The 140,235-nt window shown below is 45.8% G+C and overlaps 9 protein-coding genes and 1 long non-coding RNA gene across 31 annotated transcripts in view; 3 read left to right on the plus strand and 7 right to left on the minus strand.

The window, feature by feature from the left end:
- LOC128342617 (zinc finger protein ZFP2-like) overlaps positions 1-1,576 on the minus strand; it is a 10,677-nt gene extending 9,101 nt beyond the window's left edge. For 2 of the 6 annotated variants that reach the window (XM_053290144.1, XM_053290140.1), the window contains exon 1: positions 1,247-1,537. The gene's annotated coding sequence lies outside the window, so the exon portion shown is untranslated. Of the gene's footprint in view, positions 1-63; positions 154-964; positions 1,165-1,246 lie in introns of those variants that run through there. The other 4 variants (XM_053290139.1, XM_053290142.1, XM_053290141.1 and 1 more) reach the window with 4 other exon arrangements.
- A 3,107-nt stretch (positions 1,577-4,683) lies between these two features.
- Positions 4,684-5,511, plus strand: LOC128342715 (uncharacterized). The gene is made up of 2 exons (XR_008315122.1): positions 4,684-4,964; positions 5,264-5,511. It is a non-coding gene; the product is annotated as an uncharacterized LOC128342715 (long non-coding RNA).
- A 2,254-nt stretch (positions 5,512-7,765) lies between these two features.
- On the plus strand, positions 7,766-41,024 carry LOC128342708 (zinc finger protein 271-like). Its single transcript, XM_053290455.1, has 6 exons — positions 7,766-7,856; positions 11,681-12,938; positions 17,419-17,539; positions 21,155-22,139; positions 24,524-24,536; positions 39,133-41,024. Exons 2-6 carry the CDS (start codon positions 12,201-12,203, stop codon positions 39,889-39,891), a joined length of 2,616 nt encoding a protein of 871 aa, XP_053146430.1. The 5' UTR covers positions 7,766-7,856; positions 11,681-12,200; the 3' UTR covers positions 39,892-41,024.
- A 3,365-nt stretch (positions 41,025-44,389) lies between these two features.
- On the minus strand, positions 44,390-80,054 carry LOC128342587 (tigger transposable element-derived protein 1-like). 5 transcript variants are annotated; one of them, XM_053290018.1, is made up of 4 exons: positions 79,853-80,054; positions 60,740-60,866; positions 50,221-50,316; positions 44,390-49,349 (listed from the first exon to the last, which is right to left on the minus strand). In XM_053290018.1, exons 1-4 carry the CDS (start codon positions 79,922-79,924, stop codon positions 47,053-47,055), a joined length of 2,592 nt encoding a protein of 863 aa, XP_053145993.1. In that variant the 5' UTR covers positions 79,925-80,054; the 3' UTR covers positions 44,390-47,052. The 5 variants fall into 5 exon arrangements, with proteins under 5 accessions (XP_053145993.1, XP_053145995.1, XP_053145994.1 ...); XM_053290020.1 differs by lacking the exons at positions 60,740-60,866; positions 79,853-80,054 and adding exons at positions 53,430-53,487; positions 57,141-57,587; XM_053290019.1 differs by lacking the exons at positions 60,740-60,866; positions 79,853-80,054 and adding an exon at positions 57,141-57,587.
- LOC128342635 (zinc finger protein 397-like) lies at positions 68,148-75,613 on the minus strand. 3 transcript variants are annotated; one of them, XM_053290218.1, is made up of 4 exons: positions 75,531-75,613; positions 72,473-73,938; positions 70,978-71,104; positions 68,148-69,950 (listed from the first exon to the last, which is right to left on the minus strand). In XM_053290218.1, the coding sequence occupies exons 2-4, from the start codon at positions 73,271-73,273 to the stop codon at positions 68,971-68,973; spliced, it is 1,908 nt and encodes a 635-aa protein (XP_053146193.1). In that variant the 5' UTR covers positions 73,274-73,938; positions 75,531-75,613; the 3' UTR covers positions 68,148-68,970. The 3 variants fall into 3 exon arrangements, with proteins under 3 accessions (XP_053146193.1, XP_053146194.1, XP_053146196.1); XM_053290219.1 differs by having other exon boundaries at positions 75,477-75,562; XM_053290221.1 differs by lacking the exon at positions 75,531-75,613 and having other exon boundaries at positions 72,473-73,953.
- Positions 75,680-83,580, plus strand: LOC128342703 (zinc finger protein 184-like). The gene is made up of 3 exons (XM_053290450.1): positions 75,680-75,884; positions 81,736-81,862; positions 82,806-83,580. The coding sequence occupies exons 1-3, from the start codon at positions 75,762-75,764 to the stop codon at positions 83,216-83,218; spliced, it is 663 nt and encodes a 220-aa protein (XP_053146425.1). The 5' UTR covers positions 75,680-75,761; the 3' UTR covers positions 83,219-83,580.
- Positions 83,581-88,274: 4,694 nt separating this feature from the next.
- LOC128342677 (zinc finger protein with KRAB and SCAN domains 1-like) lies at positions 88,275-97,777 on the minus strand. Of its 2 annotated transcripts, none has more exons than XM_053290358.1 (4): positions 97,696-97,777; positions 95,886-96,663; positions 92,492-92,612; positions 88,275-90,439 (listed from the first exon to the last, which is right to left on the minus strand). In XM_053290358.1, the coding sequence occupies exons 2-4, from the start codon at positions 96,345-96,347 to the stop codon at positions 89,829-89,831; spliced, it is 1,194 nt and encodes a 397-aa protein (XP_053146333.1). In that variant the 5' UTR covers positions 96,348-96,663; positions 97,696-97,777; the 3' UTR covers positions 88,275-89,828. The 2 variants fall into 2 exon arrangements, with proteins under 2 accessions (XP_053146333.1, XP_053146332.1); XM_053290357.1 differs by having other exon boundaries at positions 88,275-90,445.
- A 1,600-nt stretch (positions 97,778-99,377) lies between these two features.
- On the minus strand, positions 99,378-112,250 carry LOC128342638 (zinc finger protein 397-like). Of its 2 annotated transcripts, none has more exons than XM_053290242.1 (5): positions 112,142-112,250; positions 107,898-108,921; positions 105,241-105,373; positions 101,560-101,811; positions 99,378-100,712 (listed from the first exon to the last, which is right to left on the minus strand). In XM_053290242.1, exons 2-5 carry the CDS (start codon positions 108,714-108,716, stop codon positions 100,033-100,035), a joined length of 1,884 nt encoding a protein of 627 aa, XP_053146217.1. In that variant the 5' UTR covers positions 108,717-108,921; positions 112,142-112,250; the 3' UTR covers positions 99,378-100,032. The 2 variants fall into 2 exon arrangements, with proteins under 2 accessions (XP_053146217.1, XP_053146215.1); XM_053290240.1 differs by lacking the exon at positions 112,142-112,250 and adding an exon at positions 111,870-112,135.
- An 8,540-nt stretch (positions 112,251-120,790) lies between these two features.
- LOC128342634 (zinc finger and SCAN domain-containing protein 31-like) lies at positions 120,791-131,546 on the minus strand. 4 transcript variants are annotated; one of them, XM_053290216.1, is made up of 4 exons: positions 131,120-131,546; positions 127,562-128,504; positions 126,208-126,334; positions 120,791-123,544 (listed from the first exon to the last, which is right to left on the minus strand). In XM_053290216.1, exons 2-4 carry the CDS (start codon positions 128,372-128,374, stop codon positions 122,565-122,567), a joined length of 1,920 nt encoding a protein of 639 aa, XP_053146191.1. In that variant the 5' UTR covers positions 128,375-128,504; positions 131,120-131,546; the 3' UTR covers positions 120,791-122,564. The 4 variants fall into 4 exon arrangements, with proteins under 4 accessions (XP_053146191.1, XP_053146192.1, XP_053146189.1 ...); XM_053290217.1 differs by having other exon boundaries at positions 120,791-123,541; positions 130,813-131,546; XM_053290214.1 differs by having other exon boundaries at positions 130,813-131,546.
- Positions 131,547-133,794: 2,248 nt separating this feature from the next.
- Positions 133,795-140,235, minus strand: part of LOC128342633 (zinc finger protein 397-like) — a 15,489-nt gene continuing 9,048 nt past the window's right edge. For all 6 annotated transcript variants that reach the window (XM_053290207.1, XM_053290211.1, XM_053290208.1 and 3 more), the window contains 2 exons: positions 137,147-137,587; positions 133,795-134,877 (listed from right to left, as the gene is read on the minus strand). In XM_053290207.1, coding sequence (XP_053146182.1) covers positions 134,240-134,877; positions 137,147-137,587 — 1,079 coding nt within the window. In that variant the 3' untranslated portion in view covers positions 133,795-134,239. The remainder of the gene's footprint in view (positions 134,878-137,146; positions 137,588-140,235) is intronic.

Below are 140,235 nucleotides of genomic sequence, written 5' to 3' on the forward strand. Positions count from 1 at the left end.
CTGTCCACCCTCTCCACACCATGAATAATTTTATACACCTCGATCATGTCTCCCCTTAATCACCTCTTTTCCAAGGTAAAGAGCCCCAGGTGTTGTAGCCTTGCCTCATAAGAAAGGTGCTCCAGGTCCCTGATCATCTTGGTTGCCCTCTTCTGCACCTTTTCCAGTTCTACAATGTCCTTTTTTAGATGTGGGGACCAGAATTGTACGCTGTACTCCAGGTGTGGCTGCACCATAGTTTTGTATAAGGGCATTAGAATATTAACATTTTTATTTTCAATCCCCTTCCTAATGACTCCTAGCATGGAATTAACCTTTTTCACAGCTGCCACGCACTGAATTAACACTTTCAATGAGCTGTTGCTTTGTTTAAGCGGTCACAGCCATATCTTATGAGAAATATTAATTTGAGGGGAATAAGGCATTTTTATCTTCATTTTCAAAAAGCAGCTTAAAAAAATCTGAAAAACACAACTGTTCAAGCAAGCTTATAATTAGACTGTAAGTGTATAAATTGTTAAATTGTTATTGTCTTTAAATTTGTTATTGTTGTTTTAAATGTGTATTGTTGGTTCTAAAAATTTTTTTTAGAATGTGTAAACCTCTTAGAGATGCAAGTTGAAGCAGCATATAAATGCATATAGTAAAATAATAATAAAGTTGCATTTTCAGTGGATTGTTTTAGAATTTGTATTGTGTGCTATTTTGAATCAGCACTGATTGGAAGATGGGGGTATACATTCTTTTATTCTTTTAGGTTTCTTTAAGAGTTCAAATTTTATTTCTAAAATTACTTTTAAAAAGGATACACAATACATATTTATCTTTAAAAATCCTTCTTAATTATAACTATGATTGCAGCAACTTATAAAGGATTTTAATAACCAAACAAGTTAATTTTGCCAGTTAATAATAACTATTATAGATTATTTCTAATCAACCCCTTCCAGTGAGTGCAGAATACCTTTTGAAGGGCACCATAATTTCATTTAAAATACGACAGCCTTCTTTCATTAACCACACAATTATTTTCAACTATTTCCACTCATTTACAGCTTTTTCTTCAGACAACTAGCTGGATAAATGAAATTCTTGGAGGCTGGAAAACCCGAATAGTTAGTGATAATTTTTAGTGATAAGAAGCTTCTTCTTCTTCTTCTTCTTCTTCTTATAAAAGAATATCTTAGCATAAGAAAGAAAGAAACTAAAATGCATTAAATTATCTGGAATATGCTGTGCCCCTTACGGTAACATTACAAGTAGCTCCTGTAACATTACAAGTAGCTTGATCTGCAGGCATGAGCAGCTGATTGATTGATTGATCGTGTTCATATTCATGCTGCTGCACAAGAGCCAAATTGAGTTTTGTCTGATCACGTGGCAACTTCATCTCTAGGTGGATTTAGAGGGACCCCGGTCTCTCCTTGTTTCCAGCTTCCCTCAACCAGACAGCGTATTCTCCTTTTTCGTTCTCACCCAAAGAAAGTGGCGTTTCTCCTGCTTGCAAATGCCCCTTTAAAACTCACCTCTCTGCAGACATTTCCATCCGTCTCCCGGCTAAGCGGAAGGGGTTTACTCTTCTCTGGTCTCTTCCAGGAGTTAACAGCTCTGTCACTTTAACTCTTAGAGTTCCATATGGGATACCCACCCCGACCTAGTATAACATGCTTTTACTGATCCACATCCACCCTTTATTTCTAAAATAGTGGCTTAACTTAATTTGCAACACCACAGTCCAATTCCTCAAAATGCATCATAACAGGGGGCAGGGGCAATGGTGGGGATTACTCTTGTGATTTGAAAAAGGAACTCTGCACATGAACTCTGAACTCTGATTATTTTGCCATCAATCTTCCCAGGCTAGTATTCTACACATGCTCAGAGTAAGTTAAATTATTACTGTTAGTATTGTTTAAAATATTTATACACTGCTTTTTAACAGAAAAGTTCTCAAAGTGGTTTACATAGGAAAAGGAACAAGATGGTTCCCTGTCCCCAAAGGGCTCACCATCTAAAAAGCAATATTATTATTTGCTCAGACCAATCCTACCCATGTTTATGCAGAATTAGGTTTTACTGTTTTCCTTGCAAATATGAGATATCAGGCTTACCTCATTTCACATATTTCCAGGGCTGTACACTCTGCACATGTTCAAAGCGCTGAAATTTCACTTTATTCTGTCCTCAAACTCAAGATGGCATACATGGGTGCCGATGGAATCCCCATTCCAGACACAGTCCAGACTCAGTCCTACTTAGCTTCAGCATGCCCTCAAACAATGTCCTGGAGTATTATTATTTATGCTTTAAAAAAAAAAGTTATTTCATATACTTGGGAATCCCTTCTGCAGGTTTCTACCCAATCAGAGGTGTGGTGATGTGTGATACAGCCTTGCCTTTCCCCTGGGGGAATCTTGCTTCATATAGAAGCTGGAATGGACTTTTTCACTGTTGGCTCTTGAGAATTAGAACCAATGGGTTGAAATGACAGGGAAGCCAGACATCAGGAAGGATTTGGTAACTGTAAGGGCTGTTTGACAGGGGAACAGTCTGCCTCAAGCAGTGGGCAGCTCCCCCACCCCCTGCCCTTCTTTAGAGGTTTCCAAACAGAGGCTGGATGGAAACCAGTTAGTTCTCTCACTGGCTATTGCTGGTCTCTCCCTTTGTACATCTCTGTAAATTGTGAGTGCTTTTAGGACAGAGAATCTTCTTAATTTTTTCTATGTAAAGCAGTTTGAGAACTTTTATCTTCAAAAATGGTATCATCTCCATCTTCATCTGCCCCACCCCCCAACTATTTATATGGGGTTGCCAACCCTCCAAGTCTGGCCTGGAGTTCCTAGAGATCTTCAAGAAACTCCAGGTGACTCTTGAAGATTTGTAATGGCTTGATTTTGTGAGAAATGATCCTTAGAGAGACGCAAGTGGGTCTGTGGGGTGAAAACAATGCCTGAGGGTTTTCATCCTGTATCCTAGTTTTCACATCTGGGTATTTTCCTATTTGAAGCATTGGCAGAGCCTTGGCCTCTACAGTTCTGTAACTCTGCCTTACATTATGCTGGGCCTTTGTTTATCCTGCTCCATAATGTCTACTCCTTGCTTTTTTTATCACGGTCCAACATTTTCAGGAATCATTCCTCTGCATCCCATTTCCCATGTTTTCTTGATGTGCCTATCTCATTACAAATACCAACTGCTCATGGGAGGGAGACATCAGATGATCAATCAATGATGATTCTCTAAGACTGCTAATTGAGCAAAGAGGCACCTTTTGAAAGTGGTTATTGAGCAGGGGGAGAGCAACTGGCCCCATCCATCCCCAGCACAGCATCCCTCCAGTGGCTGTTGCTGCTGTCTACCTTATGTTTCATTTTTAGACTGTGAGTCCTTTGGGGACAGGGAGCTATTGTATTTATTTATTTCTATCTGCGTAAACCACTTTGGGAACATTTGTTGCAAAGCAGTATATAGAACCCTTTGCCGTATTCATAAGAGCAAGCATTTCTCACCTCCTCAGTAACTGTATTGAATGCTTTCTTAGCATCTGCTTCCAAACACTCATTCTGACTACACCAGGACATGGGGGGCTTGCATTCTCTTCCCAGCCATTCAATGCCCCATTGCAGTTTCAAGGCTGCAATTCAAATCTTGATTATAGGTACTAATGAACTTTATGGTAGAAAGTACCTCTGAGTACCAGTTGCAGGCGGGTAACAGCAGGAGAGAGGGCATGCCCTCAACTCCTGCCTGTGGCTTCCAGCAGCATCTGGTGGGCCACTGTGTGAAACAGGATCCTGGACTAGATGGGCCTCCTTGGGCCTGATCCAGCAGGGCTGTTCTTATGTTCGAAAGGATCAGTCCACAGTAGAACCTCTGAGCTGGAAGGACACCAGGAAGTGACTCAGGACAATCTCCCAAAATCATAACAATATAGTATTTATTTTATCATGGGCAAGTTGGGGTTTACATTTTGCAGTTCAGTGTCATCTTATAATAAATAAACCACCTTCACCTTTTAATGAAAGCTTTAAACATAATACCAAGAATTCTGTCAAACAATGTGTCAGGGCTGGGGTAGGCAGTAATGGGACACATAAGAACTGAAGTGAGCCTCCTTGCTTTGTGGGGGCCTGTGGCAAATGGCCTCTCCCCCTTTTCCTGGGCTGCCCTGCCATTGGCTGCTGCCTGCTTGTGATGTCACAAAGGAACATGGAAGTATGAAGGACAGACAGTTGTGCCCCGGGAGTAAGAGGCAGCTGACAGTGCCAAGGAGGGATGGAGACAGGAGGGGGTGGGGGAGACAGAAGGAGCAGGGCGTAAGGGAAAGGCAAGGTTATTTGTTTGTTATTTCTCTTTGTAAACCGCCCTGAGCCATTTTTGGAAGGGCGGTATAGAAATCGAATTATTGTTGTTGTTGTTGTTGTTGTTGTTGTTGTTGTGAGATAGGGCCACCATACAGAAGGGAAAGGCTTCCTCCTTGGGGGTCCTCTACTGGGAGAATTCAATCAAGGTGAAGGGAATTCCCTGGTTCCTTAAAAGCAGTTTTCTCTCCCAGACAGGCACGGGCAGGCACACAGGCCAAGGCTGGCAGCAGCTGGAGGAGACCATTTGCCAAAAATGGAAGCAGGCAGTTCCAGGGCAGAGTGAAGCAGGCCACACCATGGATGCCGAGACAAGGCAAGTTCTCTTGCTGGAAGCGTGGAGGCAAGTCTGTGCTTGAAGCCTGCAGATGCCCAAGGCTTGAAGCTTGTAGGTGCTGGACTTCGGACCTGGCAGAAGCTGGTGGATGTTGGGGGTACAGAAGCCGGTGGACATCTGTATTTGGAAGATGCTGGATTCTGTCTTGAGGCGGAAGAAGCTGGCTGATGCCTGCAGATGCAAGTTGGTGGAAGTCCCCCTTCAGAAACCTGTTTCCGGGAGCTTGTGGATGGAAGCTGGGGAGTGTATGATCATGTGAATGGATGGTCAGTAGTTGTCGTTCATGGACACCCTGGCGTGAGAATGTGTGTGTGCATGGGAGTTTGTGAATGTGGTCGAGGCAGATGCGGGTGAATGTTTTGGCAAGCGTTCAGAACGTGACAGAGGTCCCCTTCCAGATGCTGCCTGAAAGGCCAACCAGCAGTGGAATGGAGTGGTGGAAACTAGGTGGAAGTCGGTGGATGATGTTGGCCAGCCGAAACTGGTGGACACGCCTGGGTGATGCTTGCACACGGAACAGATAAGCCGACCCACTTCCAGGGCTGTTGTGTCTTATGTCTTGCAGGGACGTCTGAAGTTGGTGCCGTTTTCTTGAGGTGACGACCCCAGAAAGCGATCCAGGGAATCTGTGGATGTAGCGAAACCTGCAGCTGTCCATTGCCTCCTAGGACTTGGTTTCCAGACCCCTCAGAAGCTTTGTTGCCCTCTGTACCTGTTGTGTGGTGTGAAGCTACAGAAGAAGTTTTCCCTCCCAATTCATTATTCCCTTATTTATTGTTATATTTTATAAACAATAAAGTCCCTTCCTCCCCATCAGTGTCACTCCATTCAATAGTTAAAACTTTGCCTGGTTCATTCCTGGCCAGTATGCAACTATTAACAGTAGAGGGTGTGTCTGCCCATGCACAGTAGAGAGAGGGGGATCTGCAGGTATCCTGATGGAGCAAGGAACATCAAGAGAGATAGGAACATAGGAAGCTGCCATACACTGAGTCAGACCATTGGTCTATCTAGCTCAGTATTGTCTGCACAGACTGGCAGCAGCTTCTCCAAGGTTGCAGGCAGGAATCTCTCTCAGAAAGAAACCTTCAAGGAAACAGGACAGAACGGGTGCCCTCATACTAGGGAATTGGAATGTTCCCCTCCTCGTAATCAGGTTAGTAAACCTGTATGTCATTTATGCAATGCTCCTGCATAGGAATAGGGAGGGAAGACGCGACCAAGAGGTTCACACAGATGAGACAGTAAATCTCTTCTGGAAAAGTTTGTATGATTATGTGCATAAAGACAAGAGTATCTCTTCTAAACAGCAATGGGACAAATTGTGGAAATGGACGTCGGATGTAAACCACACACCCCATTACCTGATGTGCCTTGAAATCCCCCACCCCCGAGTTACAGTACTACCTGCATACACTTCATAACCTTGTGGGTTTCCAAATCATTGTGTGTAAATCTTTGTAGATATATCATGTACAAACAACCACTTTGTATATAATTATGCTTTGGCAATGTACTGTATGCTTTGGTAGTTTGTTGGTTCAAGAAAAAAATCTTGTCCTATAAACAAAATCTTGTCCTATCTTGGAGATGCTGCCAGGGAGGGAACTTGAAACCTAGATGCTCTTCCCAGAGCGGTTTCATCCCCTGAGGGGAATATCTTACAGTGCCCACACATCAAGTCTCCCATTGCTATGCTGGGCTGAGGAGAGACAGTTGCTCTCCCTCTGCTTAAAAGGCCCTATATCAATATTGCTTGAATCTTCATTAAAATACAACCTGTAAGGTGTAGTGGTTAGACTGCTGGACTAGGAAAGGGGAGACCCGAGTTCAAATCCCCATTCAGCCATGAAACTAGCTGGGTGACTCTGGGCCAGTCACTTCTCTCTCAGCCTAACCCACTTCACAGGGTTGTTGTGAAAGAGAAACTCAAGCATGTAGTACACCGCTCTGGGCTCCTTGGAGGAAGAGCGGGATATACATGTGATAAATAAATAAATAAATATTAGAGATGAGGCACCATGGTGGGGAAAGAGCAGCATTCCTGGAGCTGCGAGTGAAGAAGCTGGCAAGCAGACAGACAAGCTGGCTGCTCTGGCCCTGCTAAATATAAAAAAGCCACCACTTGCCTAATTAGGAGGGGAACCTTTCCATTGTTACTTTAAAATTGCCATTTAATATGCTTCCTAGGCTGGGCTTGCTGCACGTACTCAAAGAGGATAATATAATCCTTATGCATTGCTTTTAAACATATAATTCTTATGCATTGCTTGCTTCTAGGACCAAACCTTGGGTCTGGAAATCAAATATCCTGGGGCAAATATTCTCAGCCCAAAAGAAGCCATTCTTATGCCTTTTCATCAATGCACCAGACTGCCTCCCCACCCCCACAAGAGGGGTTGTCAAACTTGAGTCCCCCCCAATGTTTTTGGATTGCAACTCTCATTCTTCCCATCCACAATGGGCAGTGCAAGATGGGAGCTGTAGTGCAAACACATCTGGGAGGCCAAGTTTAGGAGTTCTTGCAGGGAAGGTGCACCATCATGCAAGCTTTCTAGTATCTAACCTATCTGCTTTATTTATTTATTTGAAACATTTAATATACCGCCCACTCCAAAGACTCCCGGCAATGCACAAACATGCAAAACATGCAAACAAGGCAACATGCAAAATTACATTCTAAATTAAAAACTTAAGTAACTAACAAAAAACAAATAGGTAAACTACAGGGCAAAAGCCTGGCGAAAAAGAAAAGTCTTCAACAGAGATTTGAAGATCGGTAAGGAAGGGGCCAAACGAATCTGGAGGGGAAGAGAGTTCCAAAGATTTCTATACTGCCCTTCCAAAAGTGGCTCAGGGCGGTTTACAGATGAGCACATCCTATAAGGAGGCTGACGATACAGTATCTTCGCAATGGTGGCCAGAACCTAAGGGGTATACTCGTGAGTCAAATGGGCCGTAACCCAAAATTTGGCTTTAAAAAAGCCAAATCTGTCAATACAATTTTCACTGAAAAGCCTCTTAAGAGTTAAATCAAGAGAGTTTTAGATCCTAGCGGGGTCCAAAACGTTCGGAAGGGCGGGGTGATGGTGCCGGTCTCCTCCTTTCCTGGCAGAGAGGAAGCTGCCAATTTTGCATGGTTGCTAAGCCTTGTGGAGGTGAGAGTTAAAGGGGTTTTGGGGGGACTCTTAAAAATAAGTAAATAAGCAAAGAAAATGAGAGACTGAAATACAAGAAGAAGACGCATTAGAATGAATAGGAGAAAAGGTGTGGGTTGGAGGGAATGCATGCAGAACAAACAAAACAAGATAAAACAAAATTCAAGCGGATCAGGTGCAGAAGAGGGGAAAGACGAGCATGCCATCTCTTTAAAGAAACCTATAATAGGATACAAGACGGTAGCCCCATTGATGTGCAAGCAAAACTAATAGAGTTGCCATATTTTTCATTCTGGCAGAGCTCCTTTGCCTTTATTGATAGGGTTGCCAGCTGGCTGGAAAAAAATATTTGGCTTGTTCCTGTGCCTTTAACAAAAACTTAACAGGCAGAGATTAGCTAGGCAATTTTTTTATAGCATGGAGAAAAGCAGAATGTCCTGTCCATTCCTGCAAGCAAACTGTTATGAAAGGGGTCATTTAAGAATTTGGGAGCCCCATATTTCTGACAGCTGTGAGACCGACAATTGAAGTGAGGGTAGAAATAGGCTTGGGGTAGGACCTACTAAGGCTGCATTGTATTAGCATTCTTTTTATATGCTGAATACTTCGTTGTAAATCTATAGATATGACAACAGAATTCAGCCAATCACTTTTTGTCTGTGTGACTTCAGTGCATGCATTAAGCACATGGTCTTGCATTGAAATAAATAAAAGTGCTTAATTTATGTTGGATTATGCCGTGTGTGTGTGTGTGTGTGTGTGTGTGTGTGTATATATATATATATATATATATATATATATATATATATATATATATATGGTTAGTGTGTATGTATGTGTTTAATTAAGCCTTTTAAGCTGCATGCTACTGAGTCAGACCCTTGGGCCATCTGTCTAATACTGTCTCCTATGATTGGCAGCAGTTCCGCAGGGTTCCAGACAAGAGGTCTTTCCCAGCCTTACCTGGGGACTCCAGAAAGAGAACCTGGGTCCTTCTGCATGCAATGCATGTCCTTTATCACTGAGCTATGAATGCCCCTGATGAACATGTGAAGCTGACTTTGACTCATACTGAGTCAGACCCTTGGTTCATTTAGCCTGGTGTTACACTGACTGGCAGCAGTTCTTCTGGGTTTCAGGGAGGGGTCTTCTTTCCCAGCTTTTCTGCATATAAAGGAGGTGCTCTGCTAATGTAGTGCAGCCCACTTTCCAAATTCCCAAAGAGCTTTTTCAGAAAGCAACTTGACCACAACTTTACGTTGGGAGGGTGAGTGTGCATTCACATATTGGCCAGATTTATCCTGAAATTCATGCAGTATTTCAGAGCGCACTATACACACGAGTCGGGGTTTTCCCTCCATATTGGAACCTAGCTCAATTTATGTCCGGGGTTTTAAAAAAAACCCTCATTTTGTGTCAGAGTATCCATTATTAGAGATGTGCATGAAACCAGTGCGGGGTGGGTGGGGTTGAAGGCTGGGGGGCATACCTTTAAGGGAGGGGGAGGGTGCCCTTACCCCTCCCACCTTGTTTACCTTGCCGGTGCTCAATTTAGAAAGTCTCCATTGGGGCTGCAGCGTACCTCCCTGCCGGCCCGGTTTCCTCCTCGGCGGAAAGTAAAAGGAAATACCTGGCATGCTGAGGAGGACACTGGGGCGGCAGGGAGGTACGCTGCAGCCCCAATGGAGACTTTCTAAATTGAGCACCAGTGGGGGAAACAAGGTAGGAGTAGTAAGGGCACCCTGCTCTGCCTTTAAAGGTATGCCCCCTGCCTTCGAACTAGCAGAACCGCCAGCCATTCAGACCAGTTCAGAGGCCTGAACCGGTTCTGTGCACATCCTTATCTGTTATGCCACAAAACCGGTTCTGTGCACATCCTTATCTGTTATGCCACAAATTTGCAGTAAACGCACGGTAAAGCCTGCTGTCTGAAAAGACTCCAGGAGCTTTCCCAGACACCAGGCTTTACCACGGGATTAAGAAGGGTGAAGTACTGCGAGTTAGGGATATTTTGAATTTGCCTAAAAAACTGACACAAAAAGTGGGTTGTGTTTTTTTTTAACCCCAGACATAAATTGGGCTAAGCGCCAATGAGCAATGAAAAACCTGAATCGTGTATGGAGTGCTCCCCGATAGCTCGCAGGGACTTCAGCTTAAAGCTGGATGATATGTGAATGCACACCTGCCCTTCCGTGGTTAAGCAAAGTAAAATTGCCATCTGAGAACACTACAAGGTAGCTTCCTCTGGCATGGAAGTGCGGTTGCCATTGAGATTGTTCTGTTGGTGTGTTCCTCTCTGTGTAGTTCCTAAAGACACAGGAGCACAGCTAGGGAGAAAGGTGGCAGTTCTAATTGTGCCTAGCTCTCAAGTGTCCTTAGTTGCATCAGCATTTTTAAAGTTGTCTTCACCGTACATTCCCATTCTTCCAAGCTGGCCCGCCGTCATGTCTCACCATAAAACTGTTCTGGGTTGCAAATGTGGAAATCGCTTTGCTTGCTTGACCAAACCGAAGCCATTTTGTTGGATTGATGCTAGAACTGTATGAGCAGAAATGCTTTGCGAGGAGGAAACAGGAAAACTAGCTTAGTACTGTAGGCAGGAAATGGCGAGCTTGGGGTTTGGCTTGAAATAGATTTCAGGGAACGGTCCCGGGAGATTTGAATAATGCTTTAGCAGACAGTGACAGCAGCTGCACTTTGTAAGACCCTGTCTAGAGCAATCTGATCATGCAGGGTAAATATGCTCACTGTAGCTTCCTTGTCTTTAATATGTGTGTAAATGTTCCGCTAACTGGTTGAAATATTTGAGCAACTTGAGGCCAATTATGTAACTTCCTCTTTTGACCAGATAAGACAGGGTTCCGTACTTTGCAAATAGTCTTTGGAATCTGGACAGGTTTGTAACCTGCACAGGCTCTCTCTGACCCATTTTCAGCTAAAACTGTCTTTGCATCAATAAAGCAATCTACTTGGATTGCCAAACCACAGCGTGAAGACCACGTTTTCTTCCACACAAACTTTCAGAGTTCTTTTTCCAGCTCTGAAGAAGAATACTGCAGCATTTGGCTTGTGCTGTGTTTAGGATTGCCTGCTTTTTCTGCTTCTGCTCCTGGCACACAGACATTCATCAGAGGAAGCTTTCTCCAGGCAAGTGATGGCAAAAACGTTCCCTTGCTGAATTATCATGTGTTGGACTGCTGTTAAAAGGCAGAGGAGCACTAACAAGATAAAAAGCTGGCAACCCTGATTGTGATGCCTGTGTCACAATGAAATGTCTGGACGCTTCAAAGCAAGTCTGATCTTTCTAGGCAGTTTGGGATTGTTGGAATAAAATGTCACCCTCTCATAGCTGTGGGTTTTTTTTATTCCAAAAGCTCAGGTACCTCTCTTGCAACCACAAATGTTATCAAGTTGGGCTGTCATCCAGTTCTGGTCCAGAGGGCAGGACAAGAATCAGTGGGTTGAAATGGCAAGAAAGCAGATTTAAACTAGACATTAGGAGGGATTTTCTCCTAACTGCTGGACAGTGGAATAATCTGCTTTGTACAGTTGTGGGCTCTCCTTCGTGAAGTTTTTCACACTGAGGCTGGACAGCCATCTGTTACAGATGCTGTAGCAGATTCCTGCACTGAGTAGGAGGTTGGACTAGAAGAGCTCCAAGGTCCCTTGCAGATCTAACATTCTGATACAGCAAAATGTAATTATTTTGACATGGACGCAAATTGCAGACTTTGCACTTAGTTTTGGATATGTGTAGAATTTAGTGTTGCGTTGGAATATTTATTGGGCATTCCTCATTGCTGTTTGTTTCTTCCTTCTCTTAGGGAAAAGTTTCCTATGGTTGGTAGGAAGGTCACCGATTCTCAGAGAAGCCCTCCCCTTGATTTGATGTTGGACTTGGAGACATTTCAGCGTGCTTGAAGCAAGCCTTGTTGGGATGGCACAGTTCTGTTGATTCAAGGGAGAATGTTTTACTGATATTTGTGCTGAGATCTGTGGATCCAAGTGACTGAGAGCCTATTGGCAGGGCCTTTTTGGTTGTGGCTCGACTGTGGAATGCCCTCCTGGATGAACTTTGCCATGCTCCTTCCCTCAGCATTTTTGAAAAACGCTTAAAGACATACCTTTTTAGAAAGGCTTTTACAAATGTTTTATTCCTGTCTGTTCTAGTGGGTTTTTAATTTTTGAATCTGGTTTTAATTGTGTCTAGTTTTAACCTGAGTTTTATTCACTTTATGTTGGTTTGCTGTGAGCCACCCCAAGCAGTATTCACTGGAGGGGCGGGACATAAATATTTTAAATAAATAATAGGATCAGTAAACTAAGAGGCATCTGTCCCCAAAAATGTCTGCAGAGCAGGGAGCACCAGCAGCCTTGCGTCTCCCTTTCCAGTCTGTGTCAGAGGATGTGGCTCCACTACAAATAAACATCAAGGATCAGGCCCTCGTGGGTTCCAACTCCAATGAAGGACTGGATGGACTTCCTAAAACCCACCATAGCAACGTTCAGGGGAAAATGGAGGATCTACAGAGCTGCAAAGAGGAGTTCCTAACGAGAGTGGGCACCCTGAATTCAGGATGGGGCACCATGCAGCTGCCGGGGCCTGCCCCGTGGGATAATCCGAAGGCTTGTCTGCCTTCCTTGGAGGCAGCGGCGGCGTATCCCAGAGCACAGCAGATAAGCCATGTTCTGCCAGGATTCAGTAGAGAAGCTGAACCAGCCTATACCTGCTTGGACACCGCAGGAGGCTACAGAAATGCGAGAGTGGAGCCCTCAGAGAGGGATACCGTCACCGTGGAGATGCAGCGGCAGAACTTCCGGCAGTTCCCCTACCAGGAGGTCGAAGGGCCCCGGGAGGTGTGCGGCCAGCTCTGGTATCTTTGCCACCGGTGGCTGAAGCCGGAGAGGCACACCAAGGAGCAGATCCTGGAGCTGCTCATCTTGGAGCAATTCCTGGCCATCCTGCCACCAGAACTCCAGAGCTGGGTCAAGAGAAATTGCCCAGAGACATGCGCCCAGGCGGTGGCCCAAGCGGAGGACTTCCTGCAGAGACAACAGGAAGCTGCGAGGTGGGGGGAGCAGGTGAGATGAGACGGGTCCGAGATTAGCCGCAGAAAGTTGCGAAATAAGCACAAGTAGAAGCGCCTCCCGAGCAGACGTTGGAAGAAGAGGGTGATTGGTAGGTTTGCCACTCCAGTCAGCTGTATTCCCTCTAAGGCAGGCCTGCTCAGCTTCGGTCCCCACTGGCTGTTTTTGGACTACAACTCCCATAATCCCCAGCCACAATGGCCAATCGCCAGAGATTATGGGAGTTGTAGGCCAACATCTGCAGGAGGGCCGAAGTTGAGCAGCCCTGCTCTAAGGCATGCACCTGTGTATGCACTCACACTTTTTTAATGTCTGCTCAGTTAATTTTAGATCCCGCTTAGGTTGAATGAGGAAGGCCCCACTCTGAATGCAAGTGCGCACACACTGCCTTGATACTGCCGCCCAGAACAAAACCCATTCCACACACAGATGAAAAAGCTTAGAGGGAACACTGCCAGTCAGATATTTTCAGTTGATCACATGTTATTTGTCCATGGGCAAATGTTGTCACATATTCCAGGAAGCCAGAACGCTGCTTGAAGAATGGGCTTGCTAACTGTTCAACACAATTGCCTTTAAACACTGGCTTTAAAAAGTTGCTGTGACTTTATTTCTGTTTTTAATTATTTCGTATGGTCACTGTAGGCCAGAGCTGCAGTCCTCCTGCAGATGTTGGCCTACAACTCCCATCATTCCTAACTGTTGGTCACTGTGGCTGGGGATGATGGGAACTGTAGTCCAACAACAGTTGGAGGGCTAAAGTGGTGTAGCCTTGCGGTAGGCCAGGGGTTCCCAACCAGGGTTCTTCCAGATGTTGATGAACTACAAGTCCCATCTTCCCCAGCTACAGTTTATTGTGGCTGAGGATGCTGGAAGTTGTAGTTCAGCAACATCTGGAGGAACCCTGGTTGGGAACCACTGCTGTAGGCCGACCCTGATGTTCCAGGAAAAGCAATGCAAAGAGAATAATTCCTTTTTCATTTGAATTGTTCAGCTCTACAGAAATCATACCTGATATTGTTCAACTTTATAGTGGTGCAGAACAGGTGATTTTTCTCCCCAGAGTTTATTTCAGTGACTGACATACTCACTCATGGTGGAGAGGTGCAGCATGCAAAGAGCCTCTCAAGCATTTAATTGTACAGAATTGTGCTGCTGGGTGGTGGGGGAGCAATTTTAACTGATTCACTCTGCCCACAGAAGCACTCCTTGTAACCCAGAAGTAGGTGCCTAAAGACTTCCTAAAGGCCTACCCAGTGGATTGCTTGAATGTATCCCAGAATCCTTTGCAACACACTGAGGTTCCACAGCAGAGATCACAAATGGTTTCCCTGAAGGCAGAGCATTCCGAAACCTCCAGGCTAAGAGAATGAGGCAGAAGCAGCCCTGTTCAAGTGTTGCCTTGGTCAAGTCACTATTCTCTCAGCAGCCACCCCTCAATTTATTTATTTTATATACCGGCTGACTCCGGAGGCTCCAGGCAGTTCACACACACAAAAAAACGCCACAAGAACAACTATGAAAACAACTGACAATTTTTAAAAAGCATTTGAAAACCCACCTCTTCACCCATGCTTTTTCAGCTTTTTAAATTTTTAGGTTTTAATCTGTGGTTGATTTTTAAATTTTTAAATTGTTTTAAGTTTTTGTATATGTTTTAACTTGTTTTATGCTATTATTAACCGCCCAGAGATGAAAGTTTGGGGCGGTACACAAATTTGATAAATAAATAAACTAAATATTTAACACATGCAAAAATTACAGCAATTAAAAATTTTAAAAACTCAGAATTACCAAAAGCCTGGCTAAAAAAAATGTGTCTTAAGAAAGGCTGGTAGAAATGTTAAACCATGAATGTCTATAGGGAGCACATTCTACAACCTAGAAGTGACTACAGAGAATGCCCGCTCCCGAATCACTGCCAGACGAGCTGGCGGGATATGGAGATGGACCTCTCTCGATGATCTAAGTGTCTGGTGGGGATCATGTTGGAGGCGGTGCTCTCCCAGGTAACCTGGTTCTAAGCCAGTTAGGCCTTTAAAAGTAATTACCAGCACTTTGTATCAGGGTGGATTTGATTTAAATCAAACTGATTTAAATCACGATTTAAATCACGATTTAAATCACTAGCAGGGTGGATAAAAATCAAAAAAATTCCCGATTTAAATAAAAAAAATCTGATTTAAATAAAAAATTGGATTTTTTTATTTAAATTGGATTTTTTTGATTTAAATCAGTTTTTTTTTTATTTAAATCGAATTTTTTTTATTTTTATCCACCCTGCTAGTGATTTAAATCATGATTTAAATCAGTTTGATTTAAATCAAATCCACCCTGCTTTGTATTTTGCCCAGAAACCTATTGGCAGCCAATGCATCTGCTTTAAAACTGGCATAAAATGGTCTCTCCGAGACACCCCAGAAACCAGTCTAAAGATAAAGTGTGCTGTCGAGTAGGTGTCGACTCCTGGCAACCACAGAGCCCTGTGGTTGTCTTTGGTAGAATACAGGAAGGGTTTACCATTGCTATCCCCCGCGCAGTATGAGATGATGCCTTTCAGTATCTGCCTATATCGCTGCTGCCTGATATAGGTGTTTCCCGTAGTCTGGGAAACATAGTCTGGGAAACATACCAGCGGGGATTTGAACCGGCAACTTATGTCTTGCTAGTCTAGCCACTGCATTTTGAACCAACTGAAGTTTCTGAACCACATACAAAGGCAGCCCCATGCAGAGCGCATTGCAGTAGTCAAGCCTAGAGGTTACCAGAGAGTGCGCCAAAGTCCTGAGATCATTATCCTCAAGGAATGGACCGAGCTGTCTCATAGGAACACATAGGAACACAGGAAGCTGCCATATACTTAGTCAGACCATTGTTCCATCTAGCTCAGTATTGCCTTCACAGACTGGCAGTGGCTTCTTCAAGGTTGCAGGCAGGAGTCTCTCTCAGCCCTATGTTGGAGATGCTGCCAGGGAGGGGACTTGGAATCTTCTGCTCTTCCCAGAGTGGCTATATCCCTTAAGGGGAATATCTTATAGTGCTCACACTTCTATTCTCCCTTTCATATGCAACCCGGGCAGACCCTGCTTAGCTAAGGGGACAAGTAGTGCTTGCTACCACAAGACCAGCTCTCGTCGGACCTATCAACCAAAGCTGATAGAAAGCTCTCCTGGCCATAGCCTCAACCTGAGAAACCAGAGTGAGGCCATGGTCCAGAAGCACTTCCAACTATGTAACTATTCCTTTGGGGGGAATGCAACCCCATCCAGAACGGGAAGATCTATGACACCCCCCAGCATAAGTACCTCCACCTTGCTTGGATTCAGCTTCAATTTATTATCCCTCAACCAGTCCATTACTGCCTGTAGGCAAGCATTTAGTGGGGCTATGCCATTTCCTGATGATGATGTCATGAAGAAATAGATTTGGGTGTCACCAGCATATGGATAACACGCCGCTCCAAATCTCCTGATGTTCTCATCCAGCGGTTTCATGTAGATGGTAAAGAGCATCAGCGACAGGATAGAGACCTGAGGGACACCATACAATAGGTCTTGTTTAGGAGACCATCTCTGAACGACACCCTCTGAAGTCTACCAGAGAGATAGGAATGGAAACACTGCAAATCAGTGCCACCTATTCCCAAATCCCCCAAGCAATTCAGAAGGATACCATGGTTGATAGTATCAAAAGCCGCAGAAAGGTCCAAAAGAACCAACAGAGTCACACTCCCTCTGTCTATTCCTTGGTAGAGATCATCTATCATGCCGACCAAGGCTGTCTCCACCCCATAGCCAGTTTGAAATGGATCTAGATAATGTCAGCCATTATTTATGATCGCCTCCAATCTCCTCCTTTCCCCTCAGATCCCTTTCTGGCACACAGGCGAAGGAGAGAAGCAAGTCTTCTGTCATTTACATTGAGATACAGAGATGGTAAGAAACAGTGGGAGCCCTTTCCTACTGCTCAGAAAGGATTCCTGCCATTTCTTACCCTCAGAAAAATGGCAGTGGAAATGAGTTTTCACGGGTAGAATCTGTGTGCTGCTGTGTATCTTGTTTGCCAGAGGGCTGGGTGTATTTGGCACTGGTGAGCTGGCAAGTGGATTTGTAGATGCCTACCTGTGACCACATCACCTTAAGTGGCAAAGCAGGGAAATTCTTGACTAACAAGCAGAAGGCTGCCGGTTCGAATCCCAGACTATGGGAAACTCCTCTATTGGGCAGCAGTGATATAGGAAGATGCTGGAAGGCATCATTTCATACTGTGTGGGAGGAGGCAATGGTAAACCCCTCCTGTATTCTACCAAAGACAACCACAGGGCTCCGTGGGCACCAAGAGTTGAAATCGACTAGATGGCACACTTTACCTGTGACCACAGAATAAAGCAATGCTAACCATAGAACTGAATCCAGGTCCATTGTTCGGAAGGACTTCACTTATCCCTTGAATACAATTCCCACTTCTTTTCCAGATTGCTCTCCAGGAGATGCCCATGAACTCCCTTGAAGCCGAGCTGACTCCATCAAAGACTAGAGAGAAGGAGCCCGACATGGAGATCAAGCAGGAGGGAAGTGAGGGTACCACCTCTTTGGGTAGGTATTCCTTGCATCCCTGTCTTAGATCATTTGATATCCCTGGGCCAGCTTCCCCTGGAGCAGTGTTCCCTTTAACAGGGATTCCCAGATGTTGTTGACTACAGCTCCCAGAATCCCCAGCTGCAATGGCTTTCGGGGGTTGTGGGAGTTGTAGTCAACAACATCTGTGAATCCCTGTTAGAGGGAATGCTGCTCAGGAGCTACATAGGAACATAGGAAGCTGCCACATACTGAGTCAATCCATACGTCCATCTTGTTCAGTATTGTTCAGTACTGTCTTCACAGACTGGCAGCGGCTTCTCCAAGGTTGCAGGCAGGAGTCTCTCTCAGCCCTATCTTGGAGATGCTGCCAGGGAGGGAACTTGAAACCTTCTGCTCTTCCCAGAGCGGCTCCATCCCCTAAGGGGAATATCTTACGGTGCTCGCACATCAAGTCTCCCTTTCATATGCAACCAGGGCAGACCCTGCTTAGCTAAGGGGACAAGTCATGCTCGCTACCACAAGACCATCCAGCTCTCCTCTCCCTGCATATTACCCCACCCTTACAAATCAAACTAGACTATTGATTCACCTAGTCACCTCTAGCAAGCAGCGATTGTTCAGTGTCTTTGGTTCCAATATTGAGCTAGATGGACCACTGGCCATAGCAATAAATATTGGCTAAATATTGTACATTCAGAGAGGAGAGCTGGCCTTGTGGTAGCGAGCATGAATTGTCCTCTTGATGTATAATGTTTTTAAGGGACAGGATGGTACTCTGTGTGAAGTGATATGTGTGAAGTGTTGGTGCACTCTAAGGTGGGGGGATTGATGGATCTGAAGGTTCTGATACTAACGACAGAAAGGGGGGAACTGATGTATAATGGAATAATAACAGAATTGCACAGCCAGCAATAGTTTGAATAATAGTTCTCTGCAAGAGAAGCTGCTTTACCTGTGACTGTCAAAGCTATGTCCCTCTGGTAGTATTCCATCCCCCATAGGTTACAGCGACCAGCTGTGGAATGTAGATATGTAGAAAAGCTGATATGACTAGGATGAAGCTGGCTGTCTGCCCGTGTACGTGTTTGTGGTTTGTGCCTGGCCTTGGTTAGGTACTCTGGCAACAACATGCTGTTTTCTTGTATGGATGACTTTTGAATTTTTCTTGTATAAAGGTATGGATGTTTGAAAGAGTTCTTTGTCCTGCTTTCTGACATTAGTCAAGCAGCACCTATGCTACTTAAGAGCATAATAAAACTTTGATTGTAACTCCTCTTGTCTGGGCTGATTATTGGACTCTATCTGCCCAGGAACGAACCTCCCCTATTGGGTCAAGGCTACCCCAATACATCACTCTTTGCTAAGCTGCATCCACTTTGGTTTGTATTTGGATGGGAAACTGCATGTGAGCGCTGTAAGATATTTGGCTTAGAGGATGGAGCCGCAGCTCAGTGGAAGAACAGCATGCAGAAAGTCCCAGATTCACTCCCTGGCATCTCCAGGGAGGGCTGAGAGACACTACCACCTGAAACTTTGGAGAGCCTCTGCCAGTCAGCGTAGAGTCCAAGCCTGCTCAACTTTGTCCCCAAAAGCTGTTTTTGGACTACAACTCCCATAATCCCCAGCCACAGTGGCCCATAGCCAGGGATTATGGGAGTTATCGGCCAACATCTGCAGGAGGGTCAAAGCTGAGCAGCCCTGGCGTAGACAGTACCTAGCTAGAGGGGACAACCGTCTGACTCTATAAGGCAGGTTCTTATAATATGGTCTGCTTTGACCGGCAGCAGGTTCTCCAGGGCTTCCGGCAGGAATTTTTCTCAGCCCTGCCTGGAGACACCGCCTAACAGACTGTGCAGTGGTGCATCAGCCTAGTAATGCTGCGCGCATACAAGTTGCACAAATGACGTTAAACATCATGTGTAAGCCAATTATTTCCGGGGGTGGGGGGTGGGTATTTATTCTTGTCCAATGCCATTTGTGCAATGCATGTGCAAGCCATTTTATTAGGTCGACATACCTAATATGTCGCAGCGGGTCAGCCGCTGCCAGGGATTGTGTCAGCAATCTGGCCACCCGGAAGGGAAGTCCAGGAAGATAGTTCACAATACAAACTGGGCTGCAGCAGCAAAACACGGCTGGGAAATATTTCTCTCTGTCTGGCTCGGGCTGAAAGCTGTCGACACGAGGAATGACAAACGTCGCCTTCCAGCAGTTAACTGAAAAGCTGTAGATGTGTTTTATAGCCCAAGCTGATAACTGTCAGCTGGCAGGGATTCAAGGCTTATCAGCCCTCTGCAAGAGGCGTTTACTTCTCCTGATAGTTTCCAGCTGTGTGCCCTCCGTCTTGTGACGCGCTGCTGCTGTGGAGTCAGTGGGGGTTGCCTGCCCAGCTCATCTTCCGGTTTGTCCGTCGCTGTCTCTGCTGCCTCAGACCGCTGTGCCTGCTCTGACACATCAGCCGGGACCTGCCTCAGCCGTCTCTTGGGAACTGACAGCCGGGCTCTGCCCCTCAGGCACCCCTGCATCGGCTGAAGGGCTGTCAGCTTCCCCTTCCTCCTTGCTATCTGAGAGCGAGGGCATGACAGATTGAACTCTGGATCTTCTGCATGCAAAGCAAGTGCTGTACCACGGAGCCATGGCGCCACCCACAATGTGTGCAATGCCAGTATAGGTTACGTGAGGTTTGGTTGGCCAGTACGTGTATACGTGAGAGAGAGAGAGAGCGCGCGAGTGCATAGGAAGCTGCCTGCCTTTGACTGAGTCAGACCCTTGGTCTATCAAGCTCAGTATTGTCTGCTCTGACTGGCAGCAGCTCTCTTGGGTTTCAGGCAAGAGTTTTTCTTAGCCTTACCTGAAGATGCCCAGGATTGAACCTGGGATCTTCTGCGTGCTAAGCGGATGCTCTATTCCTGAGTTACAGCCCCATTCCTATTATTGCTGTTAAAAGGTAAAGTGTGCCGTCGAGTCGATATCGATTCCTGGCGACCACAGAACCATGTGGTTTTCTTGGTAGAATACAGGAGGGGTTTACCATTACCATCTCCCATGCAGTATGAGATGATGCCTTTCAGTATCTTCCTATATCGCTGCTGCTCGATATAGGTGTTCCCCATAGTCTGGGAAACATACCAGTGGGGATTTGAACCGGCAGCCTCTGGCTTGCTAATCAAGTCATTTCCCTGCTGAGCTATTGGCTGGTGGGGTTTTTTTTAGTAAATATTGTTTATGGTATTAAACAATAAATAATTGTTTATAAACAGTAAATAATATTTCCAAATAGCCACCATGATTACTAATTATTATTATGACTCCTTCTTAACCAAAAAACCCCCACAAACCTCAAAGCTGTTTAGACAGCAAGGTGGTTCCCGGTCCCAAAGGAAATCAGAATCTAAAAGGAAACACAAAATAGACACCAGTAACAGTAACCAGGAAGGTTGAGCTGATGAGGCTAGATAGGGACACTGGCTCTCCCTCTGCTCAACATGAGAGCCCCAGTTCCAACAGTGCTCCTTTACCCAGTTGGCAAAGGTCTCTTTATCCATGCCTGTGTTCTGAGGTACCTTTTCTCACCACAACAGAAAATAGTTCTTGGTGTGGATTCTCTTGTAGTTTTGCTTGTATCCACAGGTGATGGGCGGACGAATGAAAAGGAGAATCCACAGCTGAAAAGTCCAGAGTCAGTGGAACGACCGGAGAGGACGAAAGTAAAGCACCCTCCACCTCTGGCAGAGGAGGAAGCATCTTCCAAACGGCCCAGTCCTGAGAGGGAACTGGAACTGGAACCAGAGGAGAGCTTCGTTTCTGGAGAGCTCTCTAACAACCCCAGCGAATCCACAAACCAGCAGAAGACCCCCAAAGGCAAGCAGGAGACAACGTGCGGTGTGTGTGGGAAAACCTTCAGCCGGAGAACAGGCCTCCTGGCCCACGAGAGAGTCCACACCGGGGAGAAACCCTACAAGTGCTCACACTGTGGGAGAAGCTTCCGCTCGAAGTCAACCCTTGTGGTGCACCAGAGAACCCACACAGGGGAAAAGCCCTACCAATGCCAGGAATGCGGGAAGTCCTTCCCGGTGACTACGCAGCTGATTGAGCACGAGCGGACCCACTCGGGGGAGAAGCCCTACCAATGCACCGAGTGCGGACAGGCTTTCCGCCAGAGGTCGCACCTGAAGAACCACCAAAAGATCCACACGGGAGTCAAGCCGTTCAAATGCTCCTATTGTGGGAAAGGCTTCAGTATCAGCTCAGACCTCATCCGGCACGAGAGAGCCCACACGGGCGAGAAGCCCTATCAGTGTCCGGAGTGCGGCAAGAGGTTCTGTAACAGTTCACAGGTGATCACGCACCGGAGAGTCCACACGGGAGAGAAGCCATACAAGTGTCTGGAGTGTGGGAAAGGCTTCACGGTGAGCCAGCAGCTCATCAGGCACCAGGCTGTCCACACGGGAGAGAAACCCTATCAGTGCCTGGAGTGCGGGAAGACCTTTGGGGTGAGCACACTCCTCGCCGGACACCTGAGAATCCACACGGGAGAGAAGCCGTACGAGTGCTCAGAATGCAGGAAGTGTTTCCGCCTACGCTCAACACTCATCACGCACCTGAAAATCCACACAACAAGGAAAACCTAGAAATGGCTGGACTCCAAAGAAAGCTTGTGGGGGTGGTGCGGCACTGGAGAAGGAAGGACTCATGACATAAATTGCTAAGACAGTCTGGTAGTGACACTAACTTAATGGTAGCATTTCTTGAGCACTTTATAGTGTTTAAAGTGCTGTACATAAGAACATAAGAACAGCCCTGCTGGATCAGGCCCAAGGCCCATCTAGTCCAGCATCCTGTTTCGCACAGTGGCCCGCCAGATGCCGCTGGAAGCCACAGACAGGAGTTGAGGGCATACCCTCTCTCCTGCTGTTACTCCCCTGCAACTGGTACGCAGAGGCACCCTGCCCTTGAGGCTGGAGGTGGCCCACAGCCCTCTGACTGGTAGCCATTGATAGACCTCTCCTCCATGAAGTCATCCAAACCCCTCTTAAAGCCATCCAGGTTGTTGGCTGTCACCACATCCTGTGGCAGAGAGTTCCACAGGTGGATCACGTGTTGTATGAAAAAGTACTTCCGTTTGTTGGTCCCAGACCTCCTGGCAATCAATTTCATGGAGTGACCCCTGGTTCTAGTGTTGTGTGAGAGGGAAAAGAATCTCTCTCTCTCTCCACTTTCTCCACACCATGCACGACCTTATCTGATACCTTGTATCCTTACAACAGCCCTGTAAGGTAGGTCAATATTAACCCCTGCTAACTTTTTGAAGTGGTATCTTTAGCAGCAGGGGAGCTACGGCCTTTATTGAACCCAGCACAGCATCCCTCCCAGTGGCTGTCACGGCTGAGTCCCTTGGATTTCTTTTTAGATTGTGAGGCCGTTTGGGACAGGAAACCCTATTCAGGCCCTCTTGTGGCACACAGGATGAGAATCAGCCCTGCTAACTGGGAAGGAGACACCTTCTAAAGTGGTGACTCGATATTTAGCAGGCGGAGAACAACTCCCAATTCTATCCAGCATTGCACCCTTCCAGTGGCTGTTGCTGGTGTCTCCCTGTGTCTTTTTAAATTGTGAACCTTTTTGGGGACAAGGGAACATCATTCCCTCTTTTTCCCTATGTAAACAGCATTAAGAACCATTTTCTGTTGAAAAGCAGTATATATTCTTAACAGTATTGTCCTCATATTGTAGGAACACTGCAAAGACTTACATGTGGGCAGTCTCTATAGTTGTCATTTTATTCCCCTAGCAGCACTCCCTATCACTGGGGCAGTTGTGTTACAGACAGAAATCCAACAGGTGAAACACCCCCTCTTTAATGCATCTCCATTCTGGGGCCATTTATACTGGTCAGGTTGCTCTCTGCCAAGTATCGTTCAGTGTGGTCAAGTGGCTGATGTGGGACTCAGACTGCAGAGACTTTGGGTTAATTTCCCACTCAATTATGAAGACTTTTGGGCCAATCACTTTCTCGTAGCCTAGCCTACCTCACAGCCTTGTTGTGAGGATAGCATGGGCGGGGGTGGGTGGGATTATGTATGTTTCTTGGTCAAAAAGGGAGAGATTAAAATGTAATTAAACAAAAATTCACAATGCATATTCATTGGGGCAAAGCCCACATTTTGTAAAATTTTGCTGAAAAACAATACATTTTTTTTAAAGTGTACGGTAGCTCTTCTGGGAAGGGGTGAAGGAATATGGAACCTGTACTCATGCTGTTCAAGCTTGCAGATCACAAATTATATTTTTAATGGTGCAATCCTATGTATGGTTGCTCGGTGGGAAATCAAACTGTGTTCAGTGGGACTTCCAGGTATGGAATGATTAGTATTGCAAGCTTTTGGCTGTAAGGCAAGCCCACAAAGTGACTTGTAACAATTTGAAACAAAATGCAAAAGTCAGGCAGTGACTCAAATTAAAAGCACACTAGCCAAAATGATTGAATTCAATCAATAAAGGAAACCAAATAAAGGAAACCAATAAAGGAAACCAAATACTGTCTGAGCATTGTAGTGTAAATATGGTGGTGGTCTCTGGCAGAAACTAAGAGAAAGGAAGAAAGCAAAATTATTTATTTTTTAAATTGGGGATGAAAGCAGGATTCTTACAGCTTTGAGGAGCAGAGAGGTTACCTACAGTGCTTGAAGTCTGGGATGGGCATTTATGAGTGAATAAAGATTAGCAGGGGCCAAAGCTATGAAAAGTTGTTTGCCACCTGAAAACAAAACGTTGTGCCTTTAATGTTTGGATGGCAAACGTCAAGAGATGACATGTCCCCATGGCTGTGTGTTGTCTGAGTAAAGCCACACCTGTTGATTTGCTGCCTCTCAGGCAGTTCTTAGAGGCAGCTCTCTTCATAGACAAAGGAAAAGCTGCTGGAGTCTCAGATCCGTTACTAGTTGGAAGATGATATGGGGCAAAGATGGGCCAGTCGGTTGACTCTCTATACGGCATTTTGGGGGAACGGCCTGTAATTCACATGTTTTGCATGTAGAAAAGCTCACATCCCATCTTCAGGCTTTGGCCATTGCGGCTGGGGATGAGGAGAGTTGGATCCTCAGAAGTCATTGGACTAGTTTGGGAACTCCTGCTCCAAATGGGCACTGTCAGCCCCCGAGTCTATGCACATTTACTCAGGAGTAAATCTCAGAGGGCCAGACTACATGTTATGTTTGTGCTCAATTTTATTTCATTCTTTTAAGGATGTATGTTCTGCCCTCCCCTTCCAGCCTAGAGGCATTCAAGACAATTAATACAACACCAGGATAGAAATGGTATAAAAACACAACTGCTAAAACAGCAGCCAGTTAAGGATACAGGAAGCTGCCTTACACCGAGTCAGACCCTTGGTCCATCAAGTTCAGTACTGTGTCTACGCTAACCAAAGTTTCAGGCAGGAATCTCTCCCAGACGCTGCCAGGGATTGAACCCGGTACCTTCTGCATGCAAACAGCTGCTCATCCACAGCCATATCTCCTGAGGCAGTGGTTTCCAACCAGAGTTCCTCCAGATGTTGCTGAACTACAACTCTCATCATCCTTAGCTACAATATATTGTGACTGGGGATGCTGGGAGTTGTAGTTCAGCAACCACTGGGGGAGCCCTGGTTGAGAACCACTGCCCTATGGGGAACATCTAATGGCAGACGACACTCACTAGTATCCAACCATCCAAATGGACACCAAGGTGAACCCTGCTTAGCAAGAGGAACAATTCATGCTCGCTACCACAAGACCAGCTCTCCATGCTCTCAGAAGGCCAAAGAAAAAGCCACAGGGCCTAAGAGGTTGCCAGAGTTGGTGGGAAGCATCGTGGAACGTTCGGCTCTGAGGTTGCTGCTCCTGCTCTTCAGCCCAGATACGGAAAGGAGGAACATAGGAAGCTTTCATATACTGAGTCAGACCATTGGTCTATCTAGCTCAGTATTGTCTTCACAGACTGGCAGTGGCTTCTCCAAGGTTGAATCTCTCTCAGCCCTATCTTGGAGAAGCCAGGGAGGGAACTTGAAACCTTCTGCTCTTCCCAGAGCGGCTTCATCCCCTGAGGGGAATCTCTTCCAGTGCTCACACATCAAGTCTCCCATTCATAAGCATCCAGGGCAGACCCTGCTTAGCTATGGGGACAAGTCATGCTGGCTACCACAAGACCAGCTCTCCCAAACATTAGGGGCTCCCTCACATGTTCCATACAGGTAAGGCATTTCAGAGGCAGGCTTAATATGCGCTGGAGCCTGTGAAGTACTAAACCAAAGCACCTGCATGGGAACAAAAGGAGATCACTGCTGGCTAATAGGGGGAGAATGGGAAGAAGACCAGGCTGTTTTGCCTGCTACTTTGCTCCCAAGTCAGCTTTTAACCGACAGAAGTTGACAGAAGTGGGTGAAGATCTACTTTTGCTGCTGTAGAATTTCACTTCCTTTGGGATTTTATTTATTTATTTGATTTATGTACCACCCTTCCAAAAACTCAGGGCAGTTTACATCAAAATCAAAACCAAAACTAAATTAAACAATCATTTAAACATTAAAATCATTTTAAACCATAAATCTAATTAAGAGTCTGGGCGAAAAGTCTTCAGTGCCTTTTTAAAAGTTGCCAGAGATAGGGAAGCTCTTATTTCAACAGGGAGCACATTCCAGAGTCCAGGGGCAGCTGTCAAATACGGTCAAGGAATGTCAGATGCTGGTTAGTCTTTACTGGATTGGCAGGCCTTCTGGTCTCCTTTAGGTGCAGAAACGCTCTTGTCTATTAACAGCACTCCTTGTATGTGTCTAGACCAGTGGTTCCCAACCTGGGTTCCTCCAGATGTTACAACTCCCATCATTCCCAGCTACAATTCATTGTGGCTGGGGGGTGATGGGAGTTGTAGTTCAGCAACTTCTGGAGGAACTCTGGTTGGGAACAGTGTTCCCTCTAAAGTGTGCGCATGCGCAGAAGTTTTTTTACGTCCGCTCAATACATTTCAGATCCCACTCAGGTTGAATCAAGAAGGCTCCACTCTGAATGTAAGTGTGCACACACTGCCTTAATTTGTTGTTGTTGTTTTTAAAATTTTATAGCTCTTCCTCCAAGGAGCCCAGAGTACTACATACTTAAGTTTCTCCTCACAACAACCCTGTGGAGTAAGTTAGGCTGGGAGAGAAGTGACCGGCCCAGAGTCACCCAGCAAGTATTTTGGCTGAATGGGAATTTGAACTCGGGTTTCCCCGGTCCTAGTCCAGCACTCTAGCCACTATACCACGCTGGCCTTGATACTGCCACCCAAAACAAAACTCATTCCACACAAAGTTGAAAAAAAGGAGCGAGAGAACCCTGGTTAGGAACCACTGGTGTAGACTGCTACAATCTCTCTCTTTTGTCAGATACTTCTTCTATTGTGTTCAGTCCATTGTCCCCTTGTGTTTGGTATATGCGCAAGGATGCTTTCCACAAGTGTGGGCCTAACTGGTAGGCAGCATTGCCTCTAACAAGGATTCCCAGATGTTGCTGACTACAACTCCCGTAATCCCCAGCCAAAGGCTATTGCAGCTGGAGATGCTGGGAGTTGTAGTGAACAACATCTGGGAATCCCTGTTAGAAGGAACAGTGCTGGTAGGCTTGCCATCAACTCTATCTGGATGGTTGTGCCTCCAGGTCCGACAGTGGTTTGTCTTCTCATTGGTGAAATGGTTCTTATTTTTGATGTGCATATCCCATCTGAAGGATTCGGGGCAAGCTGGAGCAGTTGCACATAGCCAGGCAAACCTCTGTCCTCTCCCAGCTCTCATAGGAACATAGGAAGCTGCCATATACTGAGTCAGACCATTGGTCTATCTAGCTCAGTATTGTCTTCATAGACTGGCAGCGGCTTCTCCAAGGTTGCAGGCAGGAATCTCTCTCAGCCCTGTCTTGGAGATGCTGCCAGGGAGGGAACTTGGAACCTTCTGCTCTTCCCAGAGCGGCTTCATCCCCTGAGGGGAATATCTTTCAGTGCTCACACTTCTAGTCTCCCATTCATATGCAACCAGGGTAGACCCTGCTTAGCTAAGGGAACAAGTCATGCTTGCTACCACAAGACCAGCTCTCCTCTCCCTCTCTCTCACCATCATTTTCCAATGGGCATGAAGGAGGGCAAGCAGAGTCAGAAAGGTGCGAAGCGTGAAACAGATTTTATTTATTTATTTATTTATTTGATTTATATACCGCCCTTCCAAAATGGCTCAGGGCGGTTTACAATTAAAACAAACTTATAAAACAATGAAAAGCTAAAACAAATTAAAAACAATAACACAACTGACAATTTAAAAACATTTTAAAACAAAAATTAAACATTGTCCCCAGACCCCATCATCACCCCAGATGATGTCTGTATCTTCATGGGAAACTATTTTTAACTCTTTTCTCGACTGGCAGGCCCTGGCAACAGTAACTCATGCCCGCCCTTAAAGTGTGATCCCCTCCACCTTTGAACCACCCCCACCTGGTTCCATGCACATCCCTACCCACAGGCTTGGGGGTGGAGGAAGAGATTGACAAACAACTAAAAAATTTAATAATGGTTTTTAATGCCATGATTAATGTGATGAAAGTTGACCTTGGCCCCCACACACTAAGTCATGGTTGGTTCCGGCCCAATGGGGCATTTGAGTTGCACCCCTGCCATATAGTCAAGCTAGCCTGGAAGAGAGCACATGGTAAGGAAAACCATCTCCCCGCAGTTTGGAACAGTTAGCAGTAGGCCCCGTTTGTCAGATGCCTGGAACAGTTTCCTGGCTTGGTAGGTGTGGAGAGTTTTATGGAAATGTCATCTCATTTCTATGCAGAACATAAATGCAGTTGCCGTCACATTTCAGTGCCCAATCAATATTGTTTAAAGTTGATTACTTTGTCATTGCACTCAGCTCAAAGAAAAGGCATGTTTTCAAAAATGTTTGTATGTATGGTGTGGGCCCTGATCCTGAGGTCCTCTCAGTAGCATGCCTGCACCTGGCTGAATGCAGAGATCTTCCCCATGAGAGTGTGTGAGAGAGATGGAAAATTCACGTCCCTAATTCTACTGATATTGATTTCAGCTCTGCAGTGGATCCACTCAAAGACCTTAGGAAAATCATCTCCTTTAACATCCTTTGTTAAAGAGGATGATTAATGACCTACTTCACAGGGCTGTTGTGAAGATTAAAAGGAGGAAGTTCCTGATCTTAGGGAAAGCACACACAATTCATCTCCCAGCTATTGTCACTTCACAAGAATTAAACACCCCAGTTTATACCTTACATGTCTTGCAAGAAAGATTGATTCTTTCTTTAGAATTCATTTCTCTAAAAGAGTGCCAAAGATTACAGCTCTTGATACAGCTGAATGGCCTCTGCATTTGGAAAACATATCATTCAGTTTTTTAAATTGTTGCCTGGAAAGCCAGCGTGGTGTAGTGGTTAGAGTGCTGGACTAGGACCAGGAGACCCCGAGTTCAAATCCCCATTTAGCCATGAGACTTGCATTTCTCTCTCAGCCTAACCTACTTCACAGGGTTGTTGTGAGGATAAACTTAAGTATGTGATACACCACTCTGGGCTCCTTGGAGGGTATCCAGCATCTCCCTACTCCACCCACATGGAGGCGCTGTTGAACAAGAAATTGGTCTAAGACTCTTCTGGAGGCTGCCCCATCCTCTTGCTTTCCGTTCCACTCTTTGCACCTTCCCGAGAAAGAAATGATCAGATCGTTACATGGTTAACTACACAAAGTTGTGGATCCTAGAGGGGCCCAGCACTTGCGGTGGTGTGTTCAATAATATCGTCCCTTTCCTTTTCCTGGCAGGGGAGGAAGTTGTACTGTTGCTGCGAAATATTAGAGAGGTAAGTTAAAGCTGTGTTTTGGTGCGAAAAGGTGATGTGAACATGCAGGGGAAAGAAGGTGAGAGGAAAAGGAGAATGCAGAAAGGGAGGCCGGATTCCAGTATTTTAAAAGCCGCAGCAGCTGAAAAACTATTAAAAGAAATGCAGTTTTAGGAACATAGGAAACTGCCTTATACTGAGTCAGATGATCCTTGGTCTAGCTTAGTATTGTCTGCACTGGCTGGCAGCAGCTTGCCAAGGTTTCAGACATGAGCCTTTCCCAGCAGTGTTCCCTCTAACAAGGATTCCCAGATGTTGTTGACTACAACTCCCAGAATCCCCAGCTGTCATGGCTTTTGCTTGGGGTTTCTGGGAGTTGTAGTCAACAACATCTGGGAATCCCTGTTAGAGGGAATACTGTTTCCCAGCAATACCTGGAGATGCTGGTAAGTCTTTAATCTGGGACCTTCTGCTTGCAAAGCTGGTGTTCTACCTTTGAGCTGCAACCCCATCCACAGTTTTGATTCAAAAGAGCCAAGATCTTGCTAGGTATAAGAGTGTGGGTGGCGGTGGCTTTGCCGTCATGGAAAGTAATTGGGAGGCAACTGGCAAGTCCTGCCAAGTGTGCACTCCCAGAACTCTCACCCTCTTCTGTGTCTTGCAGATCTGGAAATACCAAATGGAAAATGCTGGTTTTCCTCCACCGCCCAACATTCTCCACCCAGCTTCATATGTCCGTAATTTGAAGTCCGTAATTTTAGTTCTTTACTGTCTTTCAGGAGAGCCCTTAAAACCTATCTGTTTGGCCTGGCCTTCCAGGGTTTTTAATCTACTGTAAACTGTTTTAAATGGTTGCCTTGCTTTTCCAGGGTTTTTAGCTGTTTGCATGTTAACTTAATTTTATTCTGTTTTTATAGTTCTGATTTTAATTGTGAACTGGTTTTAATTGTTTTTATCCTGTTGTAAACCGCCCTGAGCCATTTTGGAAGGGCGGTATGTAAATTGAATAAATGAAGAAAAAAAGAGCATGTCATGGGTCTTCTTTGGTTTCTTTCAGGAAGGAACGTCTCTTGCTTGTCTGCACGGTCAATCCCGGATTCAGAACGTTTACCCTTGCCCAAAGAGATATCATACATCCCATGAAATCTGTGGTATCGACACGTTGTTTCTGAGAGCATGATTTAAGACGGGAGGTGGAATCATTGCCCTGTGTGTGAGAAAAAGAGAGAATGGACCAGGGCAAAACAGCACCGTTGAGTCTGGGTTTCCATGCCCTGTTAGTACAGGATGCTGAGCCAATGATGCAAATAAAGGGGCAAGATGGGTCAGGACCGAGATTGAACAAGGGGTCTGAAGGAAGGCAGGAAGGAGCTGAAAAGCCGAAACTCTTAGCAGCAGTGCAGTTGCCAAACTCGGGACAAAACAGCCCCCAGCTGCCAATGCCTGCCCCATGGGAAGATGCAAAGACTGGTCTGCCCTCTTTGGACGGGGCAGTGTGTAGCAGTCTCCAAAGAAATGAAGCAACCAACTTCCAGTTAGGGGTCAGTGGCAAATCCAAAGAGACTGACAACAGCTTTCACTCCGGTGAAGATGTCCAGAACATGAAGGAGTCCTCTGAAAGGCACGCTCTCAACCTGGAGTCGCACCGGCGAAACTTCCGGCAGTTCCGCTACCAGGAGGCCGAGGGGCCCCGTGAGGTGTGCAGCCAGCTCTGGTATCTTTGCCACCGGTGGCTGAAGCCAGAAAGACACACAAAGGAGAGGATTGTGGAGCTGCTGATCCTGGAGCAGTTCCTGGCCATCCTGCCTCTGGAAATCCGGAGTGGGGTGAGACAGTTGGAGCCAGAGACGTGCTCCCAGGCAGTGGCCCTGGCAGAGGGTTTCTTGGTAAGGCGGAGAGAGGATGAGAGAACAGAAGAACAGGTGAGAGCTGGTCTTGTGGTAGCAAGCATGACTTGTCCCCTTAGCTATGCAGGGTCCGCCCTGGTTGCATTTGAATGGGAGACTTGATGTGTGAGCACTGTAAGATATTCCCTTTAGGGCAGCGATCCTCAGCGTTGGGCCCCCAGATGTTCTTGGACTTCAACTCCCATAATCCCCAGGCCCAGTGGCCTTTGGCTGGGGATTATGGGAGTTGAAGTCCAAGAACATCTGGGGGCCCAACGTTGAGGATCCCTGCCTTAGGGGATGGAGCCACTTTGGGAAGAGCAGAAGGTTTTTCAAGTTCCCTCCCTGGCTCCTCCAAGATAGGGCTGAGAGAGATTCCTGCCTGCAATCTTGGAGAAGCCGCTGCCAGTCTGTGAAGACAATACTGAGCTAGAAGGATCAATGGTCTGACTCACTATATGGCAGCTTCTTATGTTCCTTTGATTTCTTCCTAAATAAACGCTTCCATAGCACCTGGGAAAATTAGTATAAGACTATAAGAGGCGGAGCAGCCAATCAGGACTTCCTTGGTTCAAATCTCGTCTCTGCCTTTAACTCACTTGGCCATCAAGGGAGTTCATGGCAGAGAAGAGATGGAGCTGGAGCTCCTATCTGGCATGCCGAAGGTCCCAGTTTCAATCCCTGGCATCTCCAGGTAGGGCTGGGAAAGAGCCCTGCCTAAAAACCTTGGAGAACTGCTACCAGTCAGTGCAGAAAATACTGAGCTAGGCCCAATGATATGAGACAGTAGAAAGCAGCTTTGTATTAAGGACATAAGGACAGCCCTGCTGGGTCAGGCCCAAGGCTAATCTAATCCAGTAGATTAGCTGTATTCACCCAGTGGCCCACCAAATGCTGCTGTTTCACTGTTTCGCTCAGTGGTCTACCAGATGCCTCTGAGAAGCCCACAGGCAAGAGGTGAGGGCTTACCCTCTCTCTTGCTGTTGCTCCCCTGCAACTGGTATTGAGAGGCATTTTGCCTCTGAGGCTGGAGGTGGCCTGTAGCCCTCAGACTAGTAGCCATTCATAGAACTGTCTTCCATGAATTTGTCCAAGCCCCTTTTAAAGCCATCCAAGCTAGTGGCCACCACCACATCCCGTGGCAGAGAATTCCATAGATTAATTATGCACTGTGTGAAAAAGTACTTCCTTTTGTTGGTCCTAAATTTCCCAGCCTTCAGTTTCATGGGATGACCCCTGGTTCTAGTGTTGTGAGAGAAGGAGAAGAATTTCTCTCTGTCCACTCTCTCCACTCTATGCATAATTTTATACCCCTCAATCATGTCTCCCCGTAGTTGCCTCTTTTCCAAACTAAAAAGCCGCATGTGCTGTAGCCTTGCCTCATGAGGAAGGTGCTCCAGGCTCCTGATCATCTTGGTTGCCCTCTTCTTACCCTCCTTAATCTCTCATCATCCAAGGGTCCAACCGCCTCCCTGGCAGGTTTTCTACTTTTGATATAGTTGAAGAAGTTTTTGTTATTTCCCTTGACGCTTCTAGCTAAATGCTCCTCAGACGCTCTTTTTGCATCCCCTTATTGCATTTCTTTTACCAGAGTTTATGTTCTTTTCTTTTCTCTTCATTTGGGCAGGACTTCCATTTTCTGAAGGACGTCTTTCCCCTCTTTACAGCTTCCTTGACTTTTCTAATTAGCCATGCTGATGTCCTCCCGAACTGGTGTACATTCCAACTGAGTTTTTATTATTATGGATTTCAATAAGTACCACGCTTTCTGGAGTGATTTGACCCTCCTGACCTTCCCTTTCAGCTCGGAGAGTAGGGCCTTAGCTCAGTGGAAGAGCATTTTCTTGTCATGCAAATGCAGAAGGTCCCCTGCTCCATGCTCCATTCCGGCAGCATCTCCAGGGAGGGCTGGGAAAGCCCCCTGCCTGGAACTCTGGAGACTTGCTGCCAAACAGTGCATAGCATAGGAAGCTGCCATATACTGAGTCAGACCATTGGTCCATCTAGCTCACTATTGTCTTCACAGACTGGCAGCAGCTTCTCCAAGGTTGCAAGCAGGAAACTCTCTCAGCCCTATCTTGGGGAAGCCAGAGAGGGAACTAGGGAGGCAATACTATTACTACGGATATTTACATACCACTCTTCAACCGAATTTCTCCAAGCAGTTTACATAGAAGAAACAAACATATAAATAAGATGGTCCTCTGACCTCAAAGGGCTCGCAGTCTAAAAAGAAACCTAAGGTAAACACCAGTGACAGCCACTGGAGGGATGCTGTGCTGGGGTTGGATAGGGCCAGTTGCTCTCCCCGTGGTAAATATAAGAGAATCACCACCTTAACAGGTGTCTCTTTGCTCAGTTAGCAGGGGCAAATAATAAGTTAGATGAACTAGTAATTTGACTCAGTATAAGGCAGCTTCCTATTCATTTCCATTTTGGAACTGAACCGGGCCAGCTGGTTTTGTGCACACCCTTACTTCTCAGTCTCCATCACAGTTTTTAGAAAGCATGTGAAATCTTGGCTTTTCACCCAGCCTTTTATATGATTGTTTCTATTGCTGCTGCTTTGTGTCCGTTATGTTTGTATTGTGCTATTTTTTAATCTTTTAATTAGATTGTTATTTTAATATTCTAGCTAATATTTTAAATGTGTAATTTTTGTAGTCTTGTGTGAACCGCCTTGCGATTGTTTTAATGAAAGGCGGTATAGAAATCTAACAAACAAACAAACAAATAAATAAGGTCCTGGGTGGAATCCTTGGCATCTACAGTTAGGGCTGGAACATATCAATAATAATAATAAAAAACAACAACAACAACTTTATGTGTTAGCCTCCCCATAACAAATTGTTCTCTGGGCAGCTCACAACACAGCATTAAAACATCGAGTAAAAACGCATAAAATGCATGAAATCACAACACATTACAAAATACAATACAGACCCGTTTTAAAACTTTTTTAAAGTCAGTTTTAAAAATCAAATTAAAGAGTCAAATTTTAAAAGCCTGAGTGAGCAGAAAGGTCTTTATCTGGTGTATAAAAGAGCAAAGTGATGAAGCCAGGCAAACCTCACTGGGGAGGCTGTTCTATGAACAAGGTGCTGCCACCGAAAAGGCCCTCTCCCTAGTAGCCACCCGTCTCACTTCGTTTGGCAGGGGCACTCTGAGGAGGGCCTCCGAAGACCTTAAAGTCCAAGTCGGGACCTATGGGGCAAGGCACTCTCTTAGGTAACCAAGACATTTAGGGCTTTAAAGGTTAAAACCAGCACATTGAATTGGGCCCGGAAATGGACTAGTTTCCATCTGAAACCCTGGAAAGCTGCTGCCAGTCAGTGTAGACCAGGGTGTCTCAACGTGTGGGTCACCAGATGTTATTGGACTTCAAGTCCCATAATCCCCAGCCTCAGTGGCCTTTGGTTGGGAATTATGGGAGTTGAAGTTCAATTACATCTGGGGACCCACACGTTGAGAATCTCTGGTGTAGACAATACTGAGCTAGATGGATCAAGGGTCTGATTCGGTTAAAAACCGTTTTGTATGTAACTTATGGGAATGCAGCTGTAGCTCAGTGAGCATCTCCTTTGCATGCAGAATGACCTTGGTTTAATTCTTGGTGTCTCCAGGTCCTACTGGGAATCACTTTTGTCTGAATTTTGAGAGAGCTGCTGCCAGTCAGAGTAGCCAGTACACGAGCTAGATGGACCAAGAGTTTGACTCAGTATAAAGTGGCTTATGAACATAAGAACAGCCCTGCTGGATTGGGCCCAAGGCCCATCTAGTCCAGTAGCCTGTTTCACACAGTGGCCTACCAGATGCCACTGGAAGCCTATGAGATGCTATGAGATGCTGGTGATACCATCCTGTTTCACACAGGAAGCCTATGAGATGCTGGTGATACCATCCTGTTTCACACAGTGGCCCACTAGATGCCACTGGAAGCCTATGAAATGCTGAGATACCTATGGGATGCTGGTTCACATCTCAGCTGGGGAGACTTGAACCAGTGGCCTTAGGCAAGCCACTTGCCCTTAGCCTCAGCTGCAATCTGGAGACAATAATACTTAGTTAATTTACCAGCTTGTTACATCAAGATAATTACAAGATAATGCATGTGAAGCACTTTGCACACGCGCCAAAAGTGCAATACAAATGCTAAGTATTTGCACAATGAGTGAGTCACCAGATTACACTGATTATCTCAGCTGGTTCCAACATGCAGAAACAGGATGTGCAACATTTCTGCTTCAGATACTAGGTGCACAACTCAGATGCCCCAATGGGCCAGAGAGCCAACCATGACTTGGTGTGTGGGGCCAAGGTCAATTTTTATCGCATTAATCATTACATTAAGTTCAACTATTAAAAAGATTATTAAAAGCAGTTTTTAGTTAGCTCCCCATGGCACCAACACACGAATATACTCCCAGCCTGCGTTGGGAGGCTTCCCATAATGTACCACACACTTGGAAATCCTGGGGGCCTCCCAGGCCCCAAACCTCCCAGCTTCTGGTCGCAGCTGGCAAACATCTGGGTGAGCAATCTGCTCGCCCAGCCAGAAGCAAAAGATCATCTGCAGGGGAGGTAAGCATTTCGAGGCATCCTCTTATTGCCCCTTTTGAAGTCCTTCTCTGATCGTGAGAAAGAGCTCACAGCATTTCTCTCCTAAGCCCTCTGCGTAGGTGCTAAAAAAAGAATCTGAAGGGGGAAGAGAGGGGATTGGTGGCAGCCACAAATAATGGCTGGCTAGTGAGCCAAGCCTAAATTTGTGGATCTCTGTCCAATGCTTTCTTGTACTGTCCACGCAGCTCCCGGTGGTTCTCCCGTGCAGGAAAAACTGGGCCAGGTTTCCTTAGCCCAGTTTTGCCTGCGTGTGAGAATAATCTCATATTCTGCCATTTGCACTGGGACATGGAGAGGGTAAGAAGCAGGGGCAGCCCTCTCCTACTGTTATCGCCAGCCTTTTTGACAGGGTATTTTCCTGGTTGTTTCAGGTGGCACTTGTGGATTCTCCAGAAATGGATCAGGATCCTTCAGACACCAGAGAGATGATGATGAGCATGGAAGTCAAAGAAGAAAGTGGCACAGATACCAGCTGTTTGCGTAAGCTTAATCTGAGGCTTCAATTCTGGGGTATTCTAATATTCCTGGTGGGACGATAGCCTTTAATTGGTTGGATTAATTGATTTAAAAACCTTTTCAATCCACTAAAAAATTCCCTATTAACCAGGCAACACATTTTAGAGGTTTTTTTCCTTTTCTTCAATGCAAGTACGTTTTTCTATGTTCTATGAAGGTAAAAATATCAAAGGCTGTAATAGAAGTCACATATATGCTTGCAAATCCAGAACATTAAATCAGGCCTTGACCATTTCCCTTTGAATCCGGGAGCCAGCCCAAAAATTTAGAAGCCAACTTTGTCAATGGTCACGTGACAAAATTATCCTAGTGACAGACATTGTGGAGAGGAGAGGGTAGGCAAACAGGCTTCTCTTTATCCCCTTTCCAAGTAACATACTCAGAACAGAAACAGAGCTGCCTGGGATAAATATGCTGCTTGGGGCTCCTTGGAGGAAGAGTGGGATGTAAAAGTGAAAATACATGTTAAATAATTCTACCTCTGAATATTCTAGTCTAGTCACAGGTAATTTTCTAGACATCATGGCTCCCTGTTGCTTGGGATTTGTCAAGTTCTGTATTAAATCCAAATATTATTATTATTATTATTACATTTATATCCCGCTCTTCCTCCAAGGAGCCCAGAGCGGTGTACTACATACTTAAGTTTCTCTTTCACAACAACCCTATGAAGTAGGTTAGGCTGAGAGAGAAGTGACTGGCCCAGAGTCACCCAGCTAGAATCATGGCTGAATGGGGATTTGAACTCGGGTCTCCCTAGTCCTAGTCCAGCACTCTAACCACTACACCACGCTGGCTCTCTACTGATACAAATATTCTTTCTCCGAGATCTGTTATGCTACCATGAGTTGATTTGAACACCCACCCATAATAAATATTATATCCATCCTAGAGTTTGTCTCATGTCATCAGTGAAACTAAAATGTGTGGGGAAATAGCATCATGTACATAACCATTCCAATACTGGGCAAACATGATCCATTTCTGTGCAGATGTATCTCTTATATCATCTTTCCTTGCATTTTAAAAACATGTACAGTTCAATACAGATACCTCTGAAAAATGCAGACAGCAGGCACCAGCTTAGAAGAGGCATTCCCCCTGCCCTCACTTGCCCACAGAAAGAAATGCTTGGAAGCTTAGAAGAGGCATTCCCCCTGCCCTCATTTGCCCACAGAAAGGAATGCTTCCTTTACACTGACACCTAGTACAACATTAAGATGCACCATCTAAAATTAAAGTGGGCTTTTTTCCTTCAATCTTATTTCTTTGAAATAAGTTGAGATCTTTAATTCGGTTCAAACATTGGTTTCAGATTGCAGTTTATTTAAGGAAGTAGATTAGAATAAACCAAGATTGGTTGGTTCAGACGTGACAACCAATCTAGGTTTATTTTAACCTAAATTGGAAGTAGATGCTTGTCTAGGAGGGGGAGGGGGGAGTGTGTGCTCCTGAGGCCTGGGGATATCATGTGGAGCTGGGCGAAGTGATGTGATATGTCTGAACCAGCTCAGTACCTCTCATAGTAGCAGGAACTGAACGTCACTGATTGACAAACAGTTGATTCAGAACAAGTAGAAATAAGTACCTTCACACAGGGCTGATGGAACTTACTACTACAAGATGGGGTGATAGCCACTACTTTAGGAGGTGGCTATAAAAGGGGACCTAAGAAGAGTCCTGTTGGAGCAGGCTCAAGGCCTATCTAGTCCAGCATCTTGTTTCTCACCGTGGCCCACCAGATGCCTCTGGCACCCTGCGAGCAAGAAATGAAAGTATGCCTCCTCTCCTGCTCCCCTGCAACTGAGATTCAGAAGCACCGTTCTCTGAGCCTGGAGGTAGCATATAGCCATCAAGACTAGTAGCCACTGAAAGACTTGTTCTCCATGAATTTGCCTAAGCCCCTTTTAAAATCCATTCAAGCTGGTGGCCATCACCACATCCAGTGACAGAGAATTCGATAGACTAATTATGTGCAGTGTGGAAAAGTACACACTTTTGTTGGTCCTAAATTTCCTGGCAATCAGTTTCATGGGATGACTCCTGGTTCCTAGTGTTGCGAGAGAGGGAGGAAAGCTTCTCTGTGTCCACTCTTCTCCACATCATGCATAACTGTATAAGCCTCTAGCATGTCTCCCCTTAGGCATCGTTGGTTCTGCATGACATTTGAACAAATCTAGAGAACAAGTTCCCTTTTTCCACTTCAGCTGCACCATGCATAATTTTGTAAACGGTGTTATATATCGGGGTTCCCAGCCTGTGGTACTCCAGATGTTTCTGACCTACAACTCGCATCATCCCCAGCCACAATAAATTGTAGCTAGGGATGCTGGGAGTTTTAGTTCAGCAACATTTGGAGTACCACAGGTTGGGAACCCCAGTTAGATATCATTTTTGGGGGGAAACAACCACCTACTCTATCCATCTGAAGTTCTGTTTCTTCCTGACATAAGAAATCAATTAATCTGAATTCTGCTTTGTTTTGTTTTATTCTTTTAGATGATGGCTGGCTGAATAGGATGGAAGTGGATAGTGCACAGCTGAAAAGCCCAAAGCAAATGGAGCCAGGCACGAAGAGAAGGCCCTATGTGCAATGCCAGAGGGAGAACAATTCCGCACTTAGTTCAGAGGCAAATGTGGGAAGTTGCCCAGAAGAGAGTGTGAACAAGGAAATCTCCAATGACCATCATGAATCCACCAGCCCTCAGATAACTTCAAAAAGCAAGAAGCAGAGGACCTGCAACGTGTGTGGGAAGAGCTTCAGTCGGAGCACTGGACTGATCGCGCACCAAAGAATCCACACAGGAGAGAAACCGTACGAGTGCTTGGACTGCGGGAAAAAATTCACATTGAGGTCAAACCTGATTGCGCATGAAAGGACGCACAATGGAGAGAAGCCGTACCAGTGCCACGAATGTGGGAAACGCTTCAGCGTGAGCTCGCAGCTTATCAAACACGAGCGAACACACTCAGGGGAAAAGCCATACAAATGCACAGAATGCGGACAGACTTTCCGTCAGAGCTCGCATCTTAAAAACCACCAGAGAATCCACACAGGAGACAGACCATTTAAGTGTTCAGATTGCGGGAAAAGCTTCAGCGTGAGCTCAGACTTGATTCGGCACGAGATCTCACACACAGGGGAGAAACCATACCAGTGTCCTGACTGTGGGAAACGCTTCTGTAACAGTTCACAGATTATTACACATCGGAGAGTACACACAGGAGAAAAGCCCTATAAATGCCTAGAATGTGGGAAAAGTTTCACGGTCAGCCAGCAGCTCAGTAGGCACCAGAGAGTCCACACAGGAGAGAAACCATATAAATGCCCCGAATGTGGGAAAACCTTTGGTGTAAGCACGCTCCTTACTGGACATCTGAGAATTCACACGGGAGAAAAACCATATGAATGTTCAGAATGTGAGAAAAGTTTTCGGTTGCGCTCAAACCTTATTGCTCATCAGAAAATACACACTGCAAGAAAATCTTAGGCATTTTTTGACAGGGAGTGGGGAGAAGTGTGTTAGACGTGGATTAACTGTTTGATGCTTCATAATATTATAGGATTGTGCAGGCCTGGAACATAAGAACAGCCCTGCTGGATCAGGCCCAAGGCTAATCTAATCCAATATCCGGTTTCACCCAGTAGCCCACCAGATGCCTCTGAGAAGCCCACAGGCAAGGGGTGAGGGCATATCCTCTGTCCTGCTGTTGCTCCCCTGCAACTGGTATTTGGAGGCATCTTGCATCTGAGGCTGGAGATGGCCTGTAGCTACTAAGCTAGTAGCCATTGATAGACCTGGCCTCTGAATTTGACTAGGCCCCTTTTAAAGCCATCCCCACGAGTGGCCATTCCCACTTCCCATGGCAGAGGCCTCATAAAACCCCCAGAGGATATTGACCATGTTCACGTGTTACGTTCAACTGAATAGCAATAGCAATAGCACTTACATTTATATACCGCTCAATAGCTGGAAGCTCTCTAAGCGGTTTACAATGATTTAGCATATTGCCCCACAACATTCTGGGTACTCATTTTACCGACCTCGGAAGGATGGAAGGCTGAGTCAACCTTGAGCCCCTGGTCAGGATCGAACTTGTAACCTTCTGGTTACAGGGCGGCAGTTTTACCACTGCGCCACCAGGGGCTCTGAATACACTCTGTTTCGTGCACACCTCTAGATTGTATGTCTGAACCTGCTCCAATCAACAAACCACAGTTTATTTCAGGCAGTCAAACCACTAATCTGAACTCAAGATTTTTAAGCTGGTTGATGGTCTTAACGGTGGTCTCATGTGGTGTCTGAACCCACAATCTTGGTTTAATCTTGGTTTGTTTCAGTAGCTCTACTCTCATGCGGAGAGAGGGAAGCCTAGTGTGATTTAGTGGTTAGAGTGTTGGACTAGGACCAGAGAGACCTGAGTTCAGATCCTGATTCAGCCATGAAAATCACTGGGTGATTGTGAGCCATTCACTTACCTCTCAACCTAACCTGTTTTGCAGGGTTGTAAGTATGTAAGTACATAAAGGGGCAGGGCCCAAACAAACCATGATATAGTGAAACAAATGAAAACTTGGTGACTGTCTGTGGTGCCAAACTATGTTTCTTAAATAAAGCTTGGTTATAATAAACTGCTTCCACTGAATTCCTGCGCCCACCTATAACGGGAGTCCACAGGACCAATGTGCTATTTGCACCTCCTGCAAAAGCGGCACCACTCCCTTCACTGCGTTCTCCGTACCACAGAACCAAAAGAAGGGAGAGGTCAGTGGCAACCACAAATAATGGGTGTGGCCAATTTAGAAATAATGGGTGTGGTCAATGGAGAACACTGGTCTACAGCAGCAGTTTTCAAAATGCAGGTCACAGTCCAGTATTGGATTATGCTGCTGTTTTCTTTCTGTTGATAATTCTTAGGTTTCCTTAGCGGTCTTATTTATTTATTTATTTATTTATTTGACACATTTCTATACCGCCCTAACCCAAGGTCTCAGGGCGGTTCACAACAGAGAACCGCCCTGTATAGTATAGTATATTGCTATAATATACTGTCCTTCCTCCTCCATATTCCACTTTTTGTAAATTAGATAATTCAGAAGTGCTCTAAGAAACCAATAAGTCAATCAAATAACATCTCTAGGTTCTTCAGCCTCATTCCAGCCATTTGTCGGTTTTGCGGTGGTAATTGGGGACTATACAAATTAAATGGGCACAGGTCTACATGTGTGTGCATGCCAGCACAAATGGACATTTTACATGTTGGCATGTCTCATAATACTACTACTCTTATTTATATACTGCTTTTCAACAAAATTTCCAAAGCGGTTTCCCTAGAAAAATAGAGAACAAATAAATAAGATGGTTCCCTGTCCCCAAAAGGCACACAGCCTAAAAGGGAAAAAATAAGGTAAACACCAACGACAGCCACTGGAGGGATGCTGTGCAGGGGTTGGATAGGGCCAGTTGCTCTCCCCCTGATAAATATAAGAGAATCACCACTTTGAAAAGTGCCTCTTTGTTCAGTGAGCAGGGCCTCAGCACGTGTACAGTCAGGGATCTTTACTATTTTCCAAGCAGAGGCCACTTAGGCAAAAAACTTCAATGTGAGAGCCATTTCCCTCTGTGCTGACCTTCACACAGTACTCAGTGCTGGGCAGGGGGCCTTTAAGAGAGATGGAGCCCCCTCTTCAGAGCTCTGTGGAGAAAGTGCTAGGAAAGGCTACCCTTCCCGGCTCTCTTTCCCTTAAAGGAACCCCACAGGCACGGAGCCAAGTACAGCATTGCACATTGAGCATGGTCATCTCTGCAGTGCCAGGGGACTGTGGAGCATATTCAGCTTTGGCCGAAGCTTCACATAGGCCCATTAAACTAGTCAGGGAGCCACATTTCGGGTTGATGGTGACTGCTGCTGGCTCCCGGGCCTTGCAATGAAGAACACTGCCCTAGTGTACCAAAGCGGGCGGAATAAAATAAATATAACAGAAACTTTATTTGTTAGTCACCCCATAACAAATTGTTCCCCGGGCGGCTCACAACACAGCATTAGAACATCAAATAAAAACATCTAACACATAAAATCACACACCAGGGGGGTGGGGGTGGTACAAAATACAATACAAAACCATTTGAAACTTTTTAATAAAAAAATCAAATTTAAAAATCAAAATTTTTAAATTGAGTGAACAAAAAGGTCTTTACCAGGCATCTAAAAGAACAAAGTGATGAAGCCAGGCGAACCTCACTGGGGAGGCTATTTCATAAATGGGGTGCAGTCACTGAAAAGGCCCTCTGCCTAGTAGCCACCCACCTCACTTCATGAGGCAGGCGCACTCAGAGCAGGGCCTCCAGAGAAGATTTAAGGTCTGAGTCAAGACATATGGGGCAAGGTACTCTTTCAGGTAACCTGGTCCCAAGCCATTTAGGGTTTTAAAGGTTAAGAACAGCACTTTGAATTGGACCCCGAAACAGACTGGGAGCCAGTGCAGCTGATGAAGCACTGGAGTCATATGATCAAAATGTCCAGTCCCAGTTAATAACCTTGCAGCCCTATTTTGTAAGCAAGGTGGAGGAAAGGCCAGGTTTTCATCCTACTTTGCTTCCACATAATGGGAAGTGGGATTTTTGTCAGGAAAACAGCAGAGGGGAGAGACTTAAGAGGATGGTTAAATAGCCCAAAGTGCTTCAGCGGCAACTGATAACAGTACCGTCAAATGACCCAAGTTACAGACTGCCTTTATTGACATCCTTTTGCACACACACACACACACACACACACACGGTGGCTTACAGCTTAAATCAGGAAGAGTCAACTGGCTTGAAACACACTGGGCCAATAAACCCTCCTCTCTACAGTTCTTCAACAGGTTGCTTTTCCAGACATGAAGAGAGGTGAGAACAGCAATGTACTCATCCAGGAAATGTGGAAGCCATGATGGGAGGACAGGAAACTACCAGTCCTTCACCTCTCCTTATGGTAAATGAAGTACCAGGGTGGAGTGCAGGGGGAGCTTCACCAGACAAATTCCTGTCTGTCATATAAGCACCACCACCTGCTAATTTCTAGCCGGTCAGAAGACTGCTAAAGGCACAGGAGCCCAGCCTGGGGGGGATGTCCCTCCTGTCTTGCATTCTCCTTGCCTTGTGTTCCCTCTCACACACACACCCCCATTACTTAGGAACATTGGAAGCTGCCTTATATTCAATCCATTGGTCCATCTAGCTCAATATTGTCTTCACAGACAGGCAGCGGCTTCTCCAAGGTTGCAGGCAGGAGTCTCTCTCAGCCCTGTCTTGGGAGATGCCAGGGAGGGAATCTGGAACCTTCTGCATGCAAGCAGGCAGCTTCTCTTCCCAGAGCGGCCCCACACCCTATCTTACAGTGCTCACACATGTAGTCTCCCATTCAAATGCAAACCAGGGCAGACCTTGCTGAGCAAAGGGGACTATTCATGCTTGCTACCACACGACTAGCTCTCCTCACTTCTCCTATCCCCGTGCTGTGTTCCATCGAATTCAGATGTGTCTGTTCTGACTGGCAGCACATCTCCAGAGTTTCAGCTGAGAATCTTTCCCAGCCCAACATGGAGATGCCAAGGATTGAAGCAGAGAGCTGCTTCATGCAAAGCTGAGCTGCAGATGCCCCCGATTAATATATCACGTTGCCTGATACTGAATCAGACCCTTGGTCCAGCTAGCTCAGTCATATCTACTCTGACAGCAGCTCTCTCGGATCTTAAGCAAGGATCTTTCCCAGCTGTCTCTGAGGATGGCCAGGGTTGAATCCAGGACCTTTTATGGCAAGCCCCTCTCCAACCATCACATACATTTCTTTCCTGTGCATAATTTTTGGCATCATTTAATATTGAGCCTTTGACCGCAGCCTCCCTACATGGTTTAAAAAGGTCTGTGTTGTTACCCACTTAAAGATATCATAGTGTTTATTTAGCACATGTTGGACTTTAATATTTGGGCAACAGGAAAAAGAGGCTCAAAACAACTTATTGATTTATTTACTTATTTCAAAAATGTACAGCCTTTTCCATTAAAATTTCAAAACCAGTGCAAAAATAAAAAGTGTGGCTAGAACACCAAAATCCAAATCTAGCAGCTGGAAGGAGAGCAAACTTTGACACCACAGTGGGGCAAAAGTTATTCACATGCCACACAAACCGTACAGCAGATTCAGTCGGAACTGTTCCTCAAAAATGCTCAGGAAAACAAAGACACCTTGATTTGGCACTTAAAACTTAGCAAAGGAAGGTACCAGGTGAATCTCTCCGGGATGCGTGTTCTAGACATAGAGCAGCAGAGACCGTCTCTCTAGCTGCCGTGTGTGTGTGTGTGTGTGTGTATCACATACATTCATAAAATCTAATGCAAACCAAGCAAAGGAATTCAAAATATTGGCAAAGGCTATTAAAACAGCAGAGGTGAGAGACATCAAATATACAGTGCAGTGGCTGATGAGATGTGCAGTGGTGCACCATGTCAGGCCTCATAAGGCAGCCTGATGCTCCAAGGAATGAGACGTTGCGCAATCAGCGCCACTGCCATTACTCCCATTGTCGCGAGGGGGAATAGTTGTGGTAGTGCTGATCACGTAACTGATCATTCCCTGCTGTCGGGGCTGCCTTACGAGTCCACAACAGCCCTGATGTGATGGGCTGTGGCACCATACCGCTGCACATCATGCCAGACGCTGTTTTTAAAAGCTGGCAATAGGAAACAAATCAGTCTGCAGTCTGAAGTATAGAATGGCTCACTCTCTGAGCACGTATATGGTTCCTGCCTAATGTGGGTTCTCTGGTATGAAATAAGGCTTGACCACCTCACGTAGATGCTCTTTCAGCATTCTGAGCACACAGAGTGTGGATGCTCTGATGTGATATAAGGCTTTTGCTAGAACTGAAGTTCTTTCTGCACCCTGAGCATGTATACGTTTTCTCCTCTGTATGGTTTCTTTGAGGGGTGGTTTCTTTGCTGGGAAGACTCAACCTCCCATGAAAACTCTTCCCACATTTCAAACATTTGTATGGCTTCTCCTCATGTGGATCCTTTGATGTGAAGTAAGGCTTCGGATATAACTGAAGTCCTCCCCACACCCTGATGTAATTTCTCCTCTGTGTGCGATCTTTAATAATAAATAAGGGAGTGACCCCAAATGAAGCTCCTCCCACAGTTGGAAGCATTTACACGGTTTCTCCCCTGTATGATTTATTTGATGTGAAGTCAGCCTTGCACTTGAAGTGATTTCCACATTCAGGGGATTGGCATGGCTTGTCTGCTGTGCGAAACTGTGTGAAGTAAGGTCACATGGTCAGTGCAATGAGAAAAACACATTTTACATTCCAAGCATTTACAGACAGTCTTTGGACTTCTCGGGGAAGGGGAGGTCCTGAAAACTGTAGCTGACATCCTAATGAAGCACTGATGTAACAGGAGAAGCACTGGTATAACATCAGTGCTGCTGAAGAATTCCCAACTAACACTGTACCAGTGTGTATGCATGCGCGTGTGTGCGAGAGAGTGAGAAAGAATTCCAATAACCTCCCCTTCCCCTGGAAGCCCTCTGTCACCTGAAAATATATCCCTAAGACCTGCATGACCCTCAGGGACATATTTTTGGTTGGTACAGAGCACTTCCCAGGGAAGGAGAGGTCTTCAAGATTTCCTCCCTGCACCCTACCCCTACTGAGTCAGCAGTGGAGCTTTATCCGCTGAACTTTTCAGAAGCACTGGGGCTTTGTTTGTCAGGACCTCTGTCAGTCTGTGTCATAGGTTGAAATGTCTTAATTCAGAACTGATCTTTCCATACGAAACCATGCAGGGGTTTTGGAACCAAGGCCAGATATCATATTTTTAGCAAAATAATCCAGAATTTTGTACTAAATCAAATCAGAGATGCATTTATATTTCAAGTGGCTGACCTGATGCACGGCACCTTGATGCTGCTGCGAGGCATGTGGGGGCTGCTGTGGATGCGTGACATAGCCCCAATGCTGTCGAGAATGAGCAGGTATGCAAGCAGCACTGACCCTGTTACTCCCATTCTCTACAGTGCAATTTACTGCAGCAATGCTGCTTGTACATGCGCTCATTGCCTTATGTGTCTGCAGCAGCCCTTGCGTAACTCTGTTTCACCAAGGTGCCACATATCATGTCAGCCACTATAAACAGCAATTATGTGGACATTCTAAAAAAAACTCACAGAACAAGCTAAAAGTATGTAAAGAAATATAGTGCTGTACACTGTACCTACAAATGATCTAAAAAACCCAAATTTGAAATCCACAACTCAAGATGCCCCCAGTGGGCCAGAACCAAGCATGACTTGATATGTAGGGGCCAAGGTCAATCTTCAGCACATCACATTAAAATTTATTATTAAAAATATGTATGAAAGTGAGGAGTCAGAGTTGAAGTCAGGGGGGAAGTGAGATGGGATCAGTGGGCTCTGGCCCAGGGGCAGGAGCCACCCTGGTCTCAGGGGGCCAACACCATTGAGCCACTGCTGCTCCTCAGAGGGACAGGCCAAGAGCTCTTTGCTGGTGCTGCAGAATATTCCCACCTCTGGACCAGCAAAAAGTCCCTGCAGGCCAGATCAGGCTCCAGGGTCTCCTGTTGTACAGGCCTGCCTTAAAGAGGTTTACGTTATGAGTGGCTCCAACAAGGTGAGGTTTTCAGGGGGGGTTGAGGCAATTTGGAAGGATGTCTTTGAGGTGAGCTTGCTAGACTTTCTGAAGGGCTCCCAGTTGGAGTTCTTGCACTAGGTTTTTCTGCAGTCTCTTCTGCTTTCTTAAAGAAAGAGTCCATGGAAGTTTGGACAGGTGGTCTCCCTTCACTGTAAATTTCTCTGTAGCAGCTGTACATGTCAGTTATGCCCCTGTTCACGAATGCACTGCGCTCAATGTCAGGATCATGTTCCTCAAACAGGGACATGGCAGCTTCCAAATGCTGAAATGCTTCAGCCAATACTTGCGCCGTCAAGACTTTATGAGGAGGAGCCTCTCCAACGGTGGGTCCGTCTTCTTCTTTTATCACTTTCTGCAGTTCCAATTCCTCAAGATCTTCTTCCTTTATCACTTTTTGCAGTTCCAATTCCTCGAGATCTTCATGCTTTATCACTTTTTGTGGTTCCAACTCTCCGAGATCCTCACTAGTTAATTCTTCAGAATGCAATGCCAACAACTCATCAATATCTTCCGGCTTCACATCTAGGTTGAATTCTTTGCCAATTTCAGCAACATTTTTGGTTACCTCTTCAACGGTGTCTGCAAAGCCTTGGAAGTCAGACACAAATCCAGGACACAAGTTTCTCCAAACACCGTTCAGAAGTGATGGCTTGACTTCATCCCATGCCTCCCCAATGTTCTCAACAGCGTGGTAAATGTTGAAGCCCTGCCAGAACTCCTTCAGGGTGGGCCCATCTTCCTTCTCAGTTGCCCTGACGGCCTGCGCAAACGTCCGCCTAAGATAGTAGGCCTTGAAGGTTGAAATCACCCCCTGCTCCATGGGCTGCAACGAGGTGGCGCTGGGGGGCAGAAACACCACTTTGATGTTAGGATCCATGCCATCAAGGGTGGGTGGGTGACCAGGCACGTTGTCCAGGAGTAACAATGCTTTGAAGGCAAGATGGTTTCTACTGCAATAATCCCGGACGCTGGGCACAAAGTGATGACTGAACCAATCTTCAAAAATAGTCCTGTTGACGCACAGCTTGCGATCAGATTTCCAGATCACTGGGAGACACGCCTTGGAATATCCCTTGAAAACTCTGGGGTTTTCCGAATGATACACAAGCAACGGTTTCAGTTTGAAGTCACCTGAGGCATTGGAACCCAGCAAAAGCATGAGCCTGTCTTTAGCAGCCGGGTAATCTGGCGTGGATTTCTCCTCTCTGGCAACGGTGGTTCTTGACGGCATTTTTTTCCAAAACAGCCCCGTTTCATCCACGTTAAAAACCTGCTGAGCACAATACCCACCCTCTTTAATAATTTTAGCCAGGGTCTCAGGAAAAAGACGGGTATTCTCCTCAGCAGCACCAGCAGCTTCACTGGAGCCCCTGAGGTCACGCAAATTCGCCCTGGCTTTAAAACGCATAAACCAGCCTCGACTTGCACTAAAAGGCTCAATGTTTGAATTCTCCCCCTGTTGTCTCTTCAGATCATTATAAAGATTCCGGGCCTTTTCCTGAATTATGGCTAAACTCACAGGAGCCCGGCGTTGATGTTGATCCTCCAGCCAACTGATGAGCAGCTTCTCCACCTGAGCAATAATTCCGACACGCCGCTTCGTTATCACAGTGGACTGCATACAGGCTGAGCCCTTAACATGCTCCTGAATTCTTTTCTTGTCCTTCAGGATGCATACAATAGTCGTCCGGGGAATAGCCAGTGCTCTCCCGATCTGACTTGGCCTCTCACCTTTTTCAGCCCTTTTGATGATCTCCATTTTCGTTTGCATCGTAATTGTTCGACGTTTCTTTGGAGGCTTCTCACCAGTGTGTGTTCTTCGATGTACAATAAGACGTGAGCTCACAGTAAAGCTCTTTCCACATTCTGAACATTGATATGGTTTCTCCCCTGTGTGATTCCTTTGATGTAAAGTAAGGGAGTCACTCTGGTGGAAACTCTTTCCACACTCCAAACACATATACGGTGTTTCTCCTGTGTGTGTTCTCTGATGTTCATGAAAGGCTGTTACGCAACTCAGGGATTTCTCACACTCCGTAAGCCTTCTCCTTTCCATTATTTTCCATGTCTTCTGCTGGATTTGGATTTCATTTCCCTGACAAGCGTGGGATTTCTCCCTCCGTTTCTGTGTTTGTTTCCTATCCTGCCTTGTTGCTCCATTTCGACTCCTGAACTTTTCTCCCATCTCCTGACCTTTCGCTTTTTCCAACAGCCTATCAGGTAGTTCACTTTCCATCACCTCCCTGCAAACATCTCCTGTTGGAATGAAAAGAGAAATCTAGTGTGATGGCAAGGAAACAAAATTAAAGTTCAGGTCAGGGAATAAATTCCCTGATTAGTTGCAAATTATGCCATCCCTTTTTAAATATTTTTTAAAGGGCAGGTTCTTCCAAAAGGAGCTCATATTAACTAAAGGTATTTTAATCACCTACGAATGAATACTGGTCATTTTGCTTGTCTTTTCTTAATAAATTAGTTTGTGTTAATACATTATTCATCCAATGTTCATACCTGAAAACTTACACACAATTAGTGACAGAAGAGAATGAAGAAAAACCCTTTTAGACAGTTAATATTGCTTGCTATATTAATGAGTTAATATATGTCTGATAACTGAGCAAAGTAGCACTTTTTAAAGTGGCGATTCTCTCATATTTAGTAGGGGGAGAGCAACTGTCCTTATCCAGCCCCAGCACAGCATTCATCCAGTGGTTGTTGCTGATGTCTACCATGTGTTTCTTTTTAGATTGTGAGCCTTTTGGGGACAGGAAACCATCTTATTTATTTTTCCCTGTTAACCGCTTTGGGAATTTTTTTGTTGAAAAGTAGTATATAAATATTTGTAATGATAACAATATTGCCAAAGGAGGAAACACTAGCAGTGCAATAATAACTTAAATTAGAATAAATTTCTAATTCATTAACCAATGTGGTGCACAACAAGCTAGAGAATAACAATCCATTAGTGAAATAATCTGCAACTATCCTCTATACATTCCAAATTCTGTTACAATTTAATATACAGTTTTTGGTAGCTGTATAACATCAGGAATCCAATTACTTCCAGCATTTTCCCCATCCAGTCCTCTCTTTTGGAATTTCTTGATACAAATATCTAAGCATCTACCTGCTGATCTCTCCTCCTTAGTGGAGCCCTGGACAAAGAGGTCTTCTCTGTCTGTTTCCATCCAGGAGATGAGGTCAGGCTGGGAAATCAGAAGTTCTTATGGAAACAAAAACATATGAATAAATTAAAAATGCCATATACAGAGTCAGACCATTGGTCTAGCTAGCCCAGTACTGTCTATTCCAGGCTTGCTCAACCAAGCCTGGGGGCTGGATTCGGCCTGCAGGGACGTCTTTGCTAGTCCGCAAAACGTATCCTGAAATATCCTGCAGCAACAGCAGAGCCCTTGGCTTGTTCCGGTGGCCAGCAGCAGCTGTTGTTCAGTGGAGTTGCCACTTGAGACCAGATGTACCCCACCCTGGGCCAGGGTCCACAGACACCATCCCTCTTTCCCCTCACCTCCAATCCTCTGTCCCCTGACTTTCATTAATATCTTAAATAATTAATTTCAACTGAATAATTAATATGCTGAAAATTGACCTTGGCCCCCACACACCAAGTCATGGTTGGTTCCAGCCCACTGGGACATTTGAACTGTGCACCCCAGTCTATTCTGACGGAGTACAGTCATCCTCTGACTTCAGGCAGAGAAAGGCCAGCTTCAGCCTTGCTTTCAGAAATCATTTTTACTGGGTCTGTTTCTTGGATCGCAATGCAGCTTGGCTGGTGTGGAATGCCCAAATATTTTGGAATTTAATTTTCAAAATATTTCTGACACCTACCAAAGGCTGCTCCAAGGCTGCATAAACCCCACTAAACTCCATCTTTAGAGTCTACAAACCGCAAACTGTCAGGACATTTCCAGCACACCATCTTTCCCGCCCATTTGTTGTCCTTTTGCTCACCACCTAACCAGATGAAAAGATCTGAACGACTGAGGAAGGCCAAAGACTGAATCTGGGGCCTTCTTCAGGAAAACCATATGCTCCACCACCGGACAATGGCCTTTCCCCAGAACACACCATTTATTTCTGTCAATTTCCATTACAAAAATATTTGAGAAGAATCGACAATCAAAAGATGAAAAACCCACAATCCAAATTAAGGTTATTGTTTTTATTAGGACCACAGCACACTTTTTAGATCTACAGAGCTAGATGGTAACCAAAGGTTGGTGGGTGGGTGGGTAAGACAGTATCTTGGAAGCGTCCTAGTTCAATGGTTTAGAGTTTAGAGAATCTAGAGATGGAGCCATGGCACCTGGACATTTAACCATGGCACCTACACTAGGATTTTTGGAGGTAGAATTATGTAATAAAATATTTATTTGTCCTAGGCAGGCCTGTTTCAGCTCTAAGTATGTTGCTTGCAAAGGGGACACAGAGAAGTCCATTTACATCTCCCCCCGCCTCTGGCCCCCACAATGTCTCTCACTAAGTCTGGCAATTTCCATTGTCTGGCTCCCAAATGTTTGGGCTGCCTCCTCGAACCAAGGGAAAATGGTCAAGGTCTAGATTACAGTATTTTACGCAGACCTGAATCTGCCCATGGTAGGTGTCAAGATTTTGAAAATAATTATACAAGAAATGTGGGGATTCCAAACTAGCCCGTCTGCATTCTGATCCAAGGTATATCAGCCTGACATTTGCAAGAATGTGCCCAATGTGGGCGCAAAGCTTAAATTGAAATGCTTGTCCGGAATGCCGTAAGGAAGGAGAAAGCTGACATATATTTGCATTATCACTGAGGTATAAGACTCCAAGTTCAGTCCATGGTATCTCCAATTCAAAGTTTCTCCACACCAAACTACATGTTCGCTTAACTGTATTCGAAGAGATGTTAATATATCCAGAATAATGAATTATTTAAGCAAAAGCAACTGCAGAGGGTCCTATTCAAACCAGGCTTAAAGTGCCTAGGGGGGAAGGGTTAAACTCTTTTCCTCCCAGTGCTTTTTGTAAAACTGCCAAAATTCCTTTTCCAAGTTGTGTTTTGCCCCAAAGTAGAGATTTTGTAGCAAACTTCTTTTACTTAAACAAGTGATGCTTCCAAGTTTAAGCACGCCTCTTAAACATGTGGGTTAACCCTCAGAAAACTGTGCTAGGAACAGAAGAATTCTAGCTAAATTGCAAATGCATGCTTTATGGTTTGTCCTAATCTGGACTGTATCCAAACAAAAACCCTACCTACACTAGAGAACCAAATAAATTAAGAAATACTAATTTAATACTTCAAATACAGAATCATTATCATAAAAATAACATACTGTAGTGAGATTCTAAAATAGCATGTAACAATTGTTCCACTTATAGTCTCTTATGCAAAAATTTAAAAAGAAATCTTAAAATTCCCAAATAGTGAAATTCTTTCACAGTTTTTGTAGAAATCATATAGTAAAATCTTTCACAATTCTTATAGAGGTCCAATGATCCAATTATTCAAGGTACAAAAACGACCACGTATTTGAAGTATTAAATGAGTATTTCTTAATTTATTTGGTTCTCTAGTGTAGGTAGGGATTTTATTTGGGTACAGTTGTGATTTGGTGAAGGCTTCTAGTTTGTGTTTCTCAGTTTCTGTCCTAATATGGGCCATCAAGTCAACCCTATTTACAATGTTCCTCTGTTTTGATTCTGGCATGAATTCTGCAAGAAAGGAACTCTTGGGAATAAATGTTGTGATATAAAACTCCACTGCAAATAGAAGAGTGACTTGCTTAACAGATGCTTGATTATATATTGTTTATGTCACCATATGTTGTTGTTGGCAAAGATGGGAATTAACTAGTTAATAATTAACTAATAACTTATAACTATTTTATAGTTATATAAAGTAAAATCAGGCCTTGACAAATTTCCTTTGGATCTAAGAGCCAGCCCAACAATTTAGGAGTCAGGCTCAATAATGATTGGAATTCATTTTACAAACAAACTCTTCCACCACCTTTCAACTGCATAAGAACAGCCCTGCTGGATCAAGCCCAAAGCCCATCTAGTCCAGCATCCTGTTTCACACAGTGGCCCACCAGATGCCTCTGGGAAGCCCACAGGCAAGAAGTGAGGGCGTGCCCTCTCTCCTGCTGTTACTCTCCTGCAACTGGTATTTGAGAGGCATCCTGCCTCTGAGGCTGGAGGAGCCCTATAGCCACCAGACTAGTAGCCTTTGATAGACCTGTGCTCCATGAATTTGCATACATGCAAAACAATTGAAAAGTAATAACATCACCACCACCACCACCTGGATGAATAAAGGAATTAAAACTTAATCACCTTTCTGTGCCTTTTTTCTTAGAAGCTAGCTAATAAGACATACTGAAATTCAGGGGGCCTGTAACAAAAATGATCATAAACAACAGAGACCTTACTTCCTCTAAAACACCTTAATGCAGGGGTTCTCAAACTTGAGTCCTCGGGTGTTGTTGGACTACAACTCCCATCAAACCCTAGCCATTGTGGCAGAGGATTTATGAGAGCTGTAGTCCAACAATAGCTGCAGATCCAAGTTTGAGAACCACTGCTACAAACATATTATGGGTAGGGATGTGCACAAACTGGCAGGCAGCTGGTTCGGTGGCAGCCGGGGTGGAGTTTACCTTTACTCTTAAACACACACACCCCCGCCGCCGCGTGCAAACAGGTGCTCTGCCACTGAACTGCAAGCCCATCTCTATCACGATGGTGATTACGATGTTCCATGATTAGGGAAAAAAATTGAGAAAGGGCGAGATATTTTCTTCAAATACAGTCACCTGTGATTTGTTGTTTGTCTCACGAAGGCAGGCAGGCATCTGTTATGCGGTCCCCCCATAATCAGGGATGTGCACAAACTGGTTCAGAGACCCTTTTCCGGACCGGTCTGCTGGTTCGGCGGCCGGTGGGGGGGTGTTACTTTTAAGGAGCAGGGAGGGTGCTCCTCCCACACCCACCATGTTTCCTCCACCAGTGCTGTGCCGAAAATCACGGGCACAGGGCGGCAGAGTACCCTCTTGCCGCCCTGGTCAGCACTCGACTGGAAGTGGGTGGTGCACTACTGTATTTATATATATATTATATACTGCTTTTCAATAAAAGTTCTCAAAGCCTTTACACAGAAAAAATAAGTAGATGTGTACATAAAGTGGTCCCCTGTCCTCAAAGGGCTCACCGCCCCCAAAGAAACACAAGGTAGACACCAGCAACCACCACTGAAGCGATGCTACGCTGGGGTTGGGCAGGGACAGTTTTAAAGAGTTTCGGGAGTGCAAGAGCAACTCTGGGAGCAAATTAATGAATTAATTTTAAACTGCTTGTTTTATTTTGTAAAATTGTTTTAACTGTTTTATCCTAATATAATTTAATTTATGAAAAACATAATGATAAACAGATGGCGATGATTTTTTTGGATGCAGAGAAAGCTTTTGACAATGTTTCGTGGCAATTTATGTGGAGATTATTAGATGTAATGGCTGTGGGTGATAATTTTATTAGGGCAATTAAGATAATCTATTCGGAGCAATATGCTAAGATTATTGTAAATGGGGAATTATCAGATAATTGTGAAATACAAAAAGGGACTAGACAAGGATGTCCACTTTCCCCATTGCTTTTTATATTGGTCCTAGAAGTGCTTTGTAGAAGTATTAGAGAAGATGATAAATTATATGGCCCTAAAATTGGCAAACAAGACTACAAGTTGAGAGCCTTTGCGGATGATGTTGTCTTCTTTTTAGAAAATCCAATGGACAAGATTGGAAGACTCTTGGAAAAAATACAACAATTTGGACAGTTGGCTGGATTCTATATAAATAAGGTCAAAACTAAAGTTCTGACTAAAAATATGGATCAGAAATCTAAGGACAGATTCTCTGAAATAAGTGAGTTGAAAGTGGAGAAGAAAATTAAATACTTGGGGGTCTGGCTAACAAACAATAATTCTTTGTTGTTTACAAATAATTATGTTAAAATATGGAATACAGTGAAAATTGATTTACAAAGATGGTCTAAAATGAATTTGTCTCTAATGGGAAGAATCTCAGTGGTGAAAATGAATGTTCTGCCTAAAATGTTATTTCTCTTTCAGACTATTCCTATAATCAACACTTTAACTTGTTTTAAGCAATGGCAGAAGGATATAACTAAGTTTGTTTGGCAAGGGAAAAGACCAAGAATTAATTTTAAGAATCTAACAGATGCAAAGGAAAGAGGTGGTCTTACTTTACCGGACTTAAGGTTATATTTTGATGCTGTTTGTTTGACGTGGCTAAAAGCATGGATAACATTAAGAAACCCTAGAATATTTGACTTGGAAGGATTTGATAGAATGTTTGGATGGCATTCATATTTGTGGTATGAAAAAAGTAAAATACATAAAGATTTTTTGAACCACTATGTGAGAAGGAGTTTAATGAGGGTGTGGCTAAAATATAAAAATTGGTTGGAACCTAAAACTCCGCTATGGGTGTCTCTGATTAAAGCTTTATCACGTAAAGAAGTAAACATGCAAATGCACTGGGTTACCTATAGGGATTTGTTACATTTTCAGGAAAAGGATTGTAAGTTTAAAAGTTTAACTGAAATACAAAACTTGGTTAGAGATTGGTTCCAGTATCATCAGTTAAATGAGAAATATAAGAAAGATTTTAAAGTTGGATTTGAGGTTCAGATTTTGAGCTTTGAGAAGGAATTATGTGAAAATGATGAAAAATTAGTTTCTAAAATGTATAAACTGTTACTTTTGGAGGAGACAAGAGAGGAAGTGGTTAAAACGACCATGATAAAGTGGGCTCAAGATGTGGGTCATAATATAGAAATAGCAGCCTGGGGGAAATTATGGAAAACTAATTTAAAATGTACTGCATGTTATGCTTTAAAAGAAAATTATTACAAAATGATGTATAGATGGTATCTGACACCCAAAAAATTGGCATTAATGTATAAAAATGTTTCAAACAAATGTTGGAAGTGTGGACACTCTGAAGGCACTTTTTTTCATATGTGGTGGACCTGTGGGAAGGCTAAAGCATATTGGGATATGATATATAATGAGTTAAAGAAAATATTTAAAATGACATTTCCTAAGAGGCCAGAATCCTTCCTGCTGGGAATAATACAAGGTGCAATTTCTACAACTAATTCAATGTTTTTTATGTACGCTTCTACGGCAGCTAGAATTATATATGCACAGAAATGGAAGAGTAATGTACTGCCTTCAAAAGAAGATTGGCTGATAAAAATTCTGGAATATGCGGAGATGGCAAAACTTACAACACTAATAAGAGACCAAAATTTTGAATGCTTCAAAGAAGATTGGAAACCATTCTTGTTGTATCTAAAGAACTATTTTCCTACTATGGACTTTACAGCAGGGTTCGAAATTTAGTAAAAAACTGCAGGTTGAATAGATTAGCTGTGTTTGTAAGAGTTTAAATTTATGTTTTGAACTAATATCATAGCAAGGCTAAACTTTATAGCTGATGATTCACGAAGAGATGTGCGCGGGAAGTCCACTTTTGTCTATTTGTAATCAATGATTATTATTGTTAAAATTAATAAAAATTGAATTTGAAAAAAATATATAATTTAATTTATATCTCGCCTGATACGTGTATTCCTAGGAATACACATATCAGGCGAGATATAAATTAAATTATATTAGGATGAAACTGTTAAAACAATTTTACAAAATAAAACAAGCAGTTTAAAATTAACTCATTAATTTGTGTACACCACCTAGGGAATACACATATCAGGCAAGATATAAAGCTAATAAACGCATAAATAAGTGCAACTCTGTGAGCAACCAGTGCATGGAAAGGCATGGAAACACAAAGGCGTGAAATCCAAGGAGAGCGCCCCAGTCTGCAGAAGCAGCTTCAGGAAAGGCAACCTCCATGCACCGAAGGGAGCGGAGGGCGGGGCAGAGCCCAGCCCCAAAGTGCTTCTGTGAAGTGTCGCAAAGCGGGGGGGCGGGGCTGGGGGGAAGGAGGGACGGGAGGCACTCACGGAGTTCCCTTGGCCACGCGCCCGGTCTTCGCTGCTGCTGCGTTGCATTCCCACGGGGGCTGAATGAGCTTGGCCTGAAGTAGAGAAGGGAGGGGGCCCCGCATGCTGCAAGGCGTGGGTCTAGTAGTCAGTTGCGGGGAAGGGGGGCGACGGGGCGGTGCAGGAACTCCAGCGGCTGCCTTCGCGCTTTCTCGCTCTCTCTGCCTGCAACTGAAAAGGCTTCAAGGAGCCGCTTCAATCAGCGGGCTGGTCCTCAAGGCGCTGCTGCTGCTGCTTTTTTCTGCTCCTGCTCCTGCTCCTCCTCCTCTTCTCGGCAGCCCAGCCTTCAGCCTCTCCTTCCTCTTCTGCTCCTTCTTCCCCTCCCTCCCGCCTTCAGCACTTTGGCAGGCCAGCGCGCACACACGGAGGAGGACAGCGAGACAGCTTCTCGCGGGAGCAGCAGCAACACACACACACACACACACACTCTCTCTCGTCGGAATTCAGCAGCCACGCGGTGCTGCCGTCGTTGGGGACTGAGAGGGGGAGGGGACTAGCTGTGTCTGATGTCCAGGGTCATAGCAAGGCTGGGGTGTGTGGAAATGTGGCGGCACAAGGGGAAATATGGGGGGGGCGGGGGCACAGAAGGGGGAAAGTGCATTTCTGGGTGCAAGAGCAGCTCTGGGGGCGGGGCGCATGGGGGCAAGTGTACCCCCCCCAGGCAAGTGTTTTCCCCCAACCACCCTTTCTGTTTCAGAAATTGAACATGTGGGACGAAGCTCGCCCACCCATAAAGGCACTTTGTCCCTTCTGTGCTCTCCCTCCGTTTTGATTCTGGTGCCGCCCCCACTGTCTGGATGGGTGAGCTGTGTCCCACATGTTAGGCGATTTATGAAATGGGGGGCAGGTGGGGTAGCAAACTACTTGTCTGAGGGGGTGCTTGCCCCCCCCCAGTCACCCATGGAAGAAGAGCCCCTGCAGGTAGGGGGAGAGCAAAACACAGCCCACTGTGGCACAGCTGGCAGCCTCCTTGCCCTCAGGGCTCCCCAGACATTTGTCCTCGCCTTGTTCAGTTATAGCTACATTCCTGCTGCTGTTTGCTCAAGCACAGGGCTGCCTTAGACGGAGCTGCGTGCCAAGAATCAATGTCCTGGTGATGTGAATTCAGTCACATCACTGGCAGTGAGCTTACTTAAGGGGTGATGGGGCAGGGCGTGTGCTTTGCATGCAGAAGGTCCTGGGAAGGGCTGGGCAAGACTCCTGCCCTGGAAGCCTGGAGAGTCGCGGCCAGTCACGAGTAGGCAGTACTGAGCTAGATGGACTGATGGTGACGCAGTATAAGGCACTTTCCTGTGTTGCGAGGCAGAAAGGCCTGGGGGTTTCTGAGGATCAAAGAAGGTTCCAAAGGACTTGGGAGGCCTTCTAGTCCAACCCCAAGCTCAGTGCAGGAAACTGCATTCCTGATCAGGGGGTGCAGATTCCCGCTGAGATTTTAAGGAGTCCCTCCCCCATTTTACTGAATTTCCCCTGCCAAACCTAGTAACCTGTATTGCCCCCCACCCAGTGTCTTTCCTCCCCCTCAAAAAAAATTGTTTTAAGGGAGGAGCTGCTGCTCTTCAAGCTTTCTTTCTGTCTGCATTTTGTCCATGGCAAATGGCTATCCAGCCTCTGCTTGAAAACCTCCAGGGAAGGAGAGCCCACCATTACATGAGACAGACTGTGCCACTGTTGAACAGCTCTTACAGTTACGACATTCTTTGTAAGGTTTAGCCTAAATATGCTTCCTTGCCATTTCAACCCATTGGTTCTAGTCAATGGAGCAATGGAGGATAAATCCATTTTCCATTCTATGTGACAGCACTTCTGATATTTGAAGATGGCTGTCATATCTCTCTTCTCCAGGCTAAACGTGTCCAGTTCCTTCTCGTGTTACTCACAGGACTTGATTTCCAGGTCCCTCACCATCTCTGTTGCCTTCCTCTGAACCCATTCGTTATCCAAATCCTTCTTAAAATGCAGGGCTCAGAATTGGACACAGTATTCCACATCAGGTCTGACCAACGCAGAATAGAGTAGAATAATTACTACTCGTGAGCTTGACACTATGCTTCTGTTAAAGTAAAGTGAAGGTGTTCAGTCGAGTCAGTGTCGACTCCTGGCACCCACAGAGCCCTGTGGTGTTCTTTGGTAGAATACAGGAGGGGTTGACCATTGCCTCCTCCCACGCAGTATGAGATGATGCCTTTCAGCACCTTCCTATATCGTTGCTGCCCAATATAATACCAGTGGGGATTCAAACCGGCAACTTCTTGCTCCCTGGGCAAGTTACTTTCCCACTGCGCCATTAGGTGGCTTATGCTTCTGTTACTGCACCTTAAGATTGCATTTGCTTGGGAGGAGAGCTGGTTTTGTGGCAGCAAGCATGAATTGTCCCCTTTGCTAAGCAGAGTCTGCTCTGGTTTGCATTTGAATGGGAGATGCGTGAGCACAGTAAGATATTCCCCTCGGGGGATGGGGCCTCTCTGGGAAGAGCACCTTCACGTTTGCATGCAGAAGATCCCAGATTCAATCCCTGGAGGCCTCCCCAGGTAGGGCTGGGAAAGACTCCTGCCTGCAACCTTGGAGAAGCCACTGCCAGTCTGTAGACAATAGTGAGCTAGATGGACCAATGGTGTGACTCAGTAGAAGGCAGCTTCCTATGTTCCTGTGTTTTTAGCAGCTGCATCACATGGCTGGCTCATGCTCAACATGTCCACTAAGACACCTAGCTCCCTTTCACAAGGCCTGATGTAATGTTTGCCATGGCCTGATGTAATGTGTTTGTACATTTGTGTAGAGTTTGTCCATAATGTGGTTTGTGTTTCATATTAGAGTTTCTCAACCTTGGGTCCCCAAATGTTGTTGTACCACAGTTTCCATTATTCCTTGCCACAATGGCATGGTTCATTTATCCCCTGCCACAACATATTTATTTAATGTTTGTATTAAACAGATGTCGTATTTCCTTCCACTGTTCATTGTGTTTCTTTGCTGCTGCTTGTGGAATTGGTGGAGACCTTAAAATTATTATCCTCTAACACATATTCACCAGAGAAGGGCTCCCGGAGACCTCTGAATTTTGTTTGCCTGAAAAAACCAGACTCAGAACATAGAAGCGGTGAACAGGGCTCTTCACTGTTTCCTCTACCAGATGACCTCCACGACTGAGAGGAACTAATAGATTCAGCACCCAGGGCAGAGCCACCATTGTGTGTGTGGGTTTTTTCAAAGAACCCAGGCCACTGCAACCAGGGGCCATGCCTGGTGCCCCAGCCCCGCCCTTGCATCTGACATCAGACATGCAGGGGGTGTGGTCACATCTGCATGGGGGTGCAGACATTCTCCAAATGCTACTGTCAACACCTACCTACTAAGGCAGAGGTTTTCAATCAGAAAGCCATTGTGGCTGTGGATGATGAGAGTTTTAGACCAACAACATCTGCAGATCCAAGGCCGAGTAGCCCAGGCTTAGTGAATAGATGCCTTTGGCCATTGTTGCTGGAGATTATGGGAACTGTAGTCCAACCACACCTGCAGACCCAGTTCTGAACATTCTGGGATTAAGGACAAGACTTGCTTACCTAGAGAGACCACCATCCCATAACTCTCCAGCATGACCTCCATGTAGAGAGCTCTTTGGCCCAGATCCAATAGGTCCCATTCCTCCGCAGTGAGATGCATGGCCACTTCCTCAAACATCACCAGGCCCTGAAATGAGAAAACACATTGTAGGCAGGTGTGGAAACTATTTCACTTCCACTCACCCTCTGAAATGTGGACCCTAGGATTTTTGTTTTTCTTACGTGTTTTTACCCAACTCTTCAGCCAGTGGGAGCTCTCTGAACAACTTTCATAAAATCAACAAAAACAAACTTCGCCTGAAACTAACAAACCCCAAAAAGTATCCTGCTCAGCAGCCATTAAAAAAAAACAAAACCAACATAACCGTAAGTGGATACAAAATGGAGGACTTAATTGCCATCCTTCATGGCGATACAGAACTTTATTTTATTTTAATTTTTTTTTTTACATTTATGTCCCACTGTTCCTCGAGAGCAGTGTACTACATACATACTTCAGTTTCTCCTCACAACAACCCTGTGAAGTAGGTTTGGCTGAGAGAGAAGTGACTGGCCCAGAGTCACCCAGCAAGTCTCATGGCTGAATGGGGATTTGAACTCGGGTCTCCCCAGTCCTAGTCCAGCACTCTAACCACTATGCCACACTTTGCCCCACTGCCTTCTCCTTCCTGCTGATAGGGCGCATGGAGAGGATGAAGTGGGCCAGACAAACACTGGCCACAACTTGTGATAAGGACTGGGTTGAGCCAAGAGCATGGCTGCCCTGACTTCATTGGACGTCTTCCAGAAGTGCTCTCTGGGTGTCTCTTGTGATGGGGATGTTCATCTGAATTGCCTACACACACACACACACACACACACACACACACACACACACACACACACAATCCCTGTTTAAACAAAGATTTGGAGCACATGCAGAGGGGCAATTCAGATGCACTCCCCCATCACACAATTGAGGACTACTCTGAGAGCATATGGGGATGTCCTCCGGTGACAGTGCAAGGGGACGTACTCTCGGCACATCCCTGACGCCATCGCTTGTGCCAGTGGGCTATCATCTGAATCAGCACAGTATTTTTCTCACATTGGGCCCCACTGCCCCCCACCCTTATTCAACCACAGCTGCAAAGTGTAAAGGTTCATGGGATAAATTCAGGGCCCCACAGCCTTCCTAAGGAGCAGTCCCAGAAGGGAAAAAGGAAGAGGCAGGCCCCTCCTGCTCATAACAAAGGACACCTCGCCGCCCCCCCCAACCCATCTCCCTGGTGATCCGTCCCCTACCTGAGCGGGCTGCATGGCAGCTATTTCCACTCCAGTGGCAAGAGGAAAACCTCTCTAGGGCATCTCTCTGAGGCCATTCCACTTCCTGTGGGGGATGAAAAGGTGACCCAACAACTTGCATTTCCCAAACAATTAGTGGTTAGAGTGCTGGACTAGGACCAGGGAGACCTGAGTTCAAATCCCCATTCAGCCATGATACTAGCTGGGTGACTCTGGGCCACTCACTTCTCTCTCAGCCTAACCTACTTCACAGGGTTGTTGTGAAAGAGAAATTCAAGTATGTAGTACACCACTCTGGGCTCCTTGGAGGAGGATGTAAATGTAAAAATAAAATAATTAAAAAAATATAATAATAATAATAATTGAAGCCTCGTTTTTTGTGAGGTGATCTACCTGTATCTGGGCTGTACCACTTCAGGGTTTAGGTGGGGTCCGGGGCTCACAACATATATATGCTCCTGTAAGGAAATGCCCCTTGCCTGTGTGTTCACGGCTGGGCCAGCCTTCCTGTGCAGGCAGAAATTTAGAATCATAGAATGTTCGAGTTGGGAGGGACCTTGGAGGTCTTCTAGGCCAGCCTCCTGCTCAGAGCAGAAAACTGCTATAGCATCCCTGACAGGTCCAGCCTCTGTTTAGAAACCTCAGTGAAGAAGAGCCCACCACTGCGCAAGGTAGACCGCTCCACTGTCAAACAGCTCTTCTAGTTGGAAATTTCCCCCAGAATCAGAATGTTAAAGGGGGAAGGGTCCTTGGAGGTCTTCTACTCCCCTGCTCAGTGCAGGAATCTGCTACAGGAATCTGCTTCTGCTGGAAAATCTCCAGCAATGGAGAGCCCACCCCTGTGCAAGGCACTTTCAAACAGCTGTCATAGTCAGGAAATTCTTCCTTATGTATTGCCTACATTTATTTCTTTGCAATTCAAACCGCTGGTCTAGACTTGCCCTCAGTTGGCAACCTGAAATTCAGAGAGCAGACAAAAAGCACTCTTGGTTGTGAAATATTTCCCCTGGTTGTGGGAACCTGAGTCATGAACCTAGCTAATAAGAATTAAATTGACTTTCCCTGCATACCACCATTCAGTGGTATAGTGCCTCTGAACATGGAGGTCCTATTTAGCGATAATGGCTGGTCGTTATTGAACAAATTCATATGCTCTAAATCAGGGTGTCAGAGCCTGAAGCTGAATGTATAAAACCATTTTGGGGAGGTTTCCCTCCTCCAGTGAGCTAATGTTGAACCAGCCTACACCTCTTGAACCAGATCCCTCAACACAAAAAAGTGGTGAGTCAGAAAAAGTGACCAAATAATCAGATCTTCGGCTTTCTATTCTGTGCTTCATGTTTTATTTTCCTGTCTTTATCCTATCGTTTGTGTTTTCTTTGTTATTAAAAAAAATCTTCAAAAATAATCTGTATGAAAATAATCAGTGGCTGATATGATGTCCAAGTAGCCCCATTGAAATTAAAACACCATTAGGCAATTTTAACTAATGTAAATTGATTAAACTGTAATTAAATGTTCCTTTAATTTCAATGGGACTACTTTGAGTAATTTCCTCACCATGTCAGTCAATTTTTTTCTCCCTGTGAGAAAAAAACATCCATTAAGTTACTCAACGGGACCACTCGGGAGTTACTCTAGCAATGAGTGCCGTGGAGTCGGTGTTGACTCCTGGTGACCACAGAGCCCTGTGGTTGTCTTTGGTAGAAACAGGAGGGGTTTACTATTGCCATCTCCTGTGCAGTATGAGATGATGCCTTTCAACATCTTCTTATATCGCTGCTGCCTGATACAGGTGTTTCCCATAATCTGGGCAACAAACCAGCGAGGATTCAAACCAGCAACCTCTGGCTTGCTAGTCCAGGTCATTTCCCTGCTGCACCATGAAAGAACTACTCAGCAATGATAGATCTACTCAGGAGTAATTTAGTCTGGCTATCAGCCAGTTATAATTGTCTTCATTTTATAGTGCTGAATTGTAAGCAAAAGAGTTCTATATGATTCTGCATTAGTAGTAGTAGTGATACTAGCAGAGGCTGACATGATGAAAATTACTCAAAGTAGTCCCACTGAAATTAATGGCATTGCTTAACCTGTCCTTTTAATTTCAATGGGATTACTTTGAGTAATTTCCCTCACCATGTCATCCAGTGAAAATAGTTATAGATCACTTTTCAATAAAAGTTCTCAAAGCAGTTTAAATAGCAAGGGATGCTGTGCTGGGATTAAAAGGCTCCGCCTGCTGAAGACAGAGACTGGAGCCACTACATTTTAAAGGTGTCTCTTTGCCCAGCTAGCAGGAATTAAACATATCTCAACTTGGTCCAGCTCAACATATCTGATCTGGTCCCCAAACCACTTTTAAAATTTCATTTCTGCACCAGAACTGAACCAGAGTTAAAATGAAGTAGAACCAGGCCCAGACCTTTTATTATAGTTTACATAGTCAGACAGGTGTTATTGACTGGTTTGTTTTATCCAGACATTGAGTCCTTCCCAAGGACCTGGGATGGCTGGATTTTATTATCAATGTTGTTGCTATTATTATAGATATAGTCGCGGGATATAGGCTGTTCCCAGTAAAGCTGCTTTTTGTAATTGGCTGATGGTGATTTCTGTGGCCCCTATGGTGTTGAGGTGCTCTTCAAGGTCTTTTGGAATTGTACCCAGGGCGCCAATTACCACTGGGATTATTTTGGTCTTTTTCTGCCACAGCCTTTCAATTTCAATTTGTAGATCTTTGTATTTGGTGATTTTTTCTATTTCTTTTTCTTCTATTCTGCTATCCCCTGGTATTGCTATGTTGATGATTTTGATTTGTTTTTCTTTCTTCTCGACTACAGTTATATTTGGTGTATTGTGTGGCAGATGTTTGTCTGTTTGTAGTCAGAAGTCCCATAATATTTTTACATCTTCATTTTCTTCAATTTTTTCAATTTTATGGTCCCACCAATGTTTGGCTATAGGTAGCTTGTATTTTTTGCAGATGTTCCAGTGTATCATCCCTGCTACCTTGTCATGCCTTTGTTTGTAGTCAGTCTGTGCGATCTTTTTACAACAGCTGATTAGGTGGTCCACTGTTTCATCTACTCATCTATTATTTCTTGTTTACACAGTCAGACAGGTGTTATTGACTGGTTTGTTTTATCCAGACATCGAGTGCTTCCCAAGGACCTGGGATGCCAGAATTTTTTATTATTATTAATACTATTATTATTATTATTTTACATTTTATATCCCGCTCTTCCTCCAAGGAGCCCAGAGTGGTGTACTACATACTTAGGTTTCTCCTCACAACAACCCTGTGAAGTAGGTTAGGCTGAGAGAGAAGTGACTGGCCCAGAGTCACCCAGCAAGTCTCATGGCTGAATGGGGATTTGAACTCGGGTCTCCCCGGTCCTAGTCCGGCACTCTAACCACTACACCATGCTGTCATACAGAATACAGGAGGGGTGCTGCCTGATATAGGTGTTTCCCTGGGAAACATACCAGTGGGGATTCGAACCGGCAACCTTCTCCTTGTTAGTCAAGCATTTCTCTGCTGAGCCACTTAAGGTGGTGCCCGTCTGCTTAGGATTGCCAGTTATGACTGAAGCCATTCCTGGAGATTTATTCCCCTCTCCACCTGCTGCCAGGGCTGTCCTTAGGGAGCCCTTGCGGGGTGCGGGGCCCGGGGCAAATCAGCCATTGTGGAGCCCCCTACCAGTTAATTCTAATGGGGGTTAAACGATCGGGGTCTGGCCCGGGGCGGTTGCCCTGCTTGCCCTGCCTTAAGGACAGCCCTGCCCTGCGCATATGTTTCACAGTGTTTTTAGATTGCGAGCCTTTTTGGGACAGGGGACCTCCGTACTGCTTTTTCTGTATTTTGAGAACCTTTTGTTGAAAAGCGGTATATGAATATTCATAAGGATATTTATAATATCCAGCCATTCCAATCTCCAAGATTGTTTTCAGTAGTCTCCTGGATGGCCATTCCTAGGGACTCTGGTTGACACCTCTGTCTAAATGGGCTCCAAGCAGGGGATTGTAGTGTCCCTCCCACCCCCAGCCCATCCTTTCCAGTCCTCTAAAAAGCAACCCCCTGCTCCGTCCCTTAAAACCACCTCTTTCCAGCATATGCAGCAATGATCAATATCTGCCCCTTTACCTCCCTGCCTTCTCCCTTCCTGCACCAACATGGTCGTCTGGGCTCCTTTGGACTGAAACTTGCAAAGGAAACTCCCCTCCCAGGATGGGTGAAATAGAACAATACCACCTTCTGGCCCCAGTTTCCCTCGGAAAGAGAGCTTTGTTGATTTAACCGTTCAAGAGCCAAGAGGCAGGCGTAGTGCCAGTGTGTGGCTATTACAAGGGCTACCAATATGGACCTGCAACAAAATGTTGCAGTATGGGAGAGGTTTTATTTAATGCTGAATGTTGCTAGTTTACTGTGTGACTTTGTGTATGCCTGCAATGATCAGCAGTTTAACAGATTCAGTGTGGAACGTCTCCCTCCATTTCTCAGGAGAGTTCACACACATGCAGGTTTTAAAATCTAATTTGGGGGGTTGACTCCCCCCACTACAAGAGCTTAAGTGTGTCAGATACACACAGATCTGCAATGGCTGGTGAAAAAAGAAGTTTGATATCTTTCCCCCTCAGAAGCATAAGGGGTTATGACTGTCTTGAGGGAGTATTCATCAAGCTGATAAATTTTCTTTTTGTTTAAGCCCTTCTCCCCCTGCCGCAGCCCACACTGAGTTCCACTAGCTCCTGTGAATATTTCATCCATTGATTTTCATGGTAGCAGTCGTGGGGTTCCCCTACCTTTTTCTGATGTAACCATGGATTACCCTGGGTCTGCTGGTACCTCCACTCACCCACAGGCACTCTGGTTCTCTGTCCATAAGGATGACATTTCCAGCTCTTTCAGAAGTAGTATATAGATTCTATTATCTTTGTCATGCAATTGATTCCCCCACCCCCATCCATCCATCCATCCCTTCATCACATTGTATCTATGTCTATCTGTTGTAATATACATTATATGTGAGTATATCTATATGAATAAAACTCATAGATGTACTTACATTATGGGTTTTGTTACTACACATAGATGTTTTGTTCTTCTTCTTTTTTTGTCAGGGTTCCCAAACCCTCCAAAACTAGCCTGAAGTCTCAAGGAAGAGGCATTAGTCTCTGAGGCAGGTTTTTTTAAAAAAAGGAAAATTCAGAACTGCACAGCGGTATGCAAGTGTAATTTTCAACTACCACACACGCCTGTGAATTTTTCTTGCCAGTACACACATACTTTGTTGCCTAGAGTAATATTCCATGACATTTAGAAACCTACATCAAGTGGGAGAGACCTGGGAATCTGGCAGCCCTATCACACACTCTTTCAAATATCTCTGCAATCATAAAGACTAGAAACTGGATCTCATTTTAAAATTAAAAAATTAAAAATTAAATTCGCACCAAACTGAAATCTGCACCTAAGAGTGCATTCTGTGTGTTCCCTGTGCAGTTGCAATATATGTACCTTACTGCCTTAGGCAGGGGTGTCAAATGGCAGCTGTTGTCAGCCTACAACTCCCATCATTCCTTGCTACTGGCCACTGTGACTGGAGATGATGGGAGTTGTAGGCTGACAAAACTGGAGAGCCACAGTTTGACACCCCTGGTCTAAGGCTTTCATCTTGCTAATTTCTTTGCTTTATAACATCAAATGACCAAGTAGTGTTTCTTTCTGCAGTGGAGAGAGGGTCCTTTCTTTGACAGAGACCAAGCAGCAACACTGCTTGTGGTGAGGGATATGGGTACAGAGTCATCTTGTGGTGAGGGATGTGGGTACGGATGCAATTTTTGGGCGGTATAGAAATATTTTAAATAAATAAAATAAATCTTGCAGGGAATGGTCCAAATGCTGCACAGACGGGTGAAGGAAAATCCTTGCTTTTTAATTTTTTTCCCCCAAAAGTCACAAGGGTGTGCATGAATAATGAGGCTGGATGGAAACTGTGAAACGGTTCCCAAATCTTCCAAAAGCTGAGCACGTCAACCCATCAAACACCCCATGCATTAAACAAGACCACTTATGAAGATAATATTTCTGTGAAGTGGGGAAGAACAGTGACTCGTGATCTGTGAACGCAATGGAAGAATTTAATCCATTTTACTTATTTTATACATGAAATTAGTAAGGCAGTCTAGTCTGGTGGTGATGAATTCCTGGAAATATTTGGAATGACTGGCAAGTCTAGGAAATGGAGTTGTCTGTAAAACACAATAAAGAAAAAAGAGAAGACAGAGCACCAGAGGAATTCCCAAATACCATTTTAGAAGCAGGAAGATTTAAATTGATTCCAAACAGACAGAAGAAAATACTTCTTCACACAAGGTATAATTAACTTGCAGAATTCACTGCCACAAGATGTTGAAATGCATGGAATTGAATACATAGAGGAGAGCTCTGTTCATGAGTATTGGCCATGATGGCTAAATGGCTACGGTTCTCAAAATTGGGTGCTCAAATTTTGTTAGACTACAACTCCCATCATCCCCAGCCACAATGGGGCTTGGCCATTGTGGCTGGGGATGATGAGAGTGTAGTACAACTACACCTGGGGACACAACGTTTGAGAACTCCTGCTATATAGTATCTCTGTATTCAGAAGTGGGATGTTACTGTGGCTGGGGGTGATGGGACTTGTAGTCCAACAAGTTCGAGAACCTTTGCTGCATGTCAACTTTATATTCAGAGGTGGTATCTTACTTTGAAGTCCCTCACTCCTGGAAATCCTACAGATCCTTCTTTGGACTTTGGAGATTTCACCAGGTGTTGCTCTAATTCCATATCATCCTTCCTGCCACAAGGACTAGAAACTTGATTTGTTTATTTTAAACAAAAACAAGGATTCTTAAGAATGTAGCCAACAGCTGGGTACAGTCATAGGATACATGCAGCCCTATAGTCCTTCTCCTGTGTGAACTATCTGATGTCTTAGAAGATGTTGGCTCTGGCTAAAACATTTCCCACAGTCTGAGCAGGTATATGGTTTCTCGCCAGTGTGGATTTTCCGATGTTTTACAAGGCTTGATTTATCGAGAAAACTTTTGCTACAGTCCAGGCATTGATGGGGCTTCTCTCCGGTGTGGTTTCTCTGATGTCTGATGAGATGCTGGATCAGGTGGAAGCTTTTGGCACATTCTGAGCACTTGTAGGGTTTCTCTGTGGCGTGGATTCTCTGATGCCGAACAAGGGTGTGGCTCCGACTGAAGCTTTTCCCACACTCCACGCACTGATACGACTTCTCTCCTGTGTGGATCGTCTGATGGCTAATGAGGCTTGACTTGGCGCCGAAGCTTTTGCTGCAGTCTGAGCATTCAAAGGGCTTCTCCCCCGTGTGTGTCCTCTGGTGGCGGATGACACCCGAGCTGTTAAGAAAGCTTTTGCTACAGATGGCGCATTTATAGGGCCTCTCTCCTGTGTGGATTCTCTTGTGACTTTTGAGATGTGAGCTCCAACTGAAGGTTTTCCCACACTCTGAGCACTTGTATGGTCTCTCTCCCGTGTGGGTTCTCCTATGTCGATCAAGCTGTGAGATCCAACAAAAGATTTTGCCACAGTCTGCGCATTTATATGGTTTTTCTCCCGGATGCGTTCTCCAGTGTTTAATAAGGTTGGATTCATCTCTGAAACTCTTCCCACACACACTGCATCTACTTCTTCTCTTCCCTTTGTGTATTCTTTGTTGCACAGCAATTTCATGATAGCTTGAAACTTGGGAAGCACTGGATTTCCCCCTCCACTTTTCCATTCGGGTTCCCTCCTGCCTCTCTGGTTCACCTTGATCTCTCACGTTCTCTTCCAATGCTTGGTAATTTGCTCTTTCTGGTGACACGTGGTATGGTTTCCCAACATTCTTGCTTTCCAAACCATCAGTTCCTGCAATAAAGAGAGAAGCTTTATACTGCCACAAGAGAGCAACTAGACCAGAAATGTGGGTTTGCTGGGAAATTTTCTGGGAAATTTTCACATGCACATTTTGTTCTAATTCGCCTAGAACTTGCAGATTTTATGATGCAGATTTTCCTTATGCCCTGAATAGTTTGTGATTCAATTTGGCATAATATTTAACAGGCACATTTACTAAACAAAAAACCTCAAAACACCATATTAATTTTCCATGTTGTATCTCAAAGATTTTCAAGTAGTTGAAATAAAATATTAGATAGGTATAAAATCAATAAAGACACTTAATATGTTTTCTTTGTTTTTTGTTTTTTATATCGTCCCTTTTTTGGACAGGAAACCATCTTAATTTTTTTATGTAAGCCGCTCCATGAACTTCTTTGCTTGCCTCACATTGGCATCCATTCACATTGGCATCCATTCATGAAACAATTTATTTTTAGAAACAGAATTTTTTCCATGGAAAAACAAAATGGCCCCTTTTTTTCAAAGTGGTTTGAAAAATAGTGAACATTATTGCTCTGTCTGTTTTCTTCACATCATGCATACATTTTCCAGCCTCAGTCATGTCCCTCTTTAGGTGCTATTAGCTTAGACAGCTTTTAAAAGCGGTTAGAAGAACTCATGGAGTAGAGGTCTATCAAGAGCTATTAGCCGTGATAGCTAAATGGAACCTCCATGTTAAGAAGCAGTCTATCGATGAACACCAGTTTCAGGGGAGTAACAGCAGGAGAGAGGGCATGCCCTCAATTCCTGCCTGTGGCTTCCAGCGGCATCTGGTGGGCCACTGTGTGAAACAGGATGCTGGACTAGATGGGCCTTGGGCCTGATCCAGCAGGGCTGTTCCTATGGGCTGTATAAAAGGGAAGGATGCTGTCTTGATGCCTTGCCTGTAGGCCTTCCAAAAGCATACAGTACAGTTGGCCACTATGGCAAGCAGGAAGCTGGTCTAGGGGGGACTTTTGGTCTGATCCAGCAGGCTCTTCTTACAAGTCCTTACCCACAAAGTGGTCGCTTCTTTCATCCTCCTCTTTCACCTCCCTGCCAGGATGCCTCAGTGTGTTTCCCAATGAAACCTGCTCAGCATCAGAGAAATTCACAGTCACCACATGGAATAGCCCAGGCACCTGAAAGAACATCGAGAGTGGTGTGGATGAAGCTAGAAGGAGATGAATATTCCCCTCAGTCCCCAAAAGGTTCTCTTTGCTCTGTCACTAGTCTGCTTCCTGTGCAGCAGAATGAGGAAAGTGGTAGCCACCACGAAATGTCCCTTTACTAAGCCGGATCTGCCCTGGTTTGCATTTGGATGGATGACTGCATGAGAGCACTGTCTGCTGTAAGATATTCCCCTTAGAGAATGGGTCTGTAGCTCAGTGGTAGAGCATCTGCTCTGCACGCAGAACAGACCAGATTCAATTCCTGGAGGAATCTCCAAGTCGGGCTGGGAAAGACTCCTGCCTGCAACCTTGGAGAACTGCTGCCAATCAGTGTAGACAATACTGAGCTAGGTGGACCAATGGTGTAACTCAGTATAAGGCAGCTCCCTATGTTCCTATCAGATGGCAGGATTGTGAGATGGAGGGGAAACGATATCACTTCAGGCTGCAGGTGAGAGATATACCGACTGCCATTCCACACAGTGGAACTGAGAAAAGGGGTACCTTTTCCTATGGTGATTCTCTTTATTTAGCATGGGGAGAGTAACTGGCCCTATCCACCCCCAGCACAATACTTCCAGTGACTGTTGCTGGTGTCTATCTTATGTTTCTTTTTAGAATATGAGCCCACTGGGGACAGAGGTCCATCTTATTTATTTGTTATTTCTCTGTGTAAACTGCCCTGAGCCATTTTTGGAAGGGTGGTATATAAATCGAATTTATTATTGTTACTTATTTACACAGTCAGACAGGTGTTATTGACTGGTTTGTTTTATCCAGACATCGAGTCCTTCCCAAGAACCCTGGATGGCTGAAATTTATTGTCAATGTTGTTGCTGCTGTTATAGATGTCGTCGCAGAATATAGGCTGTTTCCAGTAAAGTTGCTTTTTGTAATTGGCTGATGGTGATTATTATTATTATTACTACTACTACTACTACAAATAATAAAACAAATCATTACCAACCAAATCCTATCCTGTTGTACAAACCAGGCTTGCCTCTTGACGTAAAAGGAGGATCCAGAAGAAATGCTCATAGGAACATAGGAAGCTGCCATATACCGAGTCAGACCATTGGTCTATCTAGCTCAGTATTGTCTTCACAGACTGGCAGCGGCTTCTCCAAGGTTGCAGGCAGGAATCTCTCTCAGCCCTGTCTTGGAGATGCTGCCAGGGAGGGAACTTGGAACCTTCTGCTCTTCCCAGAGCAGCTCCATCCCCTGAGGGGAATATCTTGCAGTGATCACATATCATGTCTCCCATTCATATGCAACCAGGGCAGACCCTGCTTAGCTAAGGGGACAAGTCATGCTGGCTACCACAAGACCAACTCTCACCTGCTCTTGCTGTCTCTCACCCTCTTGCTGCCTCTGGAGGAAATCTTCTGCCAGGGCCACCGCCTGGGCGCAGGTCTCTGCGCCACCTTCCTTGACCCAGCTCTGCATTTCCGGGGGCAGGATGGCCAGGAACTGCTCCAGGATCAGGAGGTCTAACATCTGCTCCTTGGTGTGTCTCTCCGGCTGCAGCCACTGTCGGCCAAGCTCCCAGAGCAGGCGGCAAGCTCCTTGGGGCCCCTCGGCCTCCTGGTAGAGGAACCCCCGGAAACGGTGACGGTTCATCTCCATGTTGATGGCCTCCTCCTTCTCCATCTCCTCCTTCACCTCCCGGCTCTCTTCCCCTTCTCTGGTGTCTGGCCCGCCACTGTCGCCTGGCTGCCTTGATCCACTCCAGCATGGCAAGAACTGGCGCCAAGCCTCTTCTCTAGGCTGGGAGCTCTGAGCCACCGTTTCCCCAAAGGGCGATGGAAGCGGTGTCTCCAGCCACTGCGCAGCATCTCCTTGTCCTGAGCGAGGGAACTCAACGCCCCCCAGGAACTCCTGACATCGGGCTTCCCAACGCGGCAGCGATAGTCCATCGTCTGGCTCCTCCTTGATGCGTTGTGGTACTCTCCTCCTCAGACATTGCCTGACCGTCCTCCTCCAGATGACAGCGCACGGAGTCTTTCCTGTCCCTGTTGATCTTGTCTCCGATTTGGGGACAGCCACCTTCTTCACCTTTGTTTTCATACATGGATTCTGCTCTAGCACAGCCTGGAAATGGAGGCCCAGGGCGGGTGCTTCTCCAGGCTCTGTTGCCATTTTCTTTCACAAGAGAAAAGTCCCAGCGTTGTTCAACCCTCTCTGCCACAAATGCCTGCCACTGGCTTTTGGCAGCTACTACAAAAGGGTAGTTCCACAGGACTGAGGAGGCTCTCTCAGCAGCATTTGGTTTGTTGGTTTGTTTATTTAAAATATTTCTATTTCCCCGCCAATGGTGCAATACTGCTTGGGGCGGCTCACGAAAATGACAGAATAATCATAAAACATAATGTTAATAAAATCAAATCACTAAATACAGGGCATACTTAAAAACAGATTTAAAAGGTGAAAGAAGTTTTAAAAATTAAAAATATATATTTTTAAAAAGTTTTAAAAACCCACCAAACATAGTTGCAGAGGAATCATTTAAAAGCCTTTCTAACAAGATGGGTCTTTAGCTATTTTTTAAAAACACCCTGAGGGAGGAACATGGCAAAGCTCTTCAGGGAGGGTGTTCTAAAGCCAAGGGGCCACAACTGAAAAGGTCCTGTCTCTAGTCCCCGGTGAGGCCACGAGCAAGGCCCAAAATGCTGAATGAAGGGCCCTGGCAGATTTGTATGAGAGAATACAGTCCAGCATATATCCTGGCCACAACCTGTGTAGGACTTTCAAAAAAACAGAAACTGTCCATAAAGCAGACGTCTTTTCTGGGACGTTTTGTAACTCTGAAAGGAAGACAGCTATGATCAGGACAATAAGCAATTGTATAATAATCACACATTTAAGGTGGCATAATTTAATATGTCCAAGACACTTTTAAATACAAGCAGTTAGTGGATGGCAGGTGCCCTCTTAAAGACACATCTCCCTCATGAATGAGAAAGTAGGGGAAATCTTAGGCACCATCCTAGAAAAGTCTATGATTCGCTCAAGTGTGGAAAAAGGGGAAATCTTGTCTGCCTTTTTACAAGAGGTATTTATTTATTTATTTAACATATTTATATACCACTCCAAACACAAGTCTCTGGGTGGTTTACAACAATACAATAAAAACAATAAAAATGTTACAACATTACAACAATTTAAAATTTTAAAAACAATGTTAAAACTATTAAAAACGATCAAACTATTAAAACAGTATCTAACTAAAAGCCTGGGTGAACAAATGTTTCTTGACTGCCTTTTAAAAGGTTTAAGAGATGGGGAGGCTCTTATTTCAGCAGGGAGTGTGTTCCAAAGCCTCAGGGCAGCAATGGAGAAGACCTGTCCTCAAGTGGCCGCCAGAAGAGCCGGTGGCTAACTTGGCAAAGAGGCACCTTTTAACGTGGTGATTCTCATTTATTTAGCAGGGGGAGAGTAACTTGCCCTCTCCACCCCCAGCACAGTACCTCCAGTGACTGTTGCTTGTGTCTATCTCATGTTTTTAGATTGTGAGCCCTTTGGGGACAGGGATCCATCTTATTTATTTATTATTTCTCTGTGTAAACTGCTCCGAGCCATTTCTGGAAGGGCGGTATAGAAATCAAATGAATGAACGAAATGAACCTCTCTTGATGATCTCAATGGGCGGTGTGGTTCATAGCGAAGAAGACGTTCTCTTAAATTAAATTATTTAAATTATTAAATTAAATTATTTAAATTGTTAAATTAAATTATTAAATTACGTATTGCCTTAAGCACACATGGTGAAGATATTTCTCATACACGTCAACAGTTCCTGTTTAATAGAGATATCCCTATTTTCTGCTACCCTGTCTTTGGTAAATATTTAAATTCAAACAAACAAACAAACAAACAACTAGCTAGCTGTCTCTATTTTTTATGTTTGGGGCTGTCTGGTTAATTTTAACAGCATTATTAACAGTTTTGTTAATGCAAGTTGCTAGAACTGCCATCCTGCAGCAGGGTTGAGCTCCATAGTAGTTGCCTTATGCTGAGTAGGACCATATAGGCGCATCTATCTATCTCTCAGGACAGACTGCACTGACTGGCAGCAGCTCTCCAGGGGAAACTGACCTCTCTCTTCAGAAGAGAGTCTTTCCCAGCCCTAGCTGGAGATGCTGCCAGGGACTGAATCAGGCAGCCACTTTTGCTCTGAAAATAGAGGGGCTGTTATAAGCATGTCATTATTTTCCATGTGTGAAAAATTGGAGCGCTTGATTTATATCTCTTTTGCCAACCCCATTCCCATAGGACAGCAGTCTCCCGCCTCCTCCTCTCCCCCAAAATACCCCATCCTCAACCCCAAACCCGCCAAATGCACCTTCTTCTCCACTGGTCTCAAATCATTCCTCCCAAAGGAAATTGCACAGCTCACCTTTGCAGGGAGGGAGAGACAGGATGGAAAAGTGCATGGAACGTTCATACACTCCTCACTCCCACCCACCCCCAAATTTTTCCCCTCCTTCTTCTCTAGGCACAAGATCTCGGTTCGTTTAACCATTAGACGCCCAAGGCGGTGGACGAGCGGTGAACTGAGCCACAGAGCTCTGGTTCCTAGAGAGGAAGACCAAAATAACAACAAAAAGAAATTTGGAGAGAGGAGCGGATGCCTGGGGAAAGATGTCAATCATCTTGCCTCTATCTTCCTGTACTGATCCCTAGGAAAGTGCAAAAACTTGCCTTGGAGAGGAGCTGGAGGCCGGTGCGCGAAGGGATAAACGAATTAAAGGTGCAACACTACAGAAGGGGGAGGGGTGGTTCTTGTAGAAATAGTTCTTTTTGGAGGAGCAGTGATGTTTTCTAGGAAGCCCACCTTTTAACAACTTTCCATCAAGTGCTGTAAAACCATAGGGGCGATTTCAGGCTGGGGTGGGATCCGTGCAAGTATAGTGCTCTGGATCAGGTGCAAGGATAATAAGCATTTATCATTACTTAGAATACTGTATTCCTGTTCTTGCTGCCTAAACTGTACAAATACCTTAGGGAAACTTCGAAGCAAGTTACTAGTCCTTATGATGATGAAATTCGGTTTGGAAGCGTGCATGCCTTCATTCATTTCATTCATTTGAAATATTTATACCCGCTCGGGGCGGCTACAACTGCTGGGGCAGCAGCAGTGCCTATGAGACTTCTGAAGTTAAGGAGCTGTGTGTGTTTCGGTTGGCGGTGATGTGCATCAGCTTTCTATTTATAATGAAGCAGTATAAATGTGTACAGTTTTGCATTAGCTTTCTGAACAGTTTATCCACTTTACTCTGGTCACAGCACCAGAGCACCTGGGTATTCTTGGTGCAGATTTGGATTTCCTTGGTGCAAAATTCTGAATGCTGTACTACCGTTTCTGAATCGCACGCCCTTAGGCACGATCCAGCCAGAGTTTTGTACATTTCAAAGTCCTGCTTAAATTTCCTCTTGTAATAAATAGGATTTAAAGTGTCTGGCCCAATTATGCCCTTTTCTTTTTAGAGCATAAGAACCGGAGAGGAGAACTGGTCTTGGGGTAGCAAGCATGACTTGTCCCCTTAGCTAAGCAGGGTCTGCTCTGGTTGCATATGAATGGGAGACTTGATGTTTGAGCACTGTAAGATATTCCCCTCAGGGGATGGAGCCGCTCTGGGAAGAGCAGATGGTTCCAAGTTCCCTCCTTGGCTTCTCCAAGAAAGGGCTGAGAGAGATTCCTACCTGAACCTTGGAGACGCTGCCAGCCTGTGAAGACAATACTGGGCAAGTTGGACCTATGGTCTGACTCAGTATCTGGCAGCTTCCTATATTCCTATGTTCCTAACATCAGAAGAGCCACGCTAGATTTGTCTAAAGGCCCAGCATCCTGGTCAATCTAGCTCAGTATTGTCTACACTGACTGGCAGCAGCTCTCCAGGGTTCAGACTGGAGTGTTCTCAGCCCTACCTGGAGATGCCGCAAGGCCTTGAACCTGGGATCTTCTGAATGCAAGGCAGATGTTTTTATCACTGAACTCCTGTCTCATTCACCGCCTCTTCATCCAGATGCCTCCAGAAAACCTCACAAGTAGGGCATGAAGTCAGCAGTCCTCTCTCAATCTTCCTCTTCAGCAACAGCTATTCAGAGGTCCACACTGCCTCAGAACCTGGAGGTAGCACTTAGCTATCTTGGCAGATTGCCGTCAACAGAACCCTCCTCCTCCATGATTTTGTCTGAAACATTTTGAAATGGCATCTAAGCCAGTGGCCATCACATCTTGTGGCAATGAGTTCTGCAAGCTAATTATGTGCGGTGTGGAGCAGTATTTCCTTATTGTCTGTCCGGAATCTACTCGAGCGACACGTGCCAGGAGCAGACCCAATCCCATATAAAGCGAGCGGGCAGGTGCGTGCACCCACTTTGCACCCCATTTAACTTCCCCACAGCCTGTCCCCCCACCCCCGCAATGCTTTTATCCTCAGTCACGCTCCAAAACCAATAGTGAATTTGGCAGAGAGAAAAGTATTGGAGGAGGGAGGCTACTGAAAGGTAAATAGTAAGTCTAAGGAGGATTCCATTCTTTCTTTCTCTCCCATTTTGGGAGATGGATGTAGCTCAGTGGTAGAGGATCTGCTTTGCACATAGAAGGGTACAGTTTCAATCTGTACCCAGCGTGGTGTAGTGGTTAGAGTGCTGGACTAGGACCGGGGAGACCCGAGTTCAAATCCCCATTCAGCCATGAGACTAGCTGGGTGACTCTGGGCCAGTCACTTCTCTCTTAGCCTAACCTACTTCACAGGGTTGTTGTGAGGAGAAACTTAAGCATGTAGTACACCATTCTGGGCTCCTTGGAGGAAAAGCAGGATAGAAAATATAAATAATAATAATAATCCCTGGCATCTCCAGGGTGTTTTTCACACAGCAGGCTTTACCTTAATTTTCTGCGAGGCTTTACTGTGAGTTGGAAGTTGTCAAAAAAAAAACACCCCAATGCAAAAAGTTGATTTTTTTAACCCCGGATATAAATCGGGCAACATTCTAAGGTGCAATGAAAAACCAGAATCATGTGTGAAGTGCTCCCTAATAGCACACAGGGACTCCAGGGTGAATCTGGCTGATATGTGAACTCGGAGGTGCACCTAGGTAATTTTGGAGCCTGGACCTAAAGGCCTTTGGAGGCCCACCCCCTCCCCTGCAAATTAAGCATCATCATGCTCGATCGGGCGACCACACCACCCAGGACAGACTAAAGAGGATTGGTGGTGGGGCCCAGGGGCTATGGAAGCTCTGGACTTCAGCCCAGAAGTCCAGGGGTCAGAGTGACTTTGTGTGAACACACACCTTCCATTCTGGAGGTGATGCAAGTTAAAAGCCCCATGTGGAAAACACCCAGGTAGGGCTGAGAAAAATTCCTGCCTGAAGCCCTGGAGAGCCAATACCATTCAGAATAGGCAATACTGAGCTAGATGGACTGATGTAACAATAACCTAATAGCTAAAATAAATAAATGCATACATATAATTTAGGGGTGAGTGATTTGAGGCTTTGTTTCTCTCTGTTTGTTTAAAGATTGGGCCTTAGCTCAGGGGTACAGCATCTCTTTGGCATGTAGAAGATCCTAGGCTCAATCCGTGGCATCCCTATGGAGGGCCGGAGGAAACCTTGGAAATGCTGCTGCCCATCAGTGTAGACAATAAACTAGAGCAGGCCTGCTCAACTTCGGCCCTCCTGCAGATGTTGGCCTACAACTCCCATAATCCCTGGCTATTGGCCACTGTGGCTGGGGATTATGGGAGTTGTAGTCCAAAAACAGCTGGGGGGCCTAAATTGAGCAGGCCTGAACTAGAGGGATCAGTGGTCTGACTCAGTATAAGGCAGCTTCCTAGGTTTCACTTTAAAACATGGGTGACCATCATATGCAGTTTGGCCTTTTCAATTCCTCTTGACACCTGTTTCCCTCTTTCTCTCTCTGTCAGGTACAAATGACCCTTGATGTATGAGGAAAGACATTGTTTTTCTACAGTGCCAGGAGAACCCTGTCCGTCCTGCAGGCTATCCCTTTTGCGGTGACTTCTTAGGCCAAAATCTGTTGCCTGTTTGTTTCTCCTACGTCTGTCAAAAGGAACAAGTGTTGGACTTGGCTACACCAATCCCTCTGAGGGTGGCGGGGGGAACATGGCTACCACGCAGAAAGAAGCATCTAGCCACAGTCAGGAATCTCGGCCTATGCGAAAGCAGAGGATGAAGATGATAATCAAAATGGAGGAGGAAGCGCCTGCTAGATCCCGATTGGTTGAGGAACCGAGGAGGGCAGGGGAAGCCCCTCGTGTCGTCCAAGTGGGGACCATCGGGCAATATTTAAGGCGGCCGACGCAACAGATTGATCAGGATCTGGGCAAGGGCTTGTCGGAGCGTTGGGAAGCCCAGTGGCAGGAGTTCCTGAGGACAATGCAAGCCTCTCCCTCTGGTTGGGGGAACTTGCCACCATGGGAGACTGTGCCACAAGGCGACAGTAAGGACGTGCTTAGCCCCACTGAGGGAAGGGTTGCCCCAAGTCAGCAGTTGACCCATAAGGAGGGTACCAAACCCCTGCCCAGGCTCGACAGAAAGGCCCCCGGGGTCTCTAGCAGGGAGGACAACTCTGGGAAAGCGAAGGAGGCGCTCGTGAGCAGCAGAGAGACCCAGCGCCAGCACTTCCGGCAGTTCTGCTACCAGGAAGCTGAGGGCCCCCGCGAGGCCTTCTGCCGCCTCTGGTACCTTTGCCATCAGTGGCTGAAGCCGGAGAGACACACCAAGGAGCAGATCCTGGACTTCCTGATCCTGGAGCATTTCCTGACTATCCTGCCCCAGGAGATGCAGAGCTGGGTGAAGGGAAGCTGGCCTGAGACCTGTGCCCAGGCAGTGGCCCTGGCTGAAGATTTCCTGCGGAGGCAGCAAGACTTTGAGAGACAGGAGCAACAGGTGAGGGAGCAAGAGGGCTGTCCTTGGCAGGGAACATTCAGTTTAGAACAGGGCACCACAGCTTCAGCCCTCCAGCCGTTGTTGGACTTCGACTCCCATCATTCCTGACTGTTGGCCAATGTGGCTGGGGATGATGGGAGTTGTGGTCCAAAACAGTTGGAGGGCCAGTGTTGTGCAGCCCTGGTTTAGAAGACAGGGGAGACGTGACTGAGGCTGATGAAGTCATGCATGGTGTGGAGAAAGTGGAGAGAGAAACACTTTTCTCCCACAACGCCAGAAATGGCAGGCAGTCATCCACTGAAGCTGACTGCCTGGAGCATTTCCAGAAGGGGCTTTTAGCTCGCTTCTCTTCCAGAATGGAGAGTGTGCATTCACATATCACCAGATTTACCCCAAAGTCCCTGCGAGCTATCGGGGAGCACTTCACACACAGTCCAGGTTTTTCATTTCCTGTTAGAGCCTAGCCCAGTTTATGTCTAGGGTAAAAAAAATCCTCTTTTTGCGATAGGTTTTTTGGGGGGGCAAATTTGAACTCGCAGTAAACCCTCACAGTAAAACCATGGTAAAGCCTGCTGTCTGAAAATGCTCCAGGAGATTAAGGATGGAGAAAAGGAAGGACTTCTTCATACGATGCATAATTAATCTGTGGAATTCACTGCCACAAGATGGGGCCATGAGCAATAGTTTAGCTGGTTTTAAAAGGGGATTAGAAGAAGTTCATGGAGGCCAAGTCTCCCAATGGTTCCTAGCCTGGATAGATATAGGCTGCTTCCAGGTTCAGGGGCAGGATGCCTCTGAAGACCAGTTGCAAGGGAAGGGAACAACAGCAGGAGAGGGGATGTGCCTTCATCTCCTGCCTGTTGGTTTCCCAGAGGCGTTTGGTGGGCCCCTGTGGGAAACAGGGTGCTGGACTAGACAGAGCTTGGCCTCATCCAGCTGGGCTCTTCTTTTTCTTCTTCAAAATACTTGTTATCCCACTTTTCAGCAGAAACGTTCTCAAAGCAGCTCACAAAGAAAAAGGAATAAGACAGTTCCCTGTCCCAAAGGGGCTTACAAGCTGAAAAGAAACATAAGGAAGACACCAGCAACAGCCTCTGGGCACTTTCCAGATGACAGGCTGTTCAGCAGTAAAATGCTTCGGCTTGGCAGGATCATTTTGAAAACATAAATATCTTGTGCAACCCTCCTACAATGGAAAAATACAGATTTGGGGGGGGGGCAGGGGTGCGTGGCAACGCACATACAACACTGTAGGACTAAAATGCAAGGATAGAATCCAAAAGAAGGCATCGGAAATGTGAACGCCACCTTGCTGACAGCTCAGGGACTGCAGTGTCGAAACACAGGCATTACGGAAGGACACTTAACAGACACGCAGTGACACTGTCGAAGGGTGCAATCTGGAAAGCGCCTGGAGGGAGATTGTGCTAGGACTGACTAGGGACAGTCATTCTCCCCCTGCTATGTAGAAGGGAGCCACCACTTAAAAGGCGCTTCTTTGCCCAGTCAGCAGGGTTCTTGTGTAAAGGATGCCTTACCATTCCGATAGGCTGGAGAGATACATTATTGTCAAATATGGTGCTTTCTTAGCTTCGGGCAGGCAAAAAAGCCTTTCTTATCATGTTTGTCCATAGATTTATACACTCTGCTTTGAGTAATACACTCTTTTCTCATCTCAGGTGCCCGAGCTATTCCATGTGGTGACTATGAATGTCCCTGTTCCTAAAACAGCTTCATCTGAAAACCTGCAGAGGCATTCTGGCAGAGAAACCAAGAAGGAGAGTAAAGGGGATACTGACTCCTTGGGTACGAACTTCAAGCTCTATCCCTCTACTCTGCATCACATGTTGCAGTGAAGTCCTGTAGCCCCTTAGGTCTGCAACTCCCTCCAGAACACTAACAAATTGCCACATAGGAAGTGTCTTTTCCCGAGTCCAAATATTGGTCCATCTAACTCAGTATTGTCTCTACACTGATTGGCAGTGGCTCTCCAAGGTTTCATGCAGGAGTCTTCCCCAGCCCTATGTCGGGATGGCCGGGGTTGAACCTGGGACCTTCTGCATGCAAAGCAGATCCTCTACCACTGAGCTGTGGCCCCATCTCCTAAGGGGAATAGCGTACACCAGCTAGCGCTCATATGTAGTCACCCATCCAAATGCAAACCAAGGCTAACCCTGCTTAGCAAAGGGGGCAATTAATGCTCAGTTAATGCTGGTCTTGTGGTAGCAAGCGTGAATTGTCCCCTTTGCTAAGCAGGGTCTGCTCTGGTTTGCACTTGAATGGGAGAATACTACATGTGAACACTGTAAGATATACTCTTTGGGGGATGGGGCTGCTCTGGGAAGAGAAGGATCCAAGTTCCCTCCCTGGCAGCATCTCCAAGATAGGACTGAGAGAGACTCCTGCCTTTAACCTTGGAGAAGCCGCTGCCAGTCTGTGCAGACAATACTAAGCTAGATTGTTTTGATAGTTTAATTGTTTTTAAAGATGTTTTTAAATTGGTGTTTATATTTGTATTTCTGTTTTAATTGTTTTTAATGATTTCTGTTTTTTAATTGTAAACCGCCCTGAGCCAGCTCAGAAGGGCGATATAAAAATCGAATAAATAAATAATAATAAATAAAATGAATAGATGGACCAGTTTTCCATCCGTGTTAGGAGGCTGGACAAGAAGACTTCCAATATCCCTTCCATCTTTAAAAGTCTGTGATTCCATGACTCTTCTTATGTTCTCATGGTTTTATTCCAGGGCACCAGGAGCTTGTGGCAAACCTTGGCGATCAGGATGGGCCCAAATGGCTGAAGGCAACCCAAACAGATAACCGGGGGGATGAAGCTGCTTCCTTGACCAGTTGCAAGCCCCCTGAAATCACAGACCCACAGAGGACACAGAAGGAAAAAAGCCGTAAGATTTGCAACGTGTGCGGGAAAAGCTTCAGTTATAATTCCAACCTGAAGAGACACTGGAGGACTCACACAGGGGAGAAGCCATACGGGTGCTCCTACTGTGGGGAAAGGTTCAATCAGGCTACAAATCTCATCAGGCACCAAAGGATTCACACCGGAGAGAAGCCATACAAGTGTGCGGACTGCGGAAAGAGCTTTAATCAGAGCCTCCAGCTCATTCGCCATAGGAAAATCCACACGCAAGAGAAACAGTAGATTTATTTTGCCCTGGAGAAGGCTTCAGTCACAAGCCTTTACATGAAGGAGAGAAAGAGAGAGATTGGCTGACCTACCATGCAGCATCATGCCCATGGGGGGACCAAATGTCTGCGCACTTTCGCAGGAGTTCCCTTGCCTGAGTGCAAAAATTGCAGAAACAGAGTTGTGCAACATTGAGACCATTCAGTATAGAATATGTAAGGTCATTATATATACAAGGAGGAGCCTCGTGTGTGTGTGTGTGTGTGTGCGTGTGTGTGTGTGTGTGTGTGTGTGTGTGTGCAGATGAAGGGGATGGAGAGAGAATGAGAATAAATCATTCTCTCTGGCAAAACCAGAATAAATTATTATTACATTTATATCCCACTCTTCCTCCAAGGAGCCCAGAGTGGTGTACTACATACTTGAATTTCTCCTCACAACAACCCTGCGAAGTAGGTTAGGCTGAGAGAGAAGTGACTGGCCCAGAGTCACCCAGCTAGCATCATGGCTGAATGGGGATTTGAACTCAGGTCTCCCCGGTCCTAGTCCAGCACTCTAACCACGACACCATGCTGGCTCCTATGCTAAGTGAGACTGGTTTGTGTCAATGTCTTCAATTTGCATACTATACACATTTTGCAGGATACGGGTTTGTGTTTTCATGGTGCAGAAATGGATTTGCCTGGGACCAAAATGTTAACTTAGGGTGGTGTTTACGGAGTCCCTGTTCCTAATGGCTGAACTATGGAACCCTTTCAGTTTCCTTCAGACCTAGAATCAAACCTAAAGTCAACAGCATTCAGGCTGAAGAAAGGGCTTAGAACAGGAGGGAGGGGCTGCAACTCCCTGGTAGAAACTGGGGGGGAGACTTAAGGCTTCTGAGAGCTAATTGGTTTGTGTCTCCCCCCCCCCGCCCCGCCCCACCCGGTCCACTTTGTTCATAAGAAGCATCCGCAGCCTAGTGGTAGAGCACCTGCTTTGCATGCACAAGTTTTTGTTTTTAAAAAACATTTATATACCGCTTTTCCTCCAAGGAGCCCAGAGTGGTGTATATAGTTATGTTTCTCCTCACAATAACCCTGTGAGGTAGGTAAGGCTGAGAGAGAAGTGACTGACCAAGAGTCAACCAGTGAGGGTCATGAATGAATGGGGATTTGAACTCGGGTCTCCCCGGTCTTCATCCAACACTCTAACCACTACACCACATTGGCTCTTTGCCAGTTTCATCCTTTAATTTAGCTGGGAAAGGCCCCTGAAACCCTGGAAATTTGCCGCCAGTCAGTGTAGACAATACTGAGCGGGATGGGCTGTTGTCTGGTTCAGGATAAGAGCTTCCTATGTCTCCCACTGCCTGTATAAGAGCCACTCTTCTAGCTTTGCCTTCCCCGGTATGGTAAATTCCATCTGGGAAAGGGATGTAGCTCAGCAGAAGAACATCTTTGCACGCAGAAGGAACATAGCAAGCTGCCATCTACTGAGTCAGACCAGTATTGTCTACACAGACTGGCCCCAGGACAAAAATTGCTCAGATTTCCCGCAGATGTTCTGCAAACATGGGGGAGAAGCAGCGGAACAGGAAATATAAACAGGACGGATATCGTGTACCTTGTGTTACCTCCACTGCTGCAAGTCTGTTTCTCTCTCTTCTTTTCCTAAATCTCTTTGCCATCATGGCCCAGTGAAGTATTGGCTGACATCCAGATGAAGTTCTCAGTAGTACTGCTCGGGAGTAATTTTGCCTGGATGTCAGCCACTGTTTGAAAGTGGTGGGGTGGGGGGTGCGGAAGGGACATCATTCTGTCTGAGGAGGACATTGCAAACTTTCATAGGGAGGGAATCCCACCCCACCCCATCCCACCCCCCTTCTCCTCCCACCACCAGCGTTTCTACAGACTGCATAGGCAGGGGCAATTCTTTTGCAAGGCAAGGTAAGGTGCTTGCCTCAGGTGGCGGATTACTGGGGTGGCAGCAGGGTGGGTGAGATTACTCTTGCCACCTCCATCGGAGTCTCTCTTCAGGACCGATCTGACCCATGTAAGCTTTGCAAGGAGTTCCTCTCCAGACATTCCTTGCAAAGCTTGCAAGAAACATGAGAAGAGAAGCCCCCCCTCCCCCCGTCCGCAACCTTCCCTTCTCCTCCTGCATCCCACATCACTTCCAAAGCTTGCAAGGGTTGGTCTTGAAAAGGGATGTGCTACAGTTCCCTGAATCATCCATCCCTGTGCATGGCACACTTGCATTGCTTCCGCCTTCCCTGAGGGACACATCGTCGCATCACTCGCTGTTCCTCCAACCTCTGCCTCATCTCATATCTATTGATGAGCAACCAACATGCCTCACACTACTACAACAACAAATATTTATATACCGCTCCTCAACCCAAGTTCTCAAAGCAGTTTACATAGGAAAATACATAAATACATAAAGATGGTCGCCTGTCCCCAAAGGGTTCACAATCTAAAAGGAAAGGGGGCAGTGCACAGTGAGGCCTGGAAGCGAAGGATCCAGAAGAAATGTGAGCATAGGAACAGGGAGGTGAGCAGTTCCTTTGTCTGGAGGCAAATTGCTGAATTGTGGACTTGAAAAATCAGGGGCACAGGCTGGGGTCCCAAGAGTGAGGAAGCAGCGCCCAATACACAGGCAATCCTGATGGAGAGGAGTTTACTTTGTTTTTCTGAGCAGTCTATTTTTGTGCAACTAGCAATTTGCAGAGGGGCAGGGGTGGGCAAACCTGACTGTTGTTGAACTATAGCTCCCAGCATCCCTAGGCTGGGGGATGATAGGAGTTGTAGTTCAACAGCAGCTGGTGGGCCAGGTTTGTCCATTCCTGGGGTAGGGGCTTCAGTTTAGCTCCCTGGGTTCTTCTTGTCCCCAGTCAGCCCCCTGTCAAAGCCTTTTAACTATATGGATGATTGAAAGCATCGTCTCAGTGTGAAAAAAGCGAATTCCATTCTAGGAATCATTAGGAGGGGGGTTGAAAATAAAAATGCTAATATTATAAAGCCCTTATACAAAACTATGGTACGGCCACACCTGGAGTACTGCGTACAATTCTGGTCACCACATCTAAAAAAGGACATTGTTGAATTGGAAAAGGTGCAGAAGAGGGCAACCAAGATGATCAGGGGCCTAGAGCACCTTCCTTATGGATCTAGGCTACAGCATCTGGGGCTATTTCATTTAGAAAAAAGACGACTGCGGGGAGACATGATAGAGGTCTATAAAATCATGCACGCAGTGGAGAAAGTGGAGCAAGAGAAATTCTTCTCCCTCTCACATAACACAAGAACCAGGGGTCATCCCATGAAATTGATTTCGGGGAAATTTAGGACCGACAAAGGGAAGTACTTTTTCACAAAGCACATAATTAATCTATGGAATTCTTTGCCATGGGATGTGGTGATAGCCACCAGCTTGGATGGCTTTAAAAGGGGCTTAGACAGATTCACGGAGGACAGGTCTACCAATGGCTACTAGTCTGACAGCTGTGGGCCATCTCCAGCTTCAGAGGCACGATGCCTCTCAATACCAGTTGCAGAGGTATTGCAACAGCAGGAGGGCGGGCATGCACATACCTCTTGCCTGTGGGCTCCCCAGAGGCACCTGGTGGGCCACTGTGTGAAACAGGATGCTGGACTAGATGGGCCTTCTTGGGCCTGATCCAGCAGGGCTGTTCTTATGTTCTTATGACACAATTCTGCAGCCTCCAAATTTACAGGTGTGGACAACAAGCCAAGATCTCCTGACATCTGATTCTTTGGCAAGATATCATTCTCCTCACAGGCTAATTGCTTCATTACAGAATGAGTACATGTTGTCCTTTGTTCACACTCTGATTGATCTCACCACCGTGCCTGCTCGGACATGCTATGCTCCTTAATATATGGTGCTTAAACTTGGGAGTTAAATACTCTCCCCAACCATCAATCAATTGTTTTTGCATCTATTACCCGTGTTCCCCGTTTTTTTCTAGGTTTTTGTGAACACAGCCAAAGATCAGGAGTGTGCACAGCTCCTGAAGGGGGCATGTCCTATCTGATTTACGATTTTGTGAACTAGCGTACTGTTCAAGAAGAAAACCTAGTTTTCGGTGGGAAGCTTCTTGGAGCATTCTAGACACTGAAGTATTCTTCTTGTACTCTTAGTGTGGGTGGATTCACACATAGTATGGATCCTACTTGTCACCTCGGTTACCCACCTGTCTATGATCATGTGAACCCGCCCTATAACAGCAGGAAACCTAGATGCGTAACCCATAATTGAGCTTGGATGATCATCCCTAGTAATTCTCCACCTTAGAGTCGCCCTCCATTTGAATCCACGCTCTCAATGAACCCCTGCTTTGTTCCCGGTGAGCCATCCCCCTTTGCAATTGGGACCAATGGCTGAAAAGTGGATGACACAGGGAAAGCCTGCCAGGCTGGGATAGCATCCAAGGTCTCGGTGGGAGGCCCAGGCAGGGGACGTACCTCTGGCTCAATTCTGCTACTTCCAGCAAACTGAGATATGTGACTGCCTGAGATGCCAATTTCAGGTTGCAGCTACAGTGGGCTGCTTGAACCACCGGTTCGTTATGTGTGAACCTGTCCTGTGTCTGAGTGTTGGTTACTGAACTCTGGTTCCATCACTGTTTGTTCTGTTCCTTTCTCCAGCTGCTTCCATGCCAGCCTTTTTCTCTGGAATGACCCCCTTTGTTCATTCATTTTTTAGGAAGAATCCAGACAACATTGTTGCCATATTGCTGTATTCCACTGTGATGTTCTCCCACATTGTTGGTGAATATAGTGCTGTTACCCCTACTAACTTGGCAAAGAGGCACCTTTTAAAGTGGTGTTTCTCTTTATTTAGCAGGGGGAGAGTAACTGGCTCTATCCACCCCCGGCACAGTACCTCCCGTGACTGTTGCTGGTGTCTATCATGTTTCTTTTTAGATTGTGAGCCCTTTGGGGACAGGGTTCCATCTTATTTATTTATCATTTCCCTGAGCCATTTTTGGAAGGGCAGTATAGAAATTGAATGAATGAATGAATGAATGATATTTCACTATAAAAGAAAGGCAGTGAAAAAATAATGAAAGAAACCAGGATTTATTTATTCACAGAGATTGAGATTTTTAAACCACTTTTCACTCATAGGTCTAGGGATGTGCACAATTTGGCGTCTCCTCTGAGAAGCACCGAACCGGCTCAGGCGCCGGCATTTGGACTGGCTCGATGGGAAGGGGAGCAGTTCTCTCCAAAACAGGTAAGGAGCTTCCCCACCAGCAGCGCCCACTCTCCAAACAGCCGTGTGGGGCTGCAGCCCGGTTCCCTGCAGCCTCCATGTAGTGTGAGGACGCACATGGTCATACACAGGCATGCCAGCCATGTGCTTGCCGATGCCGCATGGAGGCTGCAGGGAACAGCACTGGAGCCCTGCACGGCCATTTGGAGAGTAGGTGCCACTAGCAGAAAAGCGGCAGGGCAGGGATGAGCAGGTAAGGAGCTCCTTTCCTGCTTTTGAAGGGAACAGCTCCCCACCCCCCCAGCAGGTACAGAAGCAGCCCTTGCACATCCCTATATAGGTCCCTCACAAGGTGATCTACAATAAGTTAAAAAATAACATCATAACCAATGCAAAAGTTTTTTTAAAATAAAATAATTAAAAAGCACGTTGTTAAAAACAAGAGCAAAAAGATAAACGCACAGAAGAAAAACCACAGGCAATTCATCACAAATTCCCCAGTTGATCTGAACAGGAAACAAGTAGTTCCAAGGAGAACTATTTTCTAGTACTGGAAAGTGGAACCTACTTTCCTGCTTCTTTTAACATGACTCTGACTGTGAATTTGGTTTGTATCAACTGTCAGCACATGGGTTAATCCGGCCGCGGCGAGACGAGGGTGTGGGTAACTGGAATTCTTTGCCATGGGATGTGGTGATGGCTACCAGCTTAGGTGGCTTTAAAAGGGGCTTAGACAGCTTCATGGAGGACACGTCTATCAATGGCTACTAATCTGGTGGCTGTGGGTCACCTCCAGCCTCAGGGGCATGATGCCTCAATACCAGTTGCAGGGGAGTAATGGCAGGAGAGAGGGCACGCCCTCACCTCTTGCCTGTGGGCTTCTCAGAGGCATCTGGTGGGCCACTGTGTGAAACAGGATGCTGGACTAGATGGGCCTTGGGCCTGATCCAGCAGGGCCGTTTTTATGTTCTTAACTGTGGCTGGATCTGACTTCTTGAAAAGGGGATTTTTGCACAGCTTGCCACAGCTGTGCAAAAGCACCTCTGGCCACCACCTCCACCTGAGTATCCCAAAGCAGAGCCGGGTCTAGCATTACTCCTAAGAGCACTTGCTCTTTCGAAGGGAGTGCAACCCCATCCAGAACCGGTCAAATCACTTTATCCTGATTGATTCGCCTACCGACCAGCTGATAGGGTGGGGGTGGGGGAGAGCTGTTGTTTCCATCTCGGCAGCAGTGGTGCTACAAGTCACTCCATGTTCCTAAGAACTGCGCATCATGTCAGCCCGTGTGACTATCATTCCATTCCTATGTGTATTCTCATGTGCATTTCGGTCCTATGTGTATTCTGAGGTGTGCAAAAAAGCTGGGCTTGTTGCTAAAGCTTTCTGCGCAGTCCGGGCATTAATACAATGGCTCGATGGTGTGGATTCTCTGGTGCCGGATAAGATTCTGGCTACGATTGAAGCTTCTCCCACAAGTGAAGCATTTGTATGGCTTCTCTCCAGTGTGGATTATCTGATGCGTGATCAGATGCTGACGCTGAGAGAACCTTTTCCCGCACTCTGGACATTTATATGGTTTCTCTCCCGTATGGGTCCTCTGGTGTCGAACAAGGACGGGGTTTTGGCTGAACCTTTCCCCGCAGTATGTGCATTTGTAAGGTTTCTCCCCTGTGTGGGTTCTCCAGTGTCTCTTCAGACTGGAGTTGTAACTGAAACTTTTCCCACACAGGTTGCAAATCTTCCTGCACTTTCCCCTGCATGATCTCTGTGGATCTGCAATTTCAAGGAAGTCATTTTCTTCGCCAGCAGTGGATTCATCCATCCACTCATCTCTCTGGTTTCCCTGCAGCCTCCTTGGTCCCGCTGGGTCCTCATCATTTTCTCCTAGCTCTTGATATGTAGCTTGTTCTGATGACTCTTGATATTCAGTTCGTCCAGATAACTCTTGACATTCTGTTTGTTCCAAAGATTCTTCAAGAGGGCCCCGCTTGTTCTTATTCTCACATGCCTCTTTTCCTCCGGAAATAAAGAAAGAAGCTTGTTTATTATTTATTTTTCAAATTTGTAGGCTGCCCCAAATTTCCATCTTATTACTATTATTATTATTCTTAATTCGATTTCTATACCACCCTTCCAAAAATGGCTCAGGGCGGTTTACAAAGAGAAATAATAAATAAACTGGGGCACGACAGAGAAGGCCTGTCCTTTCTGTGATCGTTAACATCACATGGGGAAGAAAAGCAGCTTCAGAACACTCCCTTATACCAAGTCAGACCATTGGTCCACTGAGCTATCGTCTACACTGACTGGCAGTGGCTCTCCCAGCCCTACCTAGAGATGCAAGGGAGTGAACTTGGGAACTTCTGCATGATGCTCTTCCACTAAGCTATGGCCCCATTCCCTAAGGAAAATATCTTATAGTGCTCATATGTAGTCCCCCATCCAAAGAAAAACCAAGACATACTCTGCTTAGCAAAGGAGACAATTAATGCCTGCTACCACAAGACCTGCTCTCCTCCCTGAGAGGAAACACCGATTTAACTGATGGGCAGAATATCGGAACAACTAGCGCAGCGGGGAAATGACTTGACTAGCAAGCCAGAGGTTGCTAGTTCGAATCCCCGCTGGTATGGGAAACATCTATATCAGGCAGCAGTGATATAAGAAGATGCTTAAAGGCATCATCTCATACTGCACGGAAGATGACAATGGTAAACCTCTCCTGTATTCTACCAAAGGCAACCACAGGGCTCCGTGGTCACCAGGAGTTGACACCGACTTGACAGTACACTTTACCTTTAAAGGCGACACACTGCTTAAAGACCTCAGATGCTGTCAGGGCTGATCTTAGGGTCAGGCGACCACCTGCACTGCAGCCCTGAGTTCTTATGATGCCAGAGCCACCCCAGAGCATATTCTTAATTCAAGGCCCTATCACTACTAAGGCAGACCCCAAATGAAGAGTAGCACACTTCAGCAATGAGGGTTTATTATTAGATTAAAAGAAAATCAAGAGTATGCAAAAAGGACAATTGTCTCTTCAAAGAGCAGACTGCAAGAGAGAGGAAGGTTTTCATTAACCAAGCAACTCAGATCCAAGCAACACAATAAAGGGAGAGTAACTTCCCTCACACGTCTAACTAAACTCTTACTACTCACAGGCAGGGGTCTTCCTGCTGTCTCCAGCCTGTGGCCTCCCATTTCCCTAGCAGCTTCTCCGCTGCACTCACAAGCTGTCCCAAATCCAGGCTGAGGGGTCTAGGACAGTGTTCTTCATTGCAAGGCCCAGAAGCTAGTGGGGGCTCCTATTGACCCTAAGTGCAGGCCCCTGACTAATTGTCCTTGTTGCTGTTTTTTTTATTTTATTTTATTGATTCACTAATAAGTCACTCACAAGGTGGAAAAATTATTTCTGGGTTTGGTTTTAGCTATGCATAAGAAAATCAATAAAAATGATTAGTCAGAAAACACTGAAAGGGACATTTTCCCTCCACCACCCTCCCACAGCAGGAATCAAACCTCCAACCTCAAGAGTTGGAAAGCTGGAACATAAGAATGTAAGAACAGCCCTGCTGGATCAGGCCCATCTAGTCCAGCATCCTGCTTCACACAGTGGCCCACCAGATACCGCTGGAAACCTACGGGCAAGAGTTGAGGGCATGCCCTCTCTCCTGCTGTTACTTCCCTGCAACTGGTACTCAGAGGCATCCTGCCTCTGAGGCTGGAGGTGGCCTATAGCCCTCTGACTAGTAGCCGTTGACAGACCTCTCCTCCATGAAGTTATGAAGGAAATGACTCCATGATGGAAAGAACTGTACATTTTAATGTTATAATGTGCCTTTGGAGGGGCAAATCCTGAGGATTATAGAAGCATGCTTACTCCTTTAAGACCTTCAAATTTATTGCGTAATAAATTTGAAGGCCTTAAAGGAATACTTGGGAGTCATCTTAAATATGTGTATTGCATCACCAGCGCATCAACTTATAAGAAGCATTTTTTTTCAAAAACCCTCAGTCTGCCTAGGAACTTTAGGGCATAATTGGGACACAACAAATCCTTACCGAACACAAGAGCATTCTCTTCCCGTTTGACTTCACTGAAGGGTTGCTTTTGTCCAGTGCCTGATGGAGCCTGGCTTGCTTTCAAGACACTCCCATTCACTTCTCCAAGCAGCTCTGGCACCTGAAATGGCAGTGAGTGCCCAGTTAAAGCTGAGAACCACACATCTCTTGGCAAACACGCATCCCCAGATCTCAATTTCCTAGGCTGGGTCCATCCCTACAACAGAACAAGATGCGTATATTCCTAATATATGGAACCCTGACTTGCTAGGGACCTCAATATGGGGTGACCCACATGGGGCACAACCCCAAGTGAATTGCTCAGTCCCAAATCACATCAGCTACCTCCCTCCTCCTCAACCTCTTCTAGAAAGGCAGTGGAGCAGTGAAGGCACCTGCACAGCGCATGGGAGAGAGCTCTTGGCCTCATCTAACTCTCTGTTGCTTCCACTTTCACGGGTGGAATAATATTAGACTTACTCTTCAGGGGGGTTTGATTGAGCATAGGAAGCTGCCATATACTGAGTCAGACCATTGGTCTATCTAGCTCAGTATTGTCTACACAGACTGGCAGCGGCTTCTCCAAGGTTGCAGGCAGGCATCTCTCTCAGCCCTATCTTGGAGATGCCAGGGAGGGAACGTGGAACCTCAGGTGCTCTTCCCAGAGTGGCCCCACGCCCTAAGGGGAATATCTTACAGTGCTCACACATGTAGTCTTCCATTCAAATGGAAACCAGGGCAGACCCTGCTTAGCAAATGGGACAATTCATGCTTGCCACCACAAGATCAGTCACCTAATGGCGCAGTAGAGAAGTAACTTGCCTAGCGAGCAAGAGGTTGCCGGTTCGAATCCCCGCTGGTGTGTTTCCCAGAATATGGGAAACTCCTATATCGGGCAGCAGCAATACAGGAAGGTGCTGAAAGACATCATCTCATACTGTGCGGGAGATGGAAATGATAAACCCATCCTTGTATTCTACCAAAGACAACCACATGGCCCTGTGGTCGCCAGGAGTTGACACCGACTCGATGGCACACTTTACCTTTATAAACTATGTAAATGATTAAGGGATTTTTTGCTACTTTTTTTGCCTGTTTCCCCCTTTTTTAATTGACTATGTAATTACTTATATGGATCATTATCATCTTTTGTTGTTGTTTGTTTTGTTGAAATAAAGAGCAAGAAACCAGGACTAGGTGGGAATAAGTTGGCAGAATTATGAACATACATAGCCATACCAAAAAAAACCTGCCTCTTACTGAATCAGACCTTTGTGAGTCTAGCTCAGCACTGTCCACACTGATTGGCAGCAGCTTTCCAGCAATTCAAACAGGGATCTTTCCTGGTTGTATCCAATGATGCCAAAGATTGACCCTGGGGCTTTCCCCATTATTATTATTATTATTATTATTATTAATTCAATTTCTATACCGCCCTTCCAAAAATGGCTCAGGGCAGTTTACAAAGAGAAATAAAACAAATAAGATGGATCCCTGTCCTCAAAGGGCTCATAATCTAAAAAGAAACATGATAGATACTAGCAACAGTCACTGGAAGTACTGTGCTGGGGGTGGATAGGGCCAGTTACTCTCCCCCTGCTAAATAAAGAGAATCACCACGTTAAAAGGTGCCTCTTTTCCCAGTTAGCAGGTGCTCCATCACTGGACCCCATGCAGGTGCTCCATCACTGAGTGAGGCCCTTCTTGGAGCAGAATGGAATTTATCACTCCAGGTGGTAGAATCACATCAAATCTTATTTTGTATTTATGTAAAAGAGGACCTATGCTTTCACAAGGTGGCTTACAATTTTTTAAAGACAGAAAATACAACTACAGATGTTTAAGAACATAAGAACAGCCCTGCTGGATCAGGCCCAAGGCCCATCTAGTCCAGCATCCTGTTTCACACAGTGGCCCACCAGATGCCACTGGAAGCCACAGGCAGGAGTTGAGGGCATGCCCTCTCTCCTGCTCTTACTCCCCTGCAACTGGTACTCAAAGGCATCCTGCCTTTGAGGATGGAGGTGGCCTATAGCCCTCGGACTAGTAGCCGATGATAGACCTCTCCTCCATGAAGTTATCCAAACCCCACTTAGGCCATCCAGGTTGTTGGCTGTCACCACATCTTGTGGCAGAGAATTCCACAAGTTGATTATGTGTTGTGTGAAAAGGTACTTCCATTTGCTGGTCCTAAATTTCCTGGCAATCAATTTCATGGGATGACCCCTGGTTCTAGTGTTATGTGAGAGGGAGAATTTCTCTCTATCCACTTTCTCCACCCCATGGATGATTTTATAGACCTAATCAAAATATCCCACCCTTTCTCCAAATAGAAAATTAGCATTGCAAGGAGAGAGTGGAGCTAGATCCTTTCCCCCTGGATGTGCTACTTTTCTACTTGTTGGGGTTTTCACATAATAGAGCATCCAAAAACTCTGTCTCTTACCTGAAGTGGCACAAGTCCATTCTTCATTCTGCTGCATAAGTAGACCAGGTCTACAATCATGGGTTGCAGGGAGATAGCGGGGAGGATTAATTCCACCCCTGCTGATTCTCCCCTATCATCCTCCCCAATTACTTTTCTTTCAGCTGAAGTTACTTCTGGCATGAAGAGTCCCGCTGGGGAAAAGGTAAATTAAAACCTCCCCACAAGTCCCCGCTAACTGGGCAAAGAGGCACCTTTTACTGTGGTGATTCTCTTTATTGAGCAGGGGGAGAGTAACTGGCCCTATCCACCCCCAGCACAGCATCCCTCCAGTGGCGCTGTTGCTGGGGTCTATCTTGTGTTTGTTTTTTTTAGAATGTGAGCCCTTTGGGGACAGGGAGCCATCTTCATTTCTCTGTGTAAACCGCCCTGAGCCATTTTTGGAAGGGCGGTATAGAAATCGAATTAATAATAATAATAATAATAATAATAATAATGGCAGATGTGAGTGGGTTAGAATTGGCAGGGATATTAGGCTGGCATCCTCCTCTTGATTTTCCCCTGCTTATAGCAAGTATAACCAGGAAAATATGATCTTACTCCTCACAAGTTAACCCCTGCTAACTTGGCAAAGAGGCACCTTTTAACGTGGTGATTCTCTTTTATTTAGCAGTCGGAGAGTAACTGGCCCTATCCACCCCCAGCATAGTACCTCCAGTGACTGTTGCTGGTGTCTATCTTATGTTTCTTTGGGGACAGGGATCCATCTTATTTATTTATTATTTCTCTTTGTAAACCACCCTGAGCCATTTTTGGAAGGGCAGTATAGAAATCCAATGAATGAATGAATGAATGTCTACCTAAGTGAGAAGTAAAGAAGGCCACAGCCATGAAGATGGATCACCATCAGCCTGTCTTTACCAAGGCCTTTGGGGTCCTTTGGCATTATCTAGATTAAAGGACCCTCACCTCTTTTTCTTGGCTCTTGGCCTCTCGCTGCCTGAGCAGAAAATCCTCCGCCAGGGCCACGGCATGCAAGCAGCTCTCGGAAATGTGTTCCTTCACCCAGCTCTGCATTTCCTGAGGAAGGATGGTCAGGAACTGCTCCAGAACTATCAGCTCCAGGATCTGCTCCTTGGTACGTCTCTCTGGCTTCAGCCACTGGTGGCCAAGGTCCCAGAGGCGGCAGAAAACGTCTCGCGGGCCATCAGCTTCCTGGTATCTGAACTGCCTGAAACACTGACGCTCGCCCTCTGTGCCAGTTCCCAGAGCCTCCTCCTTCACTCCCCAGAGCTGGACTAACCATTCTTGGGGTTCCCGTTTCACTTCTTTCGAGACCACCCACCTCAGAACTTCTCCTCTGCTCCTGTCCTTTCCGGAACCTTCCAGTCCCTCACCAGGAGTAGACACTACAGGTTTGGTCTCTTCCATTTTCAGTCTTGGAAAGGGTTTGACTAGAGCCTCAGACTGGAGACATTTAGTTGCCACTGGCCCATATTCGGTAGCCACTGACTATCTGGAATCAGCTGAATTGTGAATTCTGGTCTTTCACAACCACCAAATTTTACTATCTTCCTGCATGCGTGTGGGAAAGGTTTGGCCCTGCCTCTGGCTTGTTTCAACAGGTCAGTTCCGCGGGGACAAGCGACATTCCAAAAGCACAGACAAAGCTGGGGTTAGAATTTGTGCCGAAACATCCTCATGCTTGATGACCAAGATAAGCCTCTCCCTGGAAAGATGCAGACAGCTGTAACAAAAAGAGAAAGGGGACAAAACTTTCTATTTCGGAAGCTGAACATCGGAACATTGGAAGCTGCCTTATATTGGGTCAGAAAAAGAACAAAAGGAAAATGATGTTTTCAGATTGCCACTGTGAAGCTGTGTCCAAGGCTGGTGGACATATCTTCTCCTTAGCATGAACTGATTTACACAAGGACATAGGGAACTGCTTTATACAGAGCTTTGGTTAATCAGCTTTGGTTCATCTAGCTCAGCACTGCCTGCGTAGGAACATAGAAAGCTGCCATAAACTGAGTCAGACCATTGGTCCATCTAGCTCAGTAGTATTGTCTACACAGACTGGCAGCGGCTTCTCCAAGGTTGCAGGCAGGAATCTCTCTCAGTCCTATCTTGGAGATGCTGCCAGGGAGGAAACTTGTAACCTTCTGCTCTTCCCAGAGCGGCTCTATCCCCTGAGGGGAAGGTCTTACAGTGCTCACAGTTCTAGTCTCCCTTTCATATGCAACCAGGGTAGACCCTGCTTGGCAAAGGGGACAAGTTATGCATGCTACCACAAGACCAGCTCTCCTCTCTCTGCACTGACTGGCAGTAGCAGCTCTCAGGGTTTCCAGGCAGGAGTCTTTCCCAGCCCAACCTGGGAAAACTAGAGGAGAGCTGGTCTTGTGGTAGCAAGCATGCATTGTCCTCTTTGCTAAGCAGGGTCCACCTTGGTTGCATTTGAATGGGAGGTTACATGTGTGAGCACTGTAGGATGTTCCTGGGATGGAGCCGCTCTGGGAAGAGCATCTAGGTTCCAAGTTCCCTCCCGGGCTTCTCCAAGACAGGGCTGAGAGAGATTCCTGGAGATGCTGGGAATTGAACCCGAGACCATCTGCATGCAAAGCAGATGCTCTGCCACTACGGTACAGCCACACCTCTCCAATTCCCAACCTCCCTCCCAATTCCATCAAGTTGCTGCTTCTTTCTCCTACTTTTGCTGCAACATCGACCTTCCACCTCACCCTCCCTGCAAAATAGTGATCACCTCCTGCCCCTTTACCTCACTTTTCCCACGTCTGGTTTCCACCAGCCAAAAGACATTCACAGTCCAGATTGTCCAGGCTGAAGGGGGGCGGCGGGGGGGCAACTGGGAGCTTCATTTCCTGTTCGTGGTTTCATCTCTTCCTCCCTCAAATTCTCATACCTCTCTAGGAACCAGAGCTCAGTTCATTTAACTCTTAGATAGCCCTAAATAATAGCCTTTTTAAGAACAGGATGCTGCTTCCAAGAAAGATGAGCTTGTAGGCTTGCTGACTACTTAATAGAAGTTTGATCTGCCGCAAGTGAACCGGTGATGTATTTAGCTTCATGCCACATAAAGCCGCACTTGCTGATTTCTACAGATCAAACCTCTGTCAACAGGACAGTAGGAGGCCAAGCCAAATATTGTTTTTCCCTGATAGTCCAGAGGTTCTCAGCATCCCCAGCTATTGCTGGACTACAGCTCCCATCATCCACTCACAATGGCTTGTTGCTATGGATGGTGGGAGTTGTAGTCCAACATAATCTGGGAACCCAAATTTGAGAACTTCGACAATAGTCAGATGCTTCCAGGTCCAGGAAGCCTGCAAGCAGGAGGCAAAGGTGATGGTTCCCCGCCCCCCTCCGCATGCTTTTCTAAATGTATCTTGCTGCGTAGGAGGCATACTGCTCCTGAACATGGAGGCTCCATTTAGCCAGGAGTGTAACAAGACAAGTGTTGGGAGGAGCAGGAAGGCTGGAGGAGAGGTTAAGGACTAAAATAAAATTTCATATGGGAAATCATCATTTGTGGGGCACAACTTCTATTTGCCTACTTCTCTGTCAGGGCAAGGATGCTCATTTCAAAAACAACCCAAGTCAAATGTTATCTAAAGAAGTAGCCTACTACAAACCATGGAAGAGGTTTGTAATCCTAGAACAAATATGAATAGTCTTGTTATTAAAATGCAAAGGAACACATTCTTTTTAAAATGTCTTCATCCAGGGCACATAGGGTAAGGTAAATAGGGATTAATTCCCATCTGTCCCCACAACTCTGTCAGGTAGGCTAGGATGAAATGTAGCAATTTGGCTGAGGTTTCTTCAAGGAGCATCATGGCCAAGCCCAGATCTTCCTCATGTCAAGTCCCATGTTCTTCCTTCCCTGCCATACTGGCAGATTTGTTTGAGACTCATAACCCATCACGGTTCTCAGCATACTGGAGGACACAGACGTTTCTCCGGCTTCTTTTAACATGTTGACTCTGACCTGTGCCCCCCTCCCATGTGAATTTGGTTTGCATCTGACTTTCAGCACACGGGTTACAAAGGGGTGATGCCTATACTTTGAGTGGCCATTCTCTTGGAAGCAAGGTGGCATATCAGGAGGGAAAAACCACCCCCACGGGACCCCCTTTCCCATATGCTGTGTATTTAATTTCTATCCAATTGTCAACAGGTTACATAAGGAAGTTGTCTATACTTTTGAGTGGCTGTCATCTTGAACAAACATGGTGGCTCAGCAAAACAACAACAAAAATACCCTTTGTGGTCCTCTAGAAGCCCCTTCCGTGTGCTATAAATTTGGTTTGTATAAGTCTGGAAATGCAAGAGTTATTAGAGGAGGACACAAAAGCAGGGATCTCATAAGTCAGTGGGCTAAAAATTAAGAAAAACAAACAAACAAACCACAAAGTAGACACTAAGAGGGGAGCAACCGCAAACATTTCAGAGAATTTATTAGAAACCAGAATGATTTAAAATTAAGTAACATTCACATGATCGGGAAAACTAACAGCAGCCAAGAATGCAAATATTCTCAGAGACTGATGAATGTTCATGTTTGCTCTTATTGCATTCTAGGGTGAATTACAGCTAATCGAAAGGAAAGTACAGCCAGTGATTTGAGAGGATATTTCAAATCAGTATGTCGCCGCCAGCCTTCTTCACTTCCTGTCCATATCCTCCTCTCTGCTCTGCCCACTGGATGTCCCAGTCTTCCTTCCTATCTCAGACATCTTCCTCTGGACTTCCCTTCCCCCAATTCCTCTGCACCACACACCACCCTTCTTTTCCAAGTCTCCCAGGGAGTAAGAGTTACTACCTTCTCCCTTCCTACACCCTGGCCTCTTTCGCTCCTTCTGGGGGCTCTTTTGCCTGCCCTGACCCTTACTAGCACCCAAGCAACTCGAGCAATAAGCAACCAGAGACCCTTCTGCCTGTCTTCTCTGATATCAGTGCAGCTCGGCCAGTCAAATGGATGTGTTATCTATTGAGGGATAGCTTCAAAATGGAGGCTTTCCCACACTCTGAACATTGTTACAGGTTCTCTCACACACGGATTCTTTTAGGTGGAGCTCAAAGGGAGACTGTTCTCTCAAGATGGACATTTATACAATTTGTCTCCTTTGCAAGTTCTTTCACGTGCAGTAATACAAGAGCTACCATCAAAACCCTTAGAATGGTTGGTCCAGTTATTCCGCTTCTCCCCCGTGTGGGCCCTTTCGTGTTCAGTCCGGTTGTAGCTTTGGCTGAAGCTTCTCCAGCAGTAGGAGCACTTGTAGGGTCTCTCCCCAGTGTGGAGTCTCTGGTGTCTAGTGAGTTTTGATTTGCTGAGGAATTTTTTCTTGCATTCGGGACACTCATAAAGTTTCTCGCCAGTATGGAGTCTCTGGTGTGTGTGGAGGGTTCTCTGGTGAATGAAGTTTTTCCCACACTCAGCACACTGGTAGGGCGTCTCCCCAGCGTACAGTCTCTCGTGTTTATGATTGGCAGAGGCAATTCTGAAGATTTTCTCAGACACCGCAAATATCTTGTGTTTCGGCCACAGTGGCTCATCACCAGGTTCCTTCTCCTCTGAAAGCAATCTGCCCATTCTTTTTCTAGGGGTGGGTCTTGCTTGCCACTTCCTGCATTGATTCTCAGAGGCTCCTCCCACTTGGTGACACTGGGAGACATTCTCTGTTGCTACTCCTTGGATTGTTCTGTCCGGCTCTGCTTGTTTGGCGGTCACCCTGCGATGGTCTCTCTCTTTATTTGCACTCCCCTGTCCATAATCTATAAGGATCAAAATGGAAAGAGCATAAAGATGGGGCCACAGCTCAGTGGTAGAGCACCTGCTTTGCATGCAGAAGGTCCCAGGTTCAAACCCAGGTAGGGTTGGGAAAGACTCCTGTCTAAAACCCTGGGCTAGAGCCACTGCCAGTCAGAGTAGACAGAGATCTGACTCGGAATGAGGCAGCTTCCTGTGACCAGACATTATAGTGTCCCTCTGTTCAGATGTCTGTACACATATACATGTTTTTGTGTGAATTACAAAAACATGCAGTCATTTTAAAATGAGCCTAGTACAGGCCCCTTAAATGCATGATACATATAGGAAGTATAGTGCTGTACAATGTTCCCTCTCACAGGGATTCCCGCCCAGATCTTGTTCACTACAACTCCCGGCATCCCCAGATGCAGCGGCCTCTGGCTGGGGATTCTGGGAGTTGTAGTCAACAATATCTGGGAATCCCCGTTAGAGGGATCCTGGTGTTGTACCCATGTTCAACATGTGTGAATAATTGTAGAGTCTGTGTGCAGTACCTGTAGACACAGACAGTATGAGTGTTGAGCATGATGGGCTACAGAGCTCAGGCATTTATGCACGGTGTAATCTTTTGAATGATTATTAAACAGTGCCATGCAGCAAAATCTTTCCACCCCCTCACCCACCCCACAGACAGCTCAGTTTACAGTGTCCAATGCGGCAAGTTTTCCAAGTGAATCTTTCCCCACAATCCAAGCATTTGTGGGGTTTCTCCCTAGTGTAGGTTATTTGGCGATGGTTAAGATTGGAACTGCAGGACTGACCCATGATGAAAGTTCCTTCCACAAACATGGCAGGTGTTTTGTCTCTTACCAGTGTGGGTGGTTTGGTGGTCTGGGGTTTGGCTGAGTTCCTTGTAACCTCCCATATGAGGAATTGGTTCATCCAAGCTCTCTCCTTTCTGATGCCACTCAGGTCTGCAAGGACTCTCTGAGACATCTTCATGTTCACATATCCAAGGAATGTTCTCTTCTGCTCTCCCAGCTGGTGTCTCACATGACCCCACTAGCTTGGAACTTTCTGGAACAGATTTCTCCACCTCATTTACATACATCCCACTTTCACCTGTTGAGAAATGCAATAAAACCAGAGCTGAAATTAAGTCCCGGGACAGCGGGGAAAATTGATGTCCAACATGGTTTGAGAGACAGTGTGGTGTAGTGGTTAGAGTGTTGGACTAGGACCAGGAAGACCTGAGTTCAAATCCCCATTCAGCCATGACACTCACTGGGTGACTCTGGGCCAGTCACGTATCTCTTAGCCTGACCTAACACAAAGGATTGTTGTAAGGATAAACACAACCATGTACACTGCTCTGGGCTCTGTGGAAGAAGAGCAGGATAGAAACGTAAAAATAAAATAAATTTAAAAACATTTTAATGCTGCACTCATGCAGTGTTGTGCTAGCCAGCTGTGTTAAGTCTGGAGCTTGTGTTCCAGACTAGCATTGCGCTAACGCAAACATGTTTCCGCTTGTGCAACAAGATGCACAAGCTGTGGCATGCCTAGCAATCTACAAATTTAGGCTTGGCTGACCTTCCATTATTTGTGGTCACCACCAATCCCCTTTCTTCCGTCACATCTTTTTTAGGCATACAAACAAAGAGAAGAGAATGGGGAGACATGATAGAGGTGTATAAAATTATGCATGGAGCAGAAAGAGTGGACAGAGAGAAAATTTTCTCCCTCTCTCACAACACTAGAACCAGGGGTCCTCCTATGAAACTGAAGGTCGGGAAGTTCAGGACTGACAAAAGGAAGTACTTTTTCACACAGTGCATAATTAACCTATGGAACTGTCTGCCACAAGATGTGGTGGTGGCCACTAACTTGGATGGCTTTAAAAAGGGGCTTAAACAAAGTCATGGAGGACAGGTCTATCAGTGGCTACTAGTCTGGTGGCTATAGGCCACTTTCAGACTCAGAAGCAAGATGCCGCTAAATACCAGTTGCAGGGGAGCAACAGCAGGAGAGAGGGCAAGCTCTCGCCCCCTGCCTTTGGGCTTCTGGGAGGCAACTGGTGGGCCACTGTATGAAACAAGATGCTGGACTAGATAGGCACTGGGCCTGATCCAGCAGGGCTGTTCTTATGTCCTTAGAAGTGGGTCTCATTTGCACTGAGAGAGAGTAAGAAACAGTGGGAGCCCTCTTCTATTGCTCAGGAAGGATTTCTGCTACTTCTTCCCTTCTCAAAAATGGCACTGGGCATGAGGCACTGATAGAAAGAGAAGAACCCAAATGTGAAATCTACTCTTCAGTCAGCACACTAATGGAATAGATAATTTAATCAAAATTATAAAAGGGGGTGTGTTTCCTCAGACTTTACCACACTATACTGATAGATTCATCTCACATACTCAAGATGTAAGCAAGTTATAAAATCTCCTATAAATCATATATATCAAAGTCATACAACAGAATATATAAACAGATAAAAATATTTCAAATTGGACATTGGAAATGACGCCACAGGGGAGAAGATCTGTGTGGTGTTAAGCATCCTGCTTGCCAGAGGGAAACGCCTGGGCATGCCTCATGTTTTTGTAGGGAATTTTTGTGCAAGAATGCCATTTTGAAAATCCCTATGATTTAGCACAGACACGTGATCTTTTTTACGCTAACGCAACTCTGTTCATTTGTAAGTGCAGCATTAGTCAGGATGTTGGTCCCCTGCCTTATTTCAATGATGCACTTCACAAAGTTGAGATTTTTCATTGTTTTCTGTCGCAACCCTTGTGGCTAGATAGTTGCAGCAAGTTCAAAGAGGGTAAAATAAAGGCAAAAGGGAAAGGCGCCAAGCCAGGTAAAAACAAGTTGTTCTAGTAAGAACGAATCTGTCCACAAGTTAGCCCTCTTGTGCCTAAAACATACATGCATCCGCGATTTTTGATTGGAGTGGATGACATCATTACAGACGACACCACTGAGGTGTCCCTATGTGCCCATTCACTACAATGCTACCAAATTTGGTTGAAATCAGTTAGAGCGTTCACAAGTTAGCCCACTTGCGCCATGCCACACAGGTCTCCAACTGTCCAGCGATGCCCCCCCCAAAACTCAATTTTGGGGATTTTCTTCCATGAAAAATCACTGTAATGTAAAACAAGAGCCACAAAATGGCTCCTTTAAACAAAATGGTGGCCGGAAATGACTTCAGAGGCCAATTCCGTCCACCTAGGAACTGCGGATACGTGGGTATTAACCCTTTCTGTACTGGGTATGTCGAGGTTGGGTGCATATTTTTGGACCACGGAGATGTGGACCAGGGTACCGCTCTGTAGCTGCTCTTGAGCTGTGGAATGCACTCCCGGCAGAAATCCGCAATTTGAATTCTTTACTGGCCTTCAGGAGAGCTCTTGAAACCTATCTGTTTGGCCTGGCCTCCCAGGGTTTTTAAATAGTTGTAATTGGTTTTAATGTTGTAATCTGGTTTCCAGGGTTTTTTAATTGTTGTGATGGTTTAATTGCTGTTTTATGATGTTTTAATTGTTAATGGTTGTTTTATACTGTTTTATAATTTTTGTTTTAATTGCTAACTGATTTTAATGGTTTTGTTTTAATTGCAAACCGCCCTGAACCATTATGGAAGCGCGGTATAAAAATCGAATAAATAAATAAATAGCGAGGTCCACCTGTGCTCATGAATACTTCTATTGATATTAATGGGACAAGTAAACTTGTCCTATTAATTTCACTGAGAATACCCAGTGCTCATTTTCTGAAGCCTGTCAGTGAGGCTGAGGGGATGGGCAAGCACTTAGTCAGCCAATCAGGAGCAGAGGAGGAGGGTCTTTATCCTTCTGCCTCCTCTTCTGCAGCAGAGAGCAGACACTGCTGAGGATGCGTCGGCTTCAAGCTGCCAATCCTCAAATGGAGAACAAATAGTATGGTTGCAGTGTGGGGAAGCAGGAGGGCTTCGAGTACTCCCAAGAGCCCTTCAAGTACCCCTAGATGGATTAGTACCCCATTTTGGGAACCCCTGATTCAGAGCAATCATTCACAGTTTACAGAAAATCATTCACAGATTCAAAGAAAAGAGCCCTATCATATGTTATGTCCAACGTATGTACAATCTGTGTACAGAGTATTCATGTACAGATCTAAGTGTACGTACAGTTAGTAACATGTTTATTTTATTTATATATTGCCCTTCCCAGAACAGCTCAGGGCAGTTCACATCCAAGAATAAATAACTAAACTAAACTAAACTAAACTAAACTAAACTAAAAACTAAACACTAAACTAAACACTAAACTAAACTAAACATTTTAATATAAAATAAATTTTTTACAAATAAAATAAATAAATGTTATGTTCAATGCACATAAAGAAGGACACCTCCTATCTGTACCATGTCTTTGAGGGGACCTGTAGCCATTTTAAAATGAACACATATACAGTCATTCGCACAAACTGCTACATGTGTGCATATCTGCACACACATGCCTGAACAGGCCAATACCCAATCCTTCAAAGAGTTCTGAACTCACTCACCCTGTGAGCGGACATCTCCTTCATCATTCTCCAGCTTGGCCTCTCTGCACAGCTGCCTCTTCCTAGCATCAGACGGAGCCTGCTCTGCTTCAGAGAGGGGGGTGGCTGCCACCTCCTCAAAAGGCACCAGCATCTGGAAACAGCAGTGAATACCCCTTTTAGCAAAGAGAGACGAGGCCCATTGACATGTTATGTTCAACACACTTAGGAACATAGGAAGCTGCCATATTTATTTATTTATTTATTTATTTTTGCATTTATATACCGCCTTTCGTTAAAAAATAACCCCATTGGTCTATCTAGCTCAGTATTGTCTTCACAGACTGGCAGCAGCTTTGTCAAATTCGTACACCACCCCAAACTTTCGTCTCTGGGAGTTTAACAATAACAAAACACAAGTTAAAATAACAATAACACAAGTTAACAATAACAAAACACAAAAATCTTAACACAATTTAGGCTATCTAAATACCCAAAACATAGTAAAACTTAAAAATTTAAAAAGCTGGAAAAGCTTAGGTGAAGAGGTGGGTTTTCAAGTACTTTTTAAAATACTGCCAGAGATGGGGAGGATCGTATTTCAGTAGGGAGCGCATTCCACAGTCTCGGGGCAACAACTGAGAAGGCCCATCCCCGTGTGGTCACCAGCCGAGCTGGCGGCAACTGGAGATGGACCTCTCCAGATGACCTAAATAGCCGGTGGGGGTCATAATGAAGAAGCAGTTCTCTTACAACAGCCAGGGCCTAAGCCATTTAGGCCTTTATAACTAGCACTTTGTATTTTGCCCAGAAACCTATTGGCAGCCAGTGTAGTTCTATCAACAAAGGGGTGATGTGGTCTCTCCAAGATGACCAAGAGTCCAACCTGGCTGTTGCATTCTGTACCAACTGGAGTTTCCAGACGACATACAAAGGCAGCCCCACATAGAGCGCATTGCAGAAGTCAAGTCTGGAGTTTGCCAACATATGTACCACTGTTTTGAGGTCGTCCATCTCAGGAAACAGATGCAGCTGGCGTATCAGCCAAAGCTGATAGAAAGCCCCTCTGGCCACCGCCTCAACCTGAGGTACCAGGGAGAGGTGTGGATCCAGAAGCACTCCTAGACTGGGAGTATATAGTGTACACAGGAAGTGCACTTCTGAACATGTGAATGTTATGTTGTATGCAGGTAAAGTAGTACACTTCCTATCTGTACCATGCATTTGAAGGTCCTGAATCCAGGTTCACTTTTAAAATGAACACAGGTAGTCATTCACATGAACACGTGTACGAGCGTACAGATATTTGTACTTGTACAGCATAATGTCTAGATTGGGCTACAGAGTTGGAAGCAGGGCAGCAAACGATGAAGAGCAGGTTTTCTTAACCTTGGGCCCCCAGATGTTGTTGGACTACAACTCCCATCATCCTCAGCTACAGAGGCCATGTCTGGGGATGATGGGAGTTGTAGTCCAACAACATCTGGGGGCCCAAGGTTAAGAAACCCTGATGAAGAGCATGCCTCCCAAATTCATTCACCAAAGGACAAAAGCCTGTCCCTATCCGGGTCTCCGAAGGCAGACGCTGGAGGCAGGAGCTCACAGGAATAGCTCTTGAATCAGCAAAGGCTGGCCGCACATTGAGGGATATGCAGGTGTCTTGGGCCCCCCTCCTTCCTGGAGCTCAGGCTGGCCCCGATGCAAAGCAGGTGCATCAGCTGGCCTCCCCTTCCCATGTCCCTAGCAGCCAGGAAAGCACTTCACATCCGCAAGTGGAGTTCAGCACTGACATGGCACTATCTCTGCTCCTGGAGTCCCAGAGGCAACAGCGGGTGGGTGGAACTTGCAATCTCCATGCTTTTTAGAGAGGAAAAAAAGCATGAGCTGGTATAGTGGGTCAGAGCACCTGGCTGCAAATCCTATGATTCTGCCTGGTAATCTGGCGATTACTATTCTGCTTGATAATCTGGCTGCAAATCCTATGGCCAGGGGTTTGATCCACAGGGTGAGCATAAGGAAAAATGGGCCGGCTAAAAGATAAAAGCCAATAGCTAACAGGAATAACTACCCAGCCACCTGTGCAGCTGTGAGCAAGTTGCCCCCCAAAAGAGGGTCCCCTCTGAGCAGAGAGAGAGAGAGAGAGAGAGAGAGAGAGCATGGATAAAGAGAACAAAAGCTTCGGAGCTGGGGCGCAGCTCAGTGGCAGAGCATCTGCTTGGCCTGCAGAAGGTCCCAGGTTCAATCCTTGGCGTCTCCAGGTAGGGCTGGGAAGGACTCCTGTCTGGAACCCTGAAAAGTCACTGTCAGTCAGACAACACTGAGCTAGATGGACTAATGGTATATGACAGCCCCCGATGCAGAATAAGTGAAAGATACCTTTACTCTCATCTTACACTGAGAGAATGAATGAGTAACCATCTATACCAAGGTTTCTTAACCTTGGGCCCCAGATGTTGTTGGACTACAACTCTCATCACCCCCAGACATGGCCTTTGTGGCTGAGGATGATGGGAGTTGTAGTCCAACAACATCTAGGGGCCCAAGGTTCAGAAACCCTGTTCTATACTCTCATCTTAAACTGAAGCTTTTTGGATTACTGAATACTTTAAATATGGATAACAATCACAGGTACACAGATGTGTGTCTGCTACTTTATTAACAGAATTAAATCCTCTCACCTGCTGCTCTTCCCTCTGGGCATCCTCTTGCATCTGTAGGAAATCCTCAGCCAGGGCCACAGCCTGGGTGCAGCTGTCTGGACTATTTCCTCTGACCCAGGTCTGGATTTCCTGGGGCAGGATGGTCAGGAACTGCTCTAGGATCAGCAGCTCCAGGATCTGCTCCTTGGTGTGTTTCTCTGCCTTCAGCCAATTGTGGCAAAGTTCCTGAAGTCGGCTGTAAGCCTCTCTGGGCCCCTCGGCCTCCTGGTAGCAGAAATGCCTGAAGTGCTGCCGCTTCCTCTCCCTGCTGATGGTGTCGCCTTGCAAGATGGCTGCTCTCACCTTCCCATAATCCTCCCTGTCTTTGGCTTCCAGCCTGCCAAAGGCCAGCTTGGCTTCTCCACTGAGAGCTGGCAGGAGTCGGGTCACCCATTCTTCTGTAGGCCACTGGCATGCTTCGGCCACTTGTTCAAAGGAGGCCAGGAAGGCCTTTGTATCCTCCCATGGGGTGGGCTCCTCTGGCAACTGTGAGATCCTCCAGCTAGACTGCTGGGACTCCACTGTCCTCAGGAACTCCTGCCACTGGGTTTCCCACCGCTGAAGCAGCCCCTCACCTGGCTCCCGTTTAACTGGTTGTCCTGGTGTCCTTTGCCAAACACCCCTGATTCTCTCTGCCTGGTGTATCCGGAGGGCTTTTCCTGCTCCCTTCGATTCCATGCCTGGACTGGGGAATTCTGAGCCTTGCTCCTGAATTTTGAACCTTGGCTGCATCCACTTCTCTAGCGCTGCCTGGAACTGGAGACCGAATCCAGTCTTGGATGTTTGCTCTGCAGCCATATTCTCTCTCCTGCACTCGTATCCCAGTGCAGAGAAAGGACCCTTCCCAATATCTGCAGCAAGTGATGTGGCCTTTCCAACTGGGTTTTTCTCTGGGTCCCTAGAAGAGGCTCAACCCAAAAGCAATATCCTCTCTAGATATCAGATGCACACTAGATTCAAAAGGGAAGTTATGGTGTCCAAACCTGGAACATGAGGCTTCTTTCTGTAGAGGGAAAGAAAATAAGATTTCAGGACTGAGGACAAGTGTACACAAATTCATAGGGAATCTAGGAATAAGTATTTATTAGAACAGAAGCTGACAATTCCTCGCCTGTGAAACGCTAACAAGGCACAATGCTGTCTGGAGAAGCAAAGACTAAGGGGAGAGATGCTTCAGATACCTGAAGAGCTGTCACAAAGAAAGAGGAGTGAATGGTATTTGAGCCTGTTTTGGCACATTCTAATAAAGTGTTTTATTGACTACAGAAAAGCCTTTGATTGTGTCAACCATGTCAAGTTGTGGAATGCCCTTAGGAAAATGGGCGTCCCAGAACATCTCATTGTTCTCATGAGAAACCTATACACAGGACAGGAAGCCACAGGAAGCCACAGTCCAGACAGAACACGGTGAAACAGACTGGTTCCAGATCGGCTAAGGAGTAAGACAAAGCCGTATACTTTCTCCCTCTTGATTCAATTTGTATGCTGAACATACACCGAGAGAGGCTGGATTGGAAGAATATGAGCAGTTTTTTAAGTTGGAGGAAGAAACATCAATGACCTTCGCTATGCTGATGACTCCACTCTGATAGCTGAGAATGCGGATGATCTGCAAGCTCTAGTAATGAAAGTCAAGGAACACAGTGAAAAAATGGGACTACAACTCAATATAAAGACTAAACTAATGAGAACAGGTACAACAAACAGCCTCAAAATTGACAATGAAGACATTGAAGTGATGGATAGCTACTGTCTTTTAGGATCGACCATCAACCGTAAAGGATCCAGCAGTCAAGAAATACACTGCAGACTAGAACTTAGTAGGGTTGCAATGAAGGCCTTGGAAAGGATATTTAGATGCCATGACTTGTCTATACCTACAAAGATTAGAATAGTTCAGACAATGGTTTTCCCCGGATGCGAAAGCTGGACCTTGATGAAGCAAGATAGAATAAATATTGATGCTTTTGAACTTTGGTGCTGGAGAAGACTTTTGAGGATATATAGATAGCCAGGAAAACAAACAAATGGATCATGGAACAAATCAATCCAGAATTTTCACTCGAGGCACATATGACCAGGCTCAAATTATCATACTTCGGACACATTATGCGAAAATCCAGCTCCCCCGAGAAGTCCATAATGCTGAGAAAAGTTAAAGGAAAGAGAAGAGGATGACCAGCAGCAAGTGGATGGACTTGATTAAGACAGCAATGAATGCACCACTGAGAGACCTTCAAGGCCAAATTAAAGACAGATCATCCTGGAGATAATCTATCTATGTGGTCGCTAAGAGTCGACACCAACTTGACGGCACGTAATCAATCAATCAGTCAATCAATCAAGCCTTAACGAAAGCCATTTCTGTAGTTTTATTTTCCGCTGTTAACACGTGTAAAAGGATTCTGCCACATTAAGTATCATTCTGAGTCATTTAGACTTTCATTTTATTTACTTATTTGCCTATCTTTTAAATTCTGTGGAGGTTTTCCCAGATTTATTAATAGGAATTATGCATTTAAAAAAAATCTGGGCTCCTTGGAGGAAGAGCGGGATATGAATGTAATAATAATAATAATAATAATAATAATAATAATAATAATAATAATAATTATTATTATTATTATTATTTTCCCACTGTGCTACTTAAGGTAGCACAGATTACACAGACAGTATTTTATGCCAATATAAATGCCAATACTTTGATACTTATATGCCAATACAAAACAGAGAGAGAAATGATCTTTAAACTAAAAACAGAACTCTATAACATCTTGCATTATATTTGTTTTGTTAATCAAAAATAAGTGTGTGTATGTGTGTGTGTATATATACACACACACACAAACATATATATTCATTCATATTCTTACAAGTAGTTTCTGAATTCTAGGAGGATGTAGTTAGTCATCCCCCCCAAAAAAAACCTTTTTATTAATTGTAATTAACATAACAGAAGCACAGGTGATCTAAAACAATATGTTTTGCCTATATTTTCTTTGACCTGCATTTTTCTTTAATGCCAACAGGTGCTTTTAGCACCTTGCTTGTATTTTCAATAATAATAATAAGCTAATTAATCAAGAATTAATAAGCTGTGCTTATTTAGTGCTTTCCTTCCAAGAAAGATGGTAACAGGAGAATACCACCGGGGGCGGGGCGGGGCAGGGCGGGGAGAGGAGTGAGATGGTATAAATATTAAGAGTGAAGAGAGGGCTGTTAGAGAATGAAGAGACCCCAAGTAGAAGGCTACCTTAAGTAGCACAGTGGGGAAATTATTATTATTATTATTATTACTACTACATTTATATCCCACTCTTCCTCCAAGGAGCCCAGAGCTTTGTACTACATACTTAAGTTTCTCTTTCACAACAACCCTGTGAAGTAGGCTAGGCTGAGAGAGAAGTGACTGGCCCAGAGTCACCCAGCAAGTCTCATGGCTGAACGGGGATTTGAACTCGGTCTCCCCAGTCCTAGTCCAGCACTCTAACCACTACACCACGCTGGCTTGACTAACAAGCAGAAGGTTGCCGGTTTGAATCCCCACTGGTACTATATCGGGCAGCAGCGATATAGGAAGATGCTGAAAGGCATCATCTCATACTGCGTGGGAGGAGGCAATGGTGAGCCCCTCCTGTATTCTACCAAAGATAACCACAGGGCTCTGTGGGCGCCAGGAGTCGAAATCGACTTGATGTGGCACACTTTACTTCGAAGGCTAAAAACCTTTAGGAGAAACTCTGAGACACCTAGAGAGAGGTTTTTCCTCTACCCACTTTCTCCAAACAATGCATGATTTCATAAATCCTTTTCTGATGCACAAGTCAAAGCAGGATGACTCGAAGTACGTTTCACTGATTTCCGTGGCACTGGCTCTGCAGTATCAGTGCTTTTTGTATTATAGCCCTTTTGGGGTGGCTCTTTTAAACAATCCCCAAATCCGTCACTCACCGAGATTCCCAGGAACGCTCCAACAAGGAGCAATTTTCAGCAGCAAAGCCCACATATACTTCAGTGGAAACGATACATTTGCGGGGGGCGGGGGAGAGCTGTTTCCGGGGAGGGATCCGAGCAGGAAGAGGTTTTCCTAGATTATTGCAATTTTTAAAAGCCCCCTGCACCCCGTCCCGATTATTTGGGAACTTTAAAAAAAGTTAGGCTCCGCTTATAGCCACTGTTTAGAGTTTTTTCATTGATTCCCTCTCCCCAGCTCCAGATCTAACCGTGCAGAGCGCGTTTGCTGTCCTTTCTGCATTCCACTTCTAGGCTTGCTAATGCTAAAACGCCTTCCAGTTTGCACGTCCAAAGCACAAGCGGCGGCTGCTGCTCTCTATTGGCTTTGGAAGGGTTCCTGGGAAATGTAGTTCTAGACAATCTAGACACCTGACTACTAGAATCCGACTGATCTTCAGATAAGAGAATAATAAATACACAATACCTCTGGTCTGCTTTCTCAAACTTTATCCTCTGATAAATAAACCTTTATTTTGGTTTATCCTCATAATTTTCTTTCTTTCTTTATTAGATTTTTCTACCACCTCACCCAGATGGCTCTAGGCAGTTCACAAATATAAACAATTTGTGACTTTTTTATTTAAAAAAATAAAATTGGTTTTTAACCTCACTTTTAACTCGGTTACTTAATTTGGTTACTTTTATTACTTTTATTGTATATTGCATCTATTTTATTGTTGTGAGCCACCCTGAGCTACAGTAGTGTAGTGGAGGAGCAGGGTATAAATATTTTAAATGAATGAGTAAAATACTGAATTAAAAAGATGAAAACAAAATAAATAACTTCTTAACAACAAGATTAAAACTAGTTTAAAATCATTTGAATAATTGTTTACCAGGCTAAAAAAAACATGTTTTTAGGGCTCTTTTAAAGCTCTCTCGCCTCTAATAGCCATAGGGAGCGGATTCCAGAGCCCAGGAGCAGCTACAGAGAAGTCCCAATCCTGAATCACTGGCAGATGAGCGGGCGGCAGCCGTAGACAGACCTCTCCTGATGACCTTAAAGTCCAATGGGGATCATACTGAAGAAGGTGCTTTTCCAGGTAACTCGGTCCTAAGCCATTTAGGGCTTTAAAGGTAATTACCAGCCTTTTGTATTTTGCCTGGAAACAGGCCTTGCCATTTCAGGTCTTCCTTCTTCCATCGGCAACTCAGCATGCGGATGGTTCTTGCTACTTGCCTCTCTTCTTCAGCATTCATAGCTGATGGGAAGATGCATAAGGGTCAATTCCAGCAGTAACAGGGGCATAACTACCATTAGGCAAGGGGAGGCAGTCGTCTTGGGGCCCCACTGCCTCGAGGGGCTCCCCCAGAGGCACATCCCATGACTCCCCACCTGCCCATGTTGCACCCCCTATGAATTATGTTGAGTCTCTTGGAGATCGGCAGGAGCAGAGAGTAAAAAAAACTAGATTCAATGTGAACTGGATATTCACCGTATTCATAATGGGGATGTGAGTGTGAGTGCACGATATATTGTGAAGTGTGTTTGTGTGTGTATATCAGCGAGGGGCCCATTTTAAAATCTTGTCTCTGGGCCCCCTCCAACCTTGCTACGCCCCTGGCAGCAGTAATGAAATCAGCACTTTGGTTTGCTCTGAAAAGAGCCGTTTATATTGGAAATCAGCAAAGACCAGACCAGCTGTCCCAGATCAGTTCAAGAGAGAAGAGATCTCCCCAGTAAACGGGTAAGAACAGATACCACGGTGCCAGGTGTGTGCCAGGCCGGCGCCGTGCATGGGCAGCTGAGAGATGTTCTGCTGGCACGTGGGCATAGCTAGGAGGAGCCCAGGATGGCGAGTGAAGGAGGAGCAGGTACAGACCCGTTCTCTTCCGCTTTAAAGGGGCTGTCTAAGCCCTCGGATTTAACGGGAGGCGCTGGTGATTCGGACAGCCGAATCGCTGTTCGGCACATCCCTACTGTGAACTAACTGGAGTTTTCTGAACGACATACAAAGGCAGTCCCAAGTAGAGCGTGCTTACCACAGTAGCAATGGAATGTAGTAAGCTGCCTTCCACCGAGTTAGGCCCTTAGTCTGTTTTGGTCAGTATTGTCTCCTCTGAGTAGCAGTATCTTTCCAGGGCTTTAGAGCAGGGCTGCTCAACTTCAGCCCTTCAGTTGTTTTTGGATTACAACTCCCATATTCCCAGCCACAGTGGTTAATAGCCAGGGATTATGGGAGTTGTTCCATATACAAATGGAAGCAGATTTAGACTAGACATTAGGAAGAATTTCCTGTCAAAATTGTTTGACAGAGGAACAGTAAGACTGGTGCTCTGGTGGGCTCTCTTTTGTAGGTTTTCGGAGAGAGTCTGGAGCAAGCCTGCACAAGATACGGCCCGCCGGATTCGGCCGCCGTGCCTTTTTTCCTGGCCCGCGGCTCCTGAGCATACCACAGAGTATGTTCTCCCCCCACCCGCCTGCCTTTCCGGCAGCTACGGCTGCCTTGCCTTCGCTAGCCGTGCTAACTTTCTCTTCAACAGCCGAGCCCTCCATGGGGCTCGCTTCCCCCCTCCCCCACCCGCCTGCATTTGTTGCTGCCGGGCAGGAGCTTCCGTTTCCAAGCCTGGTAAGGGTGCAGGCGTGCTCTGAGAGGAGAACGAGGGCGCGTGCCTGCTCTGAATGCGCCCTCATTGCTGGGAAACTCCTGCACGGGAATCAGTAAAGGGAGGTGGGTGGGGAGAAGCAAACACCTTGGAGGGCTTGGCCGGTGAGGGGAGCGGGCGGGGGAAGCCGCGGTGAAGGCAGCCCTAGTTGCCGCATACACAGGCGGGTGGGCGGAAGCGAGCCCCCAGGAGGGCTGGCTGGTGAAGGCAGCCGAAAAATGCAGGCGGGTGAGGGAAAGCGAGCCCCCAGGAGGGCTGGCTGGTGAAGGCAGCCAAAGCTGCTGAAAATGCAGGCAGGGGAAAGGGCTTGGGAGGCTTAACTACTGCAATGCGCCCTACAGATGTACCAATTGGCTGTCAATGCTGGCTTGTTACGTATCTTGTTAATAAAATGATTTGTGAACTGAAAGGCTGCAAACATTCAGGCGATTTATTTTCATGAATGGGGGAGGACATGCACCACTTTGGAGTTGTTTCTTATCCCTCACTTCCTTTCCCCTTCACATCCATCTCTCCTGCTTCTTTTTTCCTCCACCTGTTCCGAGACCCTCCCACAGTCAGGTCAGCCAGAGCCTGTCACCAATATAGCAATCCCTTTCCCCTCCCCTACCTTTTCTTGCATTCTGCCCCCCCCCCCCGCCTCACATCAGCTGCTGGCAAAGCTCAGGTGACTCGGAAGCACGTGTGAGAATCCTCTGTGATCTGAAATTTACAGTGACTCGTTTGGCCTCCCTGGACAATGGACCTGTTTTCTGCTGCTGCTCTCAGGCAAGATAATGGGGTGGGGGTCCCCCAATGGATGTATGGAAATGGGAAGGCAAAGGTACTGGGAAGGGGATGGTGGGAGGCAGCCAAAGCAACTTACTGCTGCTCAAAAGAGCCTGGGGTGGTTGTTGGGGTGGAGGGAGTTGCGGGGGAGGTAGCCAAAGGAACTTAAGTGGACTATTCTGTTTGCTGTTGTTCAAAAGAGGATTTGGGGTGGGGGGGTGTTGTTGTGGGGAGGTGGGACTTCAAGGCTGTGCCCAACTGCAGAAACAACTATTTCCCACGCAAAACTCTGGAGGATTGTGGCCTAAATCTTTAGGAAATCATATTATATGAAAAACACAAAAGAACTGTGGTTCCTACACTATCAATTTATTTTATTTATTTTTTATTTTATTTTACTTTTATATCCCGCTCTTCCTCCAAGGAGCCCAGAGCAGTGTATTACATACTTGAGTTTCTCAATGTACCTTTGCATTGCAAGTATGTTTCATGCAGTTGCATTGTTAATTGGCTCAGTGGCCTCAACCTTCCAAGAATATGGATGCTTGTTGTGATGCACATGGAACCCTTATGTTGTGTTAGATATCACCCTGACACTATTTTAAAGCAGTAAAAACAGGGGTGTGCAACGTGGCATGATTACAAGTGTCTACAAATGATACAGGCAGAAGACTTCCATTTGTTCCAGTTGCAGTGTACAGTCTTACAATGCAAAATACAGGGACTGACAATTGTTAAAGTTGTTATTATCTGGAATTAAAGTTTACTAGTTTCATTTAAATGTCTTAGTTATTTTTAAAAAAATGTTTAATCCTGATGTGGCAAAAAATATTTATTTATTTATCAAATTTGTAAACCGCCCCAAACTTTCATCTCTGGGAGGTTGACCTCGGTCCCCAGATACCAGGTCATGGGTGTTTCTGGCCCACTGAGCTATTTGAGTTGAGCAGGCCTGAGAGCCATCTTTCAGGGATACCATTTAATTACTTACTTACTTACTTACTTACATCTATATCCTGCTTTTCCTCCGAGGAGCTCAGAGTGGTGTACATGGTTATTTTTATCCTCACAACAACCCTGTGAGGTGGGTTAGGCCGAGAATATGTGACTGGCCCAGAGTCACCCAGTGGGTTTCGTGGTTGAATGGGGATTTGAACTCGGGTCTTCCCGGTCTTAGTCCAGCACACTACACTATGCTCTGAGCATGGCATTGGACTTCTCTCCAAGGTTCCTTCCAACTCTAATATTTAGATTTGGGATCAGTCCCTGCTACCCTGTGTTTTTCAAAAGGTAGGGTGAAAAGGGCGGAGGATGGTATGGGCAGCTGTGGGTGTGGTGGCTGTCACTTATATATGCACATAGCCACCAGTTTGGGGGGCAGTAGAGCTGGTGAAGGAGCCACCTCACCTGGCATCATTAGTGGGCCAGCCATATTGAATACCTGGGTAAACAGCAAATGACTCTTTACAATTTTGCATTATGGATAAACAGACATCTAAGCCTTGCCCCCCCCCCCCCAGTTTTTAAGTTGTAGATGAGAGCCAGCATAGTTTAGTGGTTAGAGTTTTGGACTAGGGCCAGGAAGACCTGAGTTCGAATCCCCGTTCAGCTATGAAACTCACTGGGTGACTCTGGGCCAGTCATGTATCTCTCAAACTAATCTACCTCACAGGGTAGTTGTGAGGATAAAAATAGCCATGTACTTCCTCTGAGCTCCTCAGAGGAAGTGCAGGATAGAAGTGTAAAAACAAATAAATAAAAATAAGCCAGGATGGTGTGCATTGGTGGAACTATTTCGATACTGGTCCTTTTCCTCTGAAATAGTGGAAATATTCACTATTCTGAGCTGCACCAGACATTCTTCACCTAGTTCAAGGATTCTCAAACTTCGGTTCCCAGGTATTGTTGAAGTATAACTCCTATCACTCGTAGCCACAACAGCCTCCGACCATTGTGGCTGGGGATGATGGGAGTTATAGCCCCACATCATCTAGGGGCCCAACTTTGAGAATCTCTGGACTACAGAGAGCCCCCAACTTTTTGTGTTCCAAAAGTTTGTAAGTTATGGAACTGTGTTTGTAAGTCTGGGTTGTTTGTAAATTGGGTGCTTTAAGTCGAGGAGTGCCTGTAGTGTGATCCTAGGTACATTTTCTCTCTTGCCTGCATCCTGTGATGTCCAGTAAAAATAAGTATTTCATTTGTATCCTACCTTCCTTCCAAGGAACTCAGGGCAGTATACAGAGTCTCCCCCATTTGATCTTGACAGCAACCCTATGAGGTAGGTTAGGCTTAGAAAGATTTACTGGTCCAAGGTCAGCCAGTGAGCTTCACAGGTACATAAAGTTGTGCCATTGAGTCGATTTCGACTCCTGGCGCCCACAGAGCCCTGTGGTTTTCTTTGGTAGAAAACAGGAGGGGTTTACCATTGCCATCTCCTTCGCAATATGAGATGATATATTGGTAGGCGATTGGAGCGCAAGTGGAGGAGAACTCGACTCGAATCTGACAGGATGCAGCATAGAACCCATTTGAAGACCTATGCAATGGCAGTGTGCGCGACAAAAAAGCATTTTTGGTCGGTGCGCATTGCGTCTGCCGGTTCACGTACGGCAGAGTTATCCCGGGTGGTGAGGAGTATAATCTCTGCTCCTTCTGCCTCAAATCAGTTCCCAGAGATACTCTGCTGTGACGTCTTTAGTGGGTTCTTTGCAAATAAAATCTCCTGTATTCGGGCCGACTTGGACTCCACTATTTCTGCAGAGTCTGTGAGGGAGGTATCCAGCAATCCCTCTTGCAGTGTTAGGTTGGATCAGTTTCAGTCTGTGACTCCTGATGACGTGGACAAGCTGCTTGGAGCAGTACGGCCTACCACTTGTTCTCTGGATCCTTGCCCGACCTGGCTGCTTCGATCTAGCAGAGAGATTGTTGGAGATGGCCTAGTTAATATCATAAATGCATCGCTGAGGGAGGGTAGGGTGCCTCCTTGTTTGAAGGAGGCAATAGTTAGACCTCTTCTTAAGAAGCCTACCCTGGATCTCTCAGCGATGGGTAGTTATAGGCCAATCTCCAATCTCCCCTGGCTGGGCAAGGTAATCGAGAGGGTGGTGGCTAACCAGCTCCAGGCAGTTTTGGAGGAAACTGATTATCTAGACCCATTTCAAACTGGCTTTAAAACGGGCTATGGGGTTGAGACAGCCTTGGTCGGCCTGATGGATGACCTTTACCGGGGAATCGACAGAGAGAGTGTGACTCTGTTGGTCCTCTTGGATCTCTCGGCGGTGTTCGATACCATCAACCATGGTATCCTTCTGGGTCGCCTGGAGGAGTTGGGAATAGGGGGCACTGCTTTGCAGTGATTCCGTTCCTATCTCTCGGGTAGATCCCAGATGGTGGAGCTTGGTGATAGTTGCTCCTCAAAGCAGGAGCTGTTATATGGAGTCCCTCAGGGCTCCATTCTGTCACCAATGCTTTTCAATATCTACATGAAACCACTGGGTGAGGTCATCAGGAGATTTGGTGCTGGGTGTTATCAGTATGCTGATGACACCCAAATCTACTTCTACTTTTCATCTTCAGGAAATGGCACTCACTCTTTAAATGCCTGCCTACAGGCAGTAATGGGCTGGATGAGGGAGAACAAATTGAAGCTGAATCCAAGCAAGACGGAGGTGCTCATTGTGGGGGCTCAGAATCTGAGGAGTGAGTTAGATCTCCGTGTTCTGGATGGGGTTACACTCCCCCATAAGGAGCAGGTGCGCAGCTTGGGAGTACTCCTGTACCCAGGCCTCACCTTGGTTTCTCAGGTGGAGGCCATGGCCAGGAGTGCTTTCTATCAGCTTCGGCTGATTCGACAGCTGCGTCCATTCCTTGAGGAGGATGACCTCAAAACAGTGGTGCACCAGCTGGCAACCTCCCGGCTTGGCTATTGCAATGCGCTCTACGTGGGGCTGCCTTTGTACGTAGTTCGGAAACTTCAATTAGTTCAGAATGCGGCAGCCAGATTGGTCGCTGGGATAACCCGGAGAGACCATATGATGCCTATTTTGAAACAATTGCACTGGCTGCCGATATGTTTCCGGGCAAAATACAAAGTGCTGGTGATTACCTTTAAAGCCCTGAACGGCTTAGGCCCGAGTTACCTTAGAGAGCGCCTTCTTTTGCATGATCCCCACCGCACTTTAAGGTCATCTGAGGAGGTTCGTCTCCAGTTACCACCAGCTCGTCTGGTGGTGACTCAGAGGCGGGCCTTCTCTATAGCTGCTCCGGGGCTGTGGAATGCGCTCCCTGCGGAAATCCATAATTTGAATTCTCTATTAGCCTTCAGGAGAGTCCTTAAAACGTATTTGTTTGGCCTGGCTTTCCAGGGTTTTTAAATTCTAACCCGATTTTGGGGCTTTTAATTACTGGAATTGTTTAATTGCTGTTTTAAAATGTTTTTAAATTGTTGATTGTTGTTATATATTTTTTAATTTGTTTTAGCTTTTTATTGTTTTAGTGGTTTGTTTTTAATTGTAAACCGCCCTGAGCCATTCTGGAAGGGCGGTATATAAATCAAATAAATAAATAAATAAATAAATAAATAAATAAATAGTGATGATGATGATGCCTTTCAGCATCTTCCTATATCGCTGCTGCCTGATATAGGTGTTTCCCATAGTCTGGGAAATATACCAGCGGGGATTTAAATCAGCAACCTCTTGATCCCTAAGCAAGTCTAGAGAGGAGAGCTGGTAGCAAGCATGACTTGTCCCCTTAGCTAAGTAGGGTCTACCCTGGTTGCCTATGAATGAGAGACTAGAAGTGTGAGCACTGTAAGATATTCCCCTCAGGGGATGAAGCCGCTCTGGGAAGAGCAGGAGGTTCCAAGTTTTCTCCCTGGCAGCATCTCCAAGATAGGGCTGAGAGAGATTCCTGCCTGCAACTTTGGAGAAGCTGCTGCCAGTCTGTGAAGACAATACTGAGCTAGATAGACCAATGGTCCGACTCAGTATATGGCAGCTTCCTATGTTCCTACGTTACTTTCCTGCTGCGCCATTAGGTGGCCTCACAGGTACATAGGAAGTTGCCAAATACCAAGTCAAATTATTAGTCAGCTCAGTATTCACTACTCTGACTGGCAGCAACTTTCCAGGGTATCAAGGAGGGGTCTTCGCCAGCCCTACCTTCAGATGCCAGGGATTGAACCTGAGACCTTTTGCATGCAAGCCAGATGCTCTACTATTGAGCTATCGTCCTTCTCCATCTCCATAGCTGGGCAGGGATTTGAATCTGGGTCTCCCAAGTCCTAATCTGTCACTGCAACCCAGAGGTTCTCAAACTTGGGTCCTGAAATGTTGTTGGACTACAACTCCCATCACCCCCTCATTGTAGCTGGGAATGCTGGAAGTTGTAGTGTAACAGCATCTGGGGACCCAAGATTGAAAAATCCTGCAGCTTACTTGTAAACAGTGAATTCAAACAAACAAATTGCCACATTTGTTAGTTGTTCCAGTTTTGTTTTATTTCTCTATGAAAATTTCATTTTTCAGGGTCAGAAATATGTATAAATATATATATTTTAAAAGTTAAGAAGCCCATTTTTAAACTGTCCCTAATGAACAATAACAGTAATGAAGTACAGAAAAATGAGTTCTATATTAAGAGAACACATCTTACACAGAGAGCTTCTATGGAAAGGTTTACAGTCTATGACCTATACAAAATCTATGCAATTCATATCTAGATATGATTCAGAGTAAATTCAATAAACATAAAAAGTATCTGATTCTTTTACAAAGATCAGATTATCCCTGAGTTAAATGACTCTCCCAAGAGCACATGTTTTGCCTGTATATTATATTAAGAACATGTAGATACTGTACCACTTTTCAACAAAAAAAAGTTCTCAAAGCCGTTTACATAGAAAAAAAAGTAAAAAGATAGTTCCCTGTCCCCAAAGGGCTTACAATCTAAAAAGAACCACAAAGGACACATAGCAACAGTTACAAGAGAGACACTATGCTGGGTTGAATACAGACTAGGCTGTTCTTATGAGACTCGGAAGTCCAGGAGATCCACCTGGTAACAAAAGACAACTTTCTAGGAAGAAATCTCAACTGTTCCAGGAGACTCCTGAATATATTGCATCCCTGTATCCCATCCTGCTCTTCATGCCCCCAATCTGTACTCAATGGTGGACCAGATTTGGCCAGAAACAGCAACACTTCTGGGATTTCTGCCAGCTGTAAAACAGAGAGCTGGTCTTGTGGTAGCAAGCATGACTTGTCCCCTTAGCTAAGCAGGGTCCATCCTGGTTGCATATGAATGGGAGACTAGATGTGTGAGCACTGTAAGATATTTCCCTCAGGGGATGGAGCTGCTCTGGGAAAAGCAGAAGGCAGCATCTCCAAGATAGGGCTGAGAAAGATTCCTGCCTGCAACCTTGGAGAAGCCGCTGCCAATCTGTGAAGACAATACTGAGCTAGATAGACCAATGGTCTGACTCAGTATATGGCAGCTTCCTATGTTCCTATGGACTGCACAGGTGGGAGGGTCAGTGATTCCACAGCTGGGCTAACATTGCTGCCCACATATCAGCAAATGAGTGCATTCCAGGGTCCATGGGTCCTCCCTACCTGCTTCAAGGGGCCTGGTGGATGATGAGACAACCAGGCACATCATTTAGGGAGGGAAGGTAGATCTCTAACAGCTACCACTCCAACACACCACATGATTATTCCACAACTCACTGGCTTCTGCATGCTGAGCGAATATTAGTATATGCAATGAAATGGGCATAAGTGTGACATACGCATGCCAAAAGCACTGAGCCCTTTTCCTTTTTGGAAGAAGGCAAAAGGGGGGCATGCCCATTTGACTTGGAGAGAAAACATCACAATAGTTACGATATGCATAAAATAATGACTCCGGCAAATGCACCGTAGTGCATTTAAATCCTGATTATAGCCGAGAGCATAACTTTGAAAATTACTTTGAATCTTGTTTCTCCACTCCCCGCTGCAATCGGAAATGGCACCCGAGGGAAGCCATAAGCACTCGGAAGTTGCTTTGCAAAGTAAAATGAACACTTTTGAGATTCTATTAATTCTGGATCTATCACTGTATTCTACATTTTCTCAGCATTTCCATAAAACTGTGAGATACACACAGCCCTGCTTTTACTTTGAACATTTCTATAATGTATCCCTCCTCTCTGAACTTCTGGACAATTAGCAAGGAGTACATTGAGAATAAAGTTTTCCCATAGGGAGAATGTGACTATGGTTCATCTCCTGTGTGGATTCTGTGATCTCCAGTCAGGCTCATGCCCTGACTGATACTTTCTTCACAGTCTGTGTATTTGTCTGGTTTCCCATCTGTGTGAATGTTCTGATGTCTTTTAAAGTTTAGTTTATCATGAAAGCTTTCCCTACGGTCTAAACATGCATGCAGTACCTTTCCCGTGTGTATCCTCCGATGTCTAATAAGGGTTGAGCTCTGACTGAAGCTTTCTCCGCAGTCTAGACATTTGTAGGGTTTCTCCCCCGTGTGGATTCTCTGATGCCTGATACGGCTCGATTTATCCCGAAAGCTGACGCCACAGTCTGAACATTTATATGGCTTCTCTCCTGTGTGGATTCTCTGATGCCTTATATGGCTTGACTTATCACGAAAGCTTTCGCCGCAGTCTGAACACCGATACGGCTTTTCTCCTGTGTGGATTCGCTGGTGTGAAATAAGAATTGTACGCTGATTGAAGCTTTCTCCACAGTCTAAGCACTGATATGGCTTCTCTCCTGTGTGGATTCGCTGATGCCTAATAAGGGTTGAATTAACACTGAAGGATTTCCCGCATGTAAAACATTTATATGGTTTTTCCCCAGTGTGGATTCTCTGATGGACAATAAGACTCGCTCTCCGGGTGAATTTTTCCCCACAGTGTGAGCATTTGTGTGGATTCTCTCCTGTGTGGGTTATCTGATGTCTATTCAGGCTCGATTTGCAAGTGAAGCTTTTTCCACATACACTGCATGTATCTCTTCTCTTTCCTTCATGTAACCTCTGCTTAGCTCTAAATTCATGGGGGTCTCCTCCAGGACACGCAGTGGATTTCTCCCTCCACTTCTCCGTTTTGTTCCTCTGTTGCCTCTTTGGTCCACCCTGTTTCTCAACATTTTCTTCTATATCTTGAAGTTTGACTCTTTCCAGTGACAGCCCACCTGGTTCTCCATCATTCACTGCCTCGCAGTCAGCATCTGCTAAGTTAAAGAGAAACCCCTAATTAGAGCAGGGGGGCGGAGACCACAAACCACATACCAAAATGAATCCAGATTCACTGCTGTGGAGGATGATGACAGGAGCAAAAAATAAGATAAAATTAAAGGTTATTATAATGGGACAGTGTTCCCTCTAACAGGGATTCCCAGCTTTATGTATCCAGTGTAGTCAGGGGAACCAAGTGTTGATCAGGTGCAATCAAATGTCGATCACTGCTGCCAAACTTTCTTAGAACTGTTAATATATGTAGAATGTTTTCTCTTTAGTACTTGTTTAAATAAATATTATGATACTGTACTTCCTTCTTCTTCCCGATGTTTCAATAATCTTTTTTTTAAAAGGATTCCCAGATGTTGTTGACTACAGCTCCCAGAATCCCCAGCTGCAATGGCTTTTGCTTGGGGATTCTGGGAGTTGTAGTCAACAACATCTGGGAATCCCTGTTAGAGGGAACACTGAACGGGGGTGGGCTGACTTATATCTAGCATGCTCTGTCTTTGAATTTGCAGGCTGACATCCTGACAAGCAAAGTCACTTTCAACCAAGAGAGCCAGTGTAGTGTAGTGGTTAGAGGGTTTCACTAGGACCAAGGAGACCTGAGTGCAAATACCCATTCAACCATGAAACTCACTGGCTGACTCTGGCCCAGTCATGTATCTCTCAGGTCTAAGCTACCTCACAGGGTTGTTGTGAGGAGAAACAAAACCATGTACACCACTCTAGGCTCCCTGGAGGATAAGCGGGATATACATGTTTAAAAAGAGGGGGGAGAAGGGGAGAGGGGGAAGAAAAAATACGAACAATTACTGTATTTACCTGAATCCAAGACTAGGTGGGGTTTTCCCCCAAAAAATTCTTTGATGTTGGAAATTGGAGGGTCGTTTAAATTCAGAGTTAAATTCAGAGTTACCACTTTTGGGTAAATACATGTATAACCTATATATAACCTCTAATTTTAAGTGGCTAATTTAATTAATCTAATTTAGACTCGAATTTAGAGTCGTCTTCTATTTGGGTAAATATGGATATATGATTCCAAGGTCAATCCCTAACCCAATTCTAAACCTGTGCAGTTAGGAACATAGGAAGCTGCCTTCTACCGAGTCAGACCATTGGTCCATCTAGCTCAGCATTGACTACCCAGACTGGCAGTGGCTTCTCCAAGATTACAAGCGGGAGTCTCTCTCAGCCCTATTTTGGAGATGCTGCCAGGAGATGCTGCCACTTGAGACCTTCCGCCTGCAAGCTTGCAGATGCTCTTCCCAGAGCAGCCCCATCCCCAACGGGGAATATCTTACAGTGCTCAAACACTGTAGCCTCCTATTCAAATGCAAACAGGGCAGACCTTTCTTAGCAAGGGGGACCATTCATGCTTGTTACCACAACACAGCCCCCCCTCCCCGCGTCTGACATCAGACGCAGGGGGTGCTGGTTTAGCTCCTGAGTGGGGCCACACGGCCCTGTTCGAGAGTTAAATGGCTGGCACTGCATTCGCAGCAAGGCCAGAAGCGGCTCTCCCTGCCTTTAAGACAGGGAAGAGCCACTCCTGGCCACGCTGTGATCGCAGTGCCGGCATTCCCACGGCTCCGTTCGGGAGCCGGACCACACCCCCTGCGTCTGATGTCAGATGCGGGGGTGTGGCTAACCCCTGGGTCTGACATCAGACGTAGGGGGCAGGGCGAGCGGGGCTGCTGCCATGGCCAGACACAGGCCGCCCCTGGTCTGCCTCTGCTAGTGGTAGGGGCTCAGAATCTGAGAGCTGAGTTAGATCTTCCTGTGCTGGGTGGGGTTACACTCCCCCGGAAGGAGTAGGTGTGCAGCTTGGGAGTACTCCTGGACCCAGGCCTCACCCTGGTATCTCAGGTGAATGCCATGGCCGGGAGAGCTTTCTATCAGCTTCAGCTGATTCGACAGCTGTGCCTATTCCTTGAAGAGGATGACCTCAAAACAGTGCTGCACCAGCTGGTAACCTCCAGGCTTGACTACTGCAATGCGCTCTACGTGGGGCTGCCTTTATACATAGTTTGGAAACTTCAGTTAGTTCAAAATGCGGGCAACTCGGAGAGACCATATTATGCCTGTCTTGAAACAGTTAACCTGGCTGCCAATATGTTTCTGGGTGAAATACAAAGTGCTGGTTATTACCTTTAAAGCCCTGAATGGTTTATGTCTGAGTTATCTTAGAGTGCCTTCTTCTGCACGATCCCCACGGCACGTTAAGGTCATCTGAGGAGGTCTGTCTCCAGTTATCACCAGTTCGTCTGGTGGCAACTCAGAGGCGGGCCTTCTCAGTAGCTGCTCCTGGGCTGTGGAATGCACTCCCAGAAGAAATCCGTAATTTGAGTTCATTATTGTCTTTCAGGAGAGCCCTTAAAACCAATCTGTTTGGCCTGGCCTTCCAGGGTTTTTAAATTGTTGTAAACAGTTTTAAATTGTTTTAAATGTTTGCCCTGGTTTTCCAGGGTTTTTAACTGTTTGGATGTTTAATTGGTTTTATTCTGTTTTTATAGTTTTGATTTGAATTGTTAACTGGTTTTAATTGTTTTTATTCTGTTGTGAACCACCCTCAGCCATTTTTGGAAGAGAAGAGCGGTATATAAATCTAAATAAATAAATAAGAACACAGGCCAACTGAATCCCTTACCCAGCAGACTAGAATCTCCATCGCTCTCCTGCTTGATCTCTCTGCACTGGTGCTTCTCCCTGGCATCCGATGGCGGCTGGTCTGCTTCAGAGAGTCCTGCAGCAACCTCCTCCAATGTTTCCAATAGCTGGAACAGCAAAATTAAGCCACAAATAAGACAGAGGAAGAGATTAAGAACATAATAACATAATAACAGCCCTGCTGGATCAGGCCCAAGGACCATCTAGTCCAGCATCCTGTTTCACACAGTGGCCCACCAGATGCCACTGGAAGCCCACAGGCAAGAGGTATGTGCATGACCTCTCTCCTGCTGTTGCTCCCCTGCAACTGGTATTGAGAAGCATCATGCCTCTGTAGCTGGAGATGGCCCACAGCCACCAGACCAGTAGCCATTGATAGACCTGTCCTCCATGAATCTGTCTAAACCCCTTTTAAAGCCATCCAAGCTGATGGCCATCACCACATCCCATGGCAAGGAATTCCATAGATTAATTGTGCGCTGTGTATTCATGGAGTTCTGTCTAGTTCAGTAATGTCTACACCATAAGTTTTCAACCAGGGCTACTTTGGAGCCTCATTGAGTTCTGAAACTTCAGCCCTCCTGCAGGTGTTGGCCTACAACTCCCATAATCCCTGGCTATTGGCCACTGTGGCTGGAGATTATGGGAGTTTTAGTCCAAAAAAGAGCTGGGGCCCCATGTTGAGCAGGCCTGATCTAGACAGACCAACATTCTGACTCAGTATCTCAGGAGCATCCGTAACTCCGTGCTGGAGCACCTGCTTTGCATGCAGAAGGTCCCAGGTTCATTCCTTGGTAGCATCTCTGGGTAGGGCTGGGAAAGACCCGATCTGAAATCCTGCAGAGTCACTGCCATACAGACCTAAACGGACCAAGGGTCTGATTCGGCAGAAGGCATATGTTCCTCTATACCAGGCCTGCTCAACCTAGGCCCCCCAGCTGGTTTTGGACTACAACTCCCATAATCCCCAGCCACAGTGGCCAATAGCCAGGGATTATGGGAACTGTAGGCCAACATCGGCAGGAGGCCCAATGTTGAGCAGGCCTGCTCTATACTATGAAAAACCCCACACCTCTGCTACTATCTCAGAGGCATTTGCAGCACAGAAGGGAATGCTTCATCTAAGACGGCCCTTCCTGAGAGGTACACACTGCACAAGCGAAAAAACAAATCAGGCTCTTCGAAACTATGACTTTAGTCACATACAGATTGATTTATGGCAGCCAGCCAGCCCATCAGATTTCAATCAAGCCGTTAATTTCACATGTCACCTGATTCAACTGAAGATGTGTTTTTAACTGGTGATAGCCCTTACAATCAGTAGATACCCTCACCTGTTGCTCTGGCCTCCCAGGCTCCTGTTGCCTCAGCAAGAAATCCTCCACAAGAGCCACCGCCTGGGAGCAGGTCTCCGGCCCGCCTTCCCTCACCCAGTTCTGGATCTCCAAGGGCAGGATGGCCAGGAACTGCTCCAGGATCACCAGCTCCAGCATCTGCTCTTTGGTGTGCCTCTCCGGCTTCAGCCACCGATGGCAAAGGTACCAGAGGCGGCTGCAGATCTCACGGGGCCCCTTGGCCTCCTGGTACCGGAACTGCCGGAAGCGCTGTCTTTGCGCCTCTGTGCCGACCGCCCCCTCGCCGTGGTTCTCTCCCTTAGCTTCCCCACAAGTCCTGGGCTCCAGGGAAGTAGAAGCTTCGAGGGCTGCATTCCTCAAGCTTGGCAGAAGTCCAGCCATCACTTGTCTTTTTGACCATTCACAGAGCTCAGCGGCCATTTCAGATTTGGGCTCATCCCCTCGTGAGGCTTCCGACAACTTTGGGTTGACCCAATCAGAGTGAGGTGACTGAACGGCCTTCAAGAACTCCTGCCACTGGGCTTCCCAGATGGCCTCTCCTGGTTCCTGTTTCACACAGTCTGATGTTGCCCAACTCTGAAATTCCCCAAGGGTCCCAACCCTGGACAATGTAGCCCCAACCCAAGAGCTCCAACCACGGACAATATGGAGGCCTTTTCCAGATCTTTCAATTCCCTCATCACCTGGTATGGGGCCTGGAGGTTCTTGTTCCTCCATTTTAATAACTGGAAACACACCCTTATTCACCACACCTTCAAACTGGAGGCCTTCAGCTGCCTCGTCAGCAGCCATCCCCTCTGAGTGTATAATGAAAGAGCCTCTCCTGTTCTGTTGATTGGGCAGAGTTAGGTGAAATATCAGGCAAAGCAGAGATTATTCAGAAGCAGGGGGCATAACTCCTTGATCGAGAAAGTGCTTCTCCCTGAAGAAAAGAGACACAAAAGAGAAACACTGTACAATGCAGGTCAACAACTGGAGGCCCAGAAACTCAAACCAACCCCAAAACGCTTCCTGTCCAGCCACTAGCACAACCCCTCTCCTGACCCCAAGGCAGAGATGTAGATTTTCTAGAAAATTCTGAATGTGTTCCTAAATCCTAGCCAGAGGAGACCAACTCTGAAAATGGGACCATTCTATTTTTTATTTTTTATTTATTTGTATTTGGGAGGGGTCACAGCTCGGCAGGTAGAGTGTATGCTTTGCAGGCCGAAGGTCCCAGCTTGGGGAGTAGGGAAGCACCTCCCTCTATCTGAGATCTTTAATGGCATATGAATATACCTTATATTTATTTAACATGCTTATATATCGCCCCAAACCTGTGTCTCTGGGCGGTGTACAACAAAAACAATACAAATTAAACAAAATTAAAAATGATTAAAACATTAACATCATCATTTAAAACCCAACATTAAAAACTATAAAAACTATAAATCTAATCAAAAGCCTGGGTGAACAAATGTGTCTTCAGGGCCTTTTAAAAAGTTGCCAGAGATGGCGAGGGCTGGGTTCACATATAACATGGAACCTGCGGTTCCCCCAGCCTGAGATATGGAGAGAACCTGAATTTGGCGCTGCAGACGATCACATATCTTTTTAATTTTTTATTATTATTATTATTATTATTATTATTATTATCTTGCAGTTATATCCCGCTCTTCCTCCAAGGAGCCCAGAGCGGTGCACTACATACCAGAGTTTCTCCTCACAACAACCCTGTGAAGAGTCACCCAGCTAGTATCATGGCAGAAAGGGGATTTGAACTCTGGTCTCTCTGGTGCTAGTCCAGCACTCTAACCATTACACCACGCTGGTTTGTTGGAAATAGCCAAGTTGAGCCAAAGGTGTGCCCCCTGTCCCACAGGCAAGGCCCTGGATGCTAGTCCAGCCTGCCTTGCAACTCCCCACAGCCATTGGTCCTGATGGCAAAAAGGGCACGCTTGCCTGGAAGGAACCAGAGGACCACGAAGAGCATGGGTTCAGACATAAAACGCACCTCAGTGGGAGCAGCACTTCGTTCCGCACACCAATTTAAAACCTTAGTTACAATGACTGGCAATAGCTCTCCAGAGATATAGACCAGGGCATTTCCTAGGGCCTTTCCCAGACAACTTACAGGGCATATCGGATATTTCAAATTTGCCCAAAAACCTGACACAAGAAGTGGAATTTTTTACCACGGACATAAATCAGGCTAAGCTCCAATGTGCAATGAAAAAAATCCAAATCGTGTATGGAGTGCTCCCCAATAGCTTGCAGGGACTTTGACATAAATTTGGACGATATGTGAATGCGCACCTGCCCTTCCAGAGTAAAACTGCCATCTGACAGGGCTCCAGCCCAAGATGATGCCTGACTGAACCTAAGACTTTTTGCATGCAACACCTGAACTGAGCTACAGCCCCCTAAAATATAAGTTGTGGTGTTGTGGTTAGAGTGCTGGACTAGGACCGGAGAGACCCGAGTTCAAATCCCCATTCAGCCATGATACTAGCTGGGTGACTCTGGGCCAGTCACTTCTCTCTCAGCCTAACCTACGCCACAGGGTTGTTGTGAGGAGAAACTTAACTATGGAGTACACTGCTCTGGGCTCCTTGGAGGAAGAGCGGAATATAAATGATCTATCTATCTCCAGGATCTAGCTATGTGTTGTTTAATAGCACAGGATACAGCTTATTTCATATGAATGCCTTATACTGAGTAAGATCCTTGATCCACTGGAGTCAATATTCGACATCCTGACTGGCAGCAATTTGCAAGATTTCAGAGAGGAGTCTTTTCCAGCCCTACCTGGAGATGTGAGGGATTGAACCTCCTGAAGCAGGAGTGTGGACTCCTCGATACCACTCAGCTAGAGCCCCTCCTGACAAAACAGCTGCCCCAGGCAATACTGACTTAGGTGGCCACTTCACATTTCCTTTTATGCTCAAAAGATATTCATAAGAGTAGATCCCTTATCAGTATTACTACTATTTATATACCACTTTTGAACAGAAGTTCTCAAAGCTGTTTGCACAGAAAAAAGTAAATAGAATAAAATGGTCCCGTCTTCAAAGGGCTCACAATCTAAAAAGAAACAGAAGGTAGGCACCAGCAACAGCCACTGGAGGGGTGCTGTGCTGGGGCTGGATAGGGCCAGTTGCTCCCCTTCTCTACTAAATACAAGAGAATCGCCACTTTAAAAGCTGCCTCTTTGCCCAGTTAGCGGGGTGTGTGCCTCTTGGGCCAGTTACCTTGCTGGATCAGAACCATCTAACTCAGCATCCTGCATCCAGATGGCCCATCAGGGAAGCCCGGAGGTGGGACGTGATGGAGCCAGGGAAGAGCAAACCACCACCCCCTTGTTTAGGACCAGCGACTGATTTCTATGCTTTCCTCCCGCCTTCCTTCCTTGCGCTGTTTGCTTTCTTTGCAGAATCACGGCCCAACATTCACCCCCGACCTCCCTTGAGCTTAGCTGCTTCCCCACGTGCTGCCTCCGCCAGCCCAACTTGTTCTGGTGAAGCAGCAACTCCAAACATCCAGGCTGGACGGACCCACCTTCCCTCTGCACTTCCCCCTCCTCCTCTTCCTCCATTCATTCCCACAGGCTTGTCCAGGAATCGCGACTCGCTTGGTTTAACTCTTTATAGACGGCCAAACCGCAGGCGCTCTTTCTCTCTCTCTCTCTCTGAACTGTCGCTGTGGCTACAAACAGGCAGTTAAGGTTGCCCCCTTTTTTTTAACCCTTCAGCAGCAGTATGATCTGCTGCAGTCACTCCTATTAACCAGGCATAGGGGCGCCTTTTCAAGCAGAGGCCCTCTTATGTTTAGCACAGGGAGTGCTGTTCAGTGCAGCATAGCAGCTTCTCTCCAAGTGGTTGCTGCTGCTGGTGTCTCCTTTGTGCTTTTCTTTTTCGACTGTGAGCCCCCCTAGGGGACAGGGGATGAGTTACTCCTGCTAACTGAGCAAGGAGGCACCTTTTCAAGGGGTGGCTCTCTTACGTTTAGCAGGGGGAGAGCAACTGTCCCTGTCCAGCCCAGTATGTATCCCTCCCAGTGTTGCTGGTGTCTCTCCTTTGTGCTTTTCTTATTGTGAGCCCTTTGAACCATCTTCAACCCCTCTTGTGACACACGTTGGGAATCAACCCTGCTAATGAAGCAAACACACTTTTTAAATGGGCAGCTCTCATATTTAGCAGGGGGAGAGCAACTGTCCCTGTTCAGCTCAGTGGCTGTTGATTATTTCCATTATTTACCTTTATATCCCACTCTTCTTCCAAGGGGACCAGAACGACGTACATGATTATGTTTATCCTCACAACAACCCTGTGAGGTAGGCTAGGCTGAGAGAGACATGACTGGCCCAGGGTCATCCAGTGAGTTTCATGGCTGAACAGGGATTTGAACTGATAGAAAGCCCCTCTGGCCATCACCTCAACCTGGGACACCAGGGAGAGGTTTGGATCCAGAAGCAACCCCAGACTGTCTACCTGTTCCTTCTGGGTAGGACATATCATTTTCCCTCTGAGCATGTGCAGAATGTCATCTTAAACATATGTGAAATAACTTTAAAAGCCCTGCTGCTTTTGCAGGAGAGAGGCACCTTTCAAAGTGGTACAGGGGGAGAGGAACTGTTTCAGTTCAACCACATACAGCATCCCTCCCAATGGCTCACATCCAAGGCTACTATATTTCAAGAGGACTTTAGAGGAGGGCAACAAAGACAGTGAGAAGTCTGGAAAGCAAGTCTTATGAGGAACAGTTGAAGAAGCTGGGTAGGTTTCGTCTGGAGAAGAGACGACTACCAGGAGATCGTTGCTCTTCAGTTATCTGAAGGACTGTCATACAGGACAAGAACTGGATTGTCCTCTGTTGCTCCTGATGGTAAGACTAGAACCAATAGGTTCAGTGGCGTAGCCAGTGGATCAGTGGCCCACGTTCCACCCTATGCATACAATGTGCTCATGAGTGTCATCCACGTGCATGATGTCACACTCAAAGGGGGTGTGCCCCGATCACCGGAAGGCCCACCCCAACCCTCCGGGTCACATTCCCAGCCAGCGTTTGCTGGCTGAGTGCATTTATTTCCCTCTCTCTCCCTCGCTGGAGGGAGAGGAATGGAAATAAATGCAGCCAGCAAGCAAAGGAGCGTGGAGCGCTCACACATGCTCTCTGAAGCCTGGGCCATGCCCCTTTTGCTCATGACATCATTGCACATGTGAGTGTGGCCTGGGCTCCAGAGAGCCCATGCGAGCTCTCCAGAGCTCATTTCTAGCTGGCAGTTGGCTGGCTGGCTGGATTTATTTCCCTTCCTCTCCTGCCAGTGAGGGAGAGAAAGATAAATAAATGCACCCAAACAGCAAATGCTGGCTGGGAATGTGATGCCGAGGGCTGGGGCGGGCCCTCCAGTGATTGGGCCACACCCCCTTTGCATGAGACATTGCACACAAGGAGAGCTCTGGCGGCCCTTTTGATTGGTGGCCCGGGTTCTTTGTACCCTGCTGCTTAATGTTGGTGCCGCCCCTGAGTTGGTTGAACTTAAAAGGAAACAGAGTTAGGCTAGATATTATTAGGAGGATTTTCCTAACTTTAAGATCTGTTGAACAGTGGAACAATCTGTTTTATGCAGAAGTGGGCTTTTCTTCGCTGGAGGTTTTCAAACAGAGGCTGGTCACCTGTCAGGGATGCTGCAAGAACTTCCTGCTCTGAGCAGGAGGTTGGACACCTGCAAGGTTCCTTCCACTCTATACTCTATGATTCCACATTGATTCCGCACTGACTCTCCCGGGTTCCACCCAAGGATCTTTTCCAGCCCTACCCGGAGATGCTGCTTAGTGCCTCAGTAACCTGCTGCCTGAAGCAACCGCCTCACCTCGCCTCATGGAAGGGCCGCCACTGACTGAGCTATGGCCCCTCCCCAGACCACCTTCCATACTTCACTTGTGTCACTGTAACTTCCCCCATATTCAGGGGTGTGCAGCCACTTCATGCCTCTTGACATAGTGGGCATTCCGGTCCACAGAGGTTGATAACCCAGTAAATGGCTTAGTCTTTCAGGTGACACAAGTCCTGTTTGAAGCCGTGAAGCGGGCTTCTGCATGGTCAGACCATTGGTCCATTTAGAAAAGTCCTGTCTGTTTGGCTGTGCTGGTTGGTATCGGCTCCCCAGCACCCAAGGCAGAGGCCAGCTCTGGCACCTGTCGTCCCTTTAGCTGAAGTTTCCTGGGACTACATTATCATTTTAATTTTATTTCAAAGCACTGGTATACCACTACTCGCCAAAGACACCACAGTGGTTTACAACTGAAAACCAGCAAAATCCACATAACTGAGGGGTTCGCAGACTTGAGCCCCCAGATATTGTTGGGACCATGATGGAAGTTGTAGTCCAACAGCACCTGGAGACCCAAGTCTGAGAACGCCTGGCATAAGCCAAATAAAAACAATTAAAAAAGAGAAAACCAAACAGATAAAACCACAGCAACAATTAAAAACTGCACAGCATTGAACCTGGGATTTCATGCCACAGAGCTATAGGCCTACACCCCCCACCCCATTTCCCACATGACTAAAAAGTTAAATCTCCAGCCTTTGTGATATCCCAGTCTTCCTTTTCTCCTTGCATCAGTTGACATCTGAATAAGGTGGGAGGTCAGGGGAAAGTTTCTCCCTGCAGCATCAGCATAAATATTGGTTCTGCCCAACATGTGTCTTCTGATGTTTAACAATGTGCGCAGTCTGCCGGAAGCTCTTCCCACAGGCTGAGCATGTGTATGGTTTCTCCCCCGTGTGGATCCTCTGATGTCTGAGGAGGTGTGAGCGGCAACTGAAGCCCTGGCCGCAATCTGAGCACTTGTGGGGTTTATTCCGTGTATGGCTCCTCGTGTGGCTATTAAGCCTTGTGTCGAGATAACTCTTTCCTTCACATTTAACACATTTGTTGGGTTTCCTTCCTGCCTGCATTGTCTCCTGGCTTCTACAGGTCCACAACTGGCTGAAGCTTGTCCCGCAGTCGGAACATTTATATGACTTCTCTCCCATGTGCAGTCTCCGGTGTTTATTAAGGCCCGATTTTCGAGTGAAGCATTTCCCACAAATGGGGCACATATTCTCTCTCGTCCCTTGGTGTACAGTTTGTAGGACTGCGATTTCAAAGCACGTCCCATCCTGGCCAGTGATGGATTTATCCCCCCAGTTCTCTGCCTGGCTGATCTCGATCCTCTTTTGTCCACCCTGGTTCTCTTCCTCACATGTTTCAGTCCTTTTCAATAGTGCCCGAGGTGGTTTCTCCTCGTTCTTCATCTCCCATCCATGATCTGTGGGAATAAAGTGAGAAAACATATATATGTTTTGAATGACCATATGCATTCATTTTAAAAGTCAACCTGGGTACAGGCTCCCTAAATGCAGGGTATAACAGGAATTGTACTAATGTACATGTATTGAACATTATAGTCCTATCATACATCACATTGTAAAGGTAACAAGAGTCAGCGTCAGCCAAGATGGAGTCATTAGCTTTATCTTTAGTTTATTGCCTTCAGAAAGCTCAAGTCGATAGATTCATTGCAGCAGTTAACATCAGTAGAAACGTCTGGGGTTCCAAGCACTGCTAACCTGTTTTGTAGAGGCAAAGTAGAACATAGACATGCATCTGAAGCCAAATATTTATCAATCCTTGTTTGTTTCAGCTTCTTTCCACAGTCCTCTATTTCAGCTGGAGAAAGAGACAAGGCTCTAGGGCGTTTTTTCCTTACCCATCTCGCTCCAAACTAAGCAAATATACTCCCTAGTTATACATACAAACATAAAACCAAGAATAATTTTTAAAAACAAAAAGGAAATAACTATACCAAAGGGAGTTTTGTTTTAAGATTAGAGCAGGGAGCTGAGAGAATGTGCTGTCATTCAGGCAGAAGCTCCACCCCCGCCATCTACATATCTGTATTATTATTATTATTATTATTATTATTATTATTTATTTATTTATTTATTTATTAATTTTTTCACATTTATATCCCACTCTTCCTCCAAGGAGCCCAGAGCGGTGTCCTACATACTTGAGTTTCTCTTTCACAACAACCCTGTGAAGTAGGTTAGGCTGAGAGAGAAGTGACTGGCCCAGAGTCACCCAGCAGGTCTCATGGCTGAATGGAGATTTGAACTCGGGTCTCCCCAGTCCTAGTCCAGCACTCTAACCACTACACCACGCTGGCTCTCTGTACGTGCATACATAAACGGTACGTGCATTGAACAATAATGTGCGAGTAGGGCTTAATTTCACCTGGACCAGGGTCCACATTTCCCAGACCAGTAGCCAGAAATTTTGTGGTAGTGGGGCACCTTGGGTACCCTGGCAGAGGGGGCAAGTAAGAGAGCCAGCGTGGTATAGTGGTTAGAGCAGGGCTGCTCAACTTGGGCTCTCCTGCAGATGTTGGCTACAACTCCCATAATCCCTGGCTATTGGCCACTGTGGCTGGGGATTATGGGAGTAGTAGTCCAAAAACATCAGGAGAGCTGAAGTTGAGCAGCCCTGGGTTCGAGTGTTAGGCCAGGACTTGGGGGTAAATCTAGCCAATATGTGAATGCACACCCTCCATTCCAGAGGAAGTAAAAGCTGGGTGTGAAAAACTTGCTAGTATTTTGCCAGGGATTTCCCTCCCCCAACCCGGCAAATGAGCAGCCTGCACAGCTCAATTACAACTGAGATGCAGTGTTCCCTCTGACCAGGATTCCCAGATGTTGTTCACTACAACTCCCATAATCCCCAGCCAAAGGCCATTGCAGCTAGGGAGGCTGGGAGTTGTAGTGAACAACATCTGGGAATCCCTGTTAGAAGAAACACTGCCGGGGCGGGGCCAGAGGGGACAGGCTTCCAGTACCGAAGCAGCTGCAGCTCATTCTTCACCCTTGCAGCTCATTAATGTTCCTAATTAGGAACATAGGAAGCTGCCATTTACTGAGTCAGACCATTGGTCTATCTAGCTCAGTATTGTCTACACAGACTGGCAGCGGCTTCTCCAAGGTTGCAGGCAGGAATCTCTCTCAGCCCTATCTTGGAGATGCTGCCAGGGAGGGAACTTGGAACCTTCTGCTTTTCCTAGAGCGGCTCCATCCCCTGAGGGGAATCTCTGACAGTGCTCAGACTTCTGGTCTCCCATTCAGGCCACTACTGCGCTGAGCTATGGCCTCTCTTTGGATGGGCCTCTTTTCTTCCTGCTACCAGTAGTGGCTCGTCCTTACAAGCCAGGGGGACCCTACATGAGGCGCAACTGCCTCTGGTTTCCAGCAGCCCTGGCTGCGCTTCTCTCTCCCACTCTGCTCTGCTCCAGCACTAACGAGAGCCACACAGCCTGCAGGCTGGCCATTCATCAGGGAGAGCTTTGCAGGCTGGCTAATCATTGACCAGTTTGCACAGCTCTTCCTGATGAATGGGCAGCCTGCAGAAAGCAGGGCTCCCGTTAACGCCGGGGCGGGATAGGAGAGAAAGGCACAACAGAGCTGCAGGGAACCAGAGGCAGCTGCGGCTCATGTGGCGCCCCCCTGGCTAGTTAGGGTGAGCCGCTTCTGCCAGCTATTGCTCACCTGAGTGAACCCTCAAGTGTCTCACGAGGTTTTCCCTCCGAGTGAAGCTTCGTCCACAGGCTGTGCACAGATGTGCCTTCTGTCCTGTATGGAGTTGCTGGTGGCGGAAGAGGTTCGCTTTCCGCGTGAAGCTTTGCCCACAGTCTGTGCATTTATATGGCTTCGGTCCGGTGTGGTTTTTCTGATGTCTCTCTAGGCCTACTAGGCCTACTTTCCGAGTAAAATTTCCCCCAAAGGCAGTGCATGTCTCCTCTCTCGTCTCTGGATAGGAGACTGTGATGTCAGGGATGTCAACACACCACCCAGCCGTTGAGTCATTCCTCCACGTCTCCGTTTGTTCCTCTTCCTGCCACTCCTCTTCCCCTGGAATCACAAAGTTTATTTCCAGATCCTCCAGTTCTGACCTTTCCGCATCATATCCATTCACCAGCCGATCATTTCCTGCAACAGAGTAGAAGAAGAAGAAGAAGAAGAAGAAGAAGAAGAAGAAGGTTCTTGTAAGCGGATCCTTGTAAGAAGAAAAGAAAGGAAACACTCAACACAGAGAAACACACAGTCCCTAATAGCCAGACTGAAAATGGGCTCTAGTTATTGAATTATAGATTGTAAACCCCTCAGGGCAGAGACCTGCCTTCTTTTACTTTATAAAGCACTGTATCTATGGATATTACTATTTTCATACAGCTTTTCCCAGAAAGTTCTCAAAGCAGTTTACATAGAATACAACACAGAGAAGATGGTTCCTTGTCCCCAAAGGACTCACAAAAACACAAAGTAGACACCAGCAACAGCCACTGGGGGGATTATTTATTATTTATTTATTACAATTATAAACCACCCCATCCAAAGGCTCTGGGTGGTATACAACAAGTTTTAAAAGACAAAAAACAAACAAACACCATTTAAAACAAAGTGCTCAAAACAAAACAATTCAAAAACAATTCAAAACCATTAAAAACCAATTAAAATACTTACAATTTAAAAACCTTGGAAGGCCAGGTCAAACAAGTAAGTTTTTAGGGCTCTCTTAAAGGCCGACAGCGAGCCTAAACTGTGAATTTCTGCCAGGAGTGCATTCCACAGCCCAGGAGCAGCTACAGAGAAGACCCGGCTCTGAGTCGCCACCAGACAAACTGGTGATAACTGGAGACAGACCTCCTCAGATGACCTTAACGTGCCGTGGGGATCATGCAGAAGAAGGCACTCTAAGATAACTCGGACATAAGCCATTCACGGCTTTAAAAGGTAATAACAAGCACTTTATATTTGCCCGGAAACATAACAGCAGCCATTGCAACCATTTTAAAACAGGCATAATATGGTCTCTCCGGGTTACCCCATAGACCAGTCCTGGCATTATGTGCTGGCACTGAATAAAGACAGTAGTTCTCTCCCTGCTCAATACAATAATCACTCATTTGAAAGGTGCCTCTGTGCCCAATTAGCAGGGGGTTATATAAACACCAATAGTCGCTACACAGTGTTATATTGAAATACACGTGCAATGATTAGAATCAATGAGCTGAAAGTACAGAGATGCAGATTCAGGCTAGACATTAGGAAGTAAATCCAAATTGGAAGAACTGTTCAACAGGGGAACAGCCTGCTTCATGCAGTAGTAGGCTTTCCTTTGCTGGAGGTTTTCAAACAGATGCTGGAGGACCATCTGTCAGGGATGCTGTGGCAATTTACCGCTCTGAGCAGGGGGTTGGACTAGAAGACCTCCAAGGTCCCTTCCACCTTTAACATTCTAGGATTATATAGAAATACAATACTCTAGCATTAGGATACTGTAGAAGATACTCCCTACTTGCAAGAACCTCTAGTACAGGAAGATGGAAGTTAGATCAGCACTCGGGTCATTACCAAGTCGGAAGGCTACAGAAACTGATGGAATAGCTACAGAAATATGGCAGGCAACAGAATAAGAATCAGTCAAGGCTCTAATCTAGCTAAGCCAGCAAAGCTGGAGAACAACACAGTGGCCAACAGATTGGAAGAGGTCAGTCTACATACGCATACCAAAGAAAGGAGACTTAACAGATTGCACAAACCATCGCCTAATATTGTTAACATTTCACATGCTAGCAAAATAATGCTCAGGATCATCCAACGCAGATTAGAGCCCTATGTGGAAAGGGAAATGCTGGATGCTCAAGCTGGTTTCAGAAAAGGCCGAGGAACAAGAGACATCTTTGCTGATGCATGCTGGATAATTGAGAAAGCCAAAGAATATCAGGAAGAAGTCAATATGTGCTTTATTGACTACAGAAAAGCCTTCGATTGCATTGACCATGTCAAGTTGTGGAATATCCTTAGCAAAATGGGTGTCCCAATACAATGGGAGGGGGGAGGGCCGGAGAGCGTGGGAATGGAGGTAAGGGGAAGAGAGGCGAGACCAGGGCAGGAGGGAGAGGGAAGGGGAAACAGCCGGCCCCAAAGTGCCACACAGATACTCTGTGCGGGGTTGGCTAGTTCTAATAAAATGCTTTATTGACTACAGAAAAATCTTTGATTGAGTCGACCATGTCAAGTTGTGGAATGCCCTTAGGAAAATGGGCGTCCCAGAACATCTCATGAGAAACCTATACACAGGACAGGAAGCCACAGTCCAGACAGAACATGGTGAAACAGACTGGTTCCAGATCAGCAAAGGAGTAAGACAAGGCTGGATATTTTCTTCTTATTTATTCAATTTATATGCTGATCATATACTGAGAGAAGCTGGATTAGAAGAAGATGAGTGTAGTTTTAAAGTTGGAGGAAGAAACATCAATAACCTGCACTACACTGATGACAACGCTGATGACACCACTCTGATAGCTGAGAATATGGATGATCTGCAAGCTCTAGTTAATGAAAGTCAAGGAGCACAGTGAAAAAATGGGACTACAATTAAATGTAAAGAAGACTAAACTAATGACAACTGGTACAGCAACCAGCCTCAGAATTGACAATGCAGACACTGAAGTGGTGGATAGCTTCTGCCTTTTAGGATCAACCATCAACAGTAAAGGATCCAGCAGTCAAGAAATACACCACAGACTAGCACTTGGTAGGGTTGCAATGAAGGCCTTGGAAAGGATATT

Source organism: Hemicordylus capensis, chromosome 2, assembly GCF_027244095.1.
Source record: "Hemicordylus capensis ecotype Gifberg chromosome 2, rHemCap1.1.pri, whole genome shotgun sequence".
NCBI lineage: Eukaryota > Metazoa > Chordata > Lepidosauria > Squamata > Cordylidae > Hemicordylus > Hemicordylus capensis.

Bases quoted from the DNA above. Each gene is read 5' to 3' on its own strand.
- LOC128342708 (XM_053290455.1), top strand. From the start codon at position 12,201: ATGTCTGCAGAGCAGGGAGCACCAGCAGCCTTGCGTCTCCCTTTCCAG. The intron at 12,939-17,418 runs GTGAGATGAGAC...CTTCTTTTCCAG, and splicing joins CTGCGAGGTGGGGGGAGCAG to ATTGCTCTCCAGGAGATGCC. The intron at 17,540-21,154 runs GTAGGTATTCCT...TTGTATCCACAG, and splicing joins TGAGGGTACCACCTCTTTGG to GTGATGGGCGGACGAATGAA.
- LOC128342634 (XM_053290216.1), bottom strand. From the start codon at position 128,374: ATGGCTGCTGACGAGGCAGCTGAAGGCCTCCAGTTTGAAGGTGTGGTG. The intron at 126,335-127,561 runs GTGAGGGTATCT...TTGCTGTTCCAG, and splicing joins CTGGGAGGCCAGAGCAACAG to CTATTGGAAACATTGGAGGA. The intron at 123,545-126,207 runs GTAAGGGATTCA...TCTTTAACTTAG, and splicing joins TGGAGATTCTAGTCTGCTGG to CAGATGCTGACTGCGAGGCA.
- LOC128342638 (XM_053290242.1), bottom strand. From the start codon at position 108,716: ATGGCTGCAGAGCAAACATCCAAGACTGGATTCGGTCTCCAGTTCCAG. The intron at 105,374-107,897 runs GTGAGAGGATTT...TGCTGTTTCCAG, and splicing joins CCCAGAGGGAAGAGCAGCAG to ATGCTGGTGCCTTTTGAGGA. The intron at 100,713-101,559 runs GTAAGAGACAAA...TGATCCTTATAG, and splicing joins CCACCAAACCACCCACACTG to ATTATGGACAGGGGAGTGCA.
- LOC128342703 (XM_053290450.1), top strand. From the start codon at position 75,762: ATGCCTGGGGAAAGATGTCAATCATCTTGCCTCTATCTTCCTGTACTG. The intron at 75,885-81,735 runs GTGCAACACTAC...TTCTCATCTCAG, and splicing joins AAGGGATAAACGAATTAAAG to GTGCCCGAGCTATTCCATGT. The intron at 81,863-82,805 runs GTACGAACTTCA...GTTTTATTCCAG, and splicing joins AGGGGATACTGACTCCTTGG to GGCACCAGGAGCTTGTGGCA.
- LOC128342587 (XM_053290018.1), bottom strand. From the start codon at position 79,924: ATGCTCCAGGATCAGGAAGTCCAGGATCTGCTCCTTGGTGTGTCTCTC. The intron at 60,867-79,852 runs GTACCAGAGGCG...TTCTCATTTCAG, and splicing joins TTCAGCCACTGATGGCAAAG to GGCCTGGTGATGTTTGAGGA. The intron at 49,350-50,220 runs GTAGATGCTTAG...TCATTCCAACAG, and splicing joins TAAGGAGGAGAGATCAGCAG to GAGATGTTTGCAGGGAGGTG.
- LOC128342635 (XM_053290218.1), bottom strand. From the start codon at position 73,273: ATGGCAACAGAGCCTGGAGAAGCACCCGCCCTGGGCCTCCATTTCCAG. The intron at 71,105-72,472 runs GTGAGAGTTGGT...ATGTTCTTTCAG, and splicing joins GTGAGAGACAGCAAGAGCAG to GTGCCTGGGCTATTCCATGT. The intron at 69,951-70,977 runs GTAAGGACTTGT...TCTTTATTGCAG, and splicing joins AAGAAGCGACCACTTTGTGG to GAACTGATGGTTTGGAAAGC.
- LOC128342677 (XM_053290357.1), bottom strand. From the start codon at position 96,347: ATGGAAGAGACCAAACCTGTAGTGTCTACTCCTGGTGAGGGACTGGAA. The intron at 92,613-95,885 runs GTGAGGGTCCTT...CTGCCATTTCAG, and splicing joins CCAAGAGCCAAGAAAAAGAG to GTGCCAGAGCTGCTTGGAGA. The intron at 90,446-92,491 runs GTAAGGATTTGT...TTATTTCCGGAG, and splicing joins AGAGAATGCTCTTGTGTTCG to GAAAAGAGGCATGTGAGAAT.